Source organism: Salmo salar, chromosome 06, assembly GCF_965601325.2.
Source record: "Salmo salar chromosome 06, fSalSal1, whole genome shotgun sequence".
In the NCBI taxonomy this organism is placed as follows: Eukaryota; Metazoa; Chordata; class Actinopteri; order Salmoniformes; family Salmonidae; genus Salmo; species Salmo salar.
The window spans coordinates 41,107,345-41,248,298 of record NC_138296.1 but is presented as its reverse complement, the minus strand read 5'-3'; the positions used below and the strand labels follow the sequence as shown (position 1 = coordinate 41,248,298).

At 42.6% G+C, this 140,954-nt stretch overlaps 5 protein-coding genes across 12 annotated transcripts; 2 read left to right on the top strand and 3 right to left on the bottom strand.

Moving 5' to 3' along the window:
* Nucleotides 1–66,953: 66,953 nt before the first annotated feature.
* LOC106607362 (myocardin-related transcription factor B) lies at nucleotides 66,954–112,104 on the top strand. Of its 4 annotated transcripts, XM_014204264.3 has the most exons (15): nucleotides 66,954–67,099; nucleotides 91,104–91,328; nucleotides 98,899–98,964; nucleotides 101,636–101,691; nucleotides 101,824–101,899; nucleotides 102,278–102,442; nucleotides 102,678–102,898; nucleotides 103,225–103,371; nucleotides 104,526–104,773; nucleotides 105,187–105,328; nucleotides 105,495–106,364; nucleotides 107,153–107,320; nucleotides 107,441–107,551; nucleotides 107,654–107,714; nucleotides 107,822–112,104. In XM_014204264.3, the coding sequence occupies exons 2-15, from the start codon at nucleotides 91,172–91,174 to the stop codon at nucleotides 108,328–108,330; spliced, it is 2,997 nt and encodes a 998-aa protein (XP_014059739.2). In that variant the 5' UTR covers nucleotides 66,954–67,099; nucleotides 91,104–91,171; the 3' UTR covers nucleotides 108,331–112,104. The 4 variants fall into 4 exon arrangements, with proteins under 4 accessions (XP_014059739.2, XP_082832717.1, XP_014059741.2 ...); XM_082976591.1 differs by lacking the exon at nucleotides 66,954–67,099; XM_014204266.3 differs by lacking the exons at nucleotides 66,954–67,099; nucleotides 91,104–91,328 and adding an exon at nucleotides 94,660–94,939.
* A 188-nt stretch (nucleotides 112,105–112,292) lies between these two features.
* On the bottom strand, nucleotides 112,293–114,721 carry LOC145850180 (uncharacterized). Of its 2 annotated transcripts, XM_082976594.1 has the most exons (6): nucleotides 114,603–114,721; nucleotides 113,974–114,129; nucleotides 113,688–113,813; nucleotides 113,505–113,585; nucleotides 113,184–113,331; nucleotides 112,293–112,833 (listed from the first exon to the last, which is right to left on the bottom strand). In XM_082976594.1, exons 2-6 carry the CDS (start codon nucleotides 114,119–114,121, stop codon nucleotides 112,725–112,727), a joined length of 612 nt encoding a protein of 203 aa, XP_082832720.1. In that variant the 5' UTR covers nucleotides 114,122–114,129; nucleotides 114,603–114,721; the 3' UTR covers nucleotides 112,293–112,724. The 2 variants fall into 2 exon arrangements, with proteins under 2 accessions (XP_082832720.1, XP_082832719.1); XM_082976593.1 differs by having other exon boundaries at nucleotides 113,688–113,810; nucleotides 113,974–114,705.
* A 121-nt stretch (nucleotides 114,722–114,842) lies between these two features.
* cp033 (U11/U12 small nuclear ribonucleoprotein 25 kDa protein) lies at nucleotides 114,843–117,019 on the bottom strand. Of its 3 annotated transcripts, XM_014203978.3 has the most exons (7): nucleotides 116,910–117,014; nucleotides 116,499–116,740; nucleotides 116,309–116,399; nucleotides 116,087–116,192; nucleotides 115,634–115,708; nucleotides 115,474–115,538; nucleotides 114,843–115,143 (listed from the first exon to the last, which is right to left on the bottom strand). In XM_014203978.3, exons 2-6 carry the CDS (start codon nucleotides 116,733–116,735, stop codon nucleotides 115,481–115,483), a joined length of 567 nt encoding a protein of 188 aa, XP_014059453.1. In that variant the 5' UTR covers nucleotides 116,736–116,740; nucleotides 116,910–117,014; the 3' UTR covers nucleotides 114,843–115,143; nucleotides 115,474–115,480.
* A 166-nt stretch (nucleotides 117,020–117,185) lies between these two features.
* On the top strand, nucleotides 117,186–119,069 carry LOC106607366 (DNA-directed RNA polymerase III subunit RPC10). Its single transcript, XM_014204275.3, has 3 exons — nucleotides 117,186–117,453; nucleotides 117,578–117,665; nucleotides 117,917–119,069. Exons 1-3 carry the CDS (start codon nucleotides 117,343–117,345, stop codon nucleotides 118,042–118,044), a joined length of 327 nt encoding a protein of 108 aa, XP_014059750.1. The 5' UTR covers nucleotides 117,186–117,342; the 3' UTR covers nucleotides 118,045–119,069.
* Nucleotides 119,070–120,021: 952 nt separating this feature from the next.
* LOC106607364 (cell death-inducing p53-target protein 1) lies at nucleotides 120,022–131,801 on the bottom strand. Of its 2 annotated transcripts, XM_045720519.2 has the most exons (7): nucleotides 131,554–131,801; nucleotides 128,246–128,306; nucleotides 127,549–127,710; nucleotides 126,749–126,892; nucleotides 126,320–126,617; nucleotides 124,077–124,168; nucleotides 120,022–121,883 (listed from the first exon to the last, which is right to left on the bottom strand). In XM_045720519.2, the coding sequence occupies exons 3-7, from the start codon at nucleotides 127,631–127,633 to the stop codon at nucleotides 121,861–121,863; spliced, it is 642 nt and encodes a 213-aa protein (XP_045576475.1). In that variant the 5' UTR covers nucleotides 127,634–127,710; nucleotides 128,246–128,306; nucleotides 131,554–131,801; the 3' UTR covers nucleotides 120,022–121,860. The 2 variants fall into 2 exon arrangements, with proteins under 2 accessions (XP_045576475.1, XP_014059747.2); XM_014204272.3 differs by lacking the exon at nucleotides 124,077–124,168 and having other exon boundaries at nucleotides 131,554–131,786.
* Nucleotides 131,802–140,954: the final 9,153 nt, after the last annotated feature.

The window sequence follows — 140,954 nt, the reverse complement described above, 5'->3', positions numbered from 1 at the left end:
AATAGGCCACAGCTATGAAAAGAGCCTATAGCCCAAGCAAACAAGGTGTGATTAGTATTGGTGTGACCTTTGTCATTGCAGTGCTGTAACTGTATTGTCATTTGAGGTGATAAAATATACATAATCAATACAATTCGTCTGACTAATGCATTTTATTTGTATACCTGTACATTTTGGAATTCTGAATGTATATCCCTTGATTGTACCACACACAGAAGGGCATGATCACATCATTAAAAAAAAAATTAAAAAAAAAAAAATAATAATAATTCTGTAAGACTTTTACTGTGGGTGTTGAAACCTTTAAAGTACTTGATCATTGAGAACAACTCCCTAGTCAAAAAATCCTATAGGATTCCAATAGAAAAATGTAGAACCTATCCTATAGGATTTTATTCCTATAGAATCCTATAGGGGTCCATTTGGACTGGTTCCAATAGTTTTTATTTTATTGGAATCCAATAGGAGTTCTTGACTATGTAGATGTTCTCAAAATTAAAGTGCTTCAGAGGTTTCAACTCCCACAGTAAAAGTCCTAAATAAATAATTGCATGATCATGCTATTTTGTGTGTGGTACAATCAGGGAAGACAGTACATTCAGCATTTCAAAATCCAGTGGTGTAAAGTACTGCAGTAAAAATACTTTAAATACTTTCATTGTTTTTGCTGGTATCTGTACTTTACTTTACTATTTATATTTTTGACAACTTTTACTTTTACTTCACTTCATTCCTAAAGAAAATAATGCACTTTTTACTTCATAGATTTTCCCTGACACCCAAAAGTATTTGTTACATTTTGCATGCTTAGCAGGACAGGAAAATGGTCAAATTCACAGACTTATTAAGAGAACTGCCTCTAATCTGGCGGACTCACTAAACACATGCTTCATTTGTAAATGATGTCTGAGTGTTGGAGTGTGCCCCTGGCTATCCGTAAATTGAAAAAAAATACTAGAAAATGATGCTGTCTGGTTTGCTTAACCCTTGTGTTGTCTTAAGGGTAAAAAATGACCCGCCACTATGTTTAACAGCAGAGAAAACACCCTAAATTATATTTTTTCAACTGGAAATTTGATGACTTTTCCTAGAGTGACCCCAACATGAGAAAAAGTGAAACATTGCCTTTGTTCATATTTCATGAAAGCTGTACACCACCAGGGTGCAAAGATTGTCTTAGGGTCATTTTTGACCCAGCAGTTATAACATCATTTACACACCACAAAAACCACACACACACACACACACACACACACACACACACACACACACACACACACACACACACACACACACACACACACACACACACACACACACACACACACACACACACACACACACACACACACACACACACACACACACACACACACACACACACACACAATGAGACATTGAGATTATGTGCGCTACTGATTGAACTCAGACAAAACTAAAACTTTCTTGTGCATGTGCAGCATCTCTCCTCCATGACTCCACACATGACGGAAGTTCACAGACAAAATCAAAATAATTTCAGACAAAATCAAAATTATTTGAAAGCGGTGTTTACTAATGGGGAATGCAGTCAGACGCTATAAAGGTGCTGCAGATGACAGTCCCCCCAGTTCTCTCTTTGCTGAAGCCATGAGTGCACGTTTCAGTGCCCAACAGGTCGTAGATCAGATTTTTTTCAGTTTTCCAGGAGGAACAAGAGAACAATTATTTAGAAGAGGAGGAGGAGGTATCTGAAGAAGAAGGTGGGGAAGAATACAACCCAGAGCACGATGCACGATGCATGCATGCATCCCACAAGCTGAAAAAGAGACATTTTTGTCAAAGAACAGCAAAATAGTATGGTCCTTGTCACCATATGACAAACAGGGCAGGATGGCAGCACAAAATGTCATAAGGATGACCCCAGGGCCCACAAGACATGCAGTTACCCATGCCCAGCACATCGCCTCAACATTCTACATGTTCATCACACCAGCCATCGAAAAAATCATCCTGAAGATGACAAATTTGGAGGGTTTCTGTAAATATGGAGACAACTGGAAAAGGATGGATGAGATTGACCTGCGTTCCTACATAGGGCTGCTAATCTTAGCGGGTGTGTATAGGTCCCGAGGCGAGGCTACATGTAGTCTCTGGGATGCAGAGAGTGGAAGGGAGATTTTCCGTTTCACGATGCCACTGAAAGTCTTTCACACTTTCTAAAAAATGCTACAATTTGATAACTGTGAGTCAAGACCTGCAAGACATGTGAGAGACAAACTGCGGTCTGGGAGAAGTGAGTGGAGTGTCTACCATACCTCTACAACCCTGGGCCTGAAGTAATAGTGGATGAGCAACTAATTCCATTCAGAGGTACATTTTTATTTTCATATCTGTAATGTAAGTGATTTTCACTGTTCATTTTATTATGTATTGCTGTAATATCACTGATTTATGTGATTGTTTTCTGTAACACTGATACTAATTACTGATAGTGGTCTCTTTTGTCAAAAGGTCGCTGTCCTTTCCGGCAGTATATGCTCAGCAAGCCAGCAAAGTATGGCATCAAGATATGTGTGGCCTGTGACGCACAATCCTGCTACGCTTGGAAGATGCAAGTCTACACAGGGAAGCCAACCAGTGGAGGCCCGGAGAAGAACCAGGGGATGAGGGTTTTGCTTGATGTGACAGATGAACTGAGGGGGCACAATGTCACATGTGACAATTTCTTCACCTCTTATGAACTCAGCCAACAGCTCCTGAAGAGGAAGATCACCATGGTTGGCACAGTTAGAAAGAACAAGCCTGAGCTCCCCCCTGCACTCCCCGCAACAAGGAGGAGAGAGGCCTTCTCATCAAAGTTTGCATTCACCCCCACCACCACTCTAGTTTCTTACCTCGCAAAGAGGAACAAGAATGTGGTCCTCCTTAGCACACTGCACAAAACGGCTGAGATCAGTGATCGTGAGGACAGGAAGCCAGCCATCATCCTGGACTACAACCACAACATAGGAGGCAAGGACAACCTGGACAAGGTGATTGGAACTTACAGCTGCAGGAGAATGACTGCCCGTTGGCCCTTGGTCATCTTCCAAAACATCATTGATGTGTCCTCTTACAATGCCTTCGTGATATGGAACAAGATCAACCCTACCTGGATGCCTGATAAGCAGAACAAGAGGAGGGTGTTCCTGGAGCAGCTGGGAATGGCACGTGTAACCCCACACATTCAAAGAAGGGAGCGCCTCCCCCGCACAGCAGCGTCTGCAGCGCTTGTGAAAGCTGTTCAGTCCTGATCCACCTGTGGCTGCAGCTGGGACAGGCAAGAGGAGGAGATGCCAATTACGCCACCAAAGAAGGAATGTAAAACAAATACTATGTGCTGCACATGTGAGAAATACATCTGCAAAGTCAATGCACACACACTTGCATACTGCCCTACATGTGCTAATTAGAGTTGATTGATTTATGTTCTTCACATTTTTGTTTTGTATCTATTATCTTATTTTATTCTTATTTTTTGTTGCTGTTTATACATCTTGTCGGTGGGGGCAATGGTTAAAAAAATGGGAGAAGACTCGTATTTTGTAGTTGAATTCCTCATTGAACATATTGAACATAAGAACATATTACTATGTTGCCCAAAAAGTTTCCCTTCAATAAAATTCATTCAAAACTACTTTCTGCACATTTCTGCTACTTTCTTAGGCTATAGAAGTGCTATCTTTTGCTAAAAAATGTGTGTTTACACCTATGCAGTACCTTTAGCAATAATAATAATAATAATAACCCTCTACTTTAGTAAAGAAAACAATTATGACAGGTGTGTTGTAATAAAAATGAGTGGTGTCCACTGATTTAATGCACTTTCTGCATTGTGAAGAGGGAAAACCCAGATATTGAAAAAGTTTGTGATGAATGACAGGTTGTTTCTTTATACAAAATAGATTTGGGGTTTAAAATTAAATCAAGCTGCTTTATTTTAGGGGTTTAGTGAAGGTGGGTAATTTTTGACCCTCAGGACAAGGGGAGAATACAGAATGTTAAGACTACACAAGGGTTAATATAAGGAATTTGAAATTATTTATACTTTTAATTTGACTTTTGATACTTAAGTATATCTGAGCAATTACATTTAGTTTTGATACTTAAGTATATTTAAAACCAAATACTTTTAGACTTTTTACTCAATACTATTTTACTGGGTGACTTTCACTTTTACTTGAGTCATTTTCTATTAAGGTATCTTTACTTTTACTCAAGTATGACAATTTGGTACTTTTCCCACCCCTGCCAAGATGTACAGTCATACAAATCAAATGCATTCACAAAATTGTGCCCCTAACCCATAGGATTTTATTTTAGAATCCTATAGCAGTCCAATAGGACTAGTTCCAGGGGGGGAATCCTATAGGAGTCCAATAGGACTAGTTCCAGGGGGGAATCCTATAGGAGTCCAATAGGTCTATTTCCAGGGGGGAATCCTATAGGAGTCCAATAGGACTAGTTCCAGGGGGGATCCTATAGGAGTCCAATAGGACTAGTTCCAGGGGGGATCCTATAGGAGTCCAATAGGACTAGTTCCAGGGGGGAATCCTATAGGAGTCCAATAGGACTAGTTCCAGGGGGGATCCTATAGGAGTCCAATAGGACTAGTTCCAGGGGGGGAATCCTATAGGAGTCCAATAGGACTAGTTCCAGGGGGGGATCCTATAGGAGTCCAATAGGACTAGTTCCAGGGGGGAATCCTATAGGAGTCCAATAGGACTAGTTCCAGGGGGGATCCTATAGGAGTCCAATAGGACTAGTTCCAGGGGGGATCCTATACTGTAGGTCAAATGTTATTTATTTTTTAGGAGATCAGAGTTATTATTTTTTTTACAGGACAGATGTAAGTAGAGGTACGGAGACATAGATAAGGGTACAGAAAGGGCTTAAAGGCACAGACAGTCAGCCGAGCCTTGGCACAAACCCCTGTCACCGAGGGGGCATGTGGTCTGGAGTTGGGAGCTTAGACCACTACACCAGACTCCAGCACACTGATAGGACTTTTCTGTAAGATTAGGATCCTATAAGATTTCAATGTTTTTTTTCTCCTATAGGATTTCTATTAATTTGGTGGATCGCAATTGTATAGATATTTACATTACATTCTAAAGGATTTATCCTCAAACCTTGGCTATACACTATAGTTAACTTCCCTGCTTAATATAAGGAGCACCCACCCTACAAACCTTTTATAAAAGTACCTACAGTATGAATGTGGACAGTAACACATGTGAACTACTGTATAATGACATCATAATCAACGAATATTGAACTACCACCATTGCAACTTTAGATGGTGACCTTATAGTGGGGAATTGCCGGTAAAGTCCCCTCTACCCAGTAGCTGTCTCGTGCAGCCCCATCCCCCATGGTCCAAGGGATATAACTTGAGTAAACACTTGCATCTGGTGCATCTGCATCACACATTCAAGTTATTGTGCCAACAAGTAACAACAATAGCTGTGAAACCTACTGAGATTGTCTGCAAGGTTCTTTACACTTGTGTCAAAATGGTGTACTATGTGGGATTACAGCCAAACAGCATAGAACTTGATTAACAATTTGATGTAATCTTAATGTGGCACAGGTCATCATATTTACATTGTTCACAATATCTGGATCAGGTGTGACAAGAGGTCACTAGATTGGAACTGGTAGTTACATCCACGAGGAAGCTAGGGAAGCTAGGGAGGGAGCACCTTCTAGGGATGGAGGGAGGGTGTGGGGGACAGCTCTGGGGGAGAGGGAAGGATGCGGGGAGGGGTACAACCCTGGGAGGAAGGGAGAGAGGGAGGGGCAGAGGGGAGGGAGAGGGGGAGAGGGGGTGGTACAACCCTAGTAGAAAGGGAGAGAGGGAGGGACGGAGGGGAGGGAGCCAGGTAGGGAGGGAGATGAGTGGTACAACCCCGGGAGGAAGGGAGAGAGGGGGGACGGAGGGGAGGGAGCCAGGTAGGGAGAGAGATGAGTGGTACAACCCCGGGAGGAAGGGAGAGAGGGGGACGGAGGGGAGGGAGCCAGGTAGGGAGGGAGATGAGTGGTACAACACCGGGAGGAAGGGAGAGAGGGGGGACGGAGGGGAGGGAGCCAGGTAGGGAGGGAGATGAGTGGTACAACCCCGGGAGGAAGGGAGAGAGGGAGGGACGGAGGGGAGGGAGCCAGGTAGGGAGGGAGATGAGTGGTACAACCCCGGGAGGAAGGGAGAGAGGGGGGACGGAGGGGAGGGAGCCAGGTAGGGAGGGAGATGAGTGGTACAACCCCGGGAGGAAGGGAGAGAGGGAGGGACGGAGGGGAGGGAGCCAGGTAGGGAGGGAGATGAGTGGTACAACCCCGGGAGGAAGGAGTTGGGGGTCTCATTATCTTCAGGTTTTTCTTTTCCTCCACTTATCCCAACATAAAGAAGGTAAAGGGAACATTCTGTTTTTTGTATGCATAGCTGACTATTATATATTAAATGACAGAAATGCTATTATCTTTGTGTTACTGTACCTAAAAATGTAATTTCCTTCTGGTTTTTATTTGCATATAAGCACTGTATAGATGCTGTGCATTCAAAATGTTGTGTTATAATAACATTTTATGTAGTATTATATGTTATATTGTAATGTCTAATTCAAAGACAAGAAGTTGCCTAAATAAGAATCAAATCAAATAACTTAAGTCTACCTATAGGACTGCGAGAATCCTATAGGATCCAATAGGATCACTTTTGATTACCAATAAGAAAAAAGTAGTCCAATAGGATTCCGATGGGATTCTGATAGTTAAACTGTCATTGTGTAACTATCAGAATCTAGGACTTTTGGGTGTAACTATCATTACTAGGGCTTTGGGTGTATCGTCATCATAGCAGTTGGACACTAAAGGATATTTTAGGAAGGTTTCATTACTTTGCAGTTGATTTGTAAACAACTGCTGTGGAGCTGTGACATGACTTCCCAAGATAACAGTAGGCTACTACAGCACCTTATAATTCAGGTTGGATTGAGGGTTGTCATGGGCAATGGCCGGGTCAATGAGGCACTATGGGAGATCATTGGGTACATATATTGCCATAGAAACCAGGTGCATAATAAGAGAACAATTATTATCTTCCACTCCCCTTACCTTAGCAAGAGTTTTTCTCCAGGCTCTGTCCATTACTACATTTTTCCAGCGGGGAACCGTGGGGTTCTTCTAGGTCTTCAGAGGTCTAAGGATTTATCATTTTTGAAATCTTTTTTGTATTTGTATTTCATCTTTACGATAATTGCAATGATCTTCTGATTTCGTTTCTTCCGTTTGTGTTGGAAAGAGAACGGTTAATACTGAAGAGAAAAAAATATCCAATCAGGATTTTCTTTGGTGGTCTTTCGGTAGAAAAATCTAGCTAGTTCAGCCAGCCATTGACTAGGCCTTCAGAAGCTGGACAGACAGCCTCTGCCATTCAACACTGACAGCGCAAGATAAAATAATCAGTGGCACAAGCAGTAGATTTCCCAAGCTAGTAACTTTAGCTAGCTTATGTTGTAGTAGTGTGACAATGTTAGTTAGCTTGTGTTGTAGTAGTGTAACAGTGGTGATGGCGGCTGCAGCAGCTGTTATCAACTTCAAGGCGGATGCTGTTGCTAATTTGTTAGCATCATCCTTTTCAAGATTAACTTTCAAATGTAGTTTACAAATGATCATCATCTGGTGAGTGGCACTGTTTTTTGTTGCAGCAAGCTTGCTGTTAGCTATCCCTTTGAAGGTAATGACTGAAACATTGTTACATTTAAACATTAGATTACAGTTTAGTGGAATGAACATTATAAAATATATTTGCAATGGGAAGTAACAGCTGATTTGTTCATTTCATTTTGGCCTATTAGAGTGAATGTGTCAACGATTGCTAGGAGTGGTGGTAGGAGTCAGGCGCAGAGAGCAGAGGTAAGGAAAAATGTGTTTATTCCTTAAATACGAAAAACGGTCGACGCCAACACAACCGGCGTGAATAGCGAAGTGCCCAAATACAACGGGTCCACAGTACGCATGTAAAACAACACATGCAGATCGCCAGCACATCCAACAAAAAAGCACTCTGACGAAAATAATCCCGCACAAACCTGGGTGGGCTAAACAGGCTTAAATAACCATAAATCAAGAGACACAAATAAGGAACAGGTGCAAACAATAAGACATACCAAACGAAAAGGAAAAAGGGATCAGCGGCGGCTAGTAGGCCGGCGACGACGACCGCCGAGCGCCGCCCGAGCAGGCAGGGGAGCCACCTTCGGTGGGATTCGTGACAGAATGGGCTGCTTATTCTTTAACATTATTCGATGCTGTGTGTGACTGCTGTCGCCTGTCTATCAGCCCGGTCTATGTGTTTGACCAAAACTCTCTCTCCTTCAGCACCATGGAGTGAACAGGTATTACGGTCGTTGTCCTTTCATCACTATGAGCCTGTCACCTTTGAGGTGACACTGTTGTTGTTGCTATTGGTGTTAATGTGATTCACAGGTTGTTTAAACAGTGTGTTCTTTGTTTTGCTGGTCACACTATTGTATGCTTTGTGTCCATGCTGGTTCTGTCTCTGTGTGCGCGGAAGCCTGAAGCATAGCCAGATAAATTGATTAATTGATTGATTAATTCATAATGTCATAAAAAAGCATTGCTCTTTTTTCGCTAGAACTAGAACGGGCCGACTGCAGAAGATATAATGTGGGACGCATTCAGTGATGCTATGTTTTCTGTTATTTTCTTGATTTTTGAGTTTGATACAAGGTATTGGAAGATTTCTGGCTCTTCTGAAGGCCTAGTTCCTGTCCTATAGTCACGGTTCACCACTGTATTTTTCTTAAACTTAAACTTGACGAAATGGCTGATGTAAGGTTGTAACACCAAACCTACTACTTATTGTGAGTTCAATCGTCAATGTACTCTAATTCCCCATTTGTAATTTTTTTTCAAAATAAATAAAAGGACATTGATAAAAGATCAGTTGCAAATGTGACAATCTGGGTTCATATCCTGGTTTTACCACAATACACTTTGCTGTTGGGCTTGGGGAGCTACCTCAAGGCTTCAGCTCTCAGGCTCATCTCATGTGTTCACTGAACCATCTGTTTTACAGTCTTGAGCTAATGTAGTAACAGTAGTCAATGTAATTAATGACATGCAAATTTAAACCTAAAATAATAATTGAAAAAGCATTTAATTTTTTTTTTTTATAATGGCTGATAAAAATAACAGGCTTTTAAGATTAGACCATTTCCTGTTGCTAGTTGTTATTTCTATTAATATTTCAAAGTACTACGTTCCAATTTTCAGGTTAAATTAATCTTTCTTATGCAGCATGTTACAAATCCATTATGTTTTGCAACTCATTGAACAACAAGGGCACAACCTGAACTATCAGTGATCAGGGGCCTCATTTCTAAACATTGCGTACGTAGAAAATATACCCCAAACCATGCGTGCACCACTTTCCCGCAAAAGTTGGCAATTCTAAAAACTGAACTTAGAGTGAGAATGTCCTTAGCTCCACGCAAACTTTAGACCATGTGTGCACACATTTTCTAGTGGTTAACGTATTGTATTGCAAGCATTGGCGACTCGTCCATTAGAATATTAAGGGCAGTGCCCCACTTGAGATTGGTCCAAAAAAGTTGAACATGTATTTTTCACCAAAATATATATTATATAATTCAAGGATTATGTGTAAAATACCCATAAAAGTGTGGTTAATTTCTGTACATTTTACTATTTCAGAAATGTATCTTTCAAAACAAGCTGCTCAGTTACCTACTGCTCTGCTATCAGACAGCAGTTCCGTGCGTTTGGCCTTCCGCCAGCACTTGGACTGCATTGCCAACTACAGTATACATTCCTTGCTATTGGGGGGGGGGGGGGGGGGGGGGGGGGGGCTGCTGCAGCAATGAAATTGCAGGATTTCATGACATGGTTTTCACAGCACTAAGTACATGGACCGTCTTGGGTCGTTAAAATGAATGCCCAGGTTCTGGGTCTGTTCTATCAGATACTGAACAGATGGTGCTAAAGAGCAAATTGCAATGAACTTATAAATAAATAATCATGACAGTCATTGGGAGCCTGGGACTTGAACAGGACATCCACATCCATCAACAGTTGAAGGACAGAGGGATACACTATCTAGAACTTTCTTGTGGATCTGGTAGGATAAAAAAACATGTCTTTGTGGCTGTGCCCAATTGACAACGCTGTTTTTTGTTTCCCCTGCCATTAGATGCTAGTTAGTAGACACTACAGTTGTGGGCAGAAATATTGGCACCCTTGCACTTTTTTCAAGTAACTCACAATTTTCCCTAAAAATAAGTTGTAATTGACCTAAGTATTTGGTCTCCATAATTCTTTATTTCACTGTTAATATTACAAAACCTTTGTTTTTGATTTAGAACTTAATATATCTATTTAAATCAGAAATGTCATTGAGAAAATGATTGACACCCAAGACTTAATCTTTGGTAGCACAGCCTTTGGTCAAAATAACTGCAATCAAGCGCTTCCTGTAGCCATCGATGAGCTTTGTGCACCTCGGTACTGGCAGTTTCGCACTCTCCTCTTGTGCAAACTGCTCCAGTCCTCCCATATTTGAAGGGTGCCTTCTCCTAACTGCTGTTTTCAGATCTCTCCACAAGTTTTCAATGGGAGTTAGATCTGGACTCATTGCAGGCCACTTCAGAACAGTCCAGTGTTTTGTCTTGAACCTTTCCTGAGTGCTTTTTTAAGTGTGTTTTGAGTCATTGTCCTGCTGAAAGACCCATGACCTTCGACGGAGACCCTGCTTTCTGACACCGGCTCCGACATTGCACTCCTGATTTCATGATGCAATGCACACGTTCAAGGCACCCAGTGCCAGAGGCAGCAAAGCAACCCCAAAACATCACTGAACCTCCTCCATGACTGACTGTAGGGAAGGTGTTATTTTCTTTGAAGTCTTCATTTTGTTTTCTATAAACATAGAGATAGTGTGCTTTACCGAAAAGCTCTAATTTGGTCTTAAATGTCCAGAGGACATTCTCCTAGAAGAATTTTGCCATGTTCATGTGTGTTTTGGCAAATTGCCGTCAGGCTTTCTTATGTCTCTCTCTCAGCAGTGGCGTCCTCCTGGGTCTCTCACCATTTTACCCCCTTTCATTGAGTTGGCAACGGATGCTGCGAGTTGAAACCGTCGTACCTTGTGTCCGGAGGTCAGCTTGAATCTGTGTGGCAGTTGATCGAGGTTCTTTCTCCACCAATCGAACAATCCTTCTCTGCAAGTTTTCTCTTGCGTCCACGTCCAGTGAGTTTGGCTACAGTGGCACGGGCCTTAAACTTCTTGATAACATTACGTACGGTGGAAACAAGAACATTAAGGTCTCTGGTGATGGACTTGTAGCCTTGAGACTGTCTGTTTGGCTACAATCTTGTGTCTGACCTCCTCAGATAATTCTCTTGTTTTGTTTATTTTCTCCATGCTCATTGTAGTGACACAAAACAGGAGAATGAGTCCTTTTTGCTATTCAAACTGGTTGAATTAGTAATTTTTATATTGCAGGCACATTCAACTCACCACCTGCTCAAAATCGAATTATTTCTAACTGTAACGATGTACGTTGAGAGTCGGGAAGCAAGTTCAGGGAGTGAGTTTTTTAATAAATAAACACAACATAATACAGAACAAGAAACACGGACAACGCACAGACATGACACGGGAACAGAAACAATGACGACTGGGGAAGAAACCAAAGGGAGTGACATAAAAAGGGAAGGTAATCAAGGAGGTGATGGAGTGTCATTGTGCGCAAGTGCGGGTGAGTGGTGAGTGTCATTATGCGCAAGTGCGCGTAATGCTGGTGACAGGTGTGAGCCATAAACAAGCAGCCTGGTGACCAAGAGCCCGGAGAGGGAGCACACGTGACAGTACCCCCTCCCCTCCCCGACGCGCGGCTCCAGCCGCAGGACGCTGACCAAGATGACGATCCTGGGGATCAGGAGTGGACCGGTCACCTCTGCTATGGCGCGGGAACCTGTCGATCCGGCTAAGGCGCGGGAGCCTAGCAACCTAGAGTGCCGGAGAGAGAGCACGCATGACAGTAGCCCATCCCCGGCGCATTCGGCTCCATTCGCCATCCACTGGAACGATCCCGGGGATCCGGAGCGGACCGGTCGTCTCCGCTGAAGCATAGAAACCTGATGAACTGGCTGAGGAGTAAGAGCCTGATGAGCCGGCTGAGACCTCCCCGGTTGCCTCGGCTGAGGCACGGGAACCTGTTCATCCAGCTTAGGCATGGGAGCCTATCCAACTCGCTGAGGCATGGGAGCCTACAAACCGGATGAGGCCTCCCAGGTAGCTCCGCTCCAACACCCGGACCTGACATCACCCCCAACACAAAAAATAAAATAAAAACTCCCCGATGCTTCCCTTTGTTGAGTCGTCATTCTGTAACGATGTGCGCTGAGAGTCGGGAAGCAAGTTCAGGGAGTGAGTGTTTTAATAAATAAACACAACATAATACAAAATAAGAAACACGGACAATGCACAGACATGACACAGGAACAGAAACAATGACGACTGGGGAAGAAACCAAAGGAAGTGACATATAAACATACCCACCATTGCGACCTGTATGCTCTCATTGGCTGGTCCTCGCTACATATTTGTCGCCAAACCCATTGGCTCCAGGTCATCTATAAGTCTTTGTTAGGTAAAGCTCCGCCTTATCTCAACTCACTGGTCACCATAGCAACACCCACCCATAACACACGCTCCAGCAGGTATATTCCACTAGTCATCCCCAAAGCCAACAACTCCTTTGGCCGCCTTTCCTTCCAGTTATCTGCTGCCAATGACTGGAAAGAAATGCAAAAATCACTGAAGTTGGAGACTTAGATCTCCCTCACTAACTACAAGCATCGGCTGACAGAGCAGCTTACCAATCGCTGCAGCTGTACACAGCCCATCTGTAAATAGCCCATTGAACCAACTACCTACCTCATCCCCATATATATATATTTTTTTCTGCTCTTTTGCACACCAGTATTTCTATTTGCACATCCTCATCTGCACATCTATCACTCCAGTGTTAATTGCTAAAGTGTAATTACTTCCCCACTACTGCCTATTTATTGCCTTACCTCCTTACTTCATTTGCACACACTGTATACAGATTTTTTATTGTGTTATTGACTGTACGTTTGTTTATCCCATGTGTAACTCTGTGTTGTTGTTTTTGTCGCACTGCTTTGCTTTATCTTGGCCAGGTCGCAGTTGTAAATGAGAACTTGTTCTCAACTGGCCTACCTGGTTAAATAAAGGTGAAATAAAAACATTTAAAAAATAAAGGACAGGTAATCAAGGAGGTGATGGAGCCCAGGTGAGTGTCATTATGCACAAATGTGGGTAACGCCGGTGATAGGTGTGCGCCAGAAACGAGCAGCCTGATGACCTAGAGGCCGGAGAGGGAGCACACGTGACACTAACTACTTCTAGAAGTTGCCAATAAAATTGTCCAGGACATTTTAGTATTTCTTTGTGGAATAAGCTAACATTTTGTAAATTATTCAGATTTTTTTGTGGGGTTCAACTGCAAACCAAAAACATACATCTATGTACATAGATACCAAAATATGTTTTTATTTCAACAGTTTTCTGGAAGAAATGTGCATTATTAGAAAAAAGTTCAAGGGTGCCAATACTTTTGGCAAAGACTGCATCGGCATGCCAATTTCAAGTCTAACAAACGTTACTGGTGAGCTCATCATGCTTGTGACATTATGCCAGCTAGCCTTCCCCCGTTAGCTTGTTAATTGGTTTTCACTTGTCGCATCTGTGCTTGTCACATCGACGGGTCTGTAGTGGAGTCAGTTGAGAGCTTCCTCGGTGTCCAAATCACTAAGAACACTGTCGCAAAGAGGGCACGACAATGCCTCTTCCCCCTCAGGAGGCCGAAAAGATTTGGCATTGGCCTTCAAATCCTCAAAAAGTTCAACAGCTGCAGCATTGAGAGCTGGGTGCATCACCGCTTGGTATAGCAACTGCTTTGCATCCGACCATAAGCCGTTACAGAGGGTAGTGTGTACGGCCCAGTACATCACTGGGGTCGAGCTCCCTACCATCCAGGACCTTTATACCAAGGGGTGTCAGAGGAAGGCCCTGAAAATTGCCAAAGATTCCAGCCACCCAAGTCATAAACTGTTCTCTGTGCTACCGCATGGCAAGCAGTACCGGAGCGCCAAGTCTGGGATCAAAAGGCTTCTGAACAGCTTCTACCCACACGCCATAAGACTGCTGAACAGTTAGTTTATCAAACGGCTTCCTGGACTATTTGCATTGACCCCCTTTTTTTGTACTGACTCTTTGCACTGGCTCTATGCACACTCACTCTACCCAGACACTGACACTCCAACACACACATACACACACTACATATGCTCACACACACAAAACACATACACATACATGCATATTGATACCATACACACACTCACACATACACACACTTTCACACTGTTTCACACTCTTCACATATGCTGCCGGTACTCTGTTTACTATCTATTCTGATTGCCTAGACACTTTTGTCCCACCTACATGTACATGTTACCTCAAATAACTTGTATCCCTGCACATTGACTCGGTACCGGTACTCCTTGTACATAGCCTTGTTATTGTTATTGTTATTTTATATACACTATACCGTATATACAAAGTATGTGGACAACCTTTCAAATTAGTGGATTTGGCCATTTCAGCCACACCCGTTTCTGACTGGTGTATAAAATCAATCACACCGCAATGCAATCTCCATAGACAAATATTGGCAGTAGATTGGCCCGTACTGAAGAGCTCAGTGACTTTCAACGTGGCACCGTCATAGGATGCCGCCGTTCCAACAAGTCAGTTTGGCAAACTTATGCTCTGCTAGAGCTGCCCCAGTCAACTGTAAGTGCTGTTGTTATGAAGTGGAAACGTCTAGGAGCAACAACAGCTCAGCTGTGAAGTGGTTGGCCACACAAGCTCACAGAATGGGGCCACCAAGTGCTGAAGCACGTAGCGCATAAATGTCGTCTACCGAGCTTCAAACTGCCTCTTGAAGCAACGTCAGCACAAGTACTGTTCATCGGGAGCTTCATGAAATGGGCTTCCATGGCCGAGCAGCCACACACAGCCTAAGATCACTATGTGTAATGCCAAGCATCGGCTGGAGTGATGTAAAGCTTGCTGGCATTGGTCTCTGGAGCAGTGGAAGCATGTTATCTGGAGTGATGAATCATTCTTCACCATCTGGCGGACAGCCAGACGGACGAATCTGGGTTTGGTGGATACCAGGAGAACACTACCTGCCCCAATGCATAGTGCCAACTGAAAAGTTTGGTGGAGGAGGAATAATGGTCTGGGCTGTTTTTCATGGTTCAGGCTAAGCCCCTTAGATCAAGTGAAGTGAAATCTTAATGCTACAGCATACAATGATATTCTAGACTATTCTGTGCTTCCAACTTTGTGGCAACAGTTTGTTTCATCAAGACAATGCCCCCAGGCACAAAGTGAGTCAATTGCACAGATCACTTTATATATCTTCCCAGAAAACAACCGGTAATTTGAAAACTTGCCATAATTATTATGTTGTGCTTCGTTGACAATATGACAAACCCCTGCCCCGGGTATTCAGCCAATTACGAGCCGCCACTGATTGCAAGCTTAGCAGGCAAGTAAGTATTTTGTGCAAATGGGGGATTTGATGACACACTTATTCATATAAAAAAAAAAAAAAAAAAACAGAACACATAGAAAGATGCAGCTATTTGCCATTATTGAGAAAAGTTAAAATCTAGGCCTATGTATAATTTTTGGAATCTAAAATAATTAGACATGGGAATCTTTTTCCTATTTATTTTCATAACCAGAATAAATTCCTCACCTTTTCTGGCCGTGATCAGCTCATATTCCTGAAGTAGCCACATAACACATTTCTATGCTCATCTCTCATTTAACTGGGCATAGTAGCCTAGTAAATAGGCTATGTATTTAAGGTTTTGCTGTATGCGATCCCATAGAGAAATGCTTATAATACACAGTCGAATTTAACAGGTGAACAGCCAGTTGATATTTTACATTGAAGTATGTAGGCTGCAGCTAGCTACTAATATAAGTACTGTCATTTCACATTTTCTGAGGAGCCGAGACAATGTTTCAGAATTTGTGAGCAGTCCACCATATTTAAGTTGGGGGGGAAAAGTCAATATAAAACATTGAATTCAAACGTTAGTGCAAAATATTAAAAGATTCTGCCAACATCTCCAAAAACATTTGATAAAATTTGCCATTGCTCTTTCTTTTAGAAACTGCTGTGGTCTAATTCCAGTAGTTCCAAATTATACGGCGTCATTGTCACCATAAAAGATGAATTGGAGGACGTTTTCCAGGCGGAGTGATGATGCTTGTTCACATGCACACAGTTTTACGACAGGTCTGATTTATAAAGGGAAACATTCGTATGTGTAGCATGCGCCAAGTTTATCATTCTCAATATGTGTATTCTAACGCAGGCTATTCATTTTCAAAAATGGCCCGCGCAGATATTTAGTGGGAAATTTAAGCAACGGTTATAAATGAGGTCCCTGGCGTGTAGTGTCGATAACTTAATTGCTTCAAACTCAGAAAATGCTTTGAATAGCATTAAAAGTTTCCCCTTAAGTTTTTGGTAATCATATTCAGAGCAGCTTGAACTGCTGTTTTTCCTCTCTATGTGTGGTAAATATAATATATGCATCCTTAACAACTAATTACTCCTCTCTTTAGTCTTATTACCAAAAATTATAATGAAGGGGTCTTGTCAAGCATGAATTTGTGAAAAAGTTATGGATTTAATCATTTATTTTTAGTGAGGCTGCTTTTATCTAAGATTATGATCAGCCTTGTTTGAAAGTACCATCTGCCACCTGAGAAATCTCACTCATTTGGTGTTTGAAGTCAGTTCGTCCAAGGCACCAAAAACCTACTTTTATTTACAATTGGCTGTCATGGGAATATGGCTGCTGCTCTTGTCTATTCATATCTTTAAAGTTCCCTGTAAATAGTTCAGCCGCTCCCCAGGGATGTTACTTTTAAAGTTTGTTTAGAGTAACAAACTGCAACTTTATTAGAGCCTCATAGACACAGCTGGCGTCTCCTCATCACAACGACAGATCGTTAAGTAACAGGACATGTGACTGCAAGGTTAGGAATAACACTGTACTCTGGTGATTCAATCTGGATACAAGTGCATTACACATCTTTCACGGCCCACACCTGTTGATAGGTGGTTCCTTAATTAACCTTCTACTGAACAGTAAAAAGCATTTACAAATGAATTATGTAGCAAATGGCGAGTAGTGCAGTCTTCTATTTCCATGGCACAGAATTTGGTACTTTTTAACCACCACCAGTGTCTGTCTTCCCCCTGTGCCACCTCTCATTTCTTTATCTCTATGTGATGGAGAGATCTACCATACACCCTTTTATTCAGAAAAGGCTTTGGTTCGTATTTAACATTCAAGAGGCGGATGATGAAGGGGTTCCCTGGGGAGAACGTAAAGGAGGTGTCATCATCGAGCCTGAGGAAGGAATGAGTAATTCAGTATGCTGCTTGCTCCATCCACTCTCTGTTTCTCCAAACTCAAATGAGAGGAGCACTAGGGGCCCAGTAGTAAACAGCCAAGGAAATGTAGTCAGCTCACATTGTAATGGAAAATTCCCGACAAGACACTGTGACAGATGCAGGATTACAGAAACACTGTCTGTATACTGGAATGTTTGGTTCACAATTAGAATGAAGTTGTGACAAATTCATACCTTGGATGGACTGAACGGTGCAAATACCTGTCGCTACATCAACTTCAACTTTACAGGTACAATGTTTGAAAATACAGGGTATTACAAAACACAACACAAATCTCCACTCTATAGAATCCATTTACAAACCTCCAACCTCACATGAACATACAAAGCCCAAGACACATTTTTACCCTCGTCAAAAGCACCATAATAGAACGTAGAAATGTTTCCCCGTTAGCTTCTTCCTCCATCAGTCTTAGTGCCCACCCACTGGGCACACCACGACATTTCAAGGTGGAAAATTGGGTCGTATTTGGTTGAGACTTTGATCAATGGGATTTCAACCTTTATTCATCCACTCAAAAAGACAGACAGAAGTTTGTTGAATTCCCAATGTGTTATCACTATACTTTCAACCATCTAAAAGCACAACAGAATTACGATGGAACAATGTCTAATTTTTGGTTTAGTCGTCATCTAAATGTGTTATCACTGCACGTTCAACCATTTAAAAGCACAACAAAGTTCAAATGTAAATACAATGTCAGATATTTTGAATTTATACAACAACTTAATGTGTTATCACTAATAGCACAACCAAATGACCTGGATTGCAGTTGAGATAACATTAAAAGTATACAGTACAAGTGATCAATGCTGTTCGAGATGCTGCTCAGATTATTATAGCAATTGTGAAGGTCTCCACAGACCTGCGGCCTTTGCATACTATTTTGAACATACACGCTTTCTATGATTACATAAGAAGACATTTATAGTTACAGTAGGCTAACCTCAACATGTGGCCAAGGATGTGTTACTCATTTTAAGGTTGAATAAATACTGTTACGTTAGTTTGTAAGAGCCTTAACTTTAGGCTATTTACTGTATTACAAAAGTATTGAAATGTGTTTGGTTCACAATGCAACCAAATATCAACACTTAAAGGATATATCTCATGCTTGGATAGTTTCATCTGAGCCACATTTTAATTTTTGGTTGCGTTAGAGACGTGAATCCAACATACTTTTGGTCATGTAGTGTATGTGGACACCTGCTCAGTGAACATCTCATTCCAAAATCATGGGCATTAATATGGAGTGTCCCCCCTTTGCTGCTATAACAGCCTCCACTCTTCTGGGAATGCTTTCCAATAGATGTTGGGACATTGCTGCGGGGACTTGCTTCCATTCAGCCACAAGAACATTAGTGGGGTCGGGCACTGATGTTGGACGATTAGGCCTGGCTCGTAGTCAGAGTTTCAATTCATCCCAAAAGTATTTGATGGGGTTGAGGTCAGGTCTCTGTGCAGGCCAGTCAAGTTCTTCCACACCGATCTCAACAAACCATTTCTGTATGGACCTTGCTTTTTGCACTGGGGAAATGTCATGCTGAAACAAGAAAACTTAGCCCCAGACAATTATTCCTCCTCCACCAAAAATTCAGTTGGCACTATGCATTCGGGCAGGTAGCATCTCCTGGCATCCGCCAAACCCAGATTGGTCTGTCAGACTGACAGATGGTGAAGTGTGATTCATCACTCCAGAGAACATGTTTCCACTGCTCCAGAGTCCAATGGCGGCAAGCTTTACACCACTTCAGCAGCGCATGGTGATCTTAGGCTTGTGTGCGGCTGCTCGGTAGTGTTCTTGTGCTGACGTTGCCTCCAGAGGCAGTTTGGAGCTCGGTAGTGAGTGTTGCAACCGAGGATAGTTGTGATACGCGATTCAGATCTTGGCGGTCCCGTTCTGTGAGCTTGTGTGGCCTACTACTTTGCAGCTGAGCCGTTGTTGCTCCTAGACGTTTCCACTTCACAATAACAGCACTTACAGTTGACTGGGGCAGCTTTAGCGGGGCAGAAATTTCACGAACTGACTTGTTGGAAAGGTGGCATCCTATGATGGTGCCACGTTGAAAGTCACTGAGCTCTTCAGTAAGGCCATTCTACTGCCAATGTTTGTCTATGGAGATTGCATGGCTGTGTGCTTGATTTTATACACATGCCAGCAATGGGCGTGGCTGTAATAGCCGAATCCACTAATTTGAAGGGGTGTCCACATAATTGGCTTTAATTCCAGTTTGTCTACAAATTAATCATTGATATGTTGGATTCACATCTCCATCTCAACCAAAAATCTAAGTTAAAGAATAGGACTAAATCAAATCAAACTCTATTTAAAGTGCATTTAAAGTCTGATTTAGTCTTATTCTTTAACTTTCATTTTTGGTTGAGATGGAGACGTGAATCAAACATACACTGACTGTACAGAACATTAGGAACACCTTCCTAATGTTGAGTTGCACCCCCTTTGCCCCCAGAACAGCCTCAATTCATCGGGGCATTGACTTTTTACAAGGTGTTGAAAGCGTTCCAGATGGATGCTGGCCCATTTTGACTCCAATGCTTCCCACAGTTGTGTCAAGTGCTTCCCAAGTCCGGGACAAGGATCAACATGTTGTACTCTACACACAACTGTTGTACTGCGCTGTTATTTGTCTGTTTGCGGCCCGCCTGTTAGCTTGCACGATTCTTGACATTCTCCTTCGACCTTTCTCATCAACCGAGCTGTTTTCGCTCACAGGACTGCCGCTGACTGGATGTTTTTTGTTCGACCCACCATTCTCGGGAAACCCTAGACACTGTGGTGCGTGAAAAGCCCAGCAGGGCGGCGGTTTCTGAGATACCGGCTCCAGCGTGCCTGTTGCTGAGTATCATCCCACGCTCAAAGTCACTTAAGTCTCTAATTTTGCCCATTCTAACGTTCAATCGAACAGTAACTGAATGCTTTAATGCCTGTTTGCCTGCTTTATATAGCAAGCCAGGGTCACGTGACTCACTTTCTGTAGGAGCGATCGGTTTTTGTGATTACCTAATAAACAGACCGGTGAGTGTAGTGACAATCTATTATGGTTTTCTTGGTAGCCTACTGTTTTTCATGGTTGTAAACTGAACTGTACGTATTGGACACGTGTTTATGGTAGGCTGACATTGCTTAATTGATTTCTTGGGTCGAATTTGATCCACAGAAGTGTATTGTGCCATATCACAACTTGTTGCTGTACTCATGAGCAGCGTGGTTTTCAATGTCTGAAGTGGGCCTATAGGCTTATTTGTTTGGCAAGACAGCTTTGCATGGCTGTTTTGGTTATTTGGATGTCCATTCACCTTTTTGTTTACTGCGTTTGTTTACTGTTAATGTAACTAGCCTAAATATAGATTGTGTCACGCCTTTATCGATCTGATATTTAAGCCTACTTTGTATCATTGTTTTGTTCTGTTCGCATTCATTCTTTCGCAAAAATGCTATTCAGTATTTTTGTTTGCATGCATGAATAACTAAGCTAATACTTTCAGCATTTAGCTTGCATTATTTTGGTAAGACAACTGTGTGTACGGCTGCATTCACATAGGTTGTTTGTAATAGGTGAATTACCCTATCTATCCTGTAGCCTATATTCATTACCAAAACGGCCATGCTTTAGTGTGTAGGGTACTGTCCATCGCGCAGAGACAGCGCCGGCCTGTCACTTCAACATGGTCTCAGAGTCTCTGCATTTGAAATGTATGTTTATTTTGGTATAGCATGATAAGCAATATTCAATATAATTCCAATTTAAGAACCCCCCAAAATGTATCCCCCTGGAAGCAAAAAAGTGTTCTCCTATGGGGACAGCCAAAGAACCGTTGAACTGTGCCCAGTGTGTTCCTTCCATCCATGTCTGATGCCATCTCCCTGATTTTGATTGCGTTTTTATATTGCAGTACACACAATCGTGAATGTTTTTTATGGTTAACCTGGCAAAGCTGTGGAACTAGTGACATGCATTCAAATGTTGTTTTTAAATGAATCGTTTCTATGGTGAGTGCACCATGCGTGTGCCCGTCTCATTCAAAAGTGGGGGATTTTGGGAAATAAATCTGCAAATTGCATTTGTTCCTTAATTCCCCTATGCACCGTTGCTATACCATCTGGTGTTTCAAGATAAAACAAACAATATTATGTGATTTCAAAGAGCTTCCAGGACTTCAATAACATCACCTAGCCATTCCTCCTCACAGGCTACTAGCGCTTTGTACAACATAGGAATTCCAACAATGCCTGTGTTGTGTGTTAATATCTATTTGTATTACCTTGAGGATTGAGAATGGCACATAGAGCAAACACAGATGCAGGGAGCATACACAAGTTTTTGGATTTAAGCGTCTGCCTTGATAAATATTCCATGAGTGAAATGATGCTGTAAGCGAACTGACCTCAGCATGGTATAGTTCCCACCCGGGCTTTGGCTTTGACCTTTACCTTCATCTCTCGGTCAGAATTATCATTCTGCTCATTGTTTGATTATGCCATGTTCTTTTCGATCGCCCCTTGTGAGGTGGGAACCTGCCAAAAACAATGGCCTTGACTGCTGCATGTCTGAAGGATGGAGAGGCTAACCATGGCTGATGGTGGGTAGGGTACTATACAAAGCAACTAACTCCCTAAGACAATGCACAAATGAACAATAACAACGCATGATATAAATGCTGTACGTTAGTAATACCTAACCTCGCTTGGTGTGAATGCTTTCCCAGTACTTGTAGTACAGCCATGGGTGATTGGGAGCACAATGCAGTTGAAGTGATGACAATTCAGATGTTTTTAGGTGCTCCCCATATGAATCAGGAAGAGGGAGTTCCATGAGTCACATTATTTCGCCTCTCTCTGTCTGTCTGTCTCTCTCTCTCTCTCTCTCTCTCTCTCTCGCTGTCTCTCTCTCTCTCTCTCTCTCTCTCTCTCTCTCTCTCTCTCTCTCTCTCTCTTCCTCTACTCTGTTACCAAGTTACCAAGGATAGTTATTGTTCTGTTTTCCGTTCCCCCAGCATAAGCACAGATAACATTAGGGCAGCCATTACGATGTGTTTAATCTGACATGCAGGCAGGCTGAGCTCCCTCCCCTCCTACAAACAGTCTGTGATTGAGCTGGAAACCACATAATCAGAACTGGCCCTCCACTCACCAGGACTGACCTGCCTGCCTGACTGCTGCCTGCTGGGTAATTGAAAAAGGAAATTAAATGTGATTCGTGGTCTGCAAGGAGTCCACCTGATGGGGCTCACTATTGACTAGTCCAGGACTAATAAAGATATCAGGATATTCTCTGTGTGGATGTTACTTGAGGTAGAATCCTATAGAGGCACACCATCACACACTCTGGGAGAAAACCCGTTATGCATACAGGTTCAAAGACAGTGTGAAATAGGTCACGCTGGAAGATTGTTGTGAATGGACAATTCCACGGTGACGGAATTGCGCTGAGACTCAGATTTCTCACTTAAAATGTTTGCCGAACAAAAACCATTGATTTCAAAGTTTAACAAACCATACAACTATATGCACAAGAACTACTTTTAAAGATGCACTATGCAGAAATATTGTAATAGTTTCTGTGACAAAACAAGAAAGTATAGTGTAGAGAATCATTGTACCATCTAAAACGCTGTGAAATATACACTGCTCAAAAAAATAAAGGGAACACTTAAACAACACAATGTAACTCCAAGTCAATCACACTTCTGTGAAATCAAACTGTCCACTTAGGAAGCAACACTGACTGACAATAAATTTCACATGCTGTTGTGCAAATGGAATAGACAACAGGTGGAAATTATAGGCAATTAGCAAGACACCCCCAATAAAGGAGTGGTTCTGCAGGTGGGGACCACAGGACACTTCTCAATTCCTATGCTTCCTGGCTGATGTTTTGGTCACTTTTGAATGCTGGCGGTGCTTTCACTCTAGTGGTAGCATGAGACGGAGTCTACAACCCACACAAGTGGCTCAGGTAGTGCAGCTCATCCAGGATGGCACATCAATGCGAGCTGTGGCAAGAAGGTTTGCTGTGTCTGTCAGCGTAGTGTCCAGAGCATGGAGGCGCTACCAGGAGACAGGCCAGTACATCAGGAGACGTGGAGGAGGCCGTAGGAGGGTAACAACCCAGCAGCAGGACCGCTACCTCCGCCTTTGTGCAAGGAGGAGCAGGAGCACTGCCAGAGGAGCACTGCCAGAGCCCTGCAAAATGACCTCCAGCAGGCCACAAATGTGCATGTGTCTGCTCAAACGGTCAGAAACAGACTCCATGAGGGTGGTATGAGGGCCCGACGTCCACAGGTGGGGGTTGTGCTTACAGCCCAACACCGTGCAGGACGTTTGGCATTTGCCAGAGAACACCAAGATTGGCAAATTCGCCACTGGCGCCCTGTGCTCTTCACAGATGAAAGCAGGTTCACACTGAGCACATGTGACAGACGTGACAGAGTCTGGAGACGCCGTGGAGAACGTTCTGCTGCTTGCAACATCCTCCAGCATGACCAGTTTGGCGGTGGGTCAGTCATGGTGTGGGGTGGCATTTCTTTGGGGGGCCGCACAGCCCTCCATGTGCTCGCCAGAGGTAGCCTGACTGCCATTAGGTACCGAGATGAGATCCTCAGACCCCTTGTGAGACCATATGCTGGTGCGGTTGGCCCTGGGTTCCTCCTAATGCAAGACAATGCTAGACCTCATGTGGCTGGAGTGTGTCTGCAGTTCCTGCAAGAGGAAGGCATTGATGCTTTGGACTGGCCTGCCCGTTCCCCAGACCTGAATCCAATTGAGCACATCTGGGACTTCATGTCTCGCTCCATCCACCAACGCCACGTTGCACCACAGACTGTCCAGAAGTTGGCGGATGCTTTAGTCCAGGTCTGGCAGGAGATCCCTCAGGAGACCATCTGCCACCTCATCAGGAGCATGCCCAGGCATTGTAGGGAGGTCATACAGGCACGTGGAGGCCACACACACTACTGAGCCTCATTTTGACTTGTTTTAAGGACATTACATCAAAGTTGGATCAGCCTGTAGTGTGGTTTTCCACTTTAATTTTGAGTGTGACTCCAAATCCAGACCTCCATGGGTTGATAAACTGGATTTCCATTGATTATTTTTGTGTGATTTTGTTGTCAGCACATTCAACTATGTAAAGATAAAAGTATTTAATAAGATTATTTCATTCATTCAGATCTAGGATGTGTTATTTTAGTGTTCCCTTTATTTTTTTGAGCAGCGTATTTTCCATAACCAAAAATATTGTATTTTCAGCCGTTTGAAGCTGGTGTATTAAACTGAAAGTAAAATACACAAAACGAAACTTAAGAATGGGAAGCATAGAAATAACGCAGAGAGAGCAGATCTACAGCTTCATAGACTTGCTTTCAATGAGAATGACAGATCTATAACTCCAATTTCTATGTGAGTTTGGTCGGGTCGCCCAAAAAAATAGCAGCTTTAAGAATTTACTCCGAACCTTTTACAAAAACATATTTACAGGGAGAACTGTGCAGATGCTAAGTTTTTAGACCCGGTAACAGAATTGCGATAAAGGAATTTCATCATGGGTCTATGATCAGTACTACACAGAAATGCATAATTATGGATATGAATGTCATTCTCTTCATGGTGAGGTATCCTTTTTCTTTTGAGGTACACAAAAGTAGAAATATGCAATATCCTCCTTTGCATATTTGGGTATTATTTACACAATGGCTATTATTTTTTATGAGCTCCACCTCCAAACAAAACGTATATTTGGTTGGTCCAAACCGGACCAAATTTAAACCAATCGTAGACATCTATGGACATTGAAGCACAGCACAGTAGAGGTCAGTAGCGTGCAGTCGAGTAGACTTCAGTACAGTAGAGTATAGTCAAGTAGAGTATAGTACAGTAGAGTTCAGTACTATACTATACTTTACTTTTCTTTCTGTACTGCAGTGGTTCCCAAACTCAGTCAGGCTTTCAACTTACTCTTGAAAGTTTAATAGCAGCAAGCACAGGTGCAATTTCGAAGTTAGGTAGTGCATCAGCAGTTTTCCTCTTGTCAAATCAGTCATTGCAGACCTTAGAGAGCTATTGATAGCTTGTCAGAATTATCCAGATCAACTAGCCCATGTCAGTTAACGTTTTTTTTATCCAGGTTTTTGGTCACACTTTATTTGCATAGTCCGGATTTATCATCTGTAGATGATGGTCGGTGCTGCTCAGTGGGCGAGGATGCTGGTTACAGCAAATAGAAAGAGAGGGGGCTCACGGGTAGGTGTCAGTAAGAGCCAGAAGAGGTGACATTAATTGGAGAGAGAAGAGAAGAGACGGGGGGGGTTGTCCAGACTTTTCACATTCTTGCTTTGACCACCAGATAACAGAAAGAGAAAGAAAACAGTAATGATCTGAACATAACAGTATGTCAGTGAAGGTAGGACAGTAGCAGGTGAGCCAACTCTGGTTTGTGACTACTAGGATTTCCCATTGTAGCCAATTCAATTGCATAAATTATCTTACCAATTTGATAACACTTAATAATTAATAAACAAACTGTATATCAGTAAAAACACTAACTAATTGATAGGTCTACCTTGTTACTTCTGTGAACTTTCATTATCCTCCCTCCTCATGAGGGTGAGAAAGTAGAAAACATCTTAAAGATATGTGGGGTTTTGGTAACGGAATTACAAGGCACAAGGTAATGTTTCTTAAACTTACAGAAGGCAGAAAAATGATTCTAAACTAAATATAAGTGTTGATATTATTTGGCAGGAGTCTGTACCTCATTATTGTGTTTTGATGTACTGTATTACTAATGCTTTTTAATACTTTTCTGTTTTTGGAAATGTGTACAAATTAATCAGAAATGAAGTCAATAATTATTCAACCCCTTTGTTGTGGCAAGTCTGAATAAGATCAATTCTTATCAAGTTGCATGGACTCACTCTGTGTGCAAGAATAGTGTTTAACATGATTTTTGAATGACTACCTCATCTCTGTAACCCCACACATACAATTATCTGTAACGTCCCTCAATCGAGCAGTGGATTTCAAACACAGATTCAACCACAGGGAGATTTTCCAGTGCCAGGGAGGTTTTCCAGTGCCTTGCGAAGAAGGGCATCTATTGGTAGATGGGTAAAAAAAGCACACATTGAATATCCCTTTTAGCACACTTTGTCACCCAGCCACAACAAAGATACAGGCGTCCTTCCAGTTGCTTGAGAGGAAGGAGACCGCTCAGGGATTTCATGAGGCCAATGGTGACTTTAAAACAGTGTTGAATGGCTGTGATAGGAGAAAACTGAGGATGGATCAACAACATTGTAGTTACTCTACAATACTAACCTAATTGACAGAGTGAAAAGAAGGAAGCCAGCACAGAATAAAAAATATTCAAAAAAATGCATCCTGTTTGCAACAAGCCACTACTAAAGTAATACTGCAAAAAATAAGGCAAAGGAATTCACTTTTTGTCCTCAATACAACCTGTTAGGTTTGGGACAAATCAACTACAACACATTACTGAGTACCACTCTACATATATTCAAGCATAGTTGTGGCTGCATTATGTTATGGGTATGCTTGTACAGTGAGGGAAAAAATAATTTGATCCCCTGCTGATTTTGTATGTTTGCCCACTGACAAAGAAATGATCAGTCTATAATTGTAATGGTAGGTTTATTTGAACAGTGAAAGACAGAATAACAACAAAAAAATCAAGAAAAACACATGTCAAAAATGTTATAAAATGATTTGCATTTTAATGAGGGAAATAAGTATTTGACCCCTCTGCAAAACATGACTTAGTACTTGGTGGCAAAACCCTTGTTGGAAATCACAGAGGTCAGACGTTTCTTGTAGTTGGCCACCAGGTTTGCACACATCTCAGGAGGGATTTTGTCTCACTCCTCTTTGCAGATCTTCTCCAAGTCATTAAGGTTTCGAGGCTGACGTTTAGCAACTCGAACCTTCAGCTCCCTCCACAGATTTTCTATGGGATTAAGGTCTGGAGACTGGCTAGGTCACTCCAGGATCTTAGTGTGCTTCTTCTTGAGCCACTCCTTTGTTGCCTTGGCCGTGTGTTTTGGGTCATTGTCATGCTGGAATACCCATCCATGACCCATTTTCAATGTCCTGGCTGAGGGAAGGAGGTTCTCACCCAAGATTTGACGGTACATGGCCCCGTCCATCGTCCCTTTGATGCGGTGAAGTTGTCCTGTCCCCTTAGCAGAAAAACACCCCCAAAGCGTAATGTTTCCACCTCCATGTTTGACGGGGGGATGGTGTTCTTGGGGTCATAGGCAGCATTCCTCCTCATCCAAACACGGCGAGTTGAGTTGATGCCAAAGAGCTCCATTTTGGTCTCATCTGACCACAACACTTTCACCCAGTTTTCCTCTGAATCATTCAGATGTTCATTGGCAAACTTCAGACGGGCATGTATATGTGCTTTCTTGAGCAGGGGGACCTTGCGGGTGCTGCAGGATTTCAGTCCTTCACGGCGTAGTGTGTTACCAATTGTTTTCTTGGTGATTATGGTCCCAGCTGCCTTGAGATCATTGACAAGATCCTCCCATGTAGTTCTGGGCTGATTCCTCACTGTTCTCATGATCATTGCAACTCCACGAGGTGAGATCTTGCATGGAGCCCCAGGCCGAGGGAGATTGACAGTTCTTTTGTGTTGCTTCCATTTGCGAATAATTGCACCAACTGTTGTCACCTTCTCACCAAGCTGCTTGGCGATGGTCTTGTAGCCCATTCCAGCCTTGTGTAGGTCTACAATCTTGTCCCTGACATCCTTGGAGAGCTCTTTGGTCTTGGCCATGGTGGAGAGTTTGGAATCTGATTGATTGATTGCTTCTGTGGACAGGTGTCTTTTATACAGGTAACAAACTGAGATTAGGAGCACTCCCTTTTAAGAGTGTGCTCCTAATCTCAGCTCGTTACCTGTATAAAAGACACCTGGGAGCCATAAATCTTTCTGATTGAGAGGGGGTCAAATACTTATTTCCCTCATTAAAATGCAAATCAATTTATAACATTTTTGACATGCGTTTTTCTGGATTTTTTTTGTTATTCTGTCTCTTACTGTTCAAATAAACCTACCATTCAAATTATAGACTGATCATTTATTTGTCAGTGGGCAAACGTAGAAAATCAGCTGGGGATCAAATACATTTTTCCCTCACTGTAATCTTTAAAGACTGGGGAGTGTTTCAGGAAACAATCAGAAATGAAATGGAACTAAGCACAGGCAAAATCCTAGTGGAAATCCTGGTTCGGTCTGCTTTCCACCAGACACTGGGAGATGAATTCACCTTTCAGCAGGACAATAACCTAAAACACAAGGCCAAATCTACACAGGGGTTGCTTACCAAGAAGTCACTAAATGTTCCTGAGTGGCCGAGTTACAATTTTGACTTAAATATACTTGAAAATCTATGGCAACACATGAAATGGTTGTCTAGCAATGATCAACAACAGATTTGACAGAGCTTGAATAATTTTGAAAAGAATAATTGGCAAATTTTGCACAATCCAGGTGTGGAAAGCTCCTACAGACTTACCCAGAAAGACTCACATCTGTAAGCGCAAACCAAAGATGTGAATACTTATGCAAATTCGATATTACTGTATTTAATTTTCAATACATTTGCAAAAAATTCGAAAAACATGTTTTCCCGTTTTCATTATGAGGTGTTGTGTGAAGATGGGTGAGAAAAATCTATATTTAAAAAAAAAAGAATGCAGGATGTAACACAACAAAATGTGTAATAAGTCAAGGCACTGTACATGTCACGTCTACTCCGACTCTTCCCTCCCCTGGCGCTTGAGGGCACCAGGCTGCCCTGAATCACGCACTCCTGCCATCAATTACGCACACCTGCCTTCCCTCGTCACGCGCTTCAGCGATATTGGACTCACCTGGACTCACTTATCATCTATTTATTACCTCCCCTATATTTGTCAGTTCCCCAGCTCTGTTCCCCGCTTCTGCATTAATTGTTTTTTGTCTGTGTTACCTGTTTGCTGACGCTGTTACTGTCTCGTTCCATGTCCATTCTATATTCAATGTTTTACTCCCCGTACCTGCTTCGCCTCTCCAGAGTCAACTCATGACAGAATGCAGCAGCCTCACACGAAGGATCGGGGAGTACTGGCGTTCTGGTTGGTAGAGTGGCATCGGCTCTGGTTTGCCACCGATGGAACCGGGGGTGCCTAGCCAGCTCGTCGGGCTTCCACGCCCTAGCTGGCTCGAGAGGTTTCCTTGACCCGGTTGGCTCGGATGGCGCCCATCCCACGTCAGGCCTCAGCTGGATCGTCAGTTCTTGTTTGCCCAGCCGGTCCAGGAGTTTTTTTTTTTGGTGACGTCGAGGTGGATTCCGCCACTGATGGAACCGGGGGTGCCTATGCAAGCCCGTCGGGCTTTCACGCCCTGGCTGGCTCGAGAGGTTTCATTGCCTCGGTTGGCTCAGTGGCTTCCCATCCCACGTCACACTCCACCGGATTATCGGGCTCCCTCGCTGCAGTAGAATCGGCAGGTGTCTTGCCTCAGTCGGATTGTCTGGCTTCCATGCCTCAGCCAGCTCGCCAGGCTCTCGTGCTCCTGCCGGTTTGTTGGGCTCCCACGCCCCAACCGGCTTGCCCAGTGCCCATGTCTCGGCCAGTTTGCCCAGGTGAGATGCCGGGTGGCGCCCCTAGAGGGGGGGAACTGTCACGTCTTCTCCCGCTCTTCCCTCCCCTGGCGCTTGAGGGCGCCAGGCTGCCCTGCATCAGAAACTCCTGTCATCAATTACGCACACCTGCCTTCCCTCGTCACGTGCTTCAGCGATATTGGACTCACCTGGACTCACTTATCATCTGTTTATTACCTCACCTATATTTGTCAGTTTCCTTGCTCTGTTCCCTACTGATGCATTGATTGTTTTTTGTCTTTGTTTTCTTGTATGCTGACGCTGTTCTTGTCTTGTCCCATGTCCGTTCTACATTAAATGTTTGACTCCCCATACCTGCTTCGTCTCTCCAGCGTCATCACATGTGACAGTACAGTCATGGCCAAAAGTTTTGAGAATGACACAAATATTAATTTCCACAAAGTCTGCTGCTTCAATGTCTTTAGATATTTTTGTCAGATGTTACTATGGAATACTGATGTATAATTATAAGCATTTCATAAGTGTCAAAGGCTTTTAATGACATTTACATGAAGTTGATGCAAAGAGTCAATATCTGTAGTATTGACCCTTCTTTTTGAAGACCTCGGCAATCCGCCCTGGCATGCTGTCAATTAACTTCTGGGCCACATTCTAACTGATGGCAGCCCATTCTTGCATAATCAGTGCTTGGAGTTTGTCAGAATTTGTGGGGTTTTGTTTGTCCACCCGCCTCTTGAGGATTGACCAGAAGTTCTCAATGGGATTAAGGTCTGGGGAGTTTCCTGGCCATGGACCCAAAATATCGATGTTTTGTTCCCCGAGCCACTTAGTTATCACTTTTGCCTTATGGCAAGGTGCTCCATCATGCTGGAAAAGGCATTGTTCGTCACCAAACTGTTCCTGGATGGTTGGGAGAAGTTGCTCTTGGAGGATGTGTTGGTACCATTCTTTATTCTGTTCTTAGGCAAAATTGTGAGTGAGCCCACTCCCTTGGCTGAGAAGCAACCCCACACATGAATGGTCTCAGGATGCTTTACTGTTGGCATGACACAGGACTGATGGTAGCGCTCACCTTGTCTTCTCCGGACAAGCTTTTTTTCCGGATGCCCCAAACAATCGAAACGGGGATTCATCAGAGAAAATGACTTCACCCCAGTCCTCGGCAGTCCAATCCCTGTACCTTTTGCAGAATATCAGTCTGTCCCTGATGTTTTTCCTGGAGAGAAATGGCTTCTTTTCTGCCCTTCTTGACACCAGGTCATCCTCCAAAAGTCTTTGCCTCACAGTGCGTGCAGATGCACTCACACCTGCCTGCTGCCGTTCCCGAGCAAGCTCTGTACTGGTGGTGCCCTGATCCCGCAGCTGAATCAACTTTAGGAGACGGTCCTGGCACTTGCTGGACTTTCTTGGGCGCCCTGAAGCCTTCTTCACAACAATTGAACCACTCTCCTTGAAGTTCTTGATGATCCGATAAATGGTTGATTTAGGTGCAATATTACTGGCAGCAATATCCTTGCCTGTGAAGCCCTTTTTGTGCAAAGCAATGATGACGGCATGTGTTTCCTTGCAGGTAACCATGATTGACAGAGGAAGAACAATGATTCCAAGCACCACCCTCCTTTTGAAGCTTCCAGTCTGTTATTCAAACTCAATCAGCATGACAGAGTGATCTCCAGCCTTGTCCTCGTCAACACACAGCTGTGTAACGAGAGAATCACTGACATGATGTCAGCTGGTCCTTTTGTGGCAGGGCTGAAATGCAGTGGAAATGTTTTGGGGGGATTCAGTTCATTTGCATGGCAAAGAGGGACTTTGCAATTAATTGCAACTCATCTGATCACTCTTCATAACATTCTGGAGTATATGCAAATTGCCATCATACAAACTGAGGCAGCAGACTTTGTGAAAATTAATATTTGTGTCATTCTCAAAACTTTTGGCCACGACTGTACATCTCCCTACTAATCACAGATGAAATCTGCTCACTTTAAAGATTATGAATTTGAATGACAGAAATATCTATACAGTTGAAGTTGGAAGTTTATATACACCTTAGCCAAATACATTTAAACTCAGTTTTTCACAATTCCTGACATTTAATCCTAGTAAAGATTTCCTGTTTTAGGCCATTTAGGATTACCACTTCATTTTAAGAATGTGAAATGTCCGAATAATAGTAAAGAGAATGATTTATTTCAGCTTTTATTTCTTTCATCACATTCCCAGTGGGTCAGAAGTTTACATACACTCAATTAGTATTTGGTAGCATTGCCTTTACATTTTTTTACTTCGGTCAAAAGTTTTGGGTAGCCTTCCACAAGCTTCCCACAATAAGTTTGGTGAATTTTGGCCCATTCCTTCTGACAGAGCTGGTGTAACTGAGTTAGGTTTGTAGGCCTCCTTGCTCGCACACACTTTTTCAGTTCTGCCCACAAATTTTCTATAGGATTGAGTTCAGGGCTTTGTGATGGCCACTCCAATACCTTGACTTTGTTGTCCTTAAGCCATTTTGCCACAACTTTGGAAGTATGCTTGGGGTCATTGTCCATTTGGAAGACCCATTTGTGACCAAGCTTTAACTTCCTGACTGATGTCTTGAGATGTTGCTTCAATATATCCACATAATGGATATTTTGTTAGCTAATAGGTCCTTCGGCCAATTTCTCGGGCCACTATTCCTATTTTGCCTATCGGCCTGGGCCACTTTTACTACACGAAGCCCTACTTATCCATCACGACTGGACTAGAGACGTAATCTGCCCAAGGGTTTTGTTTCCAACAGGCCCTTCCGTTGCAACGTCCCCTGAATGCCCATCTGCTAGCCTGCTAGCCGCGGCCCGCTAGCTGTCTAGAGCATATTGGACTGTTAGCTGAATAGATCCATTTGCAAATCGGACAGGACCCCGCTGCTACACGGAACCCTACTAATCCCTCACGACTGGTCTATCAATGGAACCACATGAGGAGGCTAAAACAGACTTTCCTCCGTTGCGACGTCCCTCTAAGGTCCTTCTGCTCTCTTGCTAGCCCCGGCTGCTAGCTGTCTGAATCGTCGTGTCTCCAGCCAGCCCAACCACTCACTGGACCCCTATGATCACTCGTCTACGCATGCCTCTCCCTAATGTCAATATGCCTTGTCCATTACTGTTCTGGTTAGGGATTATTGTTTTATTTCACTGTAGAGCCTCTAGCCCTGCTCAATATGCCTTAACCAACCATTTAGTTCCACCTCCCACATATGCGACGACATCACCTGGTTTAAATGTTTCTAGAGACAATACCTCTCTCATCATCACTCAATGCCTAGGTTTACCTCCTACCATACCTTTGTCTGTACATTATGCCTTGAATCTATTCTATCGTGCCCAGAAACCTGCTTCTTTTGCTCTCTGTTCCGAACGTACTAGACGACCAGTTCTTATAGCCTTTAGCCGTACCCTTATCCTACTCCTCCTCTGATCCTCTGGTGATGTAGAGGTTAATCCAGGACCTGCAGTGCCTAGCTCCACTCCTATTCCCCAGGCGCTCTCATTTGTTGACTTCTGTAACCGTAAAAGCCTTGGTTTCATGCATGTTAACATTAGAAGCCTCCTCCCTAAGTTTGTTTTATTCACTGCTTTAGCACACTCTGCCAACCCAGATGTTTTAGCCATGTCTGAATCCTGTCTTAGGAAGACCACCAAAATCCCAGAAATGTCCATCCCTAACTATAACATTTTCCGCAAAGATAGAACTGCCGAAGGGGGCGGAGTTGCAATCTACTGCAGAGATAGCCTGCAGAGTTCTGTCTTACTATCCAGGTCTGTACCCAAACAATTCGAGCTTCTACTTTTAAAAATCAATCTTTCCAGAAACAAGTCTCTCACCATTGCCGCTTGCTATAGACCACCCTTTGCCCCCAGCTGTGCCCTGGACACCATATGTGAATTGATTGCCCCCGTCTATCTTCAGAGCTCGTGCTGCCAGGTGACCTAAACTGGGACATGCTTAACACCCCGTCCATCCTACAATCTAAGCTTGATGCCCTCAATCTTACACAAATTATCAATGAACCTACCAGGTACAACCCCAAATCCATAAACGCAGACACCCTCATAGATATAAATAAAATAAAGAATAAATAAAGATAAAATAAATATAATCCTAACCAACTTGCCCTCCAAATACACCTCTCAAATACACCTCTGCTGTTTTCAACCAAGATCTCAGCGATCACTGCCTCATTGCCTGCATCCGTAATGGGTCTGCGGTCAAACAACCACCCCTCATCACTGTCAAATGCTCCCTAAAACACTTCAGCATGCAGGCCTTTCTAATCAGCCTGGGCGGGGTATCCTGGAATGATATTGACCGCATCCCGTCAGTAGAGGATGCCTGGTTATTCTTTAAAAGTACCTTCCTCACCATCTTAAATAAGCATGCTCCATTCAAAAATGTTTTAACCAGGAACAGATATAGCCCTTGGTTCACTCCAGACCTGAATACCCTTGACCAGCACAAAAACATCCTGTGGTGTACTGCATTAGCATCGAATAGCCCCCGTGATATGCAACTTTTCAGGGAAGTTAGGAACCAATATACACAGACAGTTAGGAAAGCTAAGGCTAGCTTTTTCAAACAAAAATTTGCATCCTGTAGCACAAACTCAAAAAAGTTCTGGGAAACCAATAAATCCACTATAATTGAGAATTTCAATAAGCATTTTTCTAAGGCTGGCCATGCTTTCCACCTGGCTACCCCTACCCCGGTCAACTGCCCGGCACCCCCCACAGCAACTCGCCCAAGCCTCCAACATTTCTCCTTCACCCAAATCCAGATAGCTGATGTTCTGAAAGAGCTGCAAAATCTGGACCCCTACAAATCAGCCGGGCTAGACAATCTGGACCCTCTATTTCTAAAATTACCTGCCAAAATTGTTTCAACCCCTATTACTAGCCTGTTCAACCTCTCTTTCGTATCGTCTGAGATTCCCAAAGATTGGAAAGCTGCCACAATCATCCCCCTCTTCAAAGGGGGAGACACTCTAGACCCAAACTGCTACAGACCTATATCTATCCTACCCTGCCTTTCTAAGGTCTTCGAAAGCCAAGTTAACAAACAGATTACTGACCATTTCGAATCCCACCGTACCTTCTCCACTATGTAATCTGGTTTCAGAGCTGGTCATGGGTGCACCTCAGCCACGCTCAAGGTCCTAAACGATATCATAACCGCCATCGATAAGAGACATTACTGTGCAGCCGTATTCATCGACCTGGCCAAGGCTTCCGACTCTGTCAATCACCACATTCTTATCGGCAGACTCAACAGCCTTGGTCTCTCAAATGACTGCCTCGCCTGGTTCACCAACTACTTCTCTGATAGAGTTCAGTGTGTCAAATCGGAGGGCCTGTTGTCTGGACCTCTGGCAGTCTCTATGGGGGTGCCACAGGGTTCAATTCTCAGGCCGACTCTTTTCTCTGTATATATCAATGATGTCGCTCTTGCTGCTGGTGATTATCTGATCCAACTCTACGCAGATGACACCATTCTGTATACTTCTGGCCCTTCTTTGGACACTGTGTTAACTAACCTCCAGACGAGCTTCAATGCCATACAACTCTCCTTCCGTGGCCTCCAACTGCTCTTAAATACAAGTAAATCTAAATGCATGCTCTTCAACCGATCGCTGCCCACACCTGCCCGCCCGTCCAGCATCACTACTCTGGACGGTTGTGACTTAGAATATGTGGACAACAACAAATACCTAGGTGTCTGGTTAGACTGTAAACTCTCCTTCCATAGTCACATTAAGCATCTCCAATCCAAAATTAAATCTAGAATCGGCTTCCTATTTTGCAACAAAGCATCCTTCACTCATGCTGCCAAACATACCCTCGTAAAACTGACCATCCTACCGATCCTCGGCGATGTCATTTACAAAATATCCTCCAAAACTCTACTCAACAAGTTGGATGCAGTCTATCACAGTGCCATCTGTTTTGTCACCAAAGCCCCATATACTACCCACCATTGCGACCTGTACGCTCTCATTGGCTGGCCCTCGCTTCATACTCGTCGCCAAACCCACTGGCTCCAGGTCATCTATAAGTCTCTGCTAGGTAAAGCTCCCCTTATCTCAGCTCACTGGTCAGCATAGCAGCACCCACCTGTAGCAGACGCTCCAGCAGGTATATCTCACTAGTCACCCCCAAAGCCAATTCCTCTTTTGGCCGCCTTTCCTTCCAGTTCTCTGCTGCCAATGACTGGAACGAACTACAAAAATCACTGAAGCTGGAGACTCATATCTCCCTCACTAGATTTAATCACCAGCTGTCAGAGCAGCTCACAGATCACTGCACCTGTACATAGCCCATCTGTAAATAGCCCATCCAACTACCTCATCCCCATACTGTATTTATTTATTTATTTATTTATCTTGCTCCTTTGCACCCCAGTATCTCTACTTGGACATTCATCTTCTGCACATCAATTACTTCACCACCATGGCCTATTTATTGCCTTACCTCCCTTATCTTACCTCATTTGCACTCACTGTAGACTTTTTCTACTGTATTATTGACTGTATGTTTGTTTATTCCATGTGTAACTCTGTGTTGTTGTGTGTCGAGCTGCTTTGCTTTATTCTTGGCCAGGTCGCAGTTGTAAATGAGAAATTGTTCTCAACTAGCCTACCTGGTTAAATAAAGGTGAAAAAAAATAATAATAATAATTTTCCCTCGTCATGATGTCATCTATTTTATGAAGTACACCAGTCCCTCCTGCAGCAAAGCACCCCCACAACATGATGCTGCCAACCCCGTGCTTCACGGTTGGGATGGTGTTCTTCGGCTTGCAAGCATCCCCCTTTTTCCTCCAAACATAAGGATGGTAATTATGGCCAAACAGTTCTATTTTTGTTTCATCAGACCAGAGGACATTTCTCCAAAAAGTACGATCTTTGTCCCCATGTGCAGTTGCAAACCGTAGTCTGGCTTTTTTATGACGGTTTTGGAGCAGTGGCTTCTTCCTTGCTGAGCGACCTTTCAGGTTATGTCGATATAGGACTCGTTTTACTGTGGATATAGATACCTGTTGTACCTGTTTCCTCCAGCATCTTCACAAGGTCCTTTGCTGTTGTCCTGGGATTGATTTGCACATTTCGCACCAAAGTACGTTCATCTCTAGGAGACAGAACACGTCTCCTTCCTAAGCGGTATGACGGCTGCGTGGTCCCATGGTGTTTTTACTTGCGTGATATTGTTTGTACAGATGAACATGGTACCTTCAGGCGTTTGGAAATTGCTCCCAAGGATGAACCAGCCTTGCGGAGGTCTACCATTTTTTTTCTGAGGTCTTGGCTGATTTCTTTTGATTTTCCCATGATGTCAAGCAAAGTGGCACTGAGTTTGAAGGTAGGCCTTGAAATACATCCACAGGTACACCTCCAGTTGACTCAAATTATGTCAATTAGCCTATGAGAAGCTTCTAAAGCATTTACATCATTTTCTGGATTTTTTTCAATCTTTTTAAAGGCACAGTCATCTTAGTGTAAACTTTTGACCCACTGGAATTGTGATACAGTGATTTACAATGAAATAATCTGTCTGTAAACAATTGTTGGATAAATTACTTGTGTCATGCACAAAGTAGATGTCCTAACCAACTTGCCAAAACAGTAGTTTGTTAACAAGATATTTGTGGAGTGGTTGAGAAACGAGTTAAAACTCATTTCTCAACCACTCCACAAATATCTTGTTAACAAACTACTGTTTTGGCAAGTTGGTTAGGACATCTACTAATGACTCCAACCTACGTGTATGTAAACTTCTGACTTCAACTGTATGTAGTGGATATGTTACCTATGTGAGGTAGCAAAAGAGCTGCTGCATCACTCTGGGCAGTGCACTGTACCTTTTGGAGTGTGTGTATGTTTGTGTGTGCTTGCCTGCATGTGTGGCTTGCTTGGCGAGATGGCTTTTTGCTAAATAATGATGCACATTTCTGTACGGGCTCCAGGTGTGAGACTAATTGTATCTTATTTTCCACATGAAGACATTAACACTCAAACCACTTTGCCTTTTAGCATTTATGCCTCTGCTAGAGAACATTGTCAGCTGTCACTATTAGCATACGCATCAGATTCATCTACTGTGTTGTCAACCTAAATAAATACCATTAAAAAAAACATATGGAATGAATGTAGTCATGTCTTAAGAATATTTAGTTTATTTAGAAAAAGTTCTATATATATTTTGAAGTACGTAAACGGCATGTAGGAATATGTTTTATACTACAAATGAATATGCTACTGCAACACCTAGGCCTTGCCTATTTTTGCTTCTCTTCAAATAAAAACATTACAATGTAATACATTTGATCGTTTTTTGGTAGATTTGACTAGTACTAGAGTTATAGTAAGTAATACAGTCCAGTTACAGCTTGTTTTGACAAAATAGAAACAAAAAAGAGATTATCAACCAGCAAGGCGCACAGGTCAAATGATTTACCTTAACGGTAAGCCTAAGCACCAACATTTTATAAATAGCCCAGAGCATAAACAATTGTATGCATAAACAACAAGTAGAGTAGCGATATAGTAAGTAATAGTCCAGTTACAGCTTTTTTTGACACAGTAGAAATGAAAAGGAGGTGCAGGTCAAATGCGCTCTTGACGCTCTTCCCTACCCAAACCGTGCCATCCCTCCAAGACTCCTTGCTCACGGTGCTGGTTGGGATCACCGTCTCACTTGGCCCTGTTCTGCTTTTTCTCCGGCGAGGCTCAGACATCGGAGGCAGAGGCTCGCAGTCGGATTGTCATGAGCAACATCGATTTCAGGCTCAATATCCGATCCTCCATCTGACTCCAGCTCATCTCAATTGTGCAGCATTTTGCATTGCTGTCAATGCGTTCATTCGTTTGGTTCGGTTTGCCATTGTAAACTTTACAGCTTATACTCACTGTCTGACTTGACTCTCACCGAGGGGAGATTATATTATTTCCAGCCTTTCATAGTAAAATAATTAGACCGCCCACAAATAAATATTTGTGAAAATATAAAAACAGATAGTAAAGGATATTTGTTGTATTTCATTTCTCGTACAATAAAAACATGAGTGTTATACCTTTGATACATTTTATTTGTAGATTCGATTAGTACTAGAGTTAAAGTAATTAATACAGTCCCCTTACAGCTTCTTCTGACAAAGTAGAAACAAAAAATAATTGTATTTTTCCCAGTGTAGAGGAGGATCAGGATGCAGAGCAGGACGCACTGTGGCCACAAATCTTACACTGTTGTTCTAAATTAATTCACTCTCTTCATCCTCCTCTTCATCCTCATCATTCAGTTCATTCAAATTCAGTCATGAAGTCATGTGCGCGATGATCAGTTTCTATCTGGTTGCTATCACCCATTCATCCATTGACATCATTAATTCAGTTAGAAAAGAGAGAGACACGTCAGCGCCTGAGTATCAACTCCTTCTGCCACATTTGTCTTGGCCCGTTAGGGTAAGAAAAGTAAATAGCCTCTGAATAGTTTTCTGCTTGTGAATTGAAAATGATGACAACCAAACAGGACATTGCTTTTTTTGCACATTTTTTTCTATTTAAAAAAGTGTAACGTCAGTGGCCGTTGGCCTATGGCGGTTCTCGTGTTAAACATTAGGTATTTGGAAATGGAAAATAAAACCAACTCTTCATAGAAAATTACTTCTTAGCAAACCTTATCACGTGAATACCAATGAGTGCTGACCTTTCTAACCCTCAGTGAAATGTAATGGTCCAGCAGCAGGGTAGACGTCATAGCATTATTATGGCATTATCCTCCTTCTGATAGAGGTCACAACCTCTCAGACTGGGGGTGGAATAGCAGCCTTTCATAGACCACTGTTCTCATGGCAGGTAGTCAGAGTAGCAGTGTGTACGAGAAAATAAGGCTGTTGAGTGGTACTGTAGATAGGACAAAATGCCTTTTAGTCAGAAAGTTTCGGACGCACACATAACATACCCCTGAAAAATGCTAACCTCCCGTTACTTTAATGGTGAGAGGTTAGCATGTCTTGGGAGTATGATATAGTGTCTAACTTTCTCACTCGTCATTGTTCCGATTCATTCAGGACTATCCATAATCATGGTAGCATCCACATTAATGTAGAAGTGTTTAGAAACATATTCTTATTTACAATAAAAGTGAGTACATAATTACACAATACATTATTTACAATTAATTTCTATTGGGCACAAAATAATCTGAAACAAAACCAAAACAAACAGATATGGATGAAAATACCCTCTAATTAATGCTGACAGTCTGCACTTTAACCTCAGCCATTGTATCTTTTCAAATCCAAAGTGCTGGAGTACAGAGCCAAAACAACAAATGTGTCACTGTCCCAATACTTTTGGAGCTCACTGTATCTACAGAGGGGGTTAGGCGAGGCAATGATTTTGGTCAGTTTGCTGCTCTTTTGGCTTCCCTATGCTGTCTGTGGAATAATGCCAAGTGATGTGTCAATTAGCTGACTTTTGAGGGCTGCAAACAGACATGGCGATGGATACCTTTTTCAAGGAGCATGTTGTAAAACTGGACAGGAGTTCAATCCGGCATAAATTGCTTCCGCACCCGTCCTGCTTGATATCCACTCCGACTGCTTGTCTTCTTCTTTTCCCATCATCTGTGCTCTGTCGTGGTCTCGGTGTTGGGATATGTGAAGCGAGAGATGATGAAGGGGTGTAGGAATAGCAGCTGGACCTCCACAGAGGTCTATGGTGTCACGGCTTGACATCATCTGTACACTCAAATTATCCCAGTACCACAGCTGAGCACGGAGGGCTTTCAACACTCAACGCTTGATCTTTGATAAGATGACTTGTTCTATATTCCCTCTCTTCTTTTGTCTTTTTCCCCATACAGAGAGCAGAGGAGTGGAGCGGAGCCTGGAGTAAGGAATGGTGGCTGCTCTCCAATTCTATGTGCTGTTTCATTAACACCCATACAAGAGGCTTGAGATGCATCAAACAAGTTATTAAAGTGAGGATCGCGGGAAAATATCATGGAAGAAAGGGTTGGCAAACTTGCCACTGAGTGTGCCAGTGAAAAGCCTTCATTGAATTGAGTACATGACCATGATCAGTAAAGACAAATGGCCCTCCTCCCAGCTGTGGTAAAGAGGAGTCAGGCTGCCTCTGGAAAACATCTGTGCCCCAAGCGCCAACCAATCCATAGCTATGCCAGGTAAACACAAACACTCTAGATGGATGGATGGATGTGACATACTGTATGAGTATTTGGTCATGGATGTAAACCGCTGCACATGAGTAAATGTACGTACATGTGGGCCAGGGGAGATAAGCATGCCTGGGCAGATACAGGCCAATGAGGCCGTGCTGGACAAGAAGGATTACCACTAGAGGTATGTATGGAAACTGGAGATTACAGCTAAAGCTACAGTATACAGATGTAGGATCTTAATTTGAGCCAGTTTGCTATAGCAGGAACATAATCCTGCAGCAACAGGAAATGTGAATTATTATGTGGATTACAATTAATGGAATTTTTGTATGGGTTGATAGAAAGTTCTCCTGCAACAGGGTGATCAAAATAAGATCCAACATCTGTATGATGCCTCCTGCTGTTGAACTATGCATGCAGCCTGGGAAGAATGGATCTGTTGGGGATACATATTAAAAAATGTAATCATGAGGAATGTTCAACCATGAATGCTAAGTGAAGGCATCCTTGTAATCTCCAAGGTTCAGCAACCCCTTTAATAAATGGTGTTTACATGTATACACCAATAAATCATGCAATCCTTGAGGTTTTACACTTTTCATTAATATTTAACATTCAGAGGTAAACCCCAATTTATTTTCAAGAATGTAGCATGCTACAATGGGCTTTATCATAAACCAAAAACCCCTGTTGAAAGGAGTGGTTTTTCAACCGTCATAATAAAGTTTAGTCCAAGAACTGTGATGTTTGGCCTTTAAATTAATCTATAATTTCTGTGTTCCATTGAAAATTCAGCTCCTCATGTTAGAAGCTGACATTTGTCCCGGGGGAAATGGTCAGCAGAACTAAGGCTTTCCTTCCCTTTCTAAGGCTCTCCTTTCCCGATGCTTCAAACCATACAAGATGAAAGATGGATCAGAATCTTAGGGGACCAGCTCTGGACCGTGCAGATGTGTGGATTTGACTAATATTCATTACCTTTTACAAAATTGATTCCGATGCTGAATTCTGATGAGAAGATTCTGTTGAACATTAGATCTCTGATATTTTTGAATTTTGAATTTTAGTTAGGATGCATGACCTAAACACCGTAATGTATGTTTTACGTGTTAAAAAGGAATCGGTTTGCATAATGCACACCCACACAAGATCCCCACAAACTTGACCCTATAGTATATCATCATTCATTTCATGCTATGAAATTAGTTCATTAAATTCTGATTGATGATGCACAGTCACATAACTGAGTTTCACCTTCACAGACGTAAATTATGTTTGAAGAGACGCCTTGAGGGAACAGACTGGATTGATCAACACTTCTGGACACCATTCATTTAACAGAGTTGAACAGAGGCAATTTAAACTTTGGAAAAATGTCAGTATGGTGTAGTCTGTCTTAACTGGACTCTTTCCACACATTCATGTCCATTATCCTTGGATTTGGAGTGAAGAAGGTTGTTTTTCCAATGTGAAGTATATTCACAGGGCTCCTGAGTGGCGTAGCCATCTAAGGCACTGTCTCTGAGTGCTAGAGGAGTTACTACAGACCCTGGTTTGATTCCAGGCTGTATCACAACCGGCGCCACACAATTGGCCCAGCGTCGTCCGGGTTAGGGTTTGGCCGGGGTAAATAAACAGGAGGGTACTACCCCTTGTAAAATCATAATTAAAAAACATTTATTAATCAATTTAAAAAAACAATTTTTTCACAAAAGTAGTGCATTGGGCCTTTACTAGTCCTGTATTAGAGGAACGATATAGCCATCTGTAGCGCGGGCAAATATATATATATTTTTAGATCAAACTGACAGCTTGTAAAACACCACTGTTTCTGTATTGTAATCTGTGTTTTCACTGATATCACCACTTGTCGGAGTCAAGTCCACACTCCATCCATATTTCATCTATCTTGCCTGTGAGCCAGTAATGTTGATGGATGACTTGTTTTCACAAGCAGGATAGACCGTGTCGCACCGTTGAATTATTGACGTGTCACAAGGTGAAATATAAACTTGACTGAGAGGAGCATAGTAACAACGCTCCCAGACTCAACATCTCTGTCACACCCTGACTGAAGTCACGATTTTATCCTCTATTTTGTTTCTCTGTCACTTACCATTACCTCAATGTGTCAGCCACACACAACCTCATTTCCATATCAAGGAACTGCAGACCAGTTGTGCTGCAGAATTATAGGACTGGCTTGTGAAATTACAAACCCATTATATGTGATTCAAATTGGCTCATGCTCAAGAGAAGTCTCTTCTTCTGATGACTGTAATTTAGGCCATCTGGGTGGAGATCAGATCAGGTTGACTTCACAGCTCAATCACAGCTCCCTTTCAAATGTAATTGTGATTTTCAAATGGTTCTGTCAACTTAGTCATAGAATGTCAATATCAACCGCAATTTACAGTGTGATGGTAATTTTCATAATCTCAGTTGGGATGATAACAATTATGCGTACCTTATTTCATGGACACCGAGGTGCTGTGTAGAAGTACAAACGCTCTATCAAAGCAGTTAATTGTATTTGACTCTAACATGACTTTTGCTCTAAACCACTACACAGGAGTATCAAATATATTAAATCTCATGTGAATGAATTAATTACGTGTTGTCAGCAAAACAACTTCCACACTGTGAAAACCCTCGGTATTGACATGCATCCAATCAACAGTAATTCCTGTCTCAGTAGTAATTTCTCCGGCAAAGTTTGTAATGGGTGAATGTTTTCTTGCTGTGCTGACTTGAGCAGAATCAGTATGCCCAAAGGGATGTGGACGTGGTTCCATCTGTACGTATGCATCCGCAGCGCAGCCTGAACCACAGTCAGCTTCCTCAGCCAGACCTCCAGGCGAAGCAGCGAAGGCACTGATGGGCTTGAGTGCTAATCCTACCTTATCCCCAGGACAACGCTTCCCAGGTGCCAGAACCCAATACTGACAGGCACTTCAATCAAGGATTTTGTCTTTCGTTCTCTCTCTCTATCTGTCTCTCCTTCAATTATTTTGTCTGCGTCAGTTGTTCCTCTACAATTTTCCTTATGGTGTATTAAGTTTTTGCATGCCCCCATGCTGAGTTTCTATTCTTCCTCCTCCCATCTCAGTGCGCTTCACCAAGTTTTAGAGCAACAAAAGCTTAAAGGCATGAAATGCTGTCTCTATTCATCCTGGCTTATGTCCCTGGTATTTTCACTTTGAAGAATTACTGCCTCATCTTGGACACACTATGAAGCTCCATTTTTTATTCTCATCCCGCTGTCTGCATTAGCTGACCTTTCAGGGTTCTAACACTGGGACAATGGACCTGTCTTGTCTGGCAGTCTGCAGTATTCAGAGATCAGGACTGGATGGCGGCACTTCCAATTCAGCCTCCGAAACCAGGCCCGGAATTCATGCCTCGTGACAGATTTTATTAATGCAGGAAGACGTTGATGGATTAGCCTTCCTTTGAGGTGCAGACACATCCTTTTCAATGACAGACTATAAATAGTTGCCTGTGAATTTGGAATATAAAATGTGTGCTTGTGACATTTTAATGTTTTTCTTCGTCGCTTCACATCTCTATTGCTGAGATACTGTATTTAAACAGGAAACAAGTCCTTTGGAAACTTAAGAGCCATCTAACTCATTTCCTAACTCTAACCTTCAAATGTAATAACAAGGCAATACAATAATCTATTCTTATGACTTAAACATAAATTGTATATGAAGCCGTTGTGGGAGGCTTATTCTCCCAGATCTATTTGCCCTGGAGGCGGGTGCTACTGATCATGCCTTCGGGGGTCTGGATCCTCTTTCATCTACTGTACGTTCATCACGATCAGAACAATCCATTTCCTATTCACTGTTTCTTTCATTTCTCCACGATGCTACAATAAGGAATTTAATAAGGCTTCTCTTTTTCAGAATTGTTCATGTCCAAAGGTTGAATATTTTTTGTTTGACCTTTTCTCAGATAGTCATCAAATAATCCAAGTTGTGCGAATGACAACATCAACATCATGACAACACATGAGTCAGACATCTTTCTGCTCGTAACAATTGGTTTGCTTTATATTGCGTTTGTCACACGCAGAGAATGAACAACTCTTCAGATGGGTTTTTTTCTGTTCAGTTTCAGTGAGCCAAATGCCTGAAAGAGTCTTGTACAGATGCTTGCTGAGAAACCCAATCCGTTTACAAGCAGACAGAAACATTGGCTCGCTTGATGCCCCAGTTTTCCAAGACCTCAAAGATATCTTTAAGAGGATTGACCATAACATGCAACACCAAACCTGGCTCTTTCATATAAACCTGTTTAATTCAATAAGAGGAATAATAAAATGAATATAATGACAATAGTGTATCTTGAGAGATGATCGTCATCATGCATTATCTGTCAACAACTTGACCATGCAGTTGTGATGTATTATGAAGGGGTAGGCACATGATAGAATTGAGTACAGCAACTGGGGAAACAAGCAGAGCATCTGAAATGTGTCCTACTTCACATTATTTTGACAACATTTACTCTTCACAGTAAATCTGTCTCATCAAACCCAGAAGATTGCTCAAAGAGGAACTTTTACCGATTTTTTTCCTCTTCAATAGCTGCCATACTGCTGTAATTACACACTATTAAGCAATGAGGCAATCTGGATTGCAAAGCAAATTAACAGGTTTTCAAACCAATATCCATGTGCTGATACACCGACAAGCTGTTCTTTGAGCTCTGTGCGTGAACCCACTTTGGAAAATATCAAATGTGTGTGTGAAGATTTTTCTGTGAGCTTTTTTCTGTAGATGCAAGCAGTGTTACTGCATATGGTGACACTTGTGCTTCAAGGTTGCAACTTGGGATCCACTGTAATAAGGCAAAAACATTCCCAAAGACCATGGCAAATAGTCCTAATACATAGAGAGCTCATTATTTGGCATAGCCTGTCTTGGAGATGGTCTCAGCCCACTGTGCTACTTACTGTATACGGAAGCAGACTAACAAGCAGAAACCTCATGTGTTCACACTAATATGTAGCCACAGGGCTAATTCAGGGCTATGTATTCCAGCAGTACAGTCGGCTCCTCTGTGCCAGGAAGCATCTCTTCATCTGTACACCTTTAACTAAGAGAGGGAGCTGGGAGACTTTACAGATTGTGGATGAAGAGCAACATCTCTAGTAACTCAGTGATTTGGATGATCCTTTTATTTGATGTCAATGAGCAGTGAGACTTATTAAGAATGACAATCGCTAGTGGATTGGGAGTGCCTTTGGACACGGTTTGACATATCTTATACACGTTCCTTATTCAGTCGGGTGTAATACGTCCAAACATATTGGTGTGTCAAAATCACCCGTGTTTTATGTTTCCTCCTTTTCCCTGTGGTGTTCTCCATCCATGGAGACCACACCAGAGTAATGAGCTCCAGAGAGAATTCAACGTGAGTTAAATGCCGTTCATCTTGAATATTAATGCACAACCAGAACAAACATTTGAGGTCTATTGTGAGCAGAACGCCTGTCATCATCCTGTTCTTCACTCAATGACTTCCTGTACAGTTGATCTAACTCTTACATGCTGACCACACCTCTTGCGTTGCTCGCGTGCATGAGCATTGCAAAATAAATGTACATATACGTGTTATTCAATCATTGCACCCACACTGCTCGCACACGCCAACGAGCGTCTGCGTTGCCAGGCGCTAAAATAGAAGTTGCTTCTATTTGTGGCGCAGAACGGGCTGCAAGTCCTACCTCTCTCATCTCCTTCTTGGCTTTTAGAAGCATTTGCCCACGTGCCATCTCCTCATTGGTTACCCACGTGGGTGACTGAAAGATGAACGGAGGTCGGTGGTGGTAATACACCTTATGAAAGTTAGTTGCCAATCGCCATATGAAGTCCATAGAAGAAAAAGCCTAGGAGGAGAGATGACTAGAAACGATTCGATTGACCGTTTTATGTGTGGATTAATTGTCGGAGTAGAGGACCTTGTGCATTTCAGGCAAAATAACAACTCAACGTATATATCCCAGGACAAATTAGCTAGCAACAGCAAGCTATCTAAATAGGACAAATGAGCTAGTAACTGCAAGCTAGCTAGCTAAATTGCCATAAATGTTAAATGCTTTTCAACCTGTCTCCAAATTAATATAATTGGTTCAAAGTTTGTTTTGATATTTCAACCTGCGTGTCGTGATCGCTTTTGGTGTGGGGGGACAAAATCAATTTGCGCACGATGGCTCACGTGGACGCACGCGAGCGCCCAGTTTGGGTATAGCGTTAGTCTCACTTGGCCCATAATGTGAGACCGGCCTGAGTCACAGGCAAAGTCAAACCATTTTTTGTTGAATTTTTACTTTGGTATAGTCAGTTTGTTTTGGCTGCGAATGTTCCTGCCTGTCATTGTGATTCGGTCAAGGGGTAGTCAATCTCTGAATTGATATTTTAGGAGGCTGACAGCGAAGTCAGTGCAGAGTTGTGTCCATCTTCCATGAAGCTGAGGTAGGGACAGGGTCTGAAGTGCCTCAGTATAACTGGAGTATCCTCCTAGGATGGTGCAGCATGCTTTCTTCTGAATACGCTCCAGGTCTTCAGACTGGGCCTGGGTCAGTGAGCTGTGCCAAGCAGGAGCGGTATCCTCCAAGGTGGGGCGTATGTAGCTGGTGTAAATGCTCACTAGGTCTTCCTATGGCACATGGAACCTTTTAAGGCAGCGAGGGAGAAAACCTTTTCTGTTGCTCTTGGTTACCATAATAGCAATCTGGGCCCAGATTCACAAAACCTTCTTAAGAAGAAATGCATTCTTAACTGACATTTTTTCCTTAACTATAGATTTAAGAAGAAAGTTAAGCAAAGTTGCTATTTCTCAAAAAAGTTTTGGGAAATTTTCTTGCACTATTTCTGATGTTTCTCCTTAAGCAAAAAGTTAAGAAAACATTAGATTCTTGAAAATAAAGTTATTGGAAATGTTCTTAATTCCAAGATAGCTAAACCCTTGTCTTAAACTCAGGGCAGTGAGAGAAAAAGCTCATAAAAGCAATTGAACATGTTTAATTCACTCACAAACTTAATCTGAAAGTTTCAGTATTGATTATTTTAAACCCAAGAACATGTTTTAGAACAGTAATCTTAGTTAGAAATATGCCAACCGGATTTCCATTGCTAGCTAGATAGCTAGCTAAAACGGTTGCCTAGCTTAAGAAGATTTGTAAGAAGATATTTGAGAAGTTCGTAAGAAAATCATAAAATCTTAAGATGTTGTTGAGGAATTGCACTTACAATTGCACTCACCTTTTTTTAAGAAGCTTTTTAAGTTTTTGCGTAAGAAGTGTTTTGTGAATCTGGGCCCTGCTCGCACCATTGTGAGTCCTTCTGTACCGTTACCACACTATCACACAATTTGAGATCCTGGCCCTTGATCCGGAGAGGGCACGGGACAGGTGGGTTGATAGGACTTTTCACTTGGCAGGGTTCAGTGACATTCTGCTTGCATGAACCCACATGTTGAAGTTGTTCAGGGCCCGGCTGCAGTGGGCTGATGTTTCCTGTTATACACGTGCGGAGCAGATTTAGATTGTCAACATATTTCCATCTACTGTTGACATCCTGGGCTGCGCTGTCAATGACCGCAAGGAAGATGAAAGAGCCCAGAAGAGTTCCTTGAGCCATACCTCCTGCCGGCTCCTGCCAGCCTGAGAGGCTGTCTTGGTAGTGTACCTGTTGTTTGCAGCCGGTCACAAACTGCAGAGCCATGCTATGAGGGCAGGTCTGACACTCAGTTGGATTAGGCGTTCAACGGCGATGGTGTGGTCGATTTTGTCAAAGGCTTTGGAGAAGTCAGTGGGGATGAACGTGGTTATGGTGGATGGGATGTCTGATTTATTGTAAACCACAGTCCAGGAGGCATAGGTAGATGATCTTTCTGGGGTCTATGTTGGGTGTCATGTCTTCCTTCATCCAGCTCTCAGCAACTTTTGATAGTTGTGGTGTCAGGGATATTGGCCGTAGCTTGTTGAGTGAAGGATGGTGGGCCTCAAGGATGGTCATGACCATGGCTTCTTTCCACTGGGAGGGGAATTCACTTTGCTGGAATGCAATATTGAGGATGTTACAGATGAATTGACTTAACTCGCAGGCAAATTCTCATAGGATCCGCTGTGGCACACCGGGGCTTTGTTGGCTTTGATCACATGGAGATTTTCATACACCTCCCAGGGTTTGATTTCCGGGAGAGGCTGCAGCGCAGGTAGGAAGGGTGGGAGGGTTATTGTGTCGAGGGGGGTTAGTGATTGGCTGACTTGTTGTTCATTTCATTTGCTATTCCAATTTTTTGTTTTGATCATAGCCAGGAATATTGATTTTCAGAGAGACCTTGTCATAAGTTTCGTCTTCTGAGGAGGAAGAAATATTGGACCAATACGCAGCGTGGTAAGTGTCCATACTTATACTTTTTATTTAAACGTGAACACTGAAACAAAACAAGAAAACAAACCACAGTCCTGTAAGGTAACCTAACTATACATGGAGACAACCACCCACAAACACAAGAGAAAATAAACCCACTTAAAAAATTACCTCCAATTAAAGGCAACGAAGAACAGCTGCCTTCAATTGAAGGCCAAACCAAAATCCTGAACATAGAAATAGAAATACTAGAAAATCAAACATAGAAATACATAACATAGAACTAACCCAAAAAACCCAACAACACAAAACAAACACACCCCTGCCATGTCCTGACCAACTACAATAACAAAATGACCCCTTTACTGGTCAGGACGTGACAGGCCTCTTTCATTCCAGCCATGGTTTGCACCTGTCTGTGCCATTGTTTTGTCTTTTCTTTTTTAAGACAAGCAATCTGGTTAAAATAAAATGTTTTGCGTGACGGATGGCTTTCTGAAGTTTGTTCCTGTAGAATCTGTAAAGTGTAGAATTCTTTCCACGGCCATATTCCTTTTGACGACGAGTGATTTAATCTATTTTTTGCAGTAGGTGTTTTATCTTTCATTAGTCGGTACAATTTTCAGTCATTTGTGTTGGCAGATATTGATTTCATAGTAACATGACATAATACAGACATACGACATACAACATTGTGAGCATTAACCTTGTATAAGCTAGACCATGACACTGTCATTTTCATTATTGCTCTATATAGTAGTGGGCTGAAAGAGATGTGGGCTCAGTATATGATGTACAGTGGGAAGGGTATGTAGGTCTACAGCCTACATCGAAACCTCAGTAGAGAGCCTCAATGGGAGATTTAGTGTAGCTAATGGCATGGTACTGTGCTGGTAATGTGACACTGTGCTGGTAATGTTAACTGTGTTTCTCATCAGGACACCAATGTTTTTCCTTTGTTGCTACAGAGGTGATTCCATGACTATGTTGAAATAATTTTGCAACATTTGCTACAAATACCACATTTTTCTTATATCTGTTAGTCCTGTTAAAATTTCTACACTCCAATTTCCAACATAAAAATGTATAATCTAGTTTAGGCTACATTATGGACCAAAACTGACCGTTCGACAGGAGACTAAAGTTCATATTCCATAATGATGAGTCATAATCTCAAGCTTTCAACTACTGCACTTCTTTCCATGATATTGTCAAATCACTGGGGTTTGTGATCAGCAGCATTGAAGGCAGCTGCTGATGGTCTGAAGAATTCTGCCTCGGTCTCCTTGTTCTGCACATTCAGAAAGCAGGGCGGGCTAGTGCAGAGGGACGTTGTCATGGTAACAGATGAAAAACAGCCATGGATGACCATGAGTGACGAAGGCCTGCCAGTAGGATGGTTTGTATTGTGGAAGTTGTTTCATGACCTGATTTCAGACCGCACTGCATCACGTTGAGAATTTCCACAAACACATGCCAATAAAAAGTAGCGAGAGTGCTAAATCAAGATTATAGTATAGCACTGAAGTACACAACTCAGTGTTTTAATACTGCTTCTAACTCCCATTCAAATGTATGTAATCAAGGCTGACGTTTGACGTTTCTGTGTTGCATTTGTCAAATAAATTCAGACAGTGTTTGGGTGGAGGAAGACTAACAATGAGCATAACTTTGAAATAAAATAATGCTGTTGTTTTTCTCTGCATAACCTCTTACTTCACCCTGTCTTGGGCTTGTATTTGATGAAGCCCAGAATAGCTCCTCAAGTAGCCTTTTCACTAAAACGACACAAATACTGGGCCGTAGTTGAAATGAAACATCATAGCTTTGTCCTTATCATAGTCAGAGTTTGTCAATCTGACCTAGATTTTCTTTGAAACGGCTCATTTAATTCCCTGTGCTGTTGTCTCTTTCGGGTATTCCAGTTCAAACAAGCCAAGAGAAGATACAGCAAGGTTTATTCCATACACACAAATGATCTGATGGTTATTCACAATGGACCGATTTCAGACTCCATATGCAGTAGCTACTGTTTCTATTGTTGTTGTGGACAACACTGGGATTCACTGTCATTTGCATGTAGCCTCATCACTATGAGGAAAGGATGTGAAAAATATTTGAGCAAAGTCTTAAAGCGGACCGAGCCACAACATTTTCAAAGCGGCAGCTGGGAGGATTCCATTTGGATTCTGTTTCCAAACAGGAGGGATGCATGGGAATGTGTGTCGCTGAGTTTGTGTGCACATCTTTGATGAGCAGGGAGCTTGTGAATAATACCTCGTAAACGTGTGACACAGTGGGATATTCTACAGTAGTAGAACTAGATTCAGAAGGAGTATCAAAACACATTGTCTTCCGTAATTAATTCATCTTTATTTAACTAGGCAAGTCAGTTAAGAACACATTTTTATTTTCAATGACAGCCTAGGAACGGTGGGTTAACTGCCTTGTTCAGGGGCAGAATGACAGATTTTTTACCTTGTCAGCTCAGAGATTCGATCTTGAAACCTTTCAGTTACTAGTCCAACACGCTAACCACTTGGCCTACCTGCCGGATTAATACTTTTACCTAGGCTATTTGGATGCTTTCATTCAAGAAGCTCATTGTTGTCATTACATTGTGATGATGCAGCTACTGTGGAGCTGTTGTCCTCAGCATGCACAGGATTATAGTTGAGTGTCTGCTGTGCCGTGAGAGGGAAGTGGGACTCACAGAGAGCTCTCATTACCCTGACTGCAGAGAGCTAGACTGAAGCAAACCCCTGATTGGGGCATAATAACATGGTCAGCAGGCAACATTCTTTGTCAAGGGGTCAAATGAGGCTCAGGCTGATAAACTAATGGGACCTCTTTTCCATCGTCCGTATTATTAAAAAGACATTGATTTATTCAAGTACAAAAGGCCTTTGTTGTGATTTGTGAGCTTTTCAGTGCCAGTCATGATGAATGCATGTGTTATCAGAGGGGTTAGGTTAAATGCGGGGGACACATTTCAGTTGAATGCATTCAGTTGTACACCTGACTGGGTATCCCCCGTTCCCTTACTTTCTTTCTTGCTCTAATACATAGTCACAACTCCGAATAAAGGCTTGAAACAACCAGACTGAATATATTGACAGCATTGAATAATTTTGTTTTTTCTTTGTAAAGTAGTCAAGGGATACAGTGCACAGACTGTATGGGTAAAATCACTGGGGAAGCCAAGCCAGGGGAAAAAGCCATATTACAACCTATGTGTGATAATTGTGTTGTTTGTTCTATAACCTGTTAGTTCATATGCCTTGCCACCGTGACATATACTGTAGGTCTAAAGGCCGATACATTAACAAGACACACTGGCAGAAAAAATTCAACCATGCTTTTGTTTCATCACCAAACCGGAGAGCAACACCTGTCCGGTGAAGTCCACAAAGCATATTGCATGGAGCAAACAGTTACATGACCTACAGCATGGTCAATCAGGTTAATATTTAAGACATATTCGGACTAATAAACCAATATTGATTTAGAATGTTATTTTATTTTATTTAACCTTTATTAAACTAGGCAAGTCAATTAAGAACAAATTGTTATTTACAATGACGGCCTACCAAGAGGCAAAAGGCCGGAGAGTTACCACAAGTCACAAAGAAATTGGAGCTATCTCTACTATTGCAGCACCATTTCAACTTCAACATTTTAACATTAATCAAGCACCTATGCTTTGTCTAATACAGTGACAACTAAGATACCAAAAACAATTTAGTCCAACGTAAGCTAAATATCATGTGTCTGTCCATGGCACTGACTCCTCATCTCATTCATGTTGCCGAAACGTTCTATGACGCTGTCATAGAGTACACACTTTTAGTTTTTGTTGTCCTAGGCTACCTGGCTAAAATGCTTGCTCGCTAGCCTAACTTCCTTTCATGGGCAACGATTAGACAACTAGTTAACATTAGCCTTCTACATCTAGCTACATATTGAACTTCCATCCCCTCAGGCCAGAGGCACAATGTATGAATCTATGATCGGATCAGAATCGCCTTTATAATCAATGGCCTGTACGGAGAATTAAGTAAAACCACAAGACTAAATCCCTATCTCCGTCCATCGCTAATTTAGGAAAGGGACCATTTTAGCTAGCTAGCTAGCCACAGGAGGACAATAACACAAAAATATCATACTATTTTTGACCAGACAGCATCAGCTAGATGGGCTGCACATACAGAGACAGAGGGGCGCTGTTTCGCTTGCTTGGATGCTTTCTCCGGTGAGATACATCAGCCTCTTGCGAATTTAAGAAAAATTATGAAACACAAGACAAATTATTTTATGTGTTCATTTCTTTTTTAATTGGTCATTTTTATTGGGGAACCCGTGAATACAAACCACTGCACAGACATACAGTACATGTGATATGCAGATACTTTTTGGGGGTGAAACTAGGCAGTAAAGCAATACAAAACAAACACATACAAACGACGACATACAGTAAAGCATATTCCATCAATCAACTCCTGTGTTTTGACGTAAAAGTGGCCAAAACAAGGTCGACAAAAGCCCTATAAATTGCTACACTTACTAATCTTGGTGACATCGAGGTCAGATTTTGCCGTAGAGAGAGCTGTGGGGCAATGATGCGCGGCAGCAGACACTCAGCAGAAGCCATTCAGATAGTCACCTGGGGCCCATGTAGCTCACAACCTCCCTGTATGGTGAACATGTTAGGAGCTACCTCAGACGACTGACAACAAATACATGCTACATCATTGGATGTCTTATGTAGAATGTATGTCCTAATATGTGCACCGTACGGCAGAACAACAGGGATGCAAGGAGCCTGATATCCTCCAGGTCGGTCTGCTTCATAGAGCCACAGATTAAACGGGTCTCTGGTGGACCATCAGACTCATTCGGACCAGGATGAGAGTTCACTTCTACCCTAAAAGTGTGAGGCTTTAGAGGAACTAATGAACCCCCTGTTTGTCTGTTGGGAGTAAACAGAAACATGTCTTGTTTTTTAAAGTGGTGTGGCTGCAGTGCATCCAGTCTGCCTGTTTCGTTTCACCTCTCTCTATCCTCCTCGTCCTCTTTCTCTCTCCCCAGTGGAATCCTGAAGTTCAGCCAAACAAATACTTCTGCAATTTTTCCTCACCTACCTGCACACCCTGTAGTGAAGGGAAATGGTGTGGTTTTGTAAGAGCATGATGGGTAGAGAGCAAGTCCCTCTCAACAGCTGGAAGTCTGATCAGGCCTTTGGATGTGACTGGTTCAGAGCAAATAATGATAGAATCTATTGTTCCGAAATAAAGAGACTTTGAAGAGTTTATTGCAAAATGCAAAAATCAGCTGTCTCATTATTGCGCCAGACCTACAGGGATTTTATGATTGAAATGAGCAGCTCATTCATTGATGACAGAGAATCATCAAACACCGTCAAAAATGTTGGAAATTAATGAAAGGGAAAAACTGCTGTGATGTACTCGATGTCGCTAATGCTCTACAGAGTTGGAGTTGGTTTATAATACAGTCAGGAGGGAAGTCATCTGATTAAAACATAGCTTTTCTCAAAAGCTTTGAAAGTTACAGCTGAGAAACTGGAGCAGGTCTTTCTAAATAAATATTTAAGCTCCAATCCCTTACATCTCCGAGACATCATCCCTGTAAGAAGCCTCATTTGCTATTTGCTGATTTACCCAGCGTTTGTATCCCTGTCGATAGGCTTTTTCCTTTTATCAGAAAGACAGCTGCAGGTGCTTATTTTAGCCGTCAATCACAATTTACCTCTTGAAAAAAAAGACAATCTCTTTGTTGGCCTCGCATTTGCATAACATTATGTCTGATAGACCACGTTGAGGAGAGAGGGAGGGAGCGAGAGAGAGAGAGAGAGAGAGAAAGAGAGAGAGAGAGAGAGAGAGTGAGAGAGCACCATTAGCGCTGAGAGCATTAGCAGTGCTGAGGGGAAGAACTCTGTGGACCTGACAAAGTGGAGATACTACACAGAGCTGTGCTGTTGCGAACCCTGAAAGGCTTCCCAGTCAAATGTGACTCACTGTGACAACGACATGTGAGTGCCCATCCTCTACTGCTCCCAGGTGTGGTGTACTGGTGAGCTCTGCCAGGCTTATTGCTGCTGGTTTTTGTTTTCGATTTTCTGGCCCCAGAAAGCAAGGCTACGCTCTAGAAATGCACTGGCACATTGCTTTGTGAATACCTGAAGGGGAGAGAGAACGTCAACCTGAAAGAGACACTGAATAGAAATTCCTTCAAATGTATGTGCTCTGTCACTCCTTCTGAGCCACAGAACTCTGACAAGAGATTGTTTTTCAGTCATTTATTGAGAAACCACCAAGACCGTGGCCTTGTCAGACCATTAGTTGAACACAGACAAAGACATTGGTTGGCAAGACCAAGGTCCAGACCAAGACCTTTGGTACTGAGGCCCACACCCAGATCCCTTTATACGCTACGACCAAAGAGAAATACTTCATCTCTGTCTAAGCTAGTTTTGAGACAATATTAATTTCTGTATTCAAACCCTGTTAGAACCACATTTTCCACCCAGTAGGAAAATGAATGTGTATGTGGAATGTACAGTCATGGCAAAAAGTTTTGAGAATGACACAAATATAAATTTTCACAAAGTTTGCTGCTTCAGTGTCTTTAGATATTTTTGTCAGATGTTACTATGGCATACTGAAGTAAAATTACAAGCATTTCATAAATGTCAAAGGCTTTTATTGACAATTACATGAAGTTGATGCAAATAGTCAATATTTGCAGTGTTGACCCTTCTTTTCAAGACCTCTGCAATCCGCCCTGGCATGCTGTCAATTAACTTCTGGGCCACATCTTGACTGATGGCAGCCCATTCTTGCATAATCAATGCTTGGAGTTTGTCCGAATTTGTGGGTTTTTGTTTGTCCACCCGCCTCTTGAGGATTGACCACAAGTTCTCAATGGGATTAAGGTCTGGGGAGTTTCCTGGCCGTGGACCCAAAATATCGATGTTTTGTTCCCCGAGCCACTTAGTTATCACTTTTGCCTTATGGCAAGGTGCTCCATCATGCTGGAAAAGGCATTGTTTGTCACCAAACTGTTCCTGGATGGTTGGGAGAAGTTGCTCTCGGAGGATGTGTCGGTACCATTCTTTATTCATGGCTGTGTTCTTAGGCAAAATTGTGAGTGAGCCCACTCCCTTGGCTGAGAAGCAACCCCACACATAAATGGTCTCAGGTTGCTTTACTGTTGGCATGACACAGGACTGATGGTAGCGCTCACCTTGTCTTCCCCGGACAAGCTTTTGCCCCAAACAATTGGAAAGGGGATTCATCAGAGAAAATGACTTTACCCCAGTCCTCAGCAGTCCAATCCCCGTACCTTTTGCAGAATATCAGTCTGTCCCTGATGTTTTTCCTGGAGAGAAGTGGCTTCTTTGCTGCCCTTCTTGACACCAGGCCATCCTCCAAAATTCTTCGCCTCACAGTGCGTGCAGATGCACTCACACCTACCTGCCTGCTGCCATTCCTGAGCAAGCTCTGTACTGTTGGTGCCCCGATCCCTCAGCTAAATCAACTTTAGGAGACGGTCCTGGCACTTGCTGGACTTTCTTGGGCGCCCTGAAGCCTTCTTCACAACAATTGAATCGTTCTCCTTGAAGTTCTTGATGATCTAATAAATGGTTGATTTAGGTGCAATATTACTGGCAGCAATATCCTTGCCTGTGAAGCCCTTTTTGTGCAAAGCAATGATGACGGCATGTGTTTCCTTGCAGGTAACCATGATTGACAGAGGAAGAACAATAATTCCAAGCACCACCCTCCTTTTGAAGCTTCCAGTCTGTTATTCGAACTCAATCAGCATGACAGAGTGATCTCCAGCCTTGTCCTCGTCAACACTCACAGCTGTGTTAACGAGAGAATCACTGACATGATGTCAGCTGGTCCTTTGTGGCAGGGCTGAAATGCAGTGGAAATGTTTTGGGGGGATTCAGTTCATTTGCATGGCAAAGAGGGACTTTGCAATTAATTGCAATTCATCTGATCACTCTTCATAACATTCTGGATTATATGCAAATTGCCATCATACAAACTGAGGCAGCAGACTTTGTGAAAATGTATATTTGTGTCATTCTCAAAACCTTTGGCCACGACTGTACTGTGCTCATGTTTCTCACTAAGCACATATAGCATATCAGACAAGAAAACCAAATACCAGGCCTGATAGAATTGGAGGATTCACTGTAAGCCATGGTTTCGGTTTTCCAAGCAGCTCATATGTGGAGACAGTGAAGAGGTATTGTCAACATGTTCTGATGAAAAAGAAATGCCACTGCTTTATAACTCTCTGAAAACATCATGCCAACACAGAGGATTTAGTTTGCATTAAGTACAGATGAAATATGTTTAACATACGGTTGGAAAAAGGTCTAACTGGTATAACACGAGGGATGTGAACCCGAGTCTCCCACAGGATCAACCACCGTATTAGACCAAGAGGAAAGTCCCTCTTAGGCTGAGGGCAGACACTGGTTTTGAAGATCGAGGGTAGGGCTACCTCATCACGTGACCATGACCGACTCATGTCCACTACGCTGGCACAATATCTGCAACATGCAATACGCTTTGTTGGATCACCCCACAAAGTTAATTTCAGGTCCTCAGTGATACCCTCTATAGCAGTCTACATAACTAGTGATAAACACATACACTACTGCATGATAATGTGACCCTGATAAGCGTCCTACAGGAATCCCATCTCATTTTATCTGGGATGAGTTTAGACCCAGCCTGCTAATGAGGACATCAGTGAAGGCTGTGGCTGCTGTATTGCAGGGGCTTGGGTCTCCAGTGCACTGTAACACGAAACACAAACTCTTCGATCAGGCCATCTATTTACGGCCCACACATTTTAATGGAGCAAAACGTATCCCTCAAGCCTGTACTCTGTCAGAATTTGGCAGCCTGGCAGCCAACTGAGACACAGAAGGTAGTAGGCTGGCTTATTCTTCCAAATGAAACCAGGGCTAGAGTTGACCTTTTTTTCTTGCACAACTGCCTCGGAATAGCTTGCATGCATGAATAGGTGCATACTGAAAACAGATATCTGTGTACAGTCAGTATGAGCTGGATGACAGTGGGTGTATGGCATAGACCTCCTGCATCGTCAATTTGACAATGTCCCTATCTGTGATTCCTCCCTGCAGTTGGAAACCAAACTGTTTGGTTTTGGCTTTGAGTCTATGTGCTTCTTCTAAGTGCCTCCACTGTTTCAAGTCAAGTTGCGACTTTAGTTTTTTTGTCAGGGATCATCAAACAAAAGTTTACTCTCCTTTTCAAATTTTGCTTCCATAAAACATGCATACATTTCCTCTTGTTGGATATGTTAGATTCATTTAATGAGCTGGTGACACTACCACTGCATTTCAAAGCACAGCTTCTGTCACCGTCTGACAGGCTGCTCAAACATCCCCCATCTTTCTCAAGGCTGACATACCTCCCTATTTAAGTTTTCAACAAATGTAGCTCTTTTTTTTACCTTAGCGTCTGTCATGGCAGTTTTTCACCACAGCAAGGATGTCTATTTGTTTTGCTCCTATTTACTTTCTCTCTGCAAATTTACTTTACCCAAGTCATATATCTCTGCTGTTGTTTTTCCTGTGCACAATGTTTTACAGGTTTTATTGCTCAAGTCGTTTTGTTGGGCTGAATTGAATCTGACAACCTTGTTATAGCTGCAACAACATCAGATGTATGGCTAAAAGTAGTCTTTTGTTGGGATGTTATTTTCTGTGTAGATATTTGATTGCAAAGTTTGAATGCAACATTTGAATTTACTGGCCTATACACTGAGTGTACAAAACATTGAGGACACCTCCCCCCTCCCCTCCCCTCATTTTGCCCTCAGAAAAACCTCAATTCATCGGGGCATGCACTCTACAAGGTGTCGAAAACGTTCCACAGGGATGTTGACTTCAATGCTTGCCACAGTTGTGTCAAGTTGGCTGGATGTCCTTTGGGTGGTGGACCATTCTTGATACACACAGGAAACTGTTGAGTGTGAAAAACCCAGCAGTTCTTGACACACTCACGCTCCTGGCATCTACTTCAGTACCATACCTTGTTCAAAGGCACTTAAATATTTTGTCTTCCCCATTCACCCTCTGAATGGCACACACACAATCCATGTCTCAATTGTCTCAAGGCTTAAAAATCCTTCTTTAACATGTCTCCTCCCCTTCATCTACACTGATGTGAAGTGGATTTAACAAGTGACATCAATAAGGGATCATAGCTTTCAGCTGGATTCAACTGGTCAGTGTGTCATGGAAAGAGCAAGTGTTCCGAATGTTTTGTGTATGCCGACAAAGTATAGCTTTTTAAGTTTGGCCAAATTGTAAATGGCATGTATAATTGCCTTGGAATCATTAAAATAACCCCTGTACTGCCATTAGCCCAGATAATTTAATAGCCACCCAATTAACTGCCATTAACAAATTAGTCTGATACTGAAGTGATGATAAATAGTCAACTGAATGTCCTGCCACAGGTATTACTGAATCTGCCACAGCAGCATCCATTGAACAACAACAAGCAGCCAAAGAACCCTGCCGCAAACCCTCCATTCGTAACACCTAACATTAACATAAGTAATTACATTGTAATTACAGTACATTGTAGAATATTCTCCTTGGTACTGGTCCAGGCTTTAATTGAGATCACGAGAAGACTTGGAGATGTTGTTTAACACATACACCAAAAAAACTGAATGGAGAGAACATCTTGTTTTATTCTATATATTCCATTCTAAAGTGATCTGCACTCTGTGGAATCCTTCAACCTACTAGGTAAACACCTTAGAAAACCAAGGAGCTTTTGAGGTTCGTTTGACCATTATTTCATTACATTTTCACTGAAGAAAGCCTTAGTATTCAGCCTCTCTCCTGCACCTCTACAATTCCTCCATAATGGGTTTGACATTTCAGTTGAATACACTTGTTGAGTCACTTACTAGTAAGTAGATTTCTATTTTCTGTTCATTTATCTGAAATTGCATTGCTCATCACAATCACAGTGGACATTAATGCAATCACGGTAACATTGGGCTTTTTCGTTTTCTCCATTAGTTTCCTTCATTTGGTGAGACCTTTTCCTAATTTATTGATTATTATTCAACTTGAAATGCATTTCAGATGTTTAGACTTGGCTTACACCCCCAGTATTTGATGAGCCTCAGAATATGTTAGTTTCCTTCTCTTTTCTACCTCGACTGAATATTGTGACCATATGTTGATAGGAGACAGTCTCGAGACTGACATGGATCAGTGTTCCGCATCTGCCAATAGCTATTTTACAGGAGTTACGACACCAGAGCTTCATACTGTACAGTAGTTGATGTTCTTCCTGAAAACATTAGTCCTCTTTGCCATGCTAATAAACACGTGTTTGGGATGCCTTTTTCGTCTCATGAATTAAACATGAGTTTGGGATGCCTTTTCGACTCATGAATTAAACATGAGTTTGGGATGCCTTTTCGACTTATGAATGCAAGCAATGTAGTCATGGGCATTTCGGCTACGAGTCACGACACATTTCCACACAACAGTGAACATCATCCGTGAGCCCTGTGGCTTCTGTGCTGAGGACTTAGTTGCCTTTGAGTCACTTTGCTGGGCACTGAGGTGTGACTGTCTGTTATGGTAACAGATTCTGGGGGCAGGGATGGCGTCAGGAGCTCAGCTGCAGCCTGCGACGCTGTGTGTACTCAAGGAAGTTGACGTCCCAGCTTTGTGAAACTTCATCTTGATTGTAGGAGTGACACTGAGTCAGAGCTGGGGATGTATTACGCAGGCTACTGTTGACTGGAAAAAAATGTATTGTGTCTGAATAATACCAAAGAATAATAGCACAGACCATAATCGACTCACTCCTCTCTCCTTATAAATGGAAGAATTTTTAAGACAGAGAGAACAAACGACGTGAATAGAAAATGCATTTTTAAGTAATCATTCTGTTCAGGTGATTTAATGCCACAACATCAAAACTTTGCAGTGTCCCAGATAAAATGTAGACGTCAAATAAAGCCATAGTCGTCTCTTTAGCAATACTATACTGCCCCCTTGTGACTTAGTGAGAATAAACTCCAAAATGACAATGTGTTGTTTTCTTCTGATTCCGTAAATCACTTCTAGAAAAATGTCCTGCATTACATCTCATGCACCACCAGCGAGCACAAAGCATTTACATACTGACACATTACTGTCTGGGTTTACATCAACTAAATTATGTCTCCATCCTATGTAAGCTACTGTTAAAACACCAAGTGTAGTCTTGATGACAGCAGGCTCCACTTGTCCGCCCACCAGGGCTCTGATGACGGTCCCTACACCTTCTAGGCTCCTGTAGTGTCACACACAGTCCCACTCTATGGTTCCTGCTTTGCCTCCCAGTTTCTCTTTAGCCATCTGTATCAGCGAGGGAATGAAAGGCTGCAGGGCTGGAAAAGACAGAACACAGAGATGAGTCACTTCACACATAACCACTCCTCCTACTAGTGATAGGGTTGGCATTTGGTCCCTCAGTGAGGGGCAGCCTCCTCCACCCCGGACCCCCCCATTGGCTCCTGCTATTCTTGGTGCCGATGATTAAGACTCACACCACACTGACAAAAGTGTGGGCTTTGCTTTGCAGGACACGTGTCAGTCAGGTTCCAGCAGTAGCATAGGAATAGCAATAGCACAGGGAACAAAGACATGGAAAGACGAGAGCAACTCCTCTCATGACTCATACTACAGCATGCGATCATGTGTGTTCTCGTGTGTGAGGAGAAAAGAATCAACCGCTATCTCTCCAAGATGAATATGAACAGCACATACACTCCACACTATACACAATCTACAAGCACTATGTCTTTTACATTTGTCATTGGAATTAAATGGTGTATAGCGAGTGGAATCTCATCTTTGATTGCTCTAGAAATATACACTATTATGTTAGCACAGCTGAAAACTGTTGTTCTGACTAAAGAAGCAATAAAACTGGCCTTCTTTAGACTAGTTGAGTATTTGGAGCATCAGCATTTGTGGGTTCGATTACAGGCTCAAAATGCTCCAGATACACAACTAGTCTATAGAAAGCCAGTTTTATTGCTTCCTTAATCAAAACAACAGTTTTCAGCTGTGCTAACATAATTGCAAAAGGGTTTTCTAATGATCAATTAACCTTTTAAAATGATAAACTTGGATTAGCTAACACAACATGCCATTGGAACACAGGAGTGATGGTTGCTGATAATGGACCTCCTACGCCTATGTAGATATTCCATTCAAAATCAGGTGTTTCCAGCTACAATAGTCATTTACAGCATAAACAATGTCTACACTGTATTTCTGATCAATTTTATGTTTATTTTAATGGACAAAAAAATTGCTTTTCTTTAAAAAAACAAGGAATTTTCTAAGTGACCCCAAATTTTTTAACGGTAGTGCATTTTCAAAGTCATGTTCTATGTAGAGGTGATGGTTCGTTGAACAACACTCGAGTGATGAGTGACTGTGCCTGAGACCTGAACCTTTGTATTAGCTCCACCTTATGCCTGGGCTTTAGCACAGTGAACTGGCACAATACCAAATTCATGACACGGTGTGTCATACATACAGTTCTTTCCCCATCATGCTCTGGACACTATGCTATGTTCATGGGGTGGCAGGTAGCCTAGTGGTCAGAGTGTTGGACTTGTAACCGAAAGGTTACAAGATCAAATCCCTGAGCTGACAAGGAACAAATCTATTATCTGCCTCTGAACAATGCAGTTAACACACTGTTGTAAGGCCATCCTTGGAAAAAAAGGAATTGTTCCTAACTGACTACCCTGGTAAAATAAATATTCCAGGAGTATTTTTCATTAGCAACCTGGTAACTCACACTAGATGGCACTATAGTATAAAGAACATTTTAGTATTTGATGGCCTTTAAACTTCTGAGTAGGGCGTCAGCGGTCTGAAATAAGTGATGCAACAATATTGTCATCAATAAACAGTGGATCAAATACTGATTTATTCTAGTTGTTTAATCAAAAATAGTTGTTTTCATACTATTAATTAATGGGAACTGTTGAATTAGTGTTTTATAAGAATTACATTGCACATAAGATAAATGCTGTGCCAAACTGGAAACAAGAGTTGCCTATCAATTAAAAACGGATAAACCTGTCAAATAAACATTCATTGTCTGTTCACATTCTGTGTTCTGATATCAATTCACATACACTACCGTTCAGTTCAAAAGTTTGGGGTCACTTAGAAATGTCCTTATTTTTTAAAGAAAACACATTTTTTTGTCCATTATAATAACATCAAATTGATCAGAAATACAGTGAAGACATTGTTAATGTTGTAAATGACTATTGTACTGTAGCTGGAAACGGTTGATTTTTTATGGAATATCTACATAGGCGTACAGGGGCCCATTATCAGCAACCATCACTCCTGTGTTCCAATGGCACGTTGTGTTAGCAAATCCAAGTTTATTATTTTAAAAGGCTAATTGATCATTAGAAAATCCTTTTGCAATTATGTTTGCACAGCTGAAAACTGTTGTGTTGATTAAAGAAGCAATAAAACTGGCCTTCTTTAGACTAGTTGAGTATCTGGAGCATCAGCATTTGTGGGTTTGATTACAGGCTCAAAATGGCCAGAAACAAAAACCTTTCTTCTGAAACTCGTCAGTCTATTCTTGTATTCCATGCGAGAAATTGCCAAGAAACTGAAGATCTTGATCAACGCTGTGAACCACTCCCTTCACAGAACAGCGCAAACTGGCTCCAACCAGAATAAAAAGAGTGGGAGGCCCCGGTGCACAACTCAGCAAGACGATAAATACATTAGAGTCTCTAGTTTGATAAACAGACCCCTCACAAGTCCTCAACTGGCATCTTCATTAAATAGTACCCGCAAAACACCAGTCTCAACGTCAATAGTGAAGAGGCGACTCCGGGATGCTGAACTTCTAGGCAGAGTTGCAAAGAAAAAGCCATATCTCAGACTGGCCAATAAAAAGATTAAGATTTTTTTTTCATTTTAGCAGATGCTCTTATCCAGAGTGACTTACAGTAGTGAATGCATACATTTCATTCATTTTTTTTGTACTGGCCCCCCGTGGGAATCAAACCCACAACCCTGGCGTTGCAAACACCATGCTCTACCAACTAAGCCACAGGGAAGGGTAAGATGGGCCTTAAGATGGGCACCAGAACACAGACACTGGACAGAGGAATTCTGCCTAGAAGGCCAGCATCCCGGAGTCGCCTCTTCACTGTTGACGTTGAGACTGGTATTTTGCGGATACTATTTAATGAAGCTGCCAGTTGAGGACTTGTGAGGCATCTGTTTCTCAAACTAGACATTAATGTACTTGTCCTCTTTCTCAGTTGTGCACCGGAGCCTCACTCCTCTTTCTATTCTGGTTAGAGGCAGTTTGCGCTGTCTCAAGTCTCAAGTAAAAGTGAGTCACCTAGTAAAATACTACTTGAGTAAAAGTCTAAAAGTATTTGGTTTTAAACGTAAATGTAATTAATAAAATATACTTAAGTATCAAAAGTAAAAGTAAAAGTATAAATAATTTCAAATTCCTTATATTAAGGAAACCAGACGGCATACAGTTCTTGTTTTTATTTATTTACAGATAGCCAGGGGCACACTCCAACACTCAGACATAATTTACGAATGAAGCATGTGTTTAGTGAGTCCACCAGATCAGAGGCGGTAGGGATAACCAGGGATGTTCTTTTGATAAGTGTGTGAATTAGATCATTTTATTGTCCTGCTAAGCATTCAAAATGTAATGAGAAGTTTTGGGTGTCAGGGAATATGTATGGAGTAAAAGTGCATAAATTTCCTTAGGAATGTAGTGAAGTAAAAGTCAAAGTCGTCTAAAATATAAATAGTACAGATACACCAAAAAACTACTTAAGTAGTACTTTCAAGTATTTTTACGCAAATTTTTTAAAATATTATTCATAGTAATACAATTGCTCAAAAGGCACTCGCAACTCTGAGCTATCTTTTTTGCAGGTGCATGGTAACATTTGAATAAGATGATAAAAAATAAGAAACCCGGACACTACTCATGATAGTATCACGCTCTTGAATACATTTAACAAACCATTTAAAAAAATCTCAAAGATAGGGGTCAAAATGATTGGCACCCCCGTTTTCAATATCGTTCATTACCTCACCTTGTGAGGATTATGGCAATGAGCCTTTTTCTAAAATGTTTTATGAGATTGGAGAACACATTGAGAGGGATCTTAGACTATTCCTCCATACAGAATCTTTCCAGATACTTGATATCCTTCATCTGCTTTTATGGACTGCCCTCTTCAATTCAAACCACAGGTTTTCAATGGGGTTCAAGTCCAGAGACTGAGATGGGCATTGCAAAATGTTGATTTTGTGGCCAATTAACCATTTATTTGTGGAATGTGATGTGCGCTTGGGGTTACTGTGTTGCTGGAAGATCCACTTGCGGCCAGGTTTCAGCCTCCTGGCAGAGGCAACCAGGTTTTTGGCTAAAAACATCCTGGTACTGGGTAAAGTTCATGATGCCGATGACCTTAACATGGCCCCAGCCTGGACCAGTGGAAGTAAAATAACCCATAACTTAAAATATCCACCACCATATTTTAAAGGTATGGGATTCTTTTCTGCTTAATGAAACCAGGGGTGCCATAAATGTAGATATTTTTAGATTGTTTTTAATACTTGCTTAACAAAATAACTTTTTCTGAGCAATTGTATTAGTACTTTTTTTATTTCCCAATTTCTTTGAGCATACAATATCGCTCAGTATTTGTATTATTTATTTTATACAGTATTTTTTGCTCATCTTTATCAAGGGTGCCAATAATTACGGACCTGACTGTATATCAAACATTTACAAACGATGCAGTGATTTTAAAACAATTATGAAGGGCATATTGAATTCAGAATGAGATGGAGCAGGATTAAACACTTCTATTCAACACATCAAAGGGTTAAAATCAGATTACATCATCGACTCCAGCCGAGGAGCAGCCATCTTTTTCCAAGACCAACAATTTCACTTTCACCGAAGAAAAACAAATAGATATTTATTTATTAATCATCTCAAACAAGCGACTATTCCGTTCCATCGAGACAAATACCAACGAACTCCAAGGAAAATCGGTAAGATTTGCATGTCAATGTTTCAATAATACTACTTGTCACTGTTTTTCATGGCTGTTTCAAAATGCTCCACTGCCACCGGTTGCTTTGGTGATGCGTTGTAACGGTGCAATAATAAGTGATGAACAGTGGATACAATGTCGCGGGAGTAGATTTGGCAAAAACATTATGGCAGATCTTGACAGCCTATTTTCACGATAATGGCAAGTTTTGTTTGTTGATTTTATGTTGAAAAACGAATGTGCGTGACCAGTTTTTAACAAGACAATACCATGCAACTTCTCTGATAATTTATTTGGTAACCTAACACAACCTGACATTTTGAAATAGTGTCTATCTACATGACAATAGCCCCACACGTGCATTTGTCACCAATTAAGTACAGCTCGTAGTGGGGTGATTTGAGCTAGATTAGATGAGATGTAGTGTTCTTATGTGAGGAAGTCTTTTAAATGTTAAAAGGCGCAATCAGCACTCGCTACATCCATTTTTGACTTATAAATTCATTATATGTACCCATTGATTCTAGAAGAATATAAATGGTTAATGCTTATTGAGCTTAGTTCAACTGTCATACGCCATCAGAATCCAAAATATAAGCTTGTTTTACTCCAACATTTGTAAACAAAGAAAATGGAAACAAACATGGTTAAAACGATCATTTTGATATCATGGATGGTCAGTCCTTGAGTCCATAGCTATGTCTATGAATTTGAGACAGGTTACATTTGTCCAGCCCCATCCCTTAGCTTTTTACCGAACTAGGGCTGGGGAACCGCTTTGTTATTGTCAAATCAAATCAAGATGACGCCAATAGACATGGCAGCTCTGTTTCTAGCTCCTTATTTTTTTTTCTGCTGATTGACGCTTTAAGAATTAACCCCAAATGCTGAAAATATGTGCCGCTCACGGTCATGAACGTGTGTAAGCTTTTGGAGTATTATGTTTTTAAACACCTGTTGATCTTGTTCAGTATCACAGAGGTCAGCGTGAGAGTTCACAACTTCAATATGCTCCCAAAAATGTTCTGTTAAAACTCTGGGAGTTTACATGCCGCTTAACACGGTCAACAAACACAACATATATTTGAAGTCTTAACATATATTTGAAGTCTTTTCACACTTCATTCGTTTTGAAATCCCACTCACCAAACAAACCCATGTAACCATAAGCGTCTCTCAAGGGAAAGCAGTTTCTAGATTGAGCCAGATTGCTCTCCCAGCACCCTTTCACCACTGTGTGATGCACATGGATGTGACTGTGGGTGTAGGGCCTGAGTAAATGATGTATCCATCTGGGCCAGCAGCACTGTGAGGGATGGAGGAAGGAAACGGTTGTAGTCAGGGGAACTTAACTGTTTTCCAAAGTGGAGGCAGGAAGTCAATCAGCTCTGGGGAGATGACAGCCAATGAATGCAGAGAGAGGTGATGTGTGTTCTGCATTTTATGTTGAATTTGAGAGAGATGTAGGGTACATGACTGTCCACTGTCATAAACTTCCTTTCATCATTTATTTCATCTCTGTTGCACTGTTGCAGATCCAATGCCATACAAAGTGCATTGTAAAATCAATTGAAGGGCAGACCACCTGGAAAATTGCACACTCCTTTTTTTCTTTGCTACCGTTTTCTGTCAATGTTAGTGTATCTGTCAATGTTAGTGTATCTGTCAATATGAAATGGGCCCATTGCAACTAATGGAAGAAGTGTGTTTACAATACAGTTTTACAAGGGTCTACAAAAGGGCAAAGTTGTATACTTAAAGTCTGTTTATTGAAGCAGCTAGCCTGGACAGCATCACTGTTCTCACACTAATTCAATAGTTCATGTTGCAGAAGCTGTTAAGAAGCCTTTTGGACCTAGACCTGGTGCATTGGTACCGCTTGCCGTGCGGGAGCAGAGAGAACAATCTGTGGCTTGGGTGACTGGAGACTTTGACAATTCTTTGGGCCTTCTTCTGACACCGCCTGGTACAGTGGTTCTTCATTTAAAAGTTTTGAGTTTATGCCGCTACCGTTTGTGGTAGATGGTGGCATATTGTGGTAAATTGTGTCATTCTGGCAACAATGGCTGACACTTAAATAACGTGCCATAGAATTCTGCGGCACCCTGCAAGCTGTGCTGCAGTACGCCGCAACTTTTAAAGGAAGAACCATTGTATAGAGTTCCTGGATGTCAGGGAGCTCAACCCCAGTGATGTACTGGGCGATACGCACTACCCTCTGTAGTGACTTGCGGTCGGATGCCAAGCAGTTGCCATACCAAGCGGTTATGCAGTCAGTCAAGATGTCCTCGATTGTGCAGCTGTAGAACGTTTTGAGGATCTGAAGTCCCATGCCAAATATTTTCAGCCACCTGTCGTGCCCTCTTCACAACTGTGTTGGTGTGTTTGGACCATGATAGATCCTTAGTGATGTGTTACACTGAGGAACTTAGAGCTTAGGACCTAAAACATTCCTAATATTGAGTTGCGCCACCTTTTGTCTGCAGAACAGCTTAAATTTGTCAGGGCATGGACTCTACAAGGTGAGGAAAGCATTTCAAAGGGTTGCTGGCCCATATTGACTCCAATGCTTACCACAGTTGTGTCAAATTGGCTGAATGTCCTTTGGGTGGTGGACCATTCTTGATACACACGGGAAACTCTTGAGCATGAAAAATCCAGCAGCGTTGCAGTTCTTGACACACTCACACCTGGCAGCTACTATAATATCCCATTCAAAAGTACTTAAAGATTTTGTCTTGCCCATTCACGCTCTGAATGGCACACATACACAATCCATGTCTCAATTGTCTCAAGGCTTAAAAACAATTATTTAACCTGTCTTCTCCCCTTCATGTTGTTGATGTTTAGTCCAAGATGGCATAGCAGTCAGACGTCCTTTGTCCTCGTCTTGTCGTGTCCGTGTATATACACTGCTCCAAAAAATTGAGGGAACACTAAAATAACACATCCTAGATCTGAATGAATGAAATAATCTTATTAAATACCTTTTTCTTTACATAGTTGAATGTGCTGACAACAAAATCACACAAAAATAATCAATGGAAATCCAATTTATCAACCCATGGAGGTCTGGATTTGGAGTCACACTCAAAATTAAAGTGGAAAACCACACAACAGGCTGATCCAACTTTGATGTAATGTCCTTAAAACAAGTCAAAATGAGGCTCAGTAGTGTGTGTGTGGCCTCCACGTGCCTGTATGACCTCCCTACAAGGCCTGGGCATGCTCCTGATGAGGTGGCGAATGGTCTCCTGAGGGATCTCCTCCCAGACCTGGAGTAAAGCATCCACCAACTCCTGGACAGTCTGTGGTGCAACGTGGCGTTGGTGGATGGAGCGAGACATGATGTCCCAGATGTGCTCAATTGGATTCAGGTCTGGGGAACGGGCGGGCCAGTCCATAGCATCAATGCCTTCCTCTTGCAGGAACTGCTGACACACTCCAGCCACATGAGGTCTAGCATTGTCTTGCATTAGGAGGAACCCAGGGCCAACCGCACCAGCATATGGTCTCACAAGGGGTCTGAGGATCTCATCTCGGTACCTATTGGCAGTCAGGCTACCTCTGGCGAGCACATGGAGGGCTGTGCGGCCCCCCCAAAGAAATGCCACCCCACACCATGACTGACCCACCGCCAAACCGGTCATGCTGGAGGATGTTGCAGGCAGCAGAACGTTCTCGACGGCGTCTCCAGACTCTGCCACATCTGTCACATGTGCTCAGTGTGAACCTGCTTTCATCTGTGAAGAGCACAGGGCGCCAGTGGCGAATTTGCCAATCTTGGTGTTCTCTGGCAAATGCCAAACGTCCTGCACGGTGTTGGGCTGTAAGCACAACCCCCACCCGTGGACGTCGGGCCCTCGTACCACCCTCATGGAGTCTGTTTCTGACCGTTTGAGCAGACACATGCACATTTGTGGCCTGCTAGAGGTCATTTTGCAGGGCTCTGGCAGTGCTCCTCCTACTCCTCCTTGCACAAAGGCGGAGGTAGCGGTCCTGCTGCTGGGTTGCTGCCCTCCTACGGCCTCCTCCACGTCTCATGATGTACTGGCCTGTCTCCTGGTAGCGCCTCCATGCTCTGGACACTACGCTGACAGACACAGCAAACCTTCTTGCCACAGCTCGCATTGATGTGCCATCTTGGATGAGCTGCACTACCTGAGCCACTTGTGTGGGTTGTAGACTCCGTCTCATGCTACCACTAGAGTGAAAGCACCGCCAGCATTCAAAAGTGACCAAAACATCAGCCAGGAAGCATAGGAACTGAGAAGTGGTCTGTGGTCACCACCTGCAGAACCACTCCTTTATTGGGGTTGTCTTGCTAATTGCCTATAATTTCCACCTGTTGTCTATTCCATTTGCACAACAGCATGTGAAATTTATTGTCAATCAGTGTTGCTTCCTAAGTGGACAGTTTGATTTCACAGAAGTGTGACTGACTTGGAGTTACATTGTGTTGTTTAAGTGTTCCCTTTATTTTTTTGAGCAGTGTATATATTTACATATTTTCTCCGCATATCTTTTTATATATTTTTTTTTCTAAAAACTCAACTTCCAAACACTCCTGCAACCCGCCTCACCAATTGTTTTAAAAAAAAGTATTATTCACCTCAAATCTGTAATCCACAACAGAAGCTAGCCAGAAGTTAGCCAGAAGTTAGCCAGTTCACTGGCTAACATTAGTATTCAGCTAACCACGGTTGGCGGTCATCAGCTATCCTTTAGCTCAAAAAGCTATCGGCAGTTTTTGTACAATGCGACTCAGACCAGAGCATACCAGACCATTTTTCTCTCCATATCCCGGATTTCTACCTCAAGCCTGGGCATTTACACCTGGATCTTGCAGCTAGCTGCTATCCGAGTGACTATTAGCTAACGTCGGTCCCGGAGCTAGCCAGCTGAAGAGTTCCATCAGCCACTCCTGGGCTACAATCAACTATCCGGACCCGTTTTACTGCCGATGCGGAGCCCCACCAGGCCTTCACGACTGGACTACCGACGTTATCTGCCCGAGGGAGTTATCCAAACTGGCCCCTTCGTCGCGACGTAACCTGAACGCCCATCTGTGGCCCGCTAATCGTTAGCTGTCTTATCGGCTGCTATCTGAATAGGTCTATCGGACAATTTTGTTGGGCCACTATAACTATTTTGCCAATTGTATTGGTCCCCTCTACCACACGGAACCCCACTAATCTACCGCCGGAAACGCACGAGGTGGCTCAAAACAGGCCGTCTTCTGTCAGCTTGCTACCAATGGCCCAGCTAGTTGTGTGAATCGCCGTGACCCCAACCAACCTCACTACTCACTGGACCCTTATGATCACTCGGATAAGCATGCCTCTCCTTAATGTCAATATGCCTTGTCCATTGCTGTTCTGGTTAGTGTTTATTGGCTTATTTCACTGTAGAGCCTCTAGCCCGGCTCATTATACCTTATCCAACCTTTCAGTTCCACCACCCACACATGCGATGACATCACCTGGTTTCAATGATGTTTCTAGAGACAATATCTCTCTCATCATCACTCAATGCCTAGGTGTACCTCCACTGTATTCACATCCTACCATACCTTTGTCTGTACATTATACCTTGAAGCTATTTTATCACCCCCAGCAACCTGCTCCTTTTACTCTTTGTTCCGGACGTCCTAGACGGCCAATTCTCATAGGTTTTAGCCGTACCCTTATCCTACTCCTCCTCTGTTCCTCTGGCGATGTGAAGGTAAATGCAGGCCCTGCAGTGCCTAGCTTCACTCCTATTCCCCAGGCTCTCTCTTTTGATGACTTCTGTAACCGTAATAGCCTTGGTTTCATGTATGTTAACATTAGAAGCCTCCTCCCTAAGTTTGTTTTATTCACTGCTTTAGCAAACTCTGCCAACCCGGATGTCCTAGCCGTGTCTGAATCCTGGCTTAGGAAGTCCACCAAAAACTCAGAAATGTCCATCCCTAACTACACCATTTTCAGACAAGATAGAACAGCCAAAGGGGGCGGTGTTGCAATCTACTAGAGGTCGACCAATTAATCGGAATGGCCGATTAATTAGGGCCGATTTCAAGTTTTCATAACAATCGGTAATCGGTATTTTTGGCCACCGATTTGCCTATTTTGAAAATTATTATTGTTTATTTTTTTTACACCTTTATTTAACTGGCAAGTCAGATTAAGAACACATTCTTATTTTCAATGACGGCCTAGGAACGGGGGTTAACTGCCTTGTTCAGGGGGGATTCGGGGATTCGTTTTTGCAACCTTCCGGTTACTAGTCCAACGCTCTAACCACCTGCCTTACATTGGACTCCACGAGGAGCCTGCATGGCAGGCTGACTACCTGTTATGCGAGGGCAGCAAGAAGCCAAGGTAAGTTGCTAGCTAGCATTAAACTTATCTTATAAAAAACGATCAATCTTAACAAAATCACTAGTTAACTACACATGGTTGATGATATTACTAGTTTATCTAATGTGTCCTGCGTTGCATATAATCGATGCAGTGCCTGTTAATTTCTCATCGAATCACAGCCTACTTCGACAAACGGGTGATGATTTAACAAGCGCATTTGCAAAAAAAGCACTGTCGTTGCGCCAATGTACCTAACCATAAACATCAATCCCTTTCTTTAAAATCAATACACAAGTATATATTTTTAAACCTGCATATTTAGTTAATATTGCCTGCTAACATGAATTTGTGTCACTTCTCCAGCATTCCGTGTAAGCAGTCAGGGTATATACAGCAGTTTGGGCCGCCTTGCTCATTGCGGGCTGTGTGAAGTCCATTTATTCCTAACAAAGGCCGTAATTAATTTGCCAGAATTGTACATAATTATGACATAACATTGAAGGTTGTGCAATGTAACAGGAATATTTAGACTTAGGGATGCCACCCGTTAGATAAAATACGGAACGTATTTCACTGAAATAATAAACGTTTCGTTTTCAAAATGATAGTTTCCGGATTCGACCATATTAATGACCAAAGGCTTGTATTTCTGTGTGTTATTATGTTATAATTAAGTCTATGATTTGATATTTGATAGAGCAGTCTGACTGAGCGATGGTAGGCAGCAGCAGGCTCGTAAGCATTCATTCAAACAGCACCTTCGTGCGTTTTGCCAGCAGCTCTTCGCAATTCTTCAAGCATTGCGCTGTTTATGACTTCAAGCCTATCAACTCCCAAGATTAGGCTGGTGTAACCGATGTGAAATGGCTAGCTAGTTAGCGGGTGCACGCTAATAGCTTTTCAAACGTCACTCGCTCTGAGACTTGGAGTAGTTGTTCCCCTTGCTCTACATGGGTAACGCTGCTTCGAGGGTGGCTGTTGTCGATGTGTTCCTGGTTCGAGCCCAGGTAGGAGCGAGGAGAGGGACGGAAGCTATACTGTTACACTGGCAATACTAAAGTGCCTATATGTAACGGCTGTCGTAGAGAGGGGACCAAAGCGCAGCGTGTTGATTGCTCATGATGAATATTTATTTTAACTCAGAACACTATAGAAAAAATAACAATGCGAAAACGAAAGCACACAGTTCTGTCGGGTACAGAAAACTTAACAGAAGACAACTACCTACAAACACAGGTGGGAAAAGGCTGCCTAAGTATGATTCCTAATCAGAGACAACGATAGACAGCTGCCTCTGATTAGGAACCCTACTCGGCCCAAAACAAAGAAATACAAAATGTAGAATGCCCACCCCACACCCTGATCTAACAAAATAGAGAAATAACCCGTCTCTCTCAGGTCAGTGCGTGACACTATAAGAACATCCAATAGTCAAAGGTATATGAAATACAAATCGTATAGAGAGAAATAGTCCTATAATTCCTATAATAACTTCAACCTAAAACTTCTTACCTGGGAATTTTGAAGACTCATGTTAAAAGTAACCACCAGCTTTCATATGTTCTCATGTTCTGAGCAAGGAAATAAAACATTAGCTTTTTTACATGGCACATATTGCACTTTTACTTTCTTCTCCAACACTTTGTTTTTGCATTATTTAAACCAAAATGAACATGTTTCATTATTTATTTGAGGCTAAATTGATAGTATTTATGTATTATATTAAGTTAAAATAAGTGTTAATTCAGTATTGTTGTAATTGTCATTATTACAAATAAATAAATCGGCCGATTAATCGGTACAGGCTTTTTTGGCCCACCAATAATCGGTATCAGCATTTCGGTCCTCCAATAATCGGTATCGGCATCGGCGTTGAAAAATCATAATCGGCCGACCTCTACAATCTACTGCAGAGATAGCCTGCAGAGTTCTGTCCTACTATCCTGGTCTGTACCCAAACAATTTGAACTTCTACTTTTAAAAATCCACCTCTCTAAAAACAAGTCTCTCACCGTTGCCGCCTGCTATAGACCACCCTCTGCCCCCAGCTGTGCTCTGGACACCATATGTGAACTGATTGCCCCCCATCTATCTTCAGAGCTCGTGCTGCTAGGTGACCTAAACTGGGACATGCTTAACACCCCAGCCATCCTACAATCTAAGCCTGATGCCCTCAATCTCACACAAATTATCAATGAACCTACCAGGTACCACCCCAAAGCCGTAAACACGGGCACCCTCATAGATTTCATCCTAACCAACTTGCCCTCTAAATACACCTCTGCTGTTTTCAACCAAGATCTCAGCGATCATAGCAGCACCCACCTGTAGCAGCAGCAGATATATCTCACTGGTCACCCCCAAAGCCAATTCCTCCTTCGGCCCTCTCTCCTTACAGTTCTCTGCTGCCAATGACTGTAACGAACTACAAAAATCTCTGAAACTGGAAACACTTATCTCCCTCACTAGCTTTAAGCACCAGCTGTCAGAGCAGCTCACAGATTACTGCACCTGTACATAGCCCATCTATAATTTAGCCCAAACAACTACCTCTTCCCCTTATTTATTTATTTTGCTCCTTTGCACTCCATTATTTATATTTCTACTTTGCACTTTCTTCCAATGCAAATCTACCATTCCAGTGTTTTACTTGCTATATTGTATGTACTTCGCCACCATGGCCTTTGTTTTGCCTTTACCTCCCTTATCTCACCTCATTTGCTCACATTGTATATAGACTTATTTTGTATTGACTGTATGTTTGTTTTACTCCATGTGTAACTCTGTGTTGTTTTATGTGTCAAACTGCTTTGCTTTATCTTGGCCAGGTCGCAATTGTAAATGAGAACTTGTTCTCAACTTGCCTACCTGGTTAAATAAAGGTGAAATAATATATATATATTTTAATTCATCTACACCGATTGAAGTGAATTTTATTGATGTGGACGTCAATAAGGGATCATAGCTTTCACCTGGTCAGTCTATGTCATGGAAAGAGCAGGTGTTCTTAATGTTTTGTACACTCAGTGTATATTTAGTTCATTTAGCAGGTGTTCTTATCACACCATAGTGCCATCAGACTTCTGATACCAATGCAGGGTAAAAGGGGGGGCACACAGTGTGAACCGCTATAAAAAAAAATGATAAAAAAAAGTTTTTCATATTTTGAAAACAATTGCAAAATACATTGGTGTAGCTCGGCCCAGTGTAATTCAAATGACAAAATAATGAATTGTGTATTTCAAATACAGGTAACAGAAATACTGCCCATCTCTGGGTATTCATAGTGAGGCAGCACAGCGCAGGGAGAGGACAGGCCAGACATGGTGGTTCCCTGGTGTTCTGGGTTGTGTTTTCTGAGCCCTACTGTGTTGTCTGTCCGTATTCAGGCAGGAGGCCTGTAACACTGTTCTGACGCTGTTATTGTTACCATTTATTCCGGGGAATAAATGTTATTCCTAATCTTTTCCGGGGAATCGTAAGTGTATACAGCACCTTGCTGGGCCCATGCGAACAGACTTGAATGTAATATGAATACTACAAGAGCGACATGTTTTCTGTGTGAACATGATTCAGATAGTCATGACAAACATTTTGTTCCTCATTTATATTTGGGATGAGTGGAATGTCGGTTCCAGTGAATTTTTTTGAACAACATGTTCCCACCTCATGAGAAACTACCCTCCAGTGAAATGTTCCCGGTTGACATCATCCCAATTCTCTATGAGGTTAGACCTGATTCCCGGCATTACATTTCCATGGCACAGCAGCAATTTCAGTAACATGAACAGCATGTCAATCTAAGGGCAGTGAGTGCTAGTGATGAGCAGTGAATCGAAGGCATTTCCCACTGAGTCAGCGGGATTGCAGGCTGGTGATTGTGTTAGACAAAGGACACTTAGGGTCAGCAGCACTCTGTCCACTCACAAACACATTTTAAGGCCTCGGGGGATGGGTCTCTGATCTCCATGGCCTCTTTGCGCTTCTAAGAAACAACTTTCTTTCAAGAGACAGATTTTCATTTGGTCCTCACTCTATGAAAATGTTTTACTCTAGCATCTTGTCTCCATTGCTACTTTTAAATGTTTGAAATATATATATATACATGTATATATAGCCTATATATACAAAAGTACTTGGACACCCTTTCAAATTAGTGGATTCGGCTATTTCAGCCACACCCATTCCTGACAGGTATATAAAATCGAGCACACAGCCATGCAATCTCCATAGACAAACACTGGCAGTAGAATGGCCCGTACTGAAGAGCTCAGTGACTTTCAACGTGGCACCGTCATAGGATGCCACCTTTCCAACAAGTCAGTTGGTCAAATGTCAGCCCTTCTAGAGCTGCCCCGGTCAACTGTAGGTGCTGTTATTGTGAAGTGGAAACGTCTAGGAGCAACAACGGCTCAGAATGGGGCCGCCAAGTGCTGAAGGGCGTAGTGCATAAAAATCATCTACCGAGCTCCAAACTGCCTCTGGAAGCAACGTCAGCACAAGTACTGTTCGTCGGGAGCTTCATGAAATGGGTTTCCATGGCCGAGCAGCCACACACAAGCCTAAGATCCCCATGTGCAATGCCAAGCGTCGGCTGGACTGGTGTAAAGCTTGCTGGCATTGGACTCTGGAGCAGTGGAAACGCGTTCTCTGGAGTGATGAATCACTCTTCACCATCTGGCAGTCCGACAGACGAATCTCGGTTTGGTGGATACCAGGAGAACGCTACCTGCCCCAATGCATAGTGCCAACTGTGAAGTTTGGTGGAGGAGGAATAATGGTCTGGGTCTATTTTCATGGTTTGGGGTAGGCCACTTAGTTCCAGTAAAGGGAAATCTTAATGCTACAGAATACAATGACATTCTAGATGATTCTGTGCTTCCAACTTTGTGCAAACTATTTGGGGAAGGCCTTTTTCTGTTTCAGCATGACAATGCCCCGTTCACAAAGTGAGGTCCATAAAGAAATGGTTTCTCGAGATCGGTGTGGAAGAACTTGACTGGCCTGCACAGAGCCCTGACCTCAACCCCATCGGACACCTTTGGGATGAATTGGAACGACTGACTGCGAGCCAGGCCTAATCACCCAACATCAGTGCCCGACCTCACTATTGCTCTTGTGGCTGAATTGTAGTCCCCGCAGCAATGTTCCAATATCTAGTGGAAAGCCTTCCCAGAAGAGTGGAGGCTGTTATAGCAGCAAAGGGGAGACCAACTCCATATTAATGATTTTGGAATGAGATGTTCGATGAGCAGGTGTCCACATACTTTTGGTCATGTAGTGTATATATAGTTACAGCCTGAATTTAAAGTGTATTACATGTATATATTGTGTCATTGGCCTACACACAATAACCAATAATGACAGAATTGGAAATTCGTTTTTAGAAATGTTTACTAATTCATTAAAGTTAAAAATCTGTAATGTCTTGAGTCAATAAATAATCAACCCCTTTCTTTATGGCAAGCCAAAATAAGTTCAGGAGTACAAATATTGCATGGACTCACTCTGTGTGCAATAATATTTTTGAATAACTACCTCATCTCTGTACCCCACACATACAATTATCTGTAAGGTCCCTGTCAAACACAGATTCAACCACAAAGACAAAGGAAGTTTTCCAATGCCTGGCAAAGGTCGTCAGCTATTGGTAGATGGGTAAAACAAAACAAAAATAGACATTGAATATCCCTTTGAGCATGGTGAAGTTAGTATTACACTTTGGATGATGTATCAATACACCCAGTCACTATATACCCAGAGGAAGGAAACCGTTCAGGGATTTCACCGTGAGGCCAGTGGTGACTTTAAAATAGTTACAGAGTCTAATGGCTGTGATAGGAGAAAACTGAGGATGGATCAACAACATTGTAGTTACTCCACAATACTAAGCTAATTGACAGAGGGAAAAGAAGGAAGCCTGTACAGAATACAAATATTCAAAAACATGCATCCTGTTTGCAATAACACACTAAAGTAATACTGCAAAAAATGGGGCAAGGAAAGAAACTTGTTTGGGGCAAATCCATCACAACACATCACTGAGTACCACTCTTCATATTTTCAAGCATGGTTGTGGCTGCATCATGTTATGGATATGCTTGTCATCGGCAATGCTTGTTTTTTATAAAAAATAAACAGAATAGAGCTAAGCACATGCAAAATCTGGTTCAGTCTGCTATCAACAGACACTGGGAGACAAATTGACCTTTCAGTAGGACAATAACCTAAAACTCAAGCCCAAATACCGGAGTTGCTTACAAAAACGACATTGAATATTCCTGAGTGGCCTTGTTACAGTTTTGACTGAAATCGGCATTAAAATCTATGGTAAGACTTTAAAATGGCTGTCTAGCAATGATCAACAACCAACTTGACAGAGCTTCCAAGAGTTTAAAAAGAATAATGGGCAAATATTGTACAATCCAGTTGTGCAAAAATCTTACCCAGAAGAAATTACAGCTGTGATCACTGCCAAAGGGGGTTCTAACATGTATTGACTCAGGGATGTGAATAGGGGGTTCTAACATGTATTGACTCAGGGATATGAATACTTATATAAATTAGATCATTCTCTATTTCATTTTCAATAAATTTGCAAACATTTCTAAAAACATGTTTTCACTTTGTCATTATGGGGTATTGTGTGTAGAGGATGAGAAAAAAAAGAAGATTTAATCCCATTTGAATTCAGGCTGTAACACAACAAAATGTGGAATAAGTATGAAATATGAATACTTTCTGAAGGCAATGTATATACTAGAATTTGAAATAGTAAAATATCAAGAGGTATAGGCTACATCCCCATTTGGTAATATTGGACCACAGGTCATTGTGTTGTGTAGTATATCTGTGCCATTGCAGTAGTATCTGCCTCATAGGTTATTTTAGTTGGACTAAATGAAGATCTCAAACTCTCCCAGTTACATTGTTTGAATGGAAACTTGCCATCTGGAAAGCAGAGCAGCACTCCCCAACTGTGATTGTAAACCAAAACAGATACGCCCTCCCTCCCAGGCCCACGCCATGAGTCCCAACATGCCAACAGCCAAGCGGAAGGCTATTTCTGTCTGCGGTCGGCCGGTCCAGCCGCCCCCTCCTCCACTGACCTAATGCTGAGTGCAGCGGCCCGCTCCGCTGCCTGGGCCCTACAGGGGCCCGTCCAGGAGGGGAAGTGGGAGGGTCAGACGCCATGTGTGAAGTTCTCAGTCATGGCCAGTGGCGAATTTATTAGACTTATGGGAAAGTTACGGTGTTTGAAATGGGGGAATTTTGGGGGGCGGGGAGGAAGAAGAGTTAAGGATGAGGAAGTCCCCCTCCTCTTTCTGCAGTGCTGCAGTAGTCAGTCTCACACTGTTTTCTTTTGTGCAGTTCTGAGTGCGGTGAGACCCATATGGCCTGAGACACACATGGAAAAGGAGGCTTTTTTCCCTGTCTTTTTCCAGCTTATTTTGGCGAGTACTGTCAGCTATTTTTAGCCATACAGTTGACCTCCTCTGGCTTACTTGTGGTGAGTCAGTGAGTGTTTATTGAGGTTCAAGTTATAAATGTGTAATGTGGTAGCATACCAGTTTTTTCTCTATTCCACATACATTTCAGTTTTTTCTCATTCCTCACAATCCTCTTTTCATCACCACTGAGGATTTTTCAATTTCAACTTCTTCTGTTCTAACTCCTGTTGTGCTGAACTGCTTTTAAGTCTTACTATTTCCTGATAGGACATAATGATTATTTTATTTTTTTATCTCACCACTGTCTGTGTCTTCTCATGAATGATCCAGATAACAATCAGATCACAGGCTTTGCCTCCCATGTCTGTTAGTTTTTTTCTACAGATGTGTCCCAACAAGTCTCAAATGAGTCTGCATTGTAATCGGATTTGACATGGCTTAGCTACTTAGCATCAAATTGCATCTACACCAACCACGAGGACAAACACAATAGACCATGGATCCACGAGGACACTTTTAACCCCCAGGATAGGGTGGAATTATTACTTCGATGACACTCAATGCTTAGTCATGTGCACTATGTGGCTCACTTTCTACCCTAGGTGGTGACACAGTACATCCCAATTCAGAGGACCGCAAGTGAACTCGGACGAGGCAGGCTTTGAGCTGTCGCCTCGGCCCCAACAGAGGTGGCCTCATGCTCACTAGGGGTTTAACCTTTGAAGAATCTATAGGGGACAAGTATTGATTTCTACACTATTGTGAAACCAATCCACTGCCAGTAGGCTTTGTGGGTTACACAGAATCAAACCCCTGCTGAGATAGCAGAGTTGTTAATTGTGTCAGGAAGAGGTCAGCTCTTGAGTCATACAGGCAGCCCATTGTCCGGACATGTTAACACCCGCATCTGCCTCTTGGTCGTAATTTACTGACGGAAAATCATCTGCCTCAGGCATCTATGGGAAGAGAAATATTGTCATGTGCCCGTACATAATGTCATAACTAGGCATCAAGTTACTCAGTGGGACAGACACGCACCCAGGGTATGCTGATTACAGGAACATAAATTAACTAACGCTCATAGTTCAGGATTATTGCACTTTCATGAAACCAAATTATCTTGATTAAAAGGGAAATTTCGTTTAAGAATGAATGTAATCTGTGTGATTTAGTTGGTAGAGCATGGGGCTTTCATCGCCAGAGTTGTGGGTTTGATTCCTGGAGCCACCCATACGTAAAAAGTATGCACGCAGGACTAAATCGCTTTGGATAAAAGCGTCTGCTAAATGGCATATATTTTTATTAATCTGGCTCCATTAAATTGGCACGTAGTTACCTTAACTTGTAACAAAATTCATGCATTTTACAATGTATTATTTATTATTGAATATTTGAAATAATAATAATAATTGAAATATCAAGTTATGGCGGTTCTAGTAGTTATGGAATTCCAGCGCCTCTAGTGCTGGACTCCCGAGTGGCGCAGCGGTCTAAGGCAGTGCATTTCAGTTCTAGAGGCGTCACTACAGACACCCTGGTTTGAATCCAGGCTGTATCACAACTGGCTGTGATTGGGACTACTGTTGGGCGGCGCACAATTGGCCGGGTTTCTCCTTATATGGTTCCTTTAGAAACCCCCACCTCTCCTTATATGGTTCCTTTAGAAACCGCCCCACTTCTCCTTATATGGTACCTTTTGAAACCTTCACTTGTTCTTATATGGTTCCTTTCTAAATGCCCACCCTTTTCGAAACCCCCACTTTTCCTGACATGCACTTCACTGAGAGATGACATATCAGCAGTGGCATGTATTCATGGATGCCAATCAAATCAAACTTTATTTGTCACAGGGGCCTATTACAACAAGTGTAGACATTACCGTGAAATGCTTACTTACAAGCCCTTAACCAACAGTGCAGTTAAGATAATATTTACCAAGTACACTAAAATAAAAAGTAATAATAAAAAGTAACACAATAAGAATAACAGTAACGAGGCTATATACAGGGGGCACCGGTACCGAGTCAGTGTGCAGGGGTACAGGCTAGTTGAGGTAATCTGTACATGTAGGTGGTGGCGAAGTGACTATGCATAGATAACAAACAGCGAGTAGCAGCAGTGTACAAAAGGGAGGGGGGGTCAATGTAAATTGTCCGGTGGCGATTTTATTAATTGTTCAGCAGTATTATGGCTTGGGGTAGAAGCTGTTGAGGAGCCTTTTGGTCCTAGACTTGGCGCTCCGGTACCGCTTGCCACGGTAGCAGAGAGAACAGTCTATAACTTGGGTGACTGGAGTCTCTGAGAATTGTATGGGCTTTCCTCTGACACCGCTTATTATATAGGTCCTGGATGTCAGGAAGCTTGGCCCCAGTGATGTATTGGGCCGTTCGCACTACCCTCTGTAGCGCCTTACGGTCAGGTGATAAGCAGTTGCCATATCAGGTGGTGATGCAACCGGTCAGGATGCTCGATGATGTTGAAATGTTGAAGTTGAAATGGTGCTGGAATTGTGGAGGCAGCTCCTGTTTTCTTTGTGACTTGCGGTAACTCTCTGTGGTTCTAAATCAATAGTTGTTTAGTAGTCCAAAAATGTTGCAAACATTAACTTGCTTGATCATGCTATAGGTCATGTAACTGTCTGTTACATGCAATATGCTTTGTGGACTTCACTGGACAGATGTTGCTCTCCAGTTTTGTGATAAAACAAAGGTGTGGTTGAATTTATATAGCCACTGTGTCTTCTTATTGTCTCAGCCTTTAGGCCTATATATCACGGTCCCAATGCGCAACTATGGCTTCCCCAGTGATTTTACCCACACACTGCTACTGCATATCAGTAGGGGGCAGCATAGGGATGACTGCTCTGGGAGATAAAGTCGCAACTGGACCCTATTGCTTCAGTGTGCCTGTTTTCCATATCTTAAGGCTGCCACTCCAGTGAAGAGCCACTGATCTATAAATACCTGTCCTGTTATTGTTTAGCCCCAACCAACACTGCACTCTGCTCACCAATTAGCGTCACCACGGCAACCCACTCCAATGAGATGCAAACTTTCAAGCTGACAAACAAGTCTCAATCTGGTTTACATGTTAATCTATACTTACCTTTTTAGAGAATATTTTTTCTCATTGTTGAAGTGATGGTAGTCTCATTTCACAGCCACTGTGCCTCTACCACAAAAAGTGATTTGGGAGGGCATTCAATGCTAAAAATATATTTTCTTTGAGTTCCAGTTTGGAAGGCAGCACCATGACCTATTGAGTTGTACAGCAGCACTGCCAGACAGTGTCCTCTCCTTGCTCCCTCTCGTACTGTCACAGGTAAACCCAGATAACACCTCAAGGTTGTCTCACCCCGTATAAATATTTTCCTCCTCTACCACTATGCTGTAAATCATCAATGGGGGATTGAACATTTACTTTCAATTTACTTTAAAGGGCTTCTTATAATCCAACATGTGTTTATTTTAATTGATAATATACTTTCCTTAATGCCTTTTCAAGATCAAGTTAAACCCAAACATCAACATAGAGGTTGGGTTAGAAAGCAAAAATACTAAATTACCGAAATAACAATGGTGACACATGGCTGAAGTTTCCTTTCCTTTAGGGATCAGTCATTTTGAATAAAAATAAAGGCACTGCCAGGGTTTGGAACAGAACATTCTTGAAAATGGCATGTAATTGGCTTCCAACAACATCAGTGAGGAATTCGAAGTGACTCCCTCCAGCTAATGCACTGCAGCGCCATCTACTGCTGCTCTGTGGTTGGTTCTATGAAGAAAGTAATGGAATAGAAATATCAAATAAAGAACAGTGGCTCACTTCAATTCTTACACAGAAATATTTGGCAGATGAAATACACAGTGGTGTGTATTTAATAGTCAAGGGTGTTTGTTGCCATCTTTCTCACCAGTAGTAGTATTGTATTGACTGATTTTATGTCCAGGCATTGGGTCCAGTATCTCATTATCATCATTTGCAATAAATATAAATGTGACAGCAGCAATCCAGCTGAGGTACTTTACAGTGATCAGTGTGTCACGTTTGCCCATCCCTGTGTGCGTGCGTGGTCGTGTGTGTGATCTGATTGTGCGTGCATGTGTGTGTGTATGTGTATGTAAGTGTGCGTGCATGCATCCATGTGTGTGTGTTGAAGATGATGTGACCCACACAGCCAGAGGATTGCCTTTTCGTAGACTCTTCTTGGCAGCTGCCTGCGTGTCACATAGCCTTCATGGCCTTCAAAGAGAAGTCAGAGGCCTACAGGGATTTCCCTCTGGCTTTCCCACCATGTGCACTGCGCTGCAGAGAGCCTAGCAGGGGATGAGGAGCAGAGCAGCAGGAATGAGAAGGTAGTGGGTGTAGAGGAGATTCCTCTGTGAAAATCAAGGAAAACCAAGAGCCAGCCATTGTATCAGCATGCTCCCCGTGGTAGTACAATCTTTATTTATCATTATAATAAATACTAGTGTCTGGATTTACAGAGTCCACTGTAATGTCGAGGCACTGTAATCACCAATGGCTAGGCTAGCAAGTCTATTTCCTTTGAGATAGGTTTCCTCCAGTGTCAGATCCGTGGCTTGGCCTCTTAGATAGCATCTTAGGTGGAAGGCGATACACCTCGTTCCTGGACTGACAGACAGGGTCAACCTGTGCCAACTACGCAGACCTCTCTCAATAATGAATAACACTAGGCTAAGGGCTTGTAATCTCAATGTTTTATAACCTGCAATCAATCAGCCCAAACACTCAACCCTGACGCTCTATGCTCATGTGTTCTAGCTAGGCAGTCAGGCCTTGATCCAACTTGGCATTTATCTTGGTTGTATCAACATGACAGGTGGTTTATGTAGCCAAAACCAAGTCCATTTATTTTATTTGCCCAGAATTGGGCTTAGAGCTGTGGCAAGACCTACTAACTCTCTTCACATGTGGGTACCTGTAGCCAGATCACATTGAACATGTGGGTATCTTAGCTATGCTCTACACACACACTCTCTCTCTCTCTCTCTCTCTCTCTCTCTCTCTCTCTCTCTCTCTCTCTCTCTCTCTCTCACTTGCTCTCTCTCTCTCTCTTGCTCGCTCTCTCTTTCTTTCTCTCTCTTTCTCTCTCTCTCTTTCTCTCGCTCTCTCTCACTCTTTCTCTCACTCACTTAAAGCAAGTCTTTGTTTCATAGCGAACACCAGTGTGATGCAGAGGCATGAGCAGCAGATTCTGCCACAGTGCATCTGAACTTGGTTAGAGCACACGTCATGTACCTTCGGGGGAAGACAGAGGATTGCTTCAGTGTTTGGTCTCTAATGAGAAACCATAGCCTGCTAGTGGTGCCTTAAATCAGTTTGAGTGTCTTATAAGGGTTTGTCAACCATGTTATTGCTGGCTATTTATACTGTGGTTCTTCTTATGCGTTGTAAGCTAAAGTGACCATGTTGATTGCTGAATCTGGTTTCATCTTCATTTGGTTCTTTGTACTGTAACCTGAGAACGCTTCACTAGATGTAACTCGGTAGTTACACACTTTTTTGGACTCAACACTCGGGATTTGATACTAAAAAGGCTTTGATGTTCAAAGGCATTCTCTTTGGGGGAAAGAAGTGGAAATATTCATTGTGAAAGATAATTTAGGACATAGGGTCAACAGTCCAATGAGATCAATATAAGTCATAGTGTAAATGTATGTTTTCTCGTCATGACAACATATGGCATCAGCCAGGAGAAAAACCTAGTATGCAGTACAGGAAAAACGTAATGGGGCTTATGGCCCGGCACATACTGTAAGTTTAATGAGCCGTTATTGGTATGCAGGGAAGGTACATGTCTGCACAGCCATCTCAGTAATGGAGTGTTGTGTTGTGTTGAAGTAGCTTCCTAACTGAAAGGTTAGACCCATCAGTATGGCATCCACTGGAAATGTCATGTTTGTTCTGGCAATTGTCTGGAAAAGATGTGGCAGGTCAGTTGTAGAGCTACATTCTTCTCTTCTCATTTTCATTATATTTCATGATGAGTGATGAGTACATTTTGGTAGAAATGACTAATGACAGATTTTTCATTGAAAGTAATCCAGTAAACAACTCTCGCAAGGTTTGCAAGTTTATCCAAACAAAAACCCAGGCTATTCCAATTGATATGATCTACATCTGGTTGTTCAAGGAGCCAGAACGCCCCATAGTTATGGCATGGCATGGTTCCTGGTCTGTCTTTTGCCAACAACAAGCTATCTAAGGAACAAGACTGTCTTGAGCGCTAAACTATATTTAACAGACCTGCAGAGTACCACAGACCATGTACCAAGAGGATTCATCTAGAGGGTACACGTCCATCCTAGCCAAAGGTGCACCTGACGTTTTTGGACTGGTGCACACTTGGCTAACTGAATACAGCCAGGCAGGCCGATGCATTGCAGAGCGATAAACTCTTTGCATGGAGGATATAAAAGACTGTATAGTGTTAATAATGGAACTCAGCCTGAGTTTGGAGACGCTTTATCTTTATTTACATGCATCGCCGATAAGACTGGTTTATTTGGCCAGCCGGAGCATCTTAAGTGAAGAGAGAGGCAGTCCTTCATCTCCTGCACAGCCCTAGTTGTAAACAACACTAATGCGTGTACTTCAGCTGACTGAGACTGTAAACTAAGAAGTATTGGGATTTGAGTATGGATTGAAGATCAACAGCACATTGAAAGCTGACATTAGTCTTGGCAAAGAGTCCAGGAATCACATTACAAACCCTCTCCTAGCTGCAAACAAACCATCTCCTAGCTGCAAACAAACCCTCTCCTAGCTGCAAACAAACCCTTTCCTAGCTGCAAACAAACCCTCTCCTAGCTGCAAACAAACCCTCTCCTAGCTGCAAACAAACCCTCTCCTAGCTGCAAACAAACCCTTTCCTAGCTGCAAACAAACCCTCTCCTAGCTGCAAACAAACCCTCTCCTAGCTGCAAACAAACCCTCTCCTAGCTGCAAACAAACCCTCTCCTAGCTGCAAACAAACCCTTTCCTAGCTGCAAACAAACTCTCTCCTAGCTGCAAACAAACCCTCTCCTAGCTGCAAACAAACTCTCTCCTAGCTGCAAACAAACCCTCTCCTAGCTGCAAACAAACCCTTTCCTAGCTGCAAACAAACCGTCGCCTAGCTGCAAACAAACCCTCTCCTAGCTGCAAACAAACCCTCTCCTAGCTGCAAACAAACCCTCTCCTAGCTGCAAACAAACCCTCTCCTAGCTGCAAACAAACCCTCTCCTAGCTGCAAACAAACCCTCTCCTAGCTGCAAACAAACCCTCTCCTAGCTGCAAACAAACCCTCTCCTAGCTGCAAACAAACCCTCTCCTAGCTGCAAACAAACCCTTTCCTAGCTGCAAACAAACTCTCTCCTAGCTGCAAACAAACCCTCTCCTAGCTGCAAACAAACCCTCTCCTAGCTGCAAACAAACCCTCTCCTAGCTGCAAACAAACCCTCTCCTAGCTGCAAACAAACCCTTTCCTAGCTGCAAACAAACCCTTTCCTAGCTGCAAACAAACCCTCTCCTAGCTGCAAACACACCCTTTCCTAGCTGCAAACAAACCCTCTCCTAGTTGTACCGTATATCAACTGAGTTAAGTAGCAGCTTTCTCATTTGATTTCCCCATCTTGATAATGTGCCTCGTGTGGTAGAGAGCACAGACCTCATTGTGTAAAACTATCTTTGTCCGTCTTCTATTATGAGGTTTTTCTGGCACTGCTACTCATATCAAAGGACTATGGAGATTTATATGTGTGTTGTAGATAAATAACAATATTTCCATTTTGGACTGTGTCTTTATCCAGAGTCATCCTGCAACACAGCTGGTTCTCTTTTTACCCAGCATAACACCCTGGAGACAGACAGGAGAAATGGGACTGGTGCCGCTCCATCCTCTGGGAGGCTGGAGCACATTATAGAGGGAGTAGATTCTGGGTTTGGATGGAGGGGATAGAAGGATGATATGTTTGGCTCCATGGCACATCATTTCAGCATTTTGTTAAGCCATTGTGTTGCATAAATCACTCAGCAAACTGTAGGCTTTGCGTACGCGTTGATGGAATTGACTATTATATGAGGAAAGTGTTTCTGATATGTTTTATGGCATCACTATCTGAAATAGGACATTCAAATGGGTGATAAGGGAAGTGGCACATCTGTCTGGTACAAGGTGCTAGAAATAACTGGTTTTGACATCCCAAACAGTATATCACTTAAATGATTAGAATGATTTGGATTTTTTTATATATTTCCCCCCCTCATCAAAATAAAAAAAGCACACTTACTTCGATATGTATCTCCAAGCATCAGTTTACACATCAAGCTGACATAAATATTCACATTCTTTCATCGCTTGCACTCTCTACCCTTAAAACCACATGTTCTGACATTCAAAAAAGATATTCTGTACTAGTGGTGTGAATTTGAGAGAAGAACCATAATGACCTAGGCTACTGCTGAGATGTGCTAAACAGTTGCTTTGGTTACTCATGAGGAGCTGTGCTGAGCGCACGCTGAGATGGGAGGACTGGGACCAGAATGCTGTCATTGTCCGTAGCCACGTCTCATACCTCTCCCGGTCTGCCAGCTCCCAGTGGGAGTCTACCAAGACTATCTTCAGCACTGAAACATGAATGCAAGAAGAAGAACAAACAAAGATCCGCCTTAGTTTTAACACAGCTGGAGTTTGTTTTAGAGATGGAAGGTGCCTTGCAGCTCAGATGTCTTGTGTTTCTGCTTTTGGACGACAGGTTTCAGAAGCCAGACACTGTAGTAGCTATAGGGTAAGGCCATTTTATATTACTCTCTGGCACTTGAAGGGTAACGTTGTGTTGTTCTACATAGCATATTTCTATCTGAACGTCCCGCTGAACATGCCCCAGCTGTGGAGCCTTGTGCCCAGCCTAAACTCTACAATGCTGTCTACACACTCCTTATCACACTCTTACTCTGGGATAAGAGCCACAGAAAGACATGTATAGAACATATGGTTTTACATCTATCTGTCAGCTGGAGCTGGGATGTAAGAAGGTTCTGTAGAAATGCTAATGATGTGGTAGTCAAAATGAGCCAGGGACAGAAGCTGAGGTATAGCAGCTGTTCTAGCAGACAAAGTGAAGTTAGCAGGGTCGATGAAGGTCGTCGGTTGCAGGAGGAGAGGATGAATAGCTAAGGTTAAGGTGATGTCCCGTTTGAAAGTAGTCAGAGGGATATGGTGGGTGGTACAAGGTGGTATAACATTTTGGTAAGGTAACGCTAGGAAAGAGGAGAAGTCAGGATTTAGCTGCACTGCAGGCAAGGTTTGTCTCGTCAATATTCTGACAGCATTGGGGTGGCAGGTAGCCTAGTGGTTAGAGCATTGGGCCAGTAATCGAAACGTTGCTGGATTGAATCCCTGAGCTGACAAGGTAAAAATCTGTCATTCTGACCAAGGCAGTTAAACCACTGTTCCCTGGTAGGCTGTCATTGTAAATAAGAATTTGTTCTTAACTGACTTGCCTGGTTAAATAAAGGAAACATAAAAAAAAAACATCCCTGCGGCAGTTTCTCTGGCAGGTGCAAATGTCTGCACTATTGATAGAAAGCTGTCTGTTGATGAGCAGCAGATTTACTCTCTGTTCTCAGAGGAATGAGAAAGGCTGCGCTTCACCAGAGATCACAGGCTTCCTCTAACTTCAATCAAACCCAATCTTGGTTTGGACAGATTGGAATCTGAGGCTGCATCAGATGGGGGTGGTCAGTTCTTGGCCTGACAGTAAAGCTGAGATGTGTCTTGTGGACATGACCTTTTCTATAGTAAATAGTACATCCAGAATATGGGTTGATGAAGTGATGGTAGTAAGACCAAAAGGATAGTGGAATCCAATACTATACAAAACTTGGGAAATATATTACTCATTAGAACCGTACAATGTTCTAAGACCTTTTACATCTGGTACATTCATCTGTTAAAATAAGTCATTTGGCTTTTAGCGTGATTCTTATTGATCAGCATCAGATTAAATGTTAACATGGCACATGAATCTTTAACTTTATTGTCAAGCTCCCTTCTGCTTCAGTTCCATAGTGATCTCCATGCAATCAACTGTTAAGTAAGTTAAACTGTTATAAGTAAATGAAATTATTCAATTGGCAGCCAAGTTTGTCACATGATTAATAACTCCTGCTGTAAAATGACACAATGTTCCCATCTCCCCAGCAACAACTGACAACAGCAGCTCTATCTGCCCTGCTGGTTTCCCGGAGACCCGGCCTAGCTCCTCCAGCATGGAGTCCCAGGGGAGTCTGGGAGTGGAGGGGGACTTCAGCCTGCAGCTGGCGCTGCTGGTGCCCAGTCTCCGGAGCGAGGCAGTGACCCACGAGCTGGAGGATCTGACTATGCAGCCCAGTCCCAGCCTGCCGCCTCTCAAAGAGCGTAAGAACGGTGAGTAGTAGACCATTCAGTCACCTAGGACAATCACCTAGGGCAGGGCTGTCCAATCCTCTTCCTGGAGATCTACTGTCCTGTAGGTTTTCAGTCCAACCATAATTTAGCAAATCCGATTCAGCTAGTTAAGGTCTTGTAGAGCAGCTAATTAGTAGAATCAGGTGTGGTAAATTAGGGTTGGACTGAAAACCCACAGGACGGTAGCTCTCCAGGAAGAGGGTTGGGCAGCCCTGACCTAGGGCATGCATCTGAAATGGCACCCTATGGCCTAGCCTATATAGTGTCATATACTGATGTAGGATCTTACTTTGATCACCCTGTTTGTTGCAGGAAATGCAAACTTGGCTGCCAATTGAATAGTGTATTCAAGGTTTAAAAAGGCTTCTAAAGTTTGTAATTTCCACTTTGCATACCTAATTTCCAATTTGTAAATGCATACCTAGTATCAGGAGGATGACTGGTGAAAACACAGAGGGTGAATCAATTGTGCTTGATTCCTCAAAATGCATTGAAGCAGATCCGAGGCTCTGAAAAATCAAGGAAATACGATTGAAATGAACCCAGAGACTCTGGTTTCTACGTCATCCACCAGAGAGCAAGCCTGCCCTGACAGTGAGAAAACAAACTCCTCTCCACTCCAGAGAGATTTGTTTGTGGAGAGAAGTGGGGAATTAGACTGGAATTGCATCTGGAAGCCAACACATAATCACAGCTTGAACGGTTCCTGACATCAAGTCCCAAAGTCAGTCCTCTCCTTGGGCCACTAAGTGTTTTGTTTGTTGGTTGCTCTCAGAAAAGCAGCTTTTTAGGTGGGCGTTATTAATGAGTTAAACATGATAAATTAGATGCAGATTCGGATGAACAGACTTCAACAAAAGTCAATGAACGGGTTGAGCCTCTAGTTTAACTTTTCACTAATGATGAATTCCTTTGCTAATATTTCCCAGTGCATTTTTCTTGAAATTGTGGACCTTCAGTATCTTGAGATCTCCTCTGTTATCTCACTCTCCTAACCCTCTGGTTCTCACAACCACAGCCAGAACCCCAGTCTGGAAATGTTCCCCTGGCATGTGAACCATAGTGAGGGGTAGCACTGGGGCAGTGTCTGGTGGGCAGGCTGGCACTCACCCACCCTGAGTGGTACCCTGTCATTTTCCCAGTCCCTAGAGAGGGCACAGTCAGGGATGGAGGGTATGGAGTGGAGACCACTGGTCCCCCCAACCTTACTGCCCAAGAGATAGACACGGGAAAAACTCAAATGTGTTGCACTCTACGGCTTGTTGATGATGTGATGATGTAGTGGAGATTTTTGATTTGTTCCGTTTCAAAATGCATGCCTCTGGCCAAGTTTAATTTCTCGTGTACTGACCCTTACTACCCTCCCCTCACAAGCCCGTCCCTCAGAATTCCGACTGGGACTCAACACAGACTATGATGTCTTTTATCACCAGGATAATAGAGGAAGTTCGCTGTTTGTTTTCTCTTCTGGTTAATGTCTGATTAATAATTTCCAATGCAGCCCACGTGATACACGGGACCCAACATTTTTGTATTGATAGCGATGCACATTGGACATCATACTAACCTTGATTAAAGTGTTTACTCCATATAGTATGCGCTTGTGGAGGCCCTTGACATTGCAACATCAACTCACCACTTTAGTGGGGAGCACTCATTGGCCAGTGTCTCTGCTTGGTACTCCATCTTGTGCCACTCTCTGTATTGGTTTCCACTTTCTTCTTGCTCTGGGCTGCAGACACATTGATCCCATCGCAGGCCAGGTCTGAGCTCCATGAATCTCTCCCCACCAGGGCTGTTTCTCCCTCCCTGGGCCCCAGCAGGAGCTGACACAGTCAGGCACGTCACAGGGAGCATCTGGGGCGCCTAGAGCACAGACTGCATCCTGTCTTTCTTCCTAAGAGGAAAACCCCTGTAGTGGATTCACCTGCACAACAGGGGATAGAATCAGGATCAGGACCGGCTCTATAAAGGAGCTTGCTTTCATTTAAGCAGCATTCCTAATCCATTTGAACACATGGTACCGGCCAGTCATTTCCTTTCGGGTCTGTATCTTTGTTAGTGTCATAATATGACTACAGCTGTTTATCTAGACATTCAGTTTGCAGTTGTGTCATTTTATAGCATTGTAAGGTTAACATGTTCATGAGTGTTCCCAAGTTGTCCTTGAACATTGACATGGGTGAAATATACCAGGGCGAAATGGATTGGAATGGAAATAGAAGCAGCATGCCAGTTCATGTTGGCTGCCCTCTGCCCTTTAACCTGCAGTGTTAGGGAGTAGGGAGGGACACACATGTCTGGACTTCAAGCGTATGACTCATACTTCCTGTATGTGAATGCTAACCGGCTGGAAATGACCACCTATTCATCTGTTATCACTCTTCGGTGTTCTCTCTTCCCTGTTGTCCCTTTACAAGTCTCCTCTGGGTGGGTGATATTTCTCTTTGCTGTTATTTGTTCTCGGACACAGAGACCAGGTTGATATATGTTCTCCTAGACAACGTTGTGGAGGAGACACAAGGTTGAATGCAACCACCTCCTATTTCTAATGTTGACATTTCATCTATTTTGTTTGAAATCCAAAAGAAAATATTGATACTTTTCCCTTATGTCAATATTAGTCTGCAACAGCTACGGTCGGGTCTACACAAATGAAAACAATCGATAAGATTGTATTAATGTCATGTTTGTGCTTTGAGTGTAGTGATGTAGTGGAAATAATGAAATGTAATTGATAGCAATAACAAGAATGTGCTAAATGTCAGAAATACACTTTACAACTGGGAAAAGTGACAAAGATAAACATCGATGTCCCAGGGGCCTCGGCAATGTTTGTTTTTGTCATTCTTATCCAGTGACACAACATGGTATGAAGAAGAAAAAAACTCCTGGCTCGTTTTCTCATGGAGCTTTTCATCCTCTCACTCAAAAGTCACAAATACTCAATGTTTTTGGGCCAAGAAAGACATAAGAAGTCCTTCAGTTCAGTGAGACTTTAGAAGTTAAAATTACATTTCAATACATGCAGTTAGTTAGCATATTTCATGATTTGGTTGAAAGTATGACTTACTTTTATAGACTTTTAGGACAGCAGTTGGGTTGGTCAAAAGGTTGTATTGTTCTCTGTGTTGTTTTGGTAATTAAAGTTGCTTGACTCATTGTATTTAGTTCTAATGAGGCTGGTGTTGAAAGAGCAGAGCCCTGAGAGCTGAGCAGAGTGACCCAGCAGGGGTTAACAGTGGCTCGTCTGTCTGTGTTCCCTCCTCCTCCTGACTCTTACTGGCTGAGCCCAGCCAGAGCATGAGTGAGCGCACACTCGCTCCCGCTGAGACCAACACAAAGACAGGCAGAGAGAGACTGGAGAGACTGGAAAGAGAGGGAGGGACTGTACGTACCAGACTGTGAGAAACAGATCTCTTACCATACACTCCTAGCTGGGTGTTTTCCCTCATTACCAAACCCTCATGCTGGTCCTCGTTCCTCACTGCCCTGATCACTCCATGGGACTCCAGACCCGGCGCTAAGCGACCAGGCTCTCTCCTCCTCTATGGCGTGCCTCGACGTGGAGACCCCCGCCGTCTGCAGGGGTAAATTTAAATCAGGTGCCCATGTCTCTCTCTGTCTTTCCTTTTCTCCCTCCTCATTCTTTCACTCTCTCTTTCTATCGCTTACCTTTTCACTCTTTCTTCCTCTCTCTGCTAGGTAGCATCACTACGTTGTTGGCATGAAGCCCAGTATCAACATAAATCAGTATCCATTTTGGTTTCCTCTACGGTTGTCTCCAAAAATGTTGTGTGTTTAGGACTTTTTAACTACAGTATATTCTCACTAGAAGGCAAATAGTTGTTAAAGTCCTCAGCAAAATAATGGAGTTACAGTGAAATGTGTATTGCTTTATGGGTTTAGGTCTGCTTTTCAGTCAACTTGATTACCTTGAATGAAATATACAGCTACTTATAGGCCTTGACCAACTTGCCCAACGGCAGTGATGTCAGAGTAATCTGTACTGATTAATTGATGATAACACCTTGACGATGGACTAGGACAACGACAGAGAGCCCCACCAGGAAATGATAGGGCATTACAGGAGGAATAGCTATTAAATGATGTCCAGCATCCGTTTGAGACTGGACTAACAGCACCACAATAGTGTAAAGAGTTGTTGTTTTCTATTAGAAACAAACAAAGTCAAAATGAGGGAGGAGATGAGGCCAGAATGAGGGAGGGGACTAGGGAGGTGGGTTTATATAGCGTATCATATTATTAGGATCCTTAAACCCAGGACTCTGTGTTCACTTCTTATGACGACAAATAACTACAGAGCTCAGTGTTACCCTCAGGCTATCAGCTTAGCATGATGTCACCACTTAGTTAGTAACTTTTCCTGAGCGATAGCATTCTGCTGTGCAGTATGTTGGCTGGGAGGAATAGCCCCCAGTGAAATGCTAAACCTGGAAATGCTGTAGCTCCACATTCTGTTCGTGATCTGCATACCGTCACAGGGCAGCTCCTGATTGTATTAGGTGTTTCAAAGAACAACTCGGTGTGTAAAGAAAAGGTGATATGACTCTATTACCTGGCTTCAATATAAGTCCTATTTAAAAGGTATTGTGTTCCCCTCGTGTCATATGTGTAGAATCATGCTTGGATGAGTTGGATGGATCTGGATTGAATCTATTGCCAGTGTTTTAGTCCTCATCGATCTTCGAGAATATATCAAACAACAAACTGACTCATCGAGTGAATGAGCATTTGTAAGGTCACGGAGCACAGCTGAGCTGCGAGGAGAATACTGTATATTTCCCGCAGTAATGTCAACATAGCTTATGTCAGTGTCCGACTGTTTCTATAACAGTGTAGCCATAACAAAACAGATTCTCTTTTATATTTACGCAGAGTGTTTCTAGGGAAAAGTCAGGCCAAGAGATCTAACGGTAGACTTTGTCCAGAGATGAGTTTTGTTGAGACGAATATGGGCAGGGGATTAGAGATAGCATCAAGAGACAGGGATTTTAGTAAAGCCTATGTACACTCTGAGGTTTGTGAAGTACCTCTGTTTATGTTGTGCTGGAGAGCAGGGGAGTACAGCCGACTTGTATCACACAGAGGTTAGCCAGGATTCATTGAGAACAGCACTATTGACATCAGCTTAACAAATGTAAGGAGCACCTCAGGCATAGGCTGTACTGCCACGTTGATGTCAAGAATAACAACTTGAAATGGCAGTATTGTTCTCATAAATCGTCAATTATCTTTTAGCATTCTTTTCCAGTCGAGTCAAAGTGGGTAACATGAATATTGAAACCAACCAATGGTAATTCTCTCCTATCTTCCAGAATTATCTTTCTGTGTCGGTGCCACGCTGGTGTGCAGGTTGATGTGTATTGTCATGAGTCTTGTCCTGGAGGCAGCACTGAGCGATTTTCCCCTTAGATTTTCCCCCAAAGTCACAATTTTGTAAAAATTAATGAAAACAAACATGAGCTTTTTGGTGTTCATTTAAAGTTAGGGTTAGGCATTAGGGTTAGCAGTGTGGTTGAAGTTAGGGTCAAAATCTGATTTTATGTCTTTGTGGCTGTTCCAGCTAGTGACCACTGCAGAACTTCCTCCAGAACAAGATTCATGACAAAAAACGCTGACCTGACCCTGGTGTGAACGTGTAATGGGAACCATGGATAAGGAGCAGGAACACATTGTTCTGAGCCCTGGAGGCGCAGGGGTCTTGTTAAAGTTATGGGGGGCTCTGAGAATGGACTCAGTTGCTCCCCTGCCTCGGCTCCCTGGGACTCTCTGTGCTCCTCTGTCCACCAGTGGGAGCGGGTCCCCCCCACTCTGTACAATGCTTTGGGTTCCAGTCCAGTCCCGGCCCCCACCCCCATGCCACCTCCAGACTCCATGGTTCCCAGGCCTTCTTCTCACAGCTGCCCAGTTTATTTTAGCTGGAGTGAGTCACGTTGACCTGGTCAGACACAGTGACTGTCCCAGGGGACTAGAGCAGAGCATGCCTGGGTGTGTGTGTAGTATGTAGTGTTTAGTGTGTGTGTGTGTGTTTGACTGTGCATTGACCATCTGGCCATAGCCAATGAGCAGTCTACTCCAGCAGCAGTCCGACCTCACTATGAACACAGTGCCTTGGTGATGATAAGGGCCCCAACGTTCTTCACAGCGCCGCGTCGTTTGTCACCATCAACCGTCACCTTCCTCTTCAAATATTTTTGTTGAGGATCACTGTTATTCCACTGAAATAACACGTCCACACTCGCCTGTTTATACATGTTTAAACTGGGCCCGCATTACAGTTTATTATGATGGGAAAATAACATTGGGTGCCGTCCAAGGATTTGGAGCCTCCTGCATAAGAGGCCTTCTTGTCTTTTTATGTTCCAAGGACTTCATGGATCAGTGCTTACCGCTCCAAAACAAGACTACACATCTCACTTTTTATGGAGCAGCACTTACCAAAGAGACCGAGTTCACTCAGTCCTGGGATGACATCATCTCCAACTCGGAGGTGACTCGGACATATGAACATTGCACTGTAATTAGTCTTCAGGGTTTGTTATTTCTACAGTGGTACTTGAGAAAGACTCATCCCTTGCCTGTGTCTATCTATGTTTGTATTTCAAGTTGAACATCTATGTAAAGTTACCTCGGCATTTGCATCCCAGTCCGTCCTCAGTATGTCCTTGTCTTCACTTTATTTGAAGAGAGCTTGTAAAGCCCATGTAATCCCTCGAAAGTAAACTCAGTGTCAAGAAGAGTGTTATTGCTAATTGTCTGCTAGGTTAACCATGGAGAAAGTCTGTAGGCTGTCTCTATAGGATGTCTTAGGTGGAGGAACAGGACTTCCTGTTTTGTTCTGGCTGGACTGTGACGTGGTGTGTCAACACAAATTGGTGACTTGTACATTTTTTCGGGTCCATTACACAATTTTCTTCTTCATAACGAATCGTGTCCAGTACACAATGTTCTTTATAAGGAATTCCAATTTGTTGTGGCTAAAGTTAGCTAGGTGGCTAACGTTAGCTAGGCTAGGGATTAGGGTTAGGGGTTAAGGTTAGGGTTAGCTAACATGCTAGCTAAGTAGTTAAAAAGTAGTAAATTGATACAAAGTTGCTAATTAGCTAAAATGTCAAAGTTGTCCATTATGTGAGTCGAATATGCAACGTTTGGGTTGCTAGACCTTCACGTTATACGCCCACCTATCCTCCCCGACCAACCTCCCTCCTATTGTTTCTGTCTTAAGTAACCTTCTGTCTTTATCTGTGGGTTGGGTGTGTAGTAGAACTGGACGGACCAAATCCATATTGCGATAAATTACCAGAATTTTATAACATGAAAGTGCACCAGTGACTGGTATCGATCATTTTCAGTTCATCGTCCCAGCTCTAGGATGTAAATGGAGGGTCGTCTGCACCTGGTCCCAGATATGTTTATGCTGTCTAGCTAATTCCTATGGTCATTGGTGTGGCGGCAAAAACAGATCTGGGACCAGGCTAGTTAGGTTAGAGGTCAACCTATGCCCATCTCTGCTTCTCTCCCACAGTCCTCCAGCGCCGCCTGCAGCAAAGACGCACCCGTGAGCAGCTAGTGGAGCAGGGAATCATGCCACGTGAGTATAACCACTGAGCATTGGGCACCGCCACTCTCAAACCACCAAGGATTTAATATACTGTAACTCACCTCTACCAGAGTTAAGGTTATTGGTCTGGCATGTAGGAAAAGTATAACTGCACCCACACCACAGTCATTAAAGTGGGTCTTGGTTCCAGAAAGCTTTCAGAAAATGTCATACAATTATTACCTAAATTAATACCATAGATTGAACTACATGCTGTCTGATTTGCTACTATTATGACAACCATACAGGAGTGGAATTCTGCCACCACTGATGTCTCGACCACCCTCCACCACAACCTCGTCATGATGTTTGTAGAATAAATAAGTACTCGGAATGGCCCAAGGTCTTAACCCACAGTGAGGCATACATCGGTGGCCAGTGGCATACCAGAAACCAAAAGGCATACTGAAAACCTCCACACCCGGCTCTCAAAGTCAGCAAAGAGGAGCAGAATCCTTCCTCTTGCTGCCCTTACTGGATCAGTCTCTCTGGGAGCCAGTGGGTTGCAGACTAGAGCAGACAGACTGATAAGAAAGCAGACAGCAGACAGACACAGAGAGAGGGAGAACAGTGGTGCAGCTAAGTTATTTGTGGCTAGAGCCGCAGGAGCCCCAGACCAGAGACCTCTCAGTGCTGGGAGTGTGCTCTGTCTTGTCCTGTGCAGCCCTAAGACGCCTCCTCCATGTGGACTCTAAGCTCCTCTTATTAGGCTCCACAATCAGAGCTGTATGAGTCAGCGACAGGGCCTGCGCAGGAGGTCAGTAACCCCCACTGCGGCCCTAGCACAGGCCACACAGGAACACTGGGTGAATCACTCTGGTTCTCCCACACAGAGGACTTACAATAGGTATGCAGGCCAGGGCTTGGGTGACGCTCGGGAATGCTTAGCTCTGCTCCTCTGAGTTTGACGCACTCCCTCTGACTAAGAAGAATCACTGGTCAGTGTGTGTTCAGACCTCAGTGTGTATGTGTGTAGAGAGCAAACAGTGCTTGTGTTAGCTAGAGGTGACTAACGGGTGTAGCCGTGCCGTGCCAACAACAGGATAAGTGTGTCTGATAAGACTGTCTCACTCGTTGGATGAGTGGCGCATTCAGAGACATCCTGTCCTACTCCCGTCAGCTATTGTGTAGTAGCAAAGTCATCCTCTCTTCCAAAGAAATAACACACACTATTGTCTCTCCCTTGTTGTCGTCAGCTTGTCATCAAGTACAACTACATCATGTCTCAAATATGAACTTTCAAGAGGACGAGTTTACTTTTTACCCATTAGAAGTTATGGGTAGTTACACTGAGCTCCAAAAGTAATGGGACAGTGACACACTTTTTGTTGTTTTGGCTCTGTACTCCAGCACTTTGGATTTGAAATGATACAATGACTATGAGGTTAAGGTGCAGACTGTCAGCTTTCATATGATGTTTTTTTCCATCTATGTTGGGTGAACTATTTAGAAATGACAGCACTTTTTGTACATAGTCCCCCCATTCTAAGGGACCAAAAGTATTGGGACAAATTCACTTATATGTGTATTAAAGTAGTCAAAAGTTTTTGTATTTTCTCCCATATTACTAGCACACAATGATTGCAGCAAGTTTTTGACTCTGCAAAGTTTTTGGATGCATTTGCTGTTTGTTTTGGTTGCGGGTTGTGTTTCAGATTATTTTGTGCCCAATAGAAATGAATGGTAAATAATGTATTGTGTCATTTTGCAGTCACTTTTATTGTAAATAAGAATATAATGTCTCTAAATGCTTCTACATTAATGTGGATGCTACCATGATTACGGATAATCCTGAATGAATCATAAATAATAATGAGTGAAAATGTTAGAGGTATAATGGTGAGAGGTTAGCATATCTTGGGGGTATGATATTTGTGCGTCTGTAACTTTCTCACTCATCATTATTCTCCGTACTAATGGTAGCATCCACATTAATGTAGAAGTGTTTAGAAACATTTATATTATTTTCTTTTTTATACCTTTTATTTAAGTAGGCAAGTCAGTTAAGAACAAATTCTTATCTATAATGACAGCCTAGGAACAGTGGGTTAACTGCCTTGTTCAAGGGTAGAACGACAGATTTTTACCTTGTCAGCTTGGGGATTCGATCTAGCAACCTTTTGGTTACTGGCCCACACACTAGGCTACCTGCCGCCCCATTATTTTCCAATAATTGGGCACAAAATAATCTGAAACATAACCAAAACATACAGAAAATGCATCCAAACAAGTTTGTAGAGTCACAAGCTTGATGTATTCATTGCTTGCTAGAAATATGGGACCAAATAATACACTTTTGACTACTTTAATACACATAAGTGACTTTGTCCCAATACTTTTGGTCTACTAAAAGGGGGGGACTATGTACAAAAACTAAACGGTTCACCCGATATGGATGAAAATACCCTACAAATGAAAGCTAACAGTCTGCACTTTAACCTCATAGTCATTGTATCATTTCATACAGAACTGTGGCTCAGTTGGTAGAGCATGGTGTGTGCAACGCCAGGGTTGTGGGTTCGATTCCCACGGGGGGCCAGTACAATTTTTTTTTTTAAATGTATGCATTCATTACTGTAAGTCGCTCTGGATAAGAGCGTCTGCTAAATGACGTAAATGCAAAGCATTGTCACTGTCCCAATGTTGATCTTCCCTCCCATAGCACTGAAATGCCCTGCTGCCTTCCACGAACAGATCCGCAGCCTGCAGAGGTCCAGGGTAAGACCTCACAAACTCACCTCACTCGCACTAGTGTTCATTGTACTTCATTGAGATAAACACACATTATCACATACATATGCCATTCCATATCATCTCGATTAAATGTAGTTTTATGTTGTTTTCTTACAGACTGAGAACTTCTTGAAGCACAAAATCCGCAGTAGACCTGAACGTTCAGAGCTGGTCCGCATGCACATCCTGCAAGGTAACCTCACTGCCATGTACTGTATGCTTTATGATAGGCTGTAGAGAAGGCCGACGATACGGAGCATACTCAGCTACCAACAGAAAGTACATGTACGTTTAGCTGGCCAAGTTAGCTCTCAGAAGAGAGATGATGATGGAAGAGAAGGATCCTGTGAAATTGTACCCCTTCCTATTAGATATAATCCATTATAATCCATAGGATATTAAATATTCACAACTTCAGATGTTACAATCAGTTGTCTGATTGATTGTCTTTGACGTATGAGGACATCCCACCTTAAACAGTCTCCACTGTGAGACGCACAGTAGTAGAACAGTACTGTTGTGAGTTCTAGGTAGACTAGCAGTTACTGATGAGTTGCTGTCTGTCCCACAGAGACCCATGCGGAGCCCTCACTGCAGGCCACTCAGATGATGCTGAAGAGAGCCAGGCTGGCTGATGACCTCAATGAGAAGCTGGCCCAGCGACCCGGCCCCATGGAGCTGGTGGTCAAGAACATTCTGCCTGTGGAACCCAGCCTCGTCAAGGACGGCGTCACCGGTAGAGAACACTCTTGACTTTATACATGATTATCTCCAGGCTAAGGGCGAAGTAACTCATTCAACTCCCACTCCCTGCATATTTGTATAGTGTAGATTTCTGAAAGTGCCTATTACGACTAACACAGCACTGAGACATTTCCAGTGACTATCACGAGAAACAACTTCGTACAAACCTCTCTCCATTGGTCTACTTGTAATTAATAAGCTGTGTTTTTGCACGTGTTACGTTGCAGACCCCGCAGACGGTGAGGTGGAGAATGACTTCCCCAAGACGAAAACACTGGATGTGTACAACTTTGACGAGGACAGCGGCGACGCCCTGTCTCCAGAGCAGCCGACCAGCCAGGAGTCCCAGAGCTCCTCTGCCCCCTCACCCTCCCCCAGGACCCCCAGGGTGACAGAAGCCCCTGTTGCCCTCTCCACCTCCCCACCAACCAGCTCCATCACCATGCAGGTAGGTCCCATCGCCATACCTCACCACCTATAAATACCCATCTTAAATTGTGTTGTTATGGTATGACTAACAGTGTAAATATTTTGTTTCAATATTTTGGGCCTAAATAATAGTCTCCCAGTACACCTGCCTGTTGTATATCAAATTCTGCTTGCTAGAAAATATTATTTGCCTCCTGTTTTTTTCTGTTAGACGGCATCCATCGTTTGTTAGTCTTTTTCCAGTTGCTCTGCCCTTGTGGCTTAGTGTGGGAGGGGGATTTACAGGCCTCTGTTCCCCTCCTTACTGAACGGACCATGTGGTTTCTATCTGTCTCTTTATCTCAGCACTGCCCACCTACCTCCCAGTCCACAACAGACTTCTTCAACTTCTCTCATGTCTCCACCAATGAGCATCAGAACAATCGCCTGGTGACCACGCCTCAGCCAGTCACCATTGTTGCCCCTCCAAAGCCAGGGCCCATGTTAGTAAAGGTGAGCCACAAACTTGAAAGAAAGTGATATCATATCACATGATGGAGAGTACTTGAACCTTGTGGTAAAGGTATGGTAAATCATGGCAATGTGCAAAGATGTACATTCAATACAAATATTAAATATACATTTGTTTATAGCGTTTAGCTGAGCACATTACAAGCTATAACCAAACTTTTCTGTCTCTTGATACAGAAAGATATTTATTTCAGCAATGATGATGTTTTGGTTCCCTTTTGATCCCAGGTAGCTGAGCAAGCTTTACCTATAAACACTAAATATACCCTGTAAACATGAAAGTCACCTCTGATATTTGACTCTCTCTCTCTGATCTGCTGTGGTTTTCATGCTGCTTCCTTTGGAACTGTAATCAGAGATAAGAAGTCAGGGGAGGACAAACACTGGGGCTGTGTTCGGTCACAGTGAAAGAGCCCGTCAGTGCAGGCAGAGACCAGTCGAAAGTGATGGTTCAGCCAATTCAAATGGGGTTCAACAAGGCCTGGAGGAGTTTTTCACAAATCCATGGACTTAAACTGCCAGCCGCTCTCAGTCTTCAATTAAGGTTAAGTGACAGGCTTTCTCTTAGCCTTCAGGGCATAAAGGATGGAAGCAAGAAAGTAAAGCAATAACTTGGGCATTTGTCACAATCCTTTATACTCAAAGCAAATTAATATTTTCGGAGCTCTGCCCCTCCCGTGTTGAAGAACAGGGAGGGACACATTCGAGGCTGTGTGTTTGCGTAAACCAACTTCAATTGGTGTTATGATATTTTTATGGCTTGCAACTACCTCTCAAATGCCAAGTCATTTAATGTGTATCCTGTAATTTAGTTACTGAACAATAAGGGTCACCCCACATCCCCTTCCACATTCCATTTCCCCATCCTGTCTTTCTCACTGGGCGTTATCACAATGTCCCACCTATTCATTTGATACTACAGCATGAAATAGGCACCATTTCATGTACAAGCCTCACAATACTGGCAAGATGTTTAGACGTTATCCATAACAGTCAGAACGGGCTTTTAGATCACTAAACATGTCCACAATCCACTCAGTGAGATGAACCTTTTGAAGTTTTCAGTGAAAACTTTTCACTGCTCCTCCCGGACAGTATCCAGTAGGTTGTAACCGTTCCTCTTTTCCCCTGTGCAGCAAAGCCAGCCAAAGACACCCAATGACAAGAGCCGCAGTAAAAAGAATAAGGATCCCAAGCCGCGGGTGAAGAAGCTAAAGTACCACCAGTACATCCCCCCGGACCAGAAGCAGGAGGCCAACGAGGCCCCCATGGACTCAGCCTACGCCAGGCTACTGCATCAGCAGCAGCAGTTCCTCCAGCTGCAGATACTGAACCAGCAGCAGCAGCACTATAACTACCAGACCATCCTTCCTGCCCCAGTCAAGTATGGCCCGCTGTAAAAAGAACATTGGGATGTTATGTGTTACCGCAGCTTGCGTACTATAGGCCAAATAATGTGGCTAGCCCTCACATTCTAGTTGCAGTTTAATTGACTGACAGCTTTGTGTTGAGGGCGGTTAGTACATCATCACTACACCTGGAAGGCAAACATTGTTTCCTTTGAACAATGTGATTCAAGAAAACAATCCTCCCTAACAGAATAAGTCCACACCTGGATAATAGTGATGTAATCTGCCACATCTGTTTCCTGCACAGCTTCTGTTTGGCTTAGATATGTAGTATTCCTGTGTGCATTGTCCCGGATGGAGACTGTTGGTTGTGAATGATGGGACACACAGGAAACTCTTTCTCCCATCCAAACACTAAACCCTCCTCCTGTTGTCTGTGTTCCTACAGGTCGATGGAAGGTCAGAACAGCTGCTCCAGTGTGTCCAGTCCCATCATGGTCTCTCTACCCAGCACTGCCCCAGCACGGTCTAACCAGACTCTGACGAACCGCAAGCCTGGTGTCCTACCTGCCAACCTGGACGAAATGAAGGTGAAGCTCACTCCTGCTCCGTACAAACATAGATTTTCACAATATGATAGATATATTAAAGGGCAGAGCACAGCCCCTAGGCAGTGACATCTTGTATGGAGATTTAGTGAGAGGGCTTGTCTTTTGTTATGATGACTCATGACTGTTCATTATCCCTGGGTGGTAGGTAGCTGAGCTGAAGATGGAGCTGAAACTGCGAGGTCTTCCGGTGTCTGGCACCAAGACTGACCTGATAGAGAGACTAAAGCCTTATCAGGAGATCCCCAGCAGCCAGGCTGCCACTGCCATGGAGCTGACAGGCCACACAGGGGCCCCACAGCCTGAGAGCATGAGCTCCACACCCCCTGTGTCCCCCGCGCCCTCGGAGGTCTCCAGCCTGGGCATGGAGGAGGCTGGGATGCCAGGAGCTCTTTCCCCAGCTCGGCCCACTCCTTCTGGGTCGTCTCCCCACCAAGGCCGCCTGGAGGACAGCCCAATGGAGACCAGAACCTCAGAGAAGGACCAGCGACTGCACGAGAAGGAGCGTCAGATCGAGGAGCTGATGAGGAAGCTGGAGCAGGAGCAGAGGCTGGTGGAGGAGCTGAAGATGCAGCTAGAGGTGGAGAAGAGGGGTCTGCCCAGCCCTCCAGCCCCCATGGCCCTGGCCCAGGTCAAAGAAGAGGGCAGGGCCGCCTCAAACTGCTCTGCCTCTGCACATAGCCCACTAGCAGTGGTGAAACAGGAGGAGCCCAGCTCAGGCCAGGTACAGACGTCACCCCTGCCTCAGTTCTTCATCAGCCACCAGCAGGTGCCTCATGTCCTCAGACAGCCCCAGCCTCAGACCTCGCTGTCTGGCCAGTCTGGGACACAGATCCTGCTGCCTGTCTCCCTGCCCACCAGCACTGCCACCATCCAGCTACCAAACAACAGCATTAAGCTGCAGGTCAGAGAGCCAGGCCTGCAGACCACAGTTAGCACTACAGCTCCAGGCCTCATCCAGAAAACAGAGGCCTCAGCACCCCACCAACACACCACCCAGACCCAACCCATGTCACAGGTGAGAATATATGGTTTCATTTACTCCAATCCCATATTTAGAGTGGGATATTCCCCAAGCTACTGTCTGCAGACACCATTTTACCCACCTGTATTGTAGTGTCTCTGTGTATTCTGTTATAGTACTCTCCAAGGGCTGTGTGCTGCACCAAACCATAACTAAATAAATTGCTGTCTGTGGATGAATTATTCCGCTGAATAAATTGCACATCCTGTTTTTGTGCCCTTTTTTCTGGGATAACACCATTTCCAGAGACACTTTATAAATCGCTGGTTACATTCTATTGTGATGGGCCGGCCTAATCACATTTATTAGGGCATTAGCCGTGTTTTGAAAGCAGAGAGTCTCCCTCTCCAACTTCTTTAATATTCTCTTCTCTGGGTGATGTATCTAGTGTGTTGCCAAGGTAATAGCAGCCCTGTCAAATACTATTTGAACCCAGGTCTGCAGAGCTGCACTGGGCCGAATCAACAGCCAGCCAGAATTAGCAACAGCAAGTGCAGCACAACACTCATTGAAGAGTGCTCTCACACCCAGAAACACACTGCTTTGTGTTGCACTGCACTGATACCCCACAGCCCATGCCTTTTATTGTGTCCCTAGATATTGTGTACTACCACATAATAATACATAAACACTTTTTATTCCTCCCAGAGAGAGTGTGTACCCTGTCTAACCACTGTGTGCCTTCTAAGGGAGAGTGTGTACTACTACAGCTGACCAGTATTTATCTGCCCCAGAGAGAGTGTGTGCCACAGGGTTAATCACTGTTCATCATTCCTCTACAGACAACAGTCCCACTGTGCACCACCACCACCTCAGGGTCTGGGTTCCAGTTCAGAGCAGGCCCAGGTCAGACAGAGATCCCCCAGTGTTTCCTAAACACCTCCCCAGGGAGCAGGTCCCCTGCCAGGGCCTCGTCCAACCAAGCAGTCCCCAATGGTCCAACAAACAAGGTATTGTTTAAATACTGCATTATATCCACATGTATTCAATTAGTTGTGTTGAATATGTGAACCGCATAAGTTGTTTAGAGCTTATAGGGATTAGATCTCATTGTTTTTTCTGTCCATCAGTCCCCCTCTGCCTGCCAGCCCAACTTTTTAAACCACGTCCCCAAGAGTAAGGACCCGCCACGCTACGAAGAGGCTGTTAAACAGACGCGCAGAATGCAGACTGCTGCTCAGGTAATAGAGCTTTTATAACACCCTACTACAACACACTGGACTGACCTGCTAGGTCTGTTAGGCATTGAGGCAGGTATTGACTTGTCTTTATTGTCTATGGAGGTGCCCACTGCAACCAGCCAGCACATGGACGACCTGTTTGACGTGTTGATCGAGAGTGGAGGTGAGAAAAATACTTGACTATCGTTGGGGTCTCCTCCTCTCCATTGAGACAGCTGAGTCCCTCCCTGGCCATGAATCCATCCTCTCCCATGTTCTTTTCTTCTACAGAGATCTCCCCATTCATCAGACAGGACCCTTCCTTTCCAGACAAGCTGCTTCCTGTGACCGCCAACATAACCACCCTGCCCTTCAACACGGTGCTATCCCGCCCCCCGCCCCAGATCCTGGTGGCCCGCCCGCCCGCCCCCACCCTTAACCCCCCGGCCCCACCCAGCCTGACAGCCCTGGCCATAGACAACCAGCTGGAGGCCTTCCTGGAAGGCACGCTGAAGGGGGAGACTGAGCCCCGGACACTGAGGTTGATGGAAGAGCTGCACAGTCAGCTGCTGGAGCACTCCCCCCACTCCCCCATGGACACGGACACCACCGGGTTCAACAATGTCAGTGCACCCCCCTCCAGCTACCACCTGGACCACACCAACCTGGACAACATGGAGTGGCTGGACCTGACCATGCCTGGGCCGACGGGGGGGCTCAACCCACTGGGCCTTCCCCCGTCTGGGGTCTTCTCCTCTGACTTCCTGGATACCCATGACCTGCAGCTACACTGGGACTAAGGGGCGTCAATGTGACCCCCCCCCCCCCCCCCCCCAAAACAGGCCTATTCAGACAGAGGGCTGTCAGGGAGAGACACACACATACTGATAAGTGAGACGGAGCACACTCCTTCTCCAGTGGAGGTGGGGGAGGAGAGTGCAGTGCTGCTGGCCTTGAGTCCCTGTGGGCAGTTCTGTGCAGGGCTACAGCAGCACTGCTGTTGGATCTCACTGCTCTGAGCAGCTCAGAGTGCTAGAGGCATGGACCCTCCTTCCTCATTGGGTATACAGTACAGCTGTTTCCCTCTGAGGTATCGTCCCTCATAACAGCCACTCATTCTAAGGAAGGCTAAGCACCCGCTGGGCTGTGGTATAGATCAATGGTATGAACAGGTTGATCTCCCCCTGTGGTCTCTTTCAGAAGAGGACCTGGTCTGACGAAGGGTGGTCTCTTCTGAAATGGCGTTACAGTAGATAGGCTCAGGATGAGAACTCGCTAGTGGAAACAGATGTTGACCCAGGTGTTACGGAGAATTTCACACCTGGTTCTGACTGCGCCAGTGGCATGGCTACTGACTGACTTTCATGATAAATTTGACAGACAGCGCAGAGAGATTGTATATATTATAAGCCTATGTCTACAGTAGCAGTAGTCTGTCTGCTCTGCTGCATACATCACTAAGGCAGCTGTATTACAGTCCTGTGTATGTATGTTTGTATATGACCTATTGGAATGTGGTATTAGCTTAGCATTATGGCTTTGAAATAACTGCCTTTGTTTTACTCAGTGCCCCCATGCGATTCCCATCACAGGAGGGAATTGGACACATGCTAAAAGACTGCACATATTGCATTATGCCTTATAAGACCATTTGCCAAATATCTTGCTATTTTCAAGGTGTTGCTTTCACTTAGTTCAACTAAAGACTTTCCAAAGAGTACACAGAGTGATGACTGATTGTGCTGTCACTAAAATGAAGCAGGAGACTACTTAAAGTAAAGTGTTAACAGTAAGCAGCCTTATATCATGTAAGATTTTTAAAAAAAGTGAGTGCATGAAACCCACATTTAGTATCATTGGTTGACAATACGAGAGCTGTCGGCCTGAGAACTCTTGAATTCATCCGAATTAGAAGTTGAGAGGCGTCACATTTTTAGCAGCTGTTGTTCTTACTCCATTCTTATGTGGGGGAGAGTAGGGCCAATGTGAGTTTGTTTACCAAACTGCAACGTGCTTTGCCTTAGTGTCCATGGGGTCACAATAGGCGGCAGAGCACCCTACAACACTGCTGTAGCTTGCCAGGCCCATGCCTATGTCCTTTATATTATCGACAAAAGAGCCTTTGAAAATGTTCTCTCTCTCAACCCTATTGTCAAGTCTGGAGTGGATTTATCCCAATGTACAGATCAGCTGAATCTTGCTTGTTTATGTGTGACGTGCAGTGCACATGAGCTAGAGATGGTGTGTAGAGCTGGTGTCTGTGTGTGCACTGCACATCTGTGTTGCATATCGCTTTTGCTTGTTTTGACTCTAGGAACTGGCAGAAATATAGCCAGTAAATTCCCCTCAGCATTTCAATGGATCTCTTCAATACACCATCTGACCTTAGTTGGCTGACATAACGAGAACAGACAAGTTGACATCATTCAGTTTGACAAGCCAGGGAGTTACAGTGAATCAGCAGAGGTGTTTCAAGGCTGTCTTGTGCTTTTGTGATCAGCTTAGCAATATATGTGGCTATAGTCCTGCAAGTTCAAATGTAAGCATAGTAATTGTATCCTTTTGTTGTAGTAGGCCTAATGTGTCTCTATTCATGAAGCCTCAGTCCAGCGGATTATGTAGGGTCGGGATTCAAGTCACTCACATCACATCAAGAGGCAACCTTTCAAAACACATTTCAAAACAAAGCAGTGGGTGATCCATATGTACCATTACCACCAACAGATGGGTATTACTGATGTAATAGCCTTGGTTTCCACTCCTCTCTCCCAGTTGAAGTCTTCTTTTAGGTCAAAATCCTACATGATTATTGCAATTGTACACATGTAGTTAAAAATGACATTACAGTGACATATACTGGCCAAAGATAAAATGTGAAAGCATTTGAAGTGCTGAAACCGACGGTTGAAATGGGTTAAGGCAGAGGAGTTTACAGACGGGTTGACTTCACAAAAGTTGGCAGTCTTCTTGTTCAAGCAGTCTGAGCTACGCAACGGATAACTGCATTTAGAAACACAAACCTTTCAGCAATTTAGTAGAGCCCCCCAAAAATGGAAGAAGCTTTAAAACACTATTCAGCATGATAAGGTTTGAAGCACCAACGACAGCATAAGCATTCTTTAGAAATACATTGCAGACAGTGCTAAAGAAATGTAATTTCAACGGTTTTAATCAATTATAGCCTACCTGTCTGTCCCCTACCAAAGAAAATGAAAGGTCCAATGCAGCCATTTTTTTAAAATCTCAATATCAAATCATTTCTGAGTAACAATTAAGTACCTTACTGTGATTTGTTTTCACTTAAAATTATCAAAAAGAAACTAAAACCGCTTCTTAGCAAAGACCAATTTCTCTAGCAATAATTTTGCTATGACTGTCTGGGAGTGGTCTGAGTAGGGAGGGGAAAAGGGAAAACTAGCTGATATTGGCAGAGAGGTTTGGAACTCTTTCTTATTGGTCTATTAACTAATTTACCGCCTGGCAAACCAAAACTCCATCCCACGTAAACAGGCTGAAATTTCAGGCGGCCTTTTTAAACAGCTCTAAAGACTAAAATGCATTATCATAATTTTCACAATTTCACAGTATTATTCCAACCTCATAGTGCTGAAACATACACTGAGTGTACAAAACACCTCTTTCCAGGTGAATCCAGGTGAAAACTATGATCTCTTATTGATGTCACCTGTTAAATCCACTTCAATCAGTGTAGATGAAGGGGAGGAGACAGGTTAAAGAAGGATTTTTTTAACCTTGAGACATGGATTGTGTATGTGCACTATTCAGAGGGTGAATGGGCAAGACAAAAGATTTAAGTGCCTTTGAACAAGGTATGGTAGTAGGTGCCAGGCACACCGGTTTGAGTATGTCAATAACTGCAATGCTGCTGGGTTTTTCACACTCAACAGTTTCCTGTGTGTATCAAGAATGGTCCACCACCCAAAGAACGCTTCAACACCATGTAGTCCATGTGCCGATGAATTGAGGCTGTTCTGGGGGAAAGGGGGAGTGCAACTCAATGTTAGGAAGCTGTTCCTAATGTTTTGTATATAACACAGGAAAATCTAAATGTTTTTGAATGCACTGGGCCTTTAAGAGCCTCAATGTCACACATTTCTGTTAGAAAAACAAAGCAGTTTACACTGTGAGTGGATAAAAATGGGTAGCTAATCAAAAAAACATTGCCTGCTCCTGATAGGTCTTTGTGCACAACTTTGTTTTTGTCTGAGCATCAGTGCCCCATTGATCATGTGTCCAAACTAAAGAAAGGGAGAATGAGCTGGAATCAGAAGTCATTTTATTTGTACTATACTAGTATAGCCCCTTCCCTTGCAATGGTGTATTGATACATAGTTAGTATGCCATACATTTTGCACATTGTGTATATATTGTGTCATGCATTTCATTTTATTTTTTACAAACGTAGCACATGAGCTCTTTTCGTACATTTTATACAAACGTAGCACTTCCAAGCTCTTTTGTATTAAGATTGTTTGGTGTATACAGTATGCGTACTACTGTATACCCATAATGTGTATATATAGCCTTTTTGTGTCAATAAAAATGGTCATGTACATTGTGTGTGTGAAAATCATTCAGTTGTGTTTAGTAAACAAAACAACCCTATCATGTGACTTTTTGTTTACCAAGGAGTTCCTAACACAGCCACCACTAGGCTTGGATAAGTCACATGCAGCTTTAGAGTTCACAGACCTCGAAACACTATATAGGCTTTTTGCAGGTCAATCAAAAATAAAACAAATTAACATTTTAATGCAGTTTCTCTAATAAATTGCATCGATGAAGACATTTTATTCCAAGAACAATGCAATACATACTAACTTAAAATGTACAGGATACAGCCACAGTTCTCACAGTATGACTACATCATCATCATCATCATCATCATCACAGGAGTGGTGGGAGTGACACTGACCACAGTACAGTTGTTGGGAATTTAGGATCACTTCTCACTCAGCAGAACATGTTTCACAATGGCCTGGCTCCATTCAACATTCATTGTTCATTTCCTCCTCATCCACTGCTGTCCTGTGCCTGCATGATGGGACCGGGTGTCTACTGAACCCCAAACGGGTCACCTCAGATTCATGGTAGATGCCTCATCACAAGAGGAGATGTCCAAGCCCAGTCTGAGACCTGTTTATTAGCCTCTGTGTACATGTGGGCTCTTACGTCAGAGCTTTTTGATGGTGATTATTGGACTTCGACACTTAGGACATCTATGCGTGACATCTTTGAAGTTATCAATGCAGAAAGGGATGAGGCAGCAGCCAGCCACACAGCTGAATGAGAATAGACCAGAAAAGATAGTGTCAAACTTTGCATTCCATCAGGTGATGTGATTATCAGATATGACACTAGCCCAAAGGCACTGGCTTTTGTTCCAAACTGAAATTTGCATAGTACTGCAGGAAACAAACATCTGGAATGCAGTCTCCAAAAAGCACCTGTTGGCACCTCTACTTAATAGACCTAAACAGTGTTTCTATTCTTTGTTAACAGAAATATCCTACTCCCTCCAACTCTAGATGAAGCATAGAGTTGAAGACACCTCATTGTCGACCTCCTGTCCATTCAAAGATGGCAGACAATTGGTAGTAGCACAGCAGTAAGACAGTGCAGGTCAACTCACCCAAGTACAGACATTGTGACACAGACCAGACAGGCCACATTGCCTACTGAAGTGACAATCTCTGTGGTGATGAACTGTCGACACTGTGGGCACTGGGTCTGAGATGAGCAGGGAGGAAGTTTCTGGATGTCCAGGATCACCTCCGGAGCTATGGAGGGAGTGTAGTTGTGACCATATGACATCACTCATCTATAGGACTAGCCTCTGATCTAAGCAGGCCAGGAAAATAATTGTAGCAAAATGGGGGTACAGCTTGAAATAACCTGTACCCCCAAATGAACAAGTTCACACCTCATTTGACTCTCAGTCCAAGTGACTCACCTTGTATAGAGGGTGGAGCTTCAACAAAGACAACAGAGGGGTCAGGGAGAACAGACACGCCCCCCTGACTGATGATGCACTCTGCAAAGGACATTAAAGGGAGACAATCATGATCAGAATGTGAGTATTAAGAGAGTGCTGTGTGAGAACACTATCACCATAACGGAGGTAGAGTAGACACACCTTTTCTTTGGTCCTTGGAATGGAGAATGTTATCTTGCCTTTCCTGCAGCTCTCTCTTCTTCTCAGACAGCTCCTGCAGTTCCTTATCAAGGCATTGAATCTCAGTCTGCTGCTTGGAGCCCTCTGCTGGACAAAGAGAGGTAATACATGTCTCGGAGAGAGTCAAGTGACAGAACACATCAGCCCTGCTGGGTCATAGCTCGAGGCCACATCACACAGTACATCCATGCCTGCCATGTGCATTTACTCAATAATAGTGTTTCTAGACGGTGAATTTCCTCTTTACCTGTGCTATTGCGGTTGGAGCGGTTCCTGAACTCCTGCAGGATGGTCAGCATGTTCCTGCGGTCGATCAGTTGCTGCCTCCTGAATGACAGTTGGTTCATCTCCATGGAGATCCTATCCAGCTCCCTGTGCTCAGAATAGCCAGACATCCTGGGAGCTGAAAAGAACCACCAGCATAAGACATCACAAAGGTGGAACATTTCAACTACCACCAGTCAATGCCACCAATCAAGTAGTCCGGTCTGAAACACATGCCAGTCGCCCAGAGCCTTGAACTATATAGTGTTAGGCCAACAATTCCATTTCTTCAGATGATTGGGTCATGAAGTTAGATACATTCAGTTCAATTCGATCTATTCCTGTGATACAACACTTGGATGATAAGCCAAAAGAAGACACTGCACTAACTTTATGTATCAATGTAAGCATCAACCTTGCACATCTACAAATACTTCATACCGAGACAAACTAATGTAAGAAGATCACGTTCTGTTTGTACAAGTCAGATAGATTGATGTGACCCAACATCACTAAAAACCAAGATTTCAAAGTATATTTCACATTTTCTCTTATCCATCTTAGCTGCTGCAAATTAAATGATTACTGTAATGAGACAATATAGATTTTTACCTGGTTTCACTGGTTGCTCCCAGATTGTGCTGTGGGAAATGTGATGCTCTTCTATGTACTCCAGGAAATAGTGAAATATTTTGCTTGTTTTCAGCAAGGACTACCTACAGGAGATATTTACATATTGTGGTTCTACTCTCACTGTTAGACCAGGTGACACACCCAGGTCTGGTTAAATGATTTAACGCCAGATAAAATTCTAAAACATTTTCACTGTAATTAGGTGATATTTCAGGGGCGTTTGGTTGCACTGTAGCCTTTATTCATATTTGAAGTGGCACAATTCTACTGTACAAGATGACAAGAGAATATGTGCAAACAATAAAACATTGAGACCGTACGAAACATTCCACACAATCATATCTACAACATGTAAAAACGTTTGAGATGTCAATTGAAAAACCTTTTCGACATCAACTGAATCATGTCAGTGTATGAATATAGTTGCTGTACATCTCCAGGTTGAAACATAGAGGTCTGAAGCAACAGGGACTGTGCAGGCAACTCACAGAGTAGGCAGGACTCCACACGGTAGTGAGATCTGAAGTTAGAAGCACATAGAGCAGCGTTATTCATTATTCAACTCAATGTATTATCAATAATATTATAGACATAAAATATATATTTAAAAGGGTTGCCAGTGTTATACTCCCATGGGGAGTGCAAGAAATACAAATATTGAGTTTTTTCAAAATTAGTATTATCTTATTATAATGGAAAATGCAGGCACATAAGACAGTGGTATTTTCCAATAGCTTTTCTCTCGTTCACACGGCCATAAAAGTGTATTAGTTACAGTCATCATTATAATGGCACCACTTTGCCTGTGAACATCTTTCAGATGAGATCATAGTTCAGAAGACTACTGTACCTCCGTTTCACTTCTTCCTCAGTCTCTTCATGAAAGTCACCTCATCTCTGTTTCTGATCCCATAACTGACAAGAAAACAATACAAGAAATGTTGTTTTCAGTTAACAAAAGCATTATGCAATATACTCCATAATCACAATGGTGTTTGAATGAAACTTACTCCTTTAGTTTCATTTTGTCATCATCAAGCTTCTCTCCTTGAAATACAAGATGAAAGGTTCTCCATACGTATCTCCTGCACAAGAAAAGCAAAACTGTGTGTGTGTGTTGTGGGGACAAGAACTTCCCACAAGAATAGTAAATGAACAAAAATGTTACCAACTGGGGACATTTTGTTAGTACCCAGAAGGCCAAATGCTAATTCTAGGGGGTTAAGGGTTAAGGTTAGAATTAGTGTTGGGAGCTAGGGTTTGTTTTAGGATTAAGGTTTTCGGGTTAATTTTAGGATTAGGGTAAGGTTTAGGGAAAATAGGATTTTGAATGGGACTGAATTGTGTGTCCCCACAAGGTTAGTGTGTGTGTGTGTGTGTGTGTGTGTGTGTGTGTGTGTGTGTGTGTGTGTGTGTGTGTGTGTGTGTGTGTGTGTGTGTGTGTGTGTGTGTGTGTGTGTTACCAGCTGACGTGCTTTACCCCACCCACCCGTTGCTGTTTCAGCTCCATGAACCTCTGGATGGCTTTCTTCAAATCCAGAACCATAGCATTCTGCACCACCACTATGGCTGATCAACACACATTGGAATTTCACTTACACACACACATTAGTGTCATTAATTTGACCTGCTCAAATAGAACAAAAATAAGGTATTCTACTAAGAAACATTAGTCAGAAACTCACGCATTACTTCGCCATCCGCTTTGCATACACGGACAGTCATGGCCTGGCCATACTCCAGGGCAACCTGGGAATTCACCTCCTCCAGAGTCACCTGCAGGAGAGTGACAGACAGTAGTGAGACATTGGTTAGGCTGGAGGACTTTACATCATCAAATAGATACATTTCACCAGTATGGATTAGGTCACCAACCTGAATGGGAAGGTCACAGAGTAGAGGGTCCTGTACAAGGCGAGCCAGTCCTTCTTCAAAGATGTCCAAGAATTCAGAGTGAGGCAATGCTTCTTCATCCTCCTCATCTTCCTCTTCAACCTCCTCTGGTTGTTCATCCTCCACTTGGTTCATCTTTCCCTCTGCCTGTCCTAACTCCTCTTCCTTTACAGACAGTCCCTCATCCAGGTGAAGGGACTGGGTCTCCTCCCCCATCATTTACACTGTGAATAGGAGTTTGTAGCTAAAGTTGCTGACCAGTTTATGTTAGCTAGCTAGCTAGCTATTTCATGTAAGATTAGCTAGCTAGATAAACTAACAGATTTCCACACCTCATACTCTATTGATCAACGTGTACAGTAAAATATATATTACGTGATTACTAAAACATACATAAATTGTAGCATACAAATAAAGTATATTTGGTTAAGTCTGAATCTCTGCAATCCATGCTAAAACATTTCGCGACCGGCATGTACGTCACCAACAACATACCGGAGTCAAACTAGCCCGAGTGGAGGTTCTGAGTAGTACCGATTTGGGATACTGCTATTTCTATCATCATTGTTCAAATTTTAGGGCTCTTTTTCTAATATAATACAATATAGTTAACTTTAAGTATAAATTATAATTATTTTAAGAAAGAACCATAAAGAAAGAGCAAATGTTGTTTCTTACCGAACCTTTTTAGATGTAACAACGTTTCACACGAGTGTGGAGGTCAACAACGTTGTCATTATTTATATCATTTAGCTAAATGATTGAAGTAGATGTATAAACTTAGCTACATTGTGAGATCGGTTCTGACCAATTTAGTCAAAAGAATATGCTTCTGTTTTGTCCAACATGTGGGAATGTGTTGATTGTAGAGGAAGGACAGAAGTGCTATCGATTCGCCTGCAACACATGTCCGTACGTGCATAACATTACTAGGAAGGTAAAACTAACTTTTACTTAATTCCTAGACTTATTGTCAAGTAACTGATGTCTGTCATGTGTTCTCTCTTACAATGTGTCATTTTAAAACGTATTGACACATTAACATGTCCATCTTCCCATAGGTAAACAACAGGAAGTATCCCAAACTGAAAGAGGTTGATGATGTGCTTGGTGGAGCTGCAGCCTGGGAAAATGTGGATTCCACGCCAGGTAAATTACCAAATCACCTGCATAATTTAGCTAACATTTCAATCATTCTGTGGTCATCCACGCCTAAAATGATAGAACACTGGCTGGATTGTAGCCCAAAGGCTGGCAGATGGCATAGCTGGATTAGATTTGCCCAGCCTCCTGTGTCCACCACCAGACCTATAGAGGACAGGTGGTCATAATGGCCAATATTCACTGTTACTTATAGCCAGGTATGTATTTACTCTAACCCTCATGTTTGTGTTCTTTAGAAAAATGTCCCAAGTGTGAGCACCCCCGAGCATTCTTCATGCAGATTCAGACAAGATCTGCAGATGAACCAATGACAACGTTCTACAAATGCTGCAATTATGAGTGTGGACATCGCTGGAGAGACTAAACTGGCGTTCAATTGGATCTCTACCTGAGATCACTAGTTGAGTCAGCTAACCTGGTTTTATAGTGTATGTTCTGTAACCAAATCTTTTGTTGTCATGCCAGACAGCTTTGGCATAACAGTGAATAAATAAACAGGAGTTTGCTAATAGCACAAATAGACTGGACCACAGGGCTACTAGTTGACCACACCATTGGCGCTGAGCGTGTTGGGGGAAAAGTAGCAAGAGTTGATGTAATATACACTTCTACCAAATATGCTTTATACACAAGAGTATGTCCTTGCTTTATTTAGCATTGTGATTAGTTAACTTCTCTTTGTTGTTTCCTATTACATTCAGAAGTCAATTGCACTTCCAATTTATAGCTGAAGATACATCATTTGTGTTTGAGTAGTTGCCAAATCTCCTAGATTTGTTTTACATACTATAAAAAATACTTTGTGTTTTTGGAATGAAAGAGTATGACTATCTGACGAATTACTAATAACATAAAATCATAAATACTGGTTTGTTTTGTTAAAATAACTGCACTGTATGCAACAGTAATGACCCAACTCATCATTTAGATGTACATTAGACAATTCTTTATTTTTTTGAGGGGGCAACAGACCAAACTAGCTACCAACAACAAAGGCATTCATTGTGTTCAAAGTTAAATACGATCCTTAAACTCTGCTTTTACTACATGTTCTTACACAGCTTCAAGCCACTTCACACTGCATGTAGAATATTCAAGAGAGTACAAAGTTAAGAGACCAGCCTGGGAAACGTATCCATAAGAATGCATGTACATGCAGACATACTCCACCTGCCGTCAGTGTTTACTGTATATAAGCATGCTGGTTATTGGTAGTATTGAGAGGAGATCCTACAGATGAGACTCAAATGAAGCAGACAAAAGATCTTGCATATCATGTGCTTGTGTGCTTGGTGCATACCATGTGCTTGGACTGGATCGAAGACGTTAATATGAAGCAGGTGATAACATCACTTGAATCTGCATTCGAGATTACATTATTTCAGCCAAGACTTGGTGACGAACTTGCTTTTGTACACCTGTATCTCTATGGCATATCAGACTAACATGCATCAGAGCAATAGTGATCAAACCTAGACAAGGAACACTAAGGAGAAAGAGCAGATTGTGGCTTTGAGACCTTAACTTTGCTTGAACAGATAATGTAGCATGTTTATGCACAGAAATGCTAAATATGAAAGAATGTATTTGAGATGAGGTTGAATGTGAAGGACATTCTGTTTATCATTAAAGAAGTATGGAACACATCAAAAAAGGTAGTAAAACACTGACGAGGGAAAAACCCTGGATGCACTCTACTTTAATTATTCCCCCTGAACATCAGCTGACAGACATAACAAGTGAAGGGATAATCTGTTTTGGATTGGGCAGGACAGAGTAGTGTGTGGGCCAGCAGCACAGGTTGACACACATTGGCCTCGTGACACAGACTGGACATATGGCCTGAGAGAGGATGAGTGCACAAAATTACAGTGATATCATGCAGAGCGCTTCATCATTCTAATGTGCCCCTACAGCAGAGCGGATTGGACTCTGCCAGCCAGGTCGGCTTAGCTCCGTTCCCTTCCTATATGGAAAAATACAAGGAAACCTGTTTTTGCAGCGTGGACTGATAGATCAACTAGAAAATCTCGGCCTCTGACATGTGCATGGTTATGGTGCTCGGTGACTGCATGGATGTTGAAGCTCAATGTAGCCCTGCATCAGTGACAGGATTATGAGTAAAGATCAGGTTCACTCAGACACTTCATTTGACACCAAGCCACATGTAAATTATCCTTAATATGACATATAGTCCAAGTTGTTGACAGAAGTCTTACAAAACTAGCTAGTCTCATTACCAGTTGGGTCTTAATGGTAATGAAGCTTGGCAAGCAAGGCTATAAAGTATCTAACTGAATAACAGTCCAAACCGCTTAAATAAATAAAAACTACAATAAAGTTACGGCAATTATGGTTTTATGAATGTATGAAATTTCACATTGGAACTTGTGCATTCGCAATACCATTATATTAGCACACATTTGCTTCATTATCAAAATTGAATACATTAATATGGACATGACTGGCATTATTGTGTAACATCTCTAGCAAAAATCACTGGACATCAAGTGACTTCGCAATACCATTATATTAGCACACATTTGCTTCATTATCAAAATTGTATACATTAATATGGACATGACTGGCATTATTGTGTAACATCTCTAGCAAAAATCACTGGACATCAAGTGACTTCGCAATACCATTATATTAGCACACATTTGCTTCATTATCAAAATTGTATACATTAATATGGACATGACTGGCATTATTGTGTAACATCTCTAGCAAAAATCACTGGACATCAAGTGACTTCGCAATACCATTATATTAGCACACATTTGCTTCATTATCAAAATTGTATACATTAATATGGACATGACTGGCATTATTGTGTAACATCTCTAGCAAAAATCACTGGACATCAAGTGACTTCGCAATACCATTATATTAGCACACATTTGCTTCATTATCAAAATTGTATACATTAATATGGACATGACTAGCATTATTGTGTAACATCTCTAGCAAAAATCACTGGACATCAAGTGACTTCGCAATACCATTATATTAGCACACATTTGCTTCATTATCAAAATTGTATACATTAATATGGACATGACGGCATTATTGTGTAACATCTCTAGCAAAAATCACTGGACATCAAGTGACTATCTAAAGCACATAGAGGATTAAAAAAAATAAAGACAGTAACACATACTTCTCTCACTTAAGTGAGAAAAACAAAATAAATTAACTCAGTCTTACCAACTCGAGTTTGTCCTAACAAATCTGATACATGGTTATTTCCTTGTAACATTTGAAATGGATATACATTAAGGTTGTAGGACAAACAGGGTGATTAGAACATAAACATAGAGTAGGTCTCAGACATGGACGTAACCTTCATTGTCTTCAATATTAACATGTTAAATTACATTAAATAATTATAAAAACAACAAAATACTGACCCTGCAATTGCTGATGATTTTGATTAAAGTGACAAATGTTTACAGCTTTCCCAAAGTGTGACCTTTCTCTACCCCTCAAGTTTGCTCCATAAAATGTCAAATTCCAAGCCTTCCCGTAACCAAATACGTTTTTAAAAAGTATGCAAGATGTACCATGTCTGCAACTCATCTTTTCTCAATTGTTATAGGTTTCTGTTTTTAGATAAGGTTCAGTCCTGTGTGACATGTCTATCTAGCACTCATCTAAATGCCTGTACATAGCTAGGTAAGTGAGTCTGGACAATATAAATAGCAGAGGTGGCTGGTGGGAGGAGCTATAGGAGGACAGGCTCATTGTAATGGCTGGAATGGAATCAGTGGAATAGTACCAAACAAATCGAACACATGAACAACGTGTTGGACTCCGTTCCATGGATTCCATTCCAGCCATTACAATGAGCCTGTCCTCTTACAGCTCCTCCCACCAGCCTCCTATGATATACAGTAAGTATAGTGAGTGTGAACAAGTGCTTTAGAAAGTGAGGGTAAAGTTAGTAGGGCTAAATGAAGCACGACACACTGAGTAAATGTTGGAGAAAGAACATAGGCTGCAACTACAACCATAACGAGTTGTGAGTTAATGTGTGCATAATATATATATATATACACACACACACACACGTGTCTGTCTGTTGGTGGTTAGCAAATACGCTTGTATGTGTAGATGTAGCCCTTGCAGTTGGGGCAGGTGTGTATCACATCCTTGAGATCATCGATCAGACAGGGAATCAAGCAGCAGCCCAGATCACACCTGTGGTAGAGGAGAGAGAGAGAAAAAAAAATTAGGAAACAAACCACCAGAGAACACAGACCAAAATCAATAGTCTTATTATAGCTAACAACCCGCTGCTCTACTTCATTTCATTCTGTGGTGTTTGGCCTGAAATCAAATATTTCCTGCCATCGTATATTATTCTGTGTTTATACCATGGCATTGTTGAATACTCGTTTCTGATTGGCTTGAAGGTCATTCTAGAGCGTGCATTATTTCCTTATGACGAAAGGTAGAATTCAATGGCTACTTCATTCTTATATGTTCTATGCTTGAGCTGCTTTTGAAAGCAAAAGTTTCATTTAAAACATTATTGGCATTGTTGCATTTGATTTTCATAACAGCAAACAGGACTGATGGTTTGGTTAGCTATACTAGCAAGTCTGTTTGGTTACCGAGGCAACTACTCTCACTACAGTGTCTTCAGAAAGTATTCACACCCCTTGACTTTTTCTAGATTTTGTTGTGTTACAGCCTGAACTTAAATTGGATTCAATTGAGATTGTGTCATCACTGGCCTACACACAATACCCCATAATGTCAAAGTGGAATTCTGTTTTTAGAATTTTTTACAAATGAACAGATCGTACCCCAATTTTCGGCTAAAATGACATACCCAAATCTAATTGCCTGTAGCTCAGGACCTGAAGCAAGGATATGCATATTCTTGATACCATTTGAAAGGAAACACTTTTTTGCTGTGATAAGTGTTTTGTTGTTGTGCACTCAAACAATAGCATGGCTTTTTTTTTTTTTTACTGTAATAGCTACTGTAAATTGGGCAGTGCAGTTAGCTTAAATTCTTGTTAAGATTTCTGCCCATATAAGACATGTCTATGTCCTGGAAAGTTGGCTGTTACTTACGTCATTCTAGTCACATTAGCAAAAACCGTCCCGGTTTAGGGACACCAATCCCGTAGAGGTTTTAATTTAAATGAAAAGTTGAGTCAATAAATACTCAACCCCTTTGTCATGGCAAGACTAAATAAGTTCAAGAGTAAAATGTCTCTTAACAAGTCACATAAAAAGTTGCATGGACTCACTGTGTGCAACTGTTTAACATGATTTTTGAATGACTACCTCATTTTTTTGTACCCCCCACACAGTGGTGACTCGTCATTCAGGGCAGGTGGAGCAGAGCTGCTTTGACCCCCACATTTTTAGGGAGGTGCCTGTTTTTCCTGTTATTTTGGCATTAATGCATATCAGTTTGCAAACAATGTAAAAATATATATATAATTGAGTTAATAAAGCCACATACAAATATGATCTCTTTTTTTTGCTTTCTTGAGTAAGGCAGCTCAAAATGTAGGTGTTTCAGTCTAGCTCAGTGCTTTCTGTAGTGGTTAGGCAAGCCAGCGCAAAATACGATGCGTAGGGGTTGGTAATGTTCTCTAGTTGCACCATGGTTGGCTCAGTGTTCTGTCACTCATGGGGACACTACGTCACTGCCAAATCTAAGGGTAGAGCTCAAAAATGTAAGCCTCTTGGGTGTTGTCATAGAGTTACATCAGAAGTGCCCATCCAAGATGGCTCAAGGTCATTGGCCACAGATAAAATGACATCAAATCACGTTATATCTACAGTAGCTTTGATTGGACTGATCATGTTAGCATCATACTTTTCAAAATCTTTGCTAGTAATCATCATCATGAATCAAGTCGACGATCTACTTGCAAATCCTTTTCAATCCTTGTCATTTGAAGAGAAATAATAGATAAAACGTATCGGTGCTCATCAGCCATTGGACATTACACAACAAGTTCGAAATCGCAAATTCAACAATGACTGGTTTGGAAGGAATCAGTGGCTAACTGCACGTATTGCAATGCAATCACTAGCCTGCTATTCAGTGGAATGGCTATGTGGTCCCAAGTCTGGGTTTAAGGGTCTCATTTCCAAGCTTAAAATTATAAACATTCAACATTGGCCATGCTGTCAATCCAACATGATTTCTGCCACGCTCAAAACAACTTAACTTGGAACTGGGAAATCTGACTTCAGTGAGTTCAAGACAACTAGGAACTCTGGGGAAAAAAACGAGCTCCGGCTGTGGAAATCAGTTTTAAATGGTCATCGAACTCGGAATTGTAAGTCAGGAACTCGGGCCTCTTTCTAGAACTACGACCTGAAGATCACTGACGTAATCATGATTCGACCTAGTTTTCTTACCAAATTCCCAGTTGTCTTGAAGCAACATAAATCCAGAGAATGCCAGACTTTGATGACAAAATTTTCCCACAAAGGACTGCTGCGCCACCTTCCTGTTCAAGTGAGCACAGCACAGCACAACAAGGTGAGTCCACAAATGTCTTGTATGCTGCTGCATAAATTATGTAATATGCCAGGGAGATTTGTATACAGTAGCTAAGAAAGTAATACTAAGTGTATGTTGTGTAGAAAGCTTGTGTAGTAGCCCATGTGCCTATTTCACCTACTGCTCTGACTTTGTGGTGCACATGTAGACTATAACCTGTTTTAGAGAAATGTAATCATTGAATATTGTAAGACCTTTCATTGTCTGCTTATGTGCCCTTTATTTATCCTACGGTTCTGACTTGGTGTACAGAGAGAACACTGTAAGAACGGCCCATGTTCTGAATTCTGCCGCTGTACATTTCAAAAGTGCTGAACAAATAGTTATATTGACTACGTCTGTCCTAGTTCGCTCATTGTCTTAATCGAAATTACGGCTTGTCTCTTATCCGCTTATCGTCCCCTTATGCCATAGTTTGTACATCTCAATTGTCAGTAGAAACCACATTTGTTTAAGCAAGTCAGCCATAACAGCTATGTTTTTTTAAAGGCAGTAAATGAGGCTGAATGAGCTGTTTCTCTGCCAGACAAGGCTCTGCTGAAAACCAGGTGTAGCAGTGGTAAGGTGTTGGGATTGCTGTTGGGACTGTGCTGTTAGGACAGCTTTATGTAGGCCCTAACGGTTTGTGGACACCATTTGTCACCGTTATAGTGCAATTAATTTATTGTTTAGTATTGTGACTTTGCTGGCTTGCACCCCTCCCTCCCCCACAAATTTGACCCACCAAGATTTACATGCTAAAATCGTGACTGCCCACACATACAGATAATTGTATGGTCCCTCAGTCGAGCAGTGAATTTCAAACACAGGTTCAACCACAAAGACCAGGGAGGTTTTCCAATGCCTCTCAAAGAAGGGCACCTATTGGTAGATGGGTAAATTAAAAAAAGCAGACATTAAATATTCCTTTGAGCATGGTGAAGTTATTAATTACACGTTGGATGGTGTATCAATACACCCAGTCAATATAAAGATAAGGGCGTCCTTCCTAACTCAATTGCCGGAGAGGAAGGAAACCGCTCAGGGATTTCACCATGAAGCGAAAGTTGACATTAAAACAGTTACAGAGTTTAATGGCTATGAGGATGGAGTAACTACAATGTTGTTGCTCCACAATACTGACCTAACTGACACAGTGAAAAAGAGGAAGCCTGTACAGAATAAAAATATTCCAAAACATGCATACTGTTTGCAACAAGGCACTAAAGTAATACTGCAAAAATGTGGCAAAACAATTAACACTTTGTGTTCAAGAAAAAAAGTTACCGAGTACCACTCTCCATATTTTCAAGCATAGTGGTGGCTCCATCATGTTATGGGTATTCTTGTAGTCATTAAGGACTAGGGAGTTCCAGGATAAAAATAAACAGAATGGAGCTAAGCACTGGCAAAATCCTAGAGGAAAACCTGGTTCAGTTTGCTTTCCACCAGACAGTGTGAGACAAAAATGGTGGTCACGCAAAGATCAACAACCAATTTGACAGAGTTTGAAGAATTTAGAAAATAATAAAAATGGGAAAATGTTGCACAATCCAGGTGTGGAAAGCTCCTCGAGACTTACCCAGAAAGACTCACAGCTGTAATCGCTGCTTCTACAAGGTATCGACTCAGTGGTGTGATTACTCATGTAAATTAAATATTTCTGTATTTCATTTTTAATAAATTTGCTAACATTTCTAAAAACATGTTTTCACTTTGTCATTATGGGGCATTATGTGTAGATGGGTGAGAATAAAAAAATAACACATTTAATACATTTTGAATTCAGGCTGTAACAAAATATTGAATAAGTCAAGGGGTATAAATACTTTCTGAAGGCACTGTATCTAGTAAACTTGTTAGCTATTTCAGTGGATGTTGAACACATTTCTACCTGCAAATGAACACATTTCTAGCAGCAAATGTGTTCAATTATAGCCATGGTGTGAAAGAGATAATCAACTCGGGGCTTTATGCGTTCTCTGGAAAATAATGTAACTAACATGTTGTGGAACACACCGTCCACGTCATTTATTATTTTCCATAGAACGCTTAGACACTCGTTGGTTATCCCTTACATAACCTCTTTACAATGTAGTACACCAATTCTTCCTCTTACCCAACAAAGAAGCAGAAGAGGCAGAAGACAGCGTTCATGAGGCCCACGCTGTGGTTGATGCGGGTGATGATGGGCTGCTGGCAGTGGTGACACACAGTCTGTACGGGTGCTGTCTGGAATATCTCCCCCTGTAGCACGGTCACTGTGGTAGCTGTCCCAGGGGGTGCCAGCACCGTGTGAGCCGTCTGACCTGCCACAGGCCCAAATTGAACGGGCCCCGGGCCAAACTGCCCCGGGCCAAACTGCCCTGGCCCAAAGTGACCTGGCCCAAAGTGACCTGGTGGAGGGTAGAAGCCACCTGTAGGGTAAAAACACAAGGAGGTATGTACTGTTTATGTTCTGTATATAGGTGCTATGCCAAACGACATGGGTATGCATTTAGAGTCACCCATCTTATTTCATTCCCTCTGTAGACCCGTATATGCCTACCATATGGTATGGGCATGGCCCCATCTCCTGGGACGTGTGGTGGCAAGAAGCCTGGCTGTAGCGTGGCCTCGTAGGGCGGAGGGCCATAGTCTGGAGGCAGGGGGTGCCCCTGAGGAGGACCTGTCGTTACAGGGGCCACCGAGCCTGGGAGAGAAAACACAGACAAACAAGTAGGATTTATTAGTGAGCTTTCACAGCAATGATTGATTGAAGAAACATGACTTATGTTGGGCTTAAATCAAGTAAGGCATTGGCCCATTATTGAGAACATGCATCATCATCTGTTACTGAGGCCAGAATAGCCACACTAGTTCATAGCTTTACAATTCTCAAGGATTTATTACGCAGTTTGTAACAAATACACTTTATTGATCACATTCCTTTGGCTGGTCGAAACAGCATTTTGTTGTAAGGAAACCTGGGGTGGAGCGGGAGCCCAGACAAAGAAAGATTTGTTCACAGACTTTCAAGGTTTCCCTGGTGATGTTTCTCTAGGCGTTTCTCTAACCAGCCACACAAGAGCTGATATAGGAGGCATTTAGAGGCAATTATGCAAATTCACACCAGTTTCCCTACAGCTAGTCAGCTACAGTGCAAATACTAAATCAGCAGCCCAGTCAAAGAAACCAGATGGTATTTTGAAGTTCACAGGTATGCCTTTGCGTGGTTCCTACCCTGGACTTCTGTCCATTCGTAAAATAGTCTTTTAAAATGTGTCCCTTTTTGTAATCTTGTCCCAAACTAAATGTTTTTTCCCTCCACATCATACACAATAAGCGACAGTTATAGAATAATTGTACCCGGAACGGCTGGCTGTCCATTCTTCTCCTCGATAAGAGGGGCGCTGGGACCTCCAGGGTAGGGAGGAGGGGGGTCGCTGGACATGCTGGCTGGACCTTTGGATGGGGGGGGCCTGGGGTAGAAGCTCCACTCACCACTGGCCTTGGACTCACTCAGCCACTCTGTGAGAAGGACACACACACAGGCTTATCAGTTCACTGACCCACACACTGCAACATGATACAGCAGCTGTCTCGCACTTCAGCTACTGATGCATTCAAATAAATTAACTTATCTGACATTTTGTTTCAGTATTGACTCGTCTTGGTAGAGCCTAGATCTTTTCAATCAAGTGAATTGGTATGATAAATATGATGGATGCAGACAACATTCAACAGTATTGCTGGATAACGCTGGGTTTAGGCTAGGGCTAGGCTACTGCCTCTGAGGCCTCCAGAATATTACATTTGCAGGGATTTAAGACAAAAACAAATGGCAACTGCTTTCAATCCACCCTTTACCTAAATGTGTGTTCGATGATAAACATTAGTCATGTTTATTATCCTAACACACTTACGACAGCAAACATTAGGGAGTTTAGCAATGAGTTGGCAGTCTGACATTAAAACAGAAATGACCTCTTAAAGCCACCAATATTTACAGAAAAACAGAACCTATGGCAGCAGGGTGAAGAGAAGGGACATTAGTCATGATTACCTGCTGATGACAGTGGGGAGTTTCCACCTACAGAGCCTGCTCTTCTGTCAGGTCCAACAGCCTATGAGAAAAAGGGAGAAAAAAAAGATGACACAAGTTTCGTGCAGGTGGTCCTATTTGGAAATTGTAATTGCTACTTTCTCAGGCGAATGAAAAACCCTAACAGTATGCAGCCATTAACAAGTGCTAGGTTAATTGTAGACAACTTGCTTCTCTCAAACATTGGTGCAATACCATTTAGTCTCTAAGATACTAAACACACTCATGCCCATTAATCACAGTCGACTGCATCATGGCATTTCTATGGCTTCAATTCATTCACCTGACAACACAAACGCTTACCCACGATAATCTCAGTAGCCTTTAAATAAAACAAGCACATTGCCACAAAAATGGAGCAGCAAAGCCGTCTGGTGTAACCAACTTAGCCTATGTCAATGAGAAATGTAACTCTATACTCCTCCTTACTACAATTCACTTCAGCATAAAGGAGATTGACTGGCCAAATGACACAGGAGGAGCTGACATTATTGGAACAGTTAAGAACTAGATATCAAAATGTATTTGTCACATGCACCGAATACAACAGGTGTAGATCTTACTGTGAAATGCTTACTTACAAGCCCTTAACCAACAATGCAGTTTAAAGAAAATACACAAAAAAAAAAGATAGAATAACTAATAATTAAATAATGAAAGAGCCGCAGTAAATAACAATAGCGGGGCTATATACAGGGGGTACCGGTACAGAGTCAATGTGCAAAGGCAATGCAAATAGTCTGGGTAGCCATTTGATTAGCTGTTCAGAAGTTTCTTCCTCTGACACCTCCAGGTATAGAGGTCCGGGATGGCAGGAAGTTTGGCCCTGGTGATGTACTGGGCCGTACGCACTACCCTCTGTAGTGCCTTGCGGTTGGAGGCCAAGCAGTTGTCATACCAGGCAATGATGCAACCTGTCAGGATGCTTTCGATGGTGCATCTGTAAAACCTTTTGAGGATCTGAGGACCCATGCCAAATCTTTTCATTCTCCTGAGGGGGAATAGATTTTGTTGTGCCCTCTTCACGACTGTCTTGGTGTGCTTGGACCGTGTTAGTTTGTTGGTGATGTGGACCCCAAGGAACTTGAAGCTCTCAATCTGCTCCAAAACAGCCCCATCGATGAGAATAGGGGCGTGCTCGGTCCTCCTTTTCCTGTAGTCCACAATCATCTCCTTTGTCTTGATCATTTTGAGGAAGAGGTTGTTGTCCTTGCACCACACAGCCAGGTCTCTGACCTCCTCCCTATAGGCTGCCTCCTCGTTGTCGGTGATCAGACCTACCACTGTTGTGTCATCAGCAAACTTAAATTATGGTATTGGAGTAGTGCCTGGCCGTGCAGTCATGAGTGAACAGGAAGTACAGGAGGGGACTGAGCACGCACCCCTGAGGGGCCCCAGTGTTGAGGATCAGCGTGGCGGATGTGTTGTTACCTACCCTTACCACCTAGGGGCGGCCCATCAGGAAGTCCAGGATCCAGTCGCAGAGGGAAGTGTTTAGTCCCAGGGTCCTTAGCTTAGTGATGAGCTTTGAGGGCACTATGGTGTTGAACGCTGAGCTGTAGTCAATGAATAGCATTCTCACATTGGTGTTCCTTTTGTTCAGGTGTGAAAGGGCAGTGTGGTGTGCAATAGAGATTGCATCATCTGTGGATCTGTTGGGGTGGTATGCAAATTGGAGTGGGTCTAGGGTTTCTGGGATAATAGTGTTGATGTGATCCATGACCAGCCTTTCAAAGCATTTTATGGCTACAGACGTGAGTGCTACAGGTCGGTAGTCATTTAGGCAGGGACTATGGTGGTCTGCTTGAAACATGTTGGTATTACAGACTCATATGTCATCTCAGCAATGCAGCACAATTAACTTGGCTTCAGATTAGCCTAACACTTTCCCTAACAGACTCTACAACAACGTAAACCTCACCTGACTACTACACGTGTCTGAAAAACTATGCCACCAGCTGTCCAGACCTGCCATCCATACTTCGGCCTACTAGGCTTCACTTTCCCAGGTCAGCTGACCAGGCCTGTGAGAGATCACCATGCATGTCAGGGCGTCTCTAATTTGAACATAAAATGATTAAGAGGCTGGCCCACCTGCTCCAAAACAAACAGTCAGAATGCCTGACAGTGGAATAAAAATAAGCCTGTCAAATGACTGGGTAATCGAAGGCAGAGGAGAGCTATCCAACCAGTCAGTGAGTGTGATGTGAAGACTGATTAAGCTGGGGAAATGACAGGAACATCCAGGGTATGATAGAAATAAAAATGTAGAAATGCATGTCATCTAAATGTAGGCCACAATTCTATAAGAGCAAGGCTAAGTTAATACCCGTATTTTGCGCAAGGCAAGCCAAATGAGCCTTACTTTACAGTTTAATCAAACAGAGCAAGCATTTAGGTCTCATATATTAGAACAGCATCAGAAATTCAGAATCAGAGTACAGAACACTTAGGTTTAAGGGACATCCAGAGACGCGCTTCAGTCATGCACTTCATTATGTCTGGATGAGTTTGATTTGATCACAAACAGTTGAAACAGGCCTTCATTTCTTATAACATTACACTGAATTCCAACAAAGTAATTAAGGATCAATGATGGTGATGTTACAAAAAAAGTGCCATTGCCAATTTATGGTTAAGTAGAATATGAATGAGCCATCATCATTTTCAATAATTTACCTTCAAAAAAAGTCCAACTACACTATTTTGTCATGTGGAACTGAATCGGGGGGTGACATACAACAAAACCAGCATAGTTCTCTCTAGTGAGAGGCAACTTTCTAGAACGCTTCATCCATCCTTTTCCTGAATCCTCTTGCTACAGTAACGTTATTTACATAGTTGATCAGCTCAACCCACCAGACAACCCACTTTACGTAATGTAACTAACTATCTACACATCGACACAGTTTATATCAAACATAAATTGCTAGCTTAACTTGCTAGCTCGTCGTTACTGCATTTAGGACTTGTTGACGTGAGAGAAGCCTCGATTTGACTGGATGTTTACATCATCTAGCTAGCGTTATAAAACGGTCTGCCTAGTTAGTATAGTTGCTACTGTAGCTAGTTACGCATCTAACTAGATCTTATTTTTCATAAGTGAAAATTGAACACATTTCAAAAGAACAGTCAAGTAACATGTAACGTTAGCTAGCTCACATTGAGTAACAGTTTAAAACTAAACGGAGAATAACGTTAGTTAGCTACGTTAGCTACCTGATAGCCTCTCAAATATCGTTTCCTAGTTATCGCTACACGGGATTTACCTGATGTGTTGTCTCTTCCACACAATTGGAATTAGGTGATGACGATAGCTATATCCCAAGCCTGTTCGTAGGGAAGTCAAATGATGGCAACCGTTAGCTAGTCTGTTTATCATGAATCTACTCAACGTCCGCCTCTTGTGGTGCTTTCAAGACAACTGGGAACTCAGCAAAAAAACGAGGTCAAATCACGACGTCGGTGAGCTTCAGGTCGGAAAGTCGGAGCTCTTGATAGATGCAGCGTTCAAAACTCGGAAAGAAATCAGTTCAATTCAAATGGGCTTTATTGGCATGGAAAACATGTTTACATTGCCAAAGCAAATGAAATAGTACTTACAATGTTGTTTGTGCTCCACTGGTTGCCCTTTTCACATGGCAACGGGCCACAAATCTCGCTGCTTTGATTGCACACCGCTGTATTTCGCCTAACAGATATGGGAGTTTATCAATGCTTGATTTGTTTTCAAATTATTTGTGGTTCTGTGTGAAATATGTATCTAATGTGGTCATACATTTAGCAGGAGGTTAGGAAGTGCAGCTCAGTTTCCACATTTTTTTTTTGTGGGCACACAGCCTGTCTTCTCTAAAGATCCAAGTCTGACTATGGCAGCCTCTCTCAGTAGCAAGGCTATGCTCACTGAGTCTGTAACTAACGTACATAGTCAAGGTTTTTCTTAATTTTGGGTCAGTCACAGTGGTAAGGTATTCTGTCTCTGTTTAGGGCCAGATAGCGTTCCAATTAGCACATTTTTGTGGGGTTGATTCTTTCCAGTGTGTCAAATGGTTATCTTTTTGCTTTCTCATAATTTATTTGGGTCGAATTGTGTTGCTGTCCTGGGGGGGTCTGTTTATGAACAGAACCAGCTGGGTGAGGGGACTCTTCTGTAGGTGTTTCACCTGTCTTTGTGATTGTCTCCACCCCCCTCCAGGTGTCACCCATCTTCCCCATTATCCCCTGTGTATTTATACCTGTGTTCTCTGTTTCCAGTTTGTTTTTGTTTCGTCAAGCCTACCAGTGGTTTTCCCCTCTGCGCCTGTCTCTCGATTGTTCCTCTTTCCTAGTTTTCCCGGTGTTGACCATTCTGCCTGCCGTCCTGTACCTTTGCCCTACCTTTCTGGATTACTGACCTCTGCCTGCCCTTGACTTGCCTTTTGCCTGCCCCTGTTTGATTATAAACTGTTGTGACTTTGACATTGTCTGCATCTAGATCTTATCTGAAATGTGATAGTAGGTTCATCTCTCTGTAGATGAAGGCTTTGTGGTGGAATGTGTGGGTATCACTTCCTTTTAGGTGGTTGTAGAATGTAACAGCTCTTTTCTGGATTTTGATAAATAGCAGGTATAGTCCTAATTCTGCTCTACATGCATTGTTTGTGGTTTTGTGTTGTACACCAGCTATAGTTTTGCAGATTCTCATTTTGGTCTCATTTTGTGAATTTTTAGTTGGTGAGTAGAACCCAGACCTCACAACCATGGAGTGCAACTGGTTCTATAACTGATTTAAGTATTTTTGTTGTCAGATCCTAATTGGGATGTTGAATTTTAAGTTCCTTTTGATGGGGTAGAAGGCCCTCCTTGCCTTGTCTCTTAGATCGTTCACAGCCTTGCGGAAGTTACCTGTGGTGTTGCTGTTTAGGCTGAGGTAATTATTGTTTGTGTGCTCTGGGGCAGGGGTTTCCAACCTTTTCAGTTATTGTACCACCAACTGAATTTCTGAAGTACCCCCTCAGGTCCTAGTATCCCTGGTTGGGAACCACTGCTCTAGGGCAATGGTGTCTAGATAAAAAATATATTTATTATCCTGGCAACTGGACCATTTTTGGAACACCATTATTTTTGTCTTACTGAGGTTCACTGTCAAGGCTGAAGTCTGACAACCTATGCAGAAGATCAAGGTGCTGCTGTATGCCCTCCTTGGTTGGGGACAGAAGTAGCAGATTATCTGTGAACAGTAGACATTTGATTTCTGAGTCCAGTAGGGTGAGGCTGGGTGCTGCAAACTGTTCTAGTGCCCTCGCCAAATCTACAACTTCTGACTTCAGTGTGTTCAAGACAGCTTGGACCCCCCCCCCCCCCCCCCCCCAAAAAAAAATAGATCAGACTGGGAAAAATAATTTTTGAACGTCATCCAACCCGGAATTCCAAATCGAAATTCTTTCTAGAGCTCTGACTTTCCGACCTGAAGATCACTGACGTCATTATTTGACGTGATTTTATTTTTATTTTTTTGTGTTGAAGTAGGTTTCCGAGTTCCCAATGGTTTTGAATGCGGTATTAGAGGGATTTGCCTTAACAGTGCTTAACGAGAGATATTGGAACTGGAAACTTGGAAATCTCCGACATCAGGCTTCAATGTGTTCAAGACTGTGAACTCGAAATGGGAAGATCGTTTCGAAAGGTCATCCAACTCGGATTTCGAAGTCGGAAGCTCGGACATCTTTCTTGAGCTCCGAATTTAAATTCACCGACGTCCTGATTTGACATCGTTTTTTTCTAGTCGTCTTTAAGCACAATTTTCCCAGCCACCTACTGCTCTGGGTATGACGATGGCTTATTTTTTTTCTGTTTTAGACACATTGTTGCACTTTTTTGGAAATGTCACATTTGTAGACACCTATGATACTCAATGTAATAAAGATGAGAAATGAAGCTTTTCATATGTAGACTAATGGCCTAAAATTAAATGTATTATGGATATGTCAACATTGCCAGTAACATAATGTTGAAGTTATTCTATTTGATGTAAAAACATTTTTAACATGGGATATTTACTGAGAGTGGGTTAGCTGAGGGCTCTTGGATAGCGTATATAATCTGTAAGTGTAGTGCAGAGGCGATCTTCTTAGGCTTGATGTGCGTTCCCCGTAATACACTCGTGTCCCCTGTGGACTGGCTGGTACTGTACATGAAGCGTCCTCCATTCAGGCTGTAAAGGCATCATTTTCCTCCTTAACTAGCTACATTGACAAGAATGCTGGAAAAAACACACAAATATTTATGACAGTTTGCACTTTACAGTTTAATCAAACAGAACATGCATTTAGGCCTCATGCATGATTAGAACAGCTTTAGAATCAGAGTACAGAACAATTAGGCTTGATGGACATCCAGAGAAGCTTCAGTCATGCACTTCATTATGCCTGGATGAGTTTGATTAGATCAAACAGTTACTATAACTTTACCTTGACATCCAATTAGTGAGCAACAAAGTAATTGAGGATCAAGGTTGACACCATTTTCCACCACCATGGTGGAAAATGGTGTTACATAAAGAATGTATGCATCATTTCCCTGCTTTTTCCACTCCAATATCACATTGCATCATTTAGTGATAGTTCACACTTAAACACTATGGCAAAATATTCACATTACATGTCTCACATTCACCAAGTTAGCATATAGGCCTATCCTCTTCAGACCTTATATTGACCTTATGTTCTGTGGAGTTTGAAGTATCAAACAGAGGAGACAGCGTACAATATGTTGATACTCATGTGATACAGGCCTACCCACTAGCCAGAGCATGTAGGGATGCCTCCTGCTGGCTGGCATTTGAAAACCACTTGGGGACCTAGGTCCTTGCCCAATTCTGTTTCTCCCCTTCTCCCTGTGGGCACTCGCAACACAGGCTGTTCTCTAATATGAAAATCAGCATGTGGAACTTGATCTTCTGAGGGTGATCATTGTATGCTTGTTCCATGCATATTTCTGATGATCTTTATCATTGCTGATTTTTGAATTTATTTGATCCCTGGGCTTTTCTCCCATACAAACACACTGAAACATGACATAGGCCCCTGCGCTGTGGCAATAATACAAACACAATCAGCCTGAAACTAAATACAGACGAAAAAAGGTATTTGAGTTATACAGATGACTGCCTGGGTCTTACCATGAATAGAGTGCCTTTTTGCATCACTTTGACATTATTATTTAACTAGGCAAGTCAGTTAACAACTAATTCTTATTTACAGTGACAGCCTGCACCCTATGGAACTCCCAATAACAGCTGGTTGTGATACAGCCTGGATTCGTACCAGGGTGTCTGTAGTGACACCTCTAGCACTGAGATACAGTGCCTTAGATCACTGCGCCACTCGGGAGTCCCACAATTAACTAGAAATTGTGCACCCATATTCAATTATTAAAGCCTGTGATATTAAATGACATGCCCTTTAATATAAACCACATAGAACATTTAATAAATGAGTTTTATATATATATATGTTCCATAAATCTGCATTTTGACATGTCCCATGGCATGTTTTACTGAGTTCTAGGACAATTTTAACCCACTTAATCCCCACATTTTCCAAAGTTTCCACCATCATTGTAAAGCCCTAGTTATTTTGTTGCTTTGACAGATATTTCTGAAGGCTGTTATTTATTTAATGTGATTAATGATTAATTTATGTTTGTCCCTCATTTTAAGTTCAAGTCTGTTTTATTTATTTATTTATAGATTTTTATTTAACTGAACTCTTGTTTTAATGTGGTTAAACCATTCCTTTTTGAAATACTTTTTTCCAAAGAAACATTGAGCATCTAATGGTCAAATCATAGTGTAAAAAGCAGGTGAGCTGGTTGTACTATATTTGTTTGCCATTTTCTGGTGTTATGTGTTGGAAAACCTGAGTGCGTTGACTCGAGTATAACTTGTCAACCCTGTTATCCATAGAAAAATAGGCAAGACATGTTTACACAAAAAGCTTCCATTTGCTCTGTCTGCCACAAGGGGAGTTATCGCTGATTTTAAATATGAAATTGTTAACCCTGTAATGATCAACCTTGTTACTTAAATTGGGACTTGCTATAGTTTAACCAAAAGGCACTCTATTGGTGGATTGACCCGCTGATTACATTTCGTGTTTGGTTTTGCACTCACATAGACACTCTCCACCGGTCCTCCACACATTGCTGGCCAGTAACTGAACTTACAAATTGCTCCTGTAAGGAAAGGCTTGCTGTATGTTTTATTACCGGGTATGTCAGAAGTCTGTTGATACTGGTCATGATATTTTCATGAATAAACTGAACTCTTTCCTTGCAGAGTTCTACATCTAACTGTTGAATGGTCTGGAAAAGACAGGCCAGTTTGGATTTGGCTTCACATCAGTCAAATCACATCCTGAGCAAAACGTTGTCATTGTCAGGAAAACATGTCTGTTTGTGTTGATGTCCTGCAGTAGCTAGCTTGCTAAATCGTCCCTTTCCTAAGCCATGTACGGAGATGGGGATTTGGACTTGTGGTTTTCACTTAATTCTCTGTACAGGCCAATGATTATGATGGCTATTCTGATCTAACCATAAATTCATATATTGTACCACTGGTGATTGAAGTTCAATATGTAGCCTAGTAGACTCATGTTAACTAGCTAGCTAACTTAGCTGGTTTATAGAGCCCCACAGTGAAGGTGTCATAATACCCATAAAACCTAGCGGTCAAACAGGGAAATAGTTCCAATCGTTTTTCAACCATACATTTTTCCCATAGGGGATTTTAGAAACACATCAAATGAATTGAATCAAAAATCAAATTTTATTTGTCGCATACACGTTTAGCAGATGTTATTGCAGGTGTAGCAATGCTTTTGTTAGCTCCAACAGTGCAGTAGTATCTAACAATACACACAAATCTAAAAGTAATAGAATGGAATTAGGAAATATAGAAATATTAAAACTAACAATATTGCAGTCTTGTGTGTGCGCGCGCGTGCACACAGTGCATTTGGAAAGTTTTCAGACCCCTTTATTCTAAAATGGATTAAATAGTTATATTTCCTCATCAATCTACACACGATACCCCATAATGACAAAGACATTTTTAAAATATTTTTATGAGACTCGAAATTGAGCTCAAGTGCATCCTGTTTCCATTGGTCATCCTTGAGATGTTTCTACAACTTGATTAGAGTCCACCTGTGGTAAATTCAATTGATTGGACATGATTTGGAAAGGCACACAAATGTCTATATACAGTTGACAGTGCATGTCTGAGCAAAAACCAAGCCATAAGGTTGAAGGAATTGTCCATAGAGCTTCGAGACAGAATTGTGTCGAGGCACAGATCTGGGGAAGGGTACCAAAAAATGTCTGCAACATTGAAAGTCCCCAAGAACACAATGGCCTCCATCATTCTTAAATGTAAGAAGTTTGGAACCACCAAGACTTTCTAGAGCTGCCTGCCCGGCCAAACTGAGTAATTGGGGGAGAAGGCTCCCAAGTGGCGCAGCTTTCTAAGGCACTGCATCTCAGTGCTTGAGGCATCACTACAGACACCCTGGTTCAATTCCAGGCTGTATCACATCCAGCCATGATTGGGAGTCCCATAGGGCGGCGCACAATTGGCCCAGCGTCGTCTAGGTTTGGCTGATGTAGGCCGTCATTGTAAATAAGAATATGTTCTTAACTGACTAGTTAAATAAAGGTTAAATAAAAAGGTCTTTGGTCAGGGAGGTTATCAAGAACCCGATGGTCACTCTGACAGAGCTCCAGAGTTCCTCTGTGGATTTGGGAGAACCTTCCAGAAGGACAACCATCTCTGCAGCACTCCACCAATCAGGCCTGAATGCCAAGCGTCACATCTGGAGAAAACCTGACACCATCCCTACGGTGAAGCATGGTGGTGGCAGCTTCATACTGTGGGGATGTTTTTCAGCGGCAGTGACTGGGAAACTAGTCAGGATCGAGGGAAAGATGAATGGAGCAAAGTACAGAGAGATCCTTGATGAAAACCTGCTCCAGAGCACTCAGGACCTCAGGCGAAGGTTCACCTTCCAACAGGACAATGACCCTAAGCACACAGCCAAGACAACTATGAATGACCCAGAGCCCGTACTTGAACCTAATCCAACATCTCTGGAGAGACCTGAAAATGGATGTGCAGTGACGCTCCCCATCTAACCTGACAGAGCTTGAGAGGATCTGCAGAGAAGAATGGGAGAAACATACCCCAAAAGACTCAAAGCTGTAATCTCTGCCAAAGGTGGTTCAGTAAAGTACTGAGTAAAGGGTCCGAATACTTATGTAAATGTGATATTTCAGTATTTTTGTTTATACATTTGCAAAAAAATTAAAACCTGTTTTTGCTTTGTCATTATGGGGCATTTTGTGTGTAGATTGATGAGGGAAAAGGAAAAAATGTAATCCATTTTAGAATAAGGCTGTAACTTAACAAAATGTGGAAAAAGTCAAGGGGTCTGAATACGTTCCGAATGCACTGTATATCTGAAGAATACTTGGATAGAATATTACATGTACAGCAATAGTTGAATAGGATGGACTTGACTAGAATACAGTATATACATATGAAATGGTTTAAACAGTATGTAAACATTATTAAAGTGACCAGTGTTTCATGTCTATGTCCATTGGGCAGCAGCCTCTAAGGTGCAGGGATGAGTAACCGGGTGGTAGCCGGCTAGTGACAGTGACTAAGTTCAGGGCAGGGTACTGGGTGGAGGCCGGCTAGTGATAGCCATTTAATTTGATGCACCTGTACTGACCTAGCCTTCTGGATGATAGCGGGGTGAACAGGCCATGGCTCACGTGGCTGGCGTCCTTGATGATCTTCTTGGCCTTCCTGTGACACCGGGTGCTGTAGATAACCTGAAGGCCAAGCAGTGTGCTCCCGGTGATGTGTTTGGCTGACCGCACCACCCTCTGGAGAGCCCTATGGTTGCGGATGGTGCAGTTGCCGTACCAGGAGGTGATACAGCTTGACAGGATGCTCTCAATTGTGCATCTGTAAAAGTTTGTGAGGGTCTTAGGGGCCAAGCCGAAATTCTTCAGCCTTGTGAGGTTGAAGAGGCACTGTTGCGACTTCTTCACCACACTGTCTGTGTGGGTGGACCATTTCAGATTGTCACTGATGTTTATGCTGAGGAACTTAAAGCTTTTCACCTTCTCCACTGCATCCCCGTCGATGTGGATGGCGGCGTATTCCCTCTGCTGTCTCCTGAAGTCCACAATCAGCTCCTTCGTTTCGTTGACGTTGAGGGACACGTTCTTTTCCTAGCACCACTCCACCACTCCACCTCCTCCTTGTAGGCTGTCTCGTCGTGGTTGGTAATCAGGCCTACTACTGTTGTGTAGTCTGCAAACGTGATGATTGAGTTGGAGGTGTGTGTGGCCATGCAGTCATGTGTAAACAGAGAGTACGGGAGAGGTCTGAGCACGTACCCTTGTGGGGCCCCTGTGTTGAGGATCAGCGTAGTGGAGGTGTTGTTGCCTACCTTCACCACCTGGGGGCGGCCAGTCAGGAAGTCCAGGACCCAGCTGCACAGGGTTGGGTTCAGACCCAGGGCCCCAAGCTTAATGATGAGCTTGGAGGGTACTACAGTGTTGAAGGCTGAGCAGTGTGCAGTGCGATGACGATTGCATCATCCGTGGATCTATTGGGGCGGTATGCAAATTGCAGTGGTTCCATGGTATCGGATAAGGTGCAGGTGATACGCTCCTTAACTAGCCTCTCAAAGCACTTTATGATGACAGAAGTGAGTGCTAGCCATTTAGTTCAGTTACCTTCGCTTTCTTGGGTACCGGAACAATGGAGGACATAAGGGCTGTGTTTCATGTAGGCTTACCCTGGTGAGACATTTTGATGTTTGTAAATCTCTCTTGGACAAGGTGACTTTTAGCAATATATTCAGCTCTATTTACTCTCAGATTTGAAAATGCTAATTAGCATCAAAGTATACATCATGCAAGACTACAAATCGCTGCAAGTTCCTGCATGTCATCTCTAGCTGGCACCTTTGCGAACAGGATAATTTAAAGAAATTTGTAAGAATTTTTTCATTACTACATTTAGATATTCTTGCCTTTTCCTCGATTCATCAGTCTCGTCCGGATTATCATGGCATTTGTAGTCCTTTATGATAGCCACATTAGCAGCTAATTAGAATTTCATTTTGGGGGGGTAAATACAGGCATAAATACAGTAAATACAATAAATAAATACAAATAAATATTGATAAAAGTCGCCTTGTCCTAGAGAGATTTACATGGTTATTAAAAGTCATACACGAAACACAGCCCTTATTTTAAGCGTTTTAAAATCCCCTATGGGAAAAATGAATGGTGGAAAAACAATTGGAACCATTTCCCTGTTTGACAACTAAGTTTTATCGGTATTATGACTCATACTGTGGACTCTATGGACATATAGCAATGAACGAAACAGTGGCAACCCGTCTTTCAGAGCCCCAATTTTTTTGCAATCCCCCCCCCAAAAAAAAATTATGTTATTTTGGCATTATTACGTGTCACATATCAGTTTTCAAACAATGTAAAAAAATATATTAAAAAATCATTGAGTTAATAAAGCCGCATACAAACATGGTCTCTTTTTTTCTTTCTTGAGTAAGGCAGCTCCAAAATGCAGGTGTTTCAGCCTACCTCA

Excerpts from the sequence above, each read along its gene's own strand:
- LOC106607362 (XM_014204264.3), top strand. The coding sequence starts at position 91,172 with ATGGAGTCCCAGGGGAGTCTGGGAGTGGAGGGGGACTTCAGCCTGCAG. Across the intron at positions 102,443-102,677 it reads CGTCAAGGACGGCGTCACCG|ACCCCGCAGACGGTGAGGTG; the intron begins GTAGAGAACACT and ends GTTACGTTGCAG. Across the intron at positions 107,552-107,653 it reads GAATGCAGACTGCTGCTCAG|GTGCCCACTGCAACCAGCCA; the intron begins GTAATAGAGCTT and ends TTGTCTATGGAG.
- LOC145850180 (XM_082976593.1), bottom strand. The coding sequence starts at position 114,172 with ATGTTCCACCTTTGTGATGTCTTATGCTGGTGGTTCTTTTCAGCTCCC. Across the intron at positions 113,586-113,687 it reads TTCCAAGGACCAAAGAAAAG|AGTGCATCATCAGTCAGGGG; the intron begins GTGTGTCTACTC and ends TGTCCTTTGCAG. Across the intron at positions 113,332-113,504 it reads AGCTCCACCCTCTATACAAG|CTCCGGAGGTGATCCTGGAC; the intron begins GTGAGTCACTTG and ends CTCCCTCCATAG.
- cp033 (XM_014203978.3), bottom strand. The coding sequence starts at position 116,735 with ATGATGGGGGAGGAGACCCAGTCCCTTCACCTGGATGAGGGACTGTCT. Across the intron at positions 116,400-116,498 it reads TCTGTGACCTTCCCATTCAG|GTGACTCTGGAGGAGGTGAA; the intron begins GTTGGTGACCTA and ends ACTCTCCTGCAG. Across the intron at positions 115,539-115,633 it reads GACAAAATGAAACTAAAGGA|TTATGGGATCAGAAACAGAG; the intron begins GTAAGTTTCATT and ends TTTTCTTGTCAG.
- LOC106607366 (XM_014204275.3), top strand. The coding sequence starts at position 117,343 with ATGCTTCTGTTTTGTCCAACATGTGGGAATGTGTTGATTGTAGAGGAA. Across the intron at positions 117,454-117,577 it reads TGCATAACATTACTAGGAAG|GTAAACAACAGGAAGTATCC; the intron begins GTAAAACTAACT and ends ATCTTCCCATAG. Across the intron at positions 117,666-117,916 it reads AAATGTGGATTCCACGCCAG|AAAAATGTCCCAAGTGTGAG; the intron begins GTAAATTACCAA and ends TGTGTTCTTTAG.
- LOC106607364 (XM_045720519.2), bottom strand. The coding sequence starts at position 127,633 with ATGTCCAGCGACCCCCCTCCTCCCTACCCTGGAGGTCCCAGCGCCCCT. Across the intron at positions 126,893-127,548 it reads TGGACAGCCAGCCGTTCCGG|GCTCGGTGGCCCCTGTAACG; the intron begins GTACAATTATTC and ends TTTCTCTCCCAG. Across the intron at positions 124,169-126,319 it reads CTCTTCTGCTTCTTTGTTGG|GAAGGTGGCGCAGCAGTCCT; the intron begins GTAAGAGGAAGA and ends TCACTTGAACAG.